The sequence below is a fragment of the Neoarius graeffei genome, chromosome 3 (assembly GCF_027579695.1).
Source record: "Neoarius graeffei isolate fNeoGra1 chromosome 3, fNeoGra1.pri, whole genome shotgun sequence".
NCBI lineage: Eukaryota > Metazoa > Chordata > Actinopteri > Siluriformes > Ariidae > Neoarius > Neoarius graeffei.
In genome coordinates this window covers 80,005,057-80,115,705 of record NC_083571.1, presented here as the reverse complement: position 1 = coordinate 80,115,705, position 110,649 = coordinate 80,005,057, and the positions used below count along the sequence as shown (strand labels likewise).

At 43.0% G+C, this 110,649-nt stretch overlaps 1 protein-coding gene across 1 annotated transcript; it reads left to right on the top strand.

The window, feature by feature from the left end:
- Positions 1-1,111: 1,111 nt before the first annotated feature.
- On the top strand, positions 1,112-106,714 carry kifap3a (kinesin-associated protein 3a). The gene is made up of 20 exons (XM_060917436.1): positions 1,112-1,261; positions 8,282-8,413; positions 13,320-13,465; positions 13,616-13,674; positions 19,785-19,926; positions 41,660-41,759; positions 42,146-42,297; positions 48,592-48,681; positions 51,139-51,317; positions 52,041-52,203; positions 63,130-63,230; positions 64,038-64,146; positions 70,481-70,593; positions 70,704-70,869; positions 72,657-72,782; positions 72,870-72,968; positions 75,988-76,073; positions 77,076-77,262; positions 77,429-77,522; positions 104,220-106,714. Exons 1-20 carry the CDS (start codon positions 1,230-1,232, stop codon positions 104,326-104,328), a joined length of 2,385 nt encoding a protein of 794 aa, XP_060773419.1. The 5' UTR covers positions 1,112-1,229; the 3' UTR covers positions 104,329-106,714.
- Positions 106,715-110,649: the final 3,935 nt, after the last annotated feature.

The following is a 110,649-nucleotide window of genomic DNA, read 5'->3' as shown; positions in this document are numbered from 1 at the left end:
GAACCCGGAACCTTCTTGCTGTGAGGCAACCGTGCTAACCGCCTACCGGCGCACTGTCAAGTCATCATTACCTATATCCACTATGGCTTCGCAATGGCCATAGGTTCATACATATATGGTTTCACCTCTCGATATTCAATTTGGAGAGTTCCTGCTTCAAAATCGCTATCGCTTTCAGACATTTTACACAACCTCTCACGACCAAAGTCCGTACACGTGTGCTCGGTTTGCAAGTAAACACAGAACTGCTCCCAGTCTGTTTGCCTTGACTGACGTCACAACGACTGTCCCCTGGCAGTAAAAGTGCGCATAAGTGAGATGTAAACAAACCTTCGGATATTTTATATTTTAACCGTTTTATTCAATTTTAGGGGCGGCACGGTGGTGTAGTGGTTAGCGCTGTCGCCTCACAGCAAGGTTCGAGCCCTGTGGCCGGCGAGGGCCTTTCTGTGCGGAGTTTGCATGTTGTCCGCGTGGGTTTCCTCCGGGTGCTCCGGTTTCCCCCACAGTCCAAAGACATGCAGGTTAGGTTAACTGGTGACTCTAAATTGACCGTAGGTGTGAATGTGAGTGTGAATGGTTGTCTGTGTCTATGTGTCAGCCCTGTGATGACCTGGCGACTTGTCCAGGGTGTACCCTGCCTTTCGCCTGCAGTCAGCTGGGATAGGCTCCAGCTTGCCTGCAACCCTGTAGGACAGGATAAAGCAGCTAGAGGTGAGATGAGATTCAATTTTAGGGTGCAAATTAGACACCAGGAAGATTGAATTCGCTTTTTGGGTGGTTCTTCTAGAAAATAAAGTTGATATTCTACGTTCCACCTCTGACCCTTGCCTATGACCTTTAAACATGTCCACTTTTCAAATTTGCATATTTTAGATTCTTTTATTATTATTATTATTATTATTATTATTATTATTATTATTCCAGTTATATTACTACTTTTTGTCTATTTTTTAATTATTTTATCTTGACTGTTCAAGCACCAACCACTAAAGCAAACTCCTTGGATGTGAGAAAGGACTTGGCAATAAACTCGATTCTGATTCTGGTTCTGATTCTGTAGATGGCGATCAAACCGTGTGGCCAGCCAGTCCGCAATGCATGATGGGAAATGAGTTACATACACACCCTAGCAACACATAGCCTCCGTGAACATTTGGTACCATAGTAAATTCGCTTCAAACAAATAAAACAGCTGGCACATATTGAAACTGAGGAAAAGAGACACAATGCAGGCAGATGATGTCAGATATTTAAAAAGGTGAGTCTGCTCGCGTGATGGTTTTTGTTTTATTTGTTTACATTTCGGTTAGCTCGATTAGCATTGCAAGCTAACGGATGTTGTTGTTTTGATTCGGCTTCAGAGAAAAGAAACTCATCTAATCTATGCATGTGTGGAGGTTTAATGATGTTAATGTCACTAATCGCCCATATGGTGATATGTTTTCATCCGAAATCCTAAATACATCCTGATAACATGCTAAATAACAGGTTCATTCATTGTTCTAAGGTATTGAGTGAAATAGCCCTGAACAGCCATTCCAAGTCACTAAATGAAATTATATATTGAATTCACCAATTTTCTTTACGTCTACTCCTTGCATCTTCACTACACTCTCTCATATATATATATATATATATATATATATATATATATATATATTTACTACCGTTCAAAAGTTTGGGGTCACTTTGAAATGTCCTTATTTTTGAAAGAAAAGCACTGTTCTTTTCAATGAAGATCACTTTAAACTAATCAGAAATCCACTCTATACATTGCTAATGTGGTAAATGACTATTCTAGCTGCAAATGTGTGGTTTTTGGTGCAATATCTCCATAGGTGTATAGAGGCCCATTTCCAGCAACTCTCACTCCAGTGTTCTAATGGTACAATGTGTTTGCTCATTGCCTCAGAAGGCTAATGGATGATTAGAAAACCCTTGTACAATCATGTTAGCACAGCTGAAAACAGTTGAGCTCTTTAGAGAAGCTATAAAACTGACCTTCCTTTGAGCAGATTGAGTTTCTGGAGCATCACATTTGTGGGCTCGATTAAATACTCAAAATGGCCAGAAAAATGGCTTGACTATATTTTCTATTCATTTTACAACTTGTGGTGGGAAATAAAAGTGTGACTTTTCATGGAAAACACAAAATTGTCTGGGTGACCCCAAACTTTTGAACAGTAGTGTGTGTGTGTGTGTGTGTTATATATGGGTCTATTGTTCCAAAACCTAAAAGGTTGCACTGAACATGCTGAAAAAGTCAAACAAGGTGGGATATGATATTTAAGAAAGAACACTTGTCATGATACAAAAGTTTCAGGTGATGGCATGTTGAATTGGGATATCAACTTCAAGAAAAATACATATATTTCATTGCTAAAATTAATGGGTTTTGGGTGTTTAAATCACCAAAATCCATCAGCTTCGCCCCCTGGTACCTCATCGAGACGTTGGCCCTGGACCCCACTGGGGACCTGCGGGCCGCCCCCCGCTACTTTTCAGATTTTTTTCTAAACGTGCACGCTCATCCTGTATATAGAGGGCTACCGCATGACGTCACCGCGCCGTGAGATTTTGTTAGGCGCCATATTGGAAGACCAAGTACATGCACTCACAATATAAAACAAAGTACGAGCGAGAGTAAAGTGACACGATGGCTGATAATTCGGATTATGTGAGTACATTACCAGCTGCAGAAAGGGCACAGTATGTGGAGAAACTGGCTGTGATTGATGGGTTTGACCCATATGATAAGACTCACGGCAAGGGAGAATGGAAACATAAGGAGGACCTGACACCAATTCTGCCATCTGTTTGCTACCCAGACATTGTAAACTATTTGTTGTTTACACCCAGTGCCTACACTGCTGATGACTTGAAAGCCTACAAAGGGCTACAGGCTTACAATTATGTTGTTAGTGGCTTGGTTCGTGATATTACAGCTGTTGTTAAGAATAACCTACACATAGTTATGGCCAAGGTAATCTTGTTGATATCTTTTAATAATATATCTTTTCAGTTGAAAAATTAATACTTTTTGTTACTATGAAGGTATCCATAATTTAGGTTAATTTATCCAAATTATACATATGTATTTATGATATATGCCTACACAACAACTATGCTTTATTTATATAATAGGAGGGAGAGCAAGCCCCAAACCATCCTAAATTATTATTATTATTATTATTATTATTATTATTATTATTAATAAATTGTAGAAGTCCAGGAGGCTTGCTCCTCATACAGTTATCAACTTGGGGCCAATTTTTAGCATGTTTTAAATCTGAATTTCTTGCGTTTGCTTACCTCAAAGTGTCCACAGATCATGCACAGACTTATCCATTATATCCACAGTTTTTTGCCAAGTCTCACACAGGTTTCTTTCAAGTCTACTGTTGGGCCAATAAATCATAAATAAAACAGCTCAGATTTGTTTGTTTAAGTCGTTTCCCACTCCACTTTATTCTCGTGGGTTCACATACTGCTGCCGTTATTTCCCCCTAATCACGAGTTTGTTGGTCTTCCAATATGGCGCAGGGTCTGTTTACTTCCGGTTTCGGGTGACATCAGTGAAATCCATATATATATATATATATATATATATATAATGAGAGAGTGTAGTGAAGATGCAAGGAGTAGACCTAAAGAAAGTTGGTAAATTCAAGTACCTGGAGTCAACTGTGCAGGAAAATGGGGGCTGTGATAGTGAGGTGAGAAAGAGAGTGCAGGCAGGGTGGAGCAGTTGGAGAAGGATTTCGGGAGTCATTTGCGATTGGAAAGTCCCAGCAAAAGTGAAAGGTAAGCTGTATAAGACAGTAGTGAGACCAGCTGTGATGTATGGATTGGAGACCGTACCCTTAAAGAAGAGACAGGAGGCAAAGTTGGAGGTGGCGGAGTTGAGGATGTTAAGGTTTGCGATGGGAGGTTGGATAGGATAAGGAACGAGCACATCAGAGGGACAGCACATGTGGAGAGCGTGGGAATTAAGCTAAGAGAGATGAGACAGAGATGGTATGGACACATCCTGAGAAGAGATGCAGAGCATGTGGGAAGGAGAATGTTGAGGATGGAGCTGCCAGGCACACGAAAACGAGGCAGGCCAAAGAGGAGATACATGGATGTGGTGAGAGAGGACATGAAAGTGGCAGGTGTGGTCGAGAAGGATGTGGAAGACAGGGAGCAATGGAGACGAAAGATCCGCTGTGGCGACCCCTAATTGGGAGCAGCCAGAAGAAGAAGAAATATATAATTACTTTTGGTCCCTTGTAAAAAGTGCTGTAATTCCTGTACTGTTCACCTGATTTGGAGATATATAAATAATGGACAGAATTGGGGGGCGGCACGGTGGTGTAGTGGTTAGCGCTGTCGCCTCACAGCAAGAAGGTCCGGGTTCGAGCCCCATGGCCAGCGAGGGCCTTTCTGTGTGGAGTTTGCATGTTCTCCCCGTGTCCGCGTGGGTTTCCTCCGGGTGCTCTGGTTTCCCCCACAGTCCAAAGACATGCAGGTTAGGTTAACTGGTGGCTCTAAATTGACCGTAGGTGTGAATGTGAGTGTGAATGGTTGTCTGTGTCTATGTGTCAGCCCTGTGATGACCTGGCGGCTTGTCCAGGGTGTACCCCGCCTTTCGCCCGTAGTCAGCTGGGATAGGCTCCAGCTTGCCTGCAACCCTGTAGGATAAAGCGGCTACAGATAATGAGATGAGATATAGGAATTGAAAATCAATAATGAGTAAAATCCCAAAGTGCAGATTTGCACCCAAATCAGGTGAACAGTACAGCACTTTTTACAGGGGACCAAAAGTAATTAGGCAATCTAATAATCATAAATTAAATTGTCAAAGATAGCTAACATTTCCAAAGATGTTGGGACACTGTGTAAAACAAATAAAAACAGAAAGTGAAGATTTGCATATCTTGGAAACCCTATTATTTCATTGAAAGTAGTACAAAGACAACATATCAAAGGTTGAAACCGAGAAATTTAGTTGTTTTTTGAAAAATATATCCACTCATTTTGAATTTGATGTCAGCAACACGTTTCAGAAAAGTTGGGATGGGGCAACAAAAGACTAAAAAAGTTATGATGCTGAAAACTAATTTGGTTAATTGGCAACAGGTCAGTAACATGATCAGATATAAAAAGCGCATCCTAGAGAGGTGGAGTCTCTCAGAAGTAAAGACGGGGAGGGGTTCACCGCTCTGTAAAAGACTGCGTGGGCAAACAGTGCAACAATTTAAGAATAACGTTCCTCAATGTAAAACTGCAAAGAATTTGGGGATCACATCATCTATGATACATAATATCATTAAAAGATTTAGAGAATCTGGAGAAATCTCTGTATGCAAGACACAAGGCTGAAAACTGACACTGGATGCCTGTGATCTTCAGGTCCTCAGGCGACACTGCATTAAAAGCAGACAGGTGTCTGTAGTGGAAATCACTGTATGGGCTCAGGAACACTTCAGAAAACCATCGTCTATGAAAACAGTTCATTACTGCATCCACAAATGCAAGTTAAAACCAAATATAAACAATATCCAGAAACACCGCCACCTTCTCTGGGCCCGAGCTCTTTTATGATGGACTGAGGCGAAGTGGAAAATTTCCTGAGGTCTGATGAATCAAAAGTAGAAATTCTTTTTAGAAATCATGGACACCACGTCCTCCAGGCCAGCGCTCGAAACTAACGGTGTCCTGGGGACCATAAAAAATGTCATCGGGACACAAAATTATCATATCTGGGACAATCCCGGGACAATGGAAAAAAATAGATCTAGAAAAAAAGTTCTACATTAATATTATTTACAAAGCCGTAACACATACGTAGACATTCACCTAATTTGTCAATTTTAATTTTAAAACATTAACAGCGAAAAATACATAGTAGCTACACTTTTGATGCACCTGCATCCGTAGGCTACAGAGCAGCGCATTCTGTTCTAGAATCTTCGGCCGGAGTCCGCGTTATATGGACTTGGAATGGAATTGCTACCGCACACGCTGCGCCGACTCTTGCCAGAACAAAAATGCTTAAGTGGTTGAAGCGGACCGACCGCAGGGAAGAAACTGAAAGCCCAGACATAACGTCTCCGGGACCTTCAGGATCCAAAGTGTCATCGCCTGGTCTGCAGGCAACGCTAGCAACTGAATGAACTTAATGAACACTGTTAGACACGTTATAAAATACAACAGGAATGATGTGGATGATATTGACGGAAGATACCGTTCAACAGAATAAGTGAGTTTTCTTGGTGTCTTTCTAGTTCAGAAAGTTTAGTCAGTCAGCAGCACAGCTAGGCTCGGACCTGCCACTATGCTGATGTTGCTAACATTTGCACCCACGTTTCGGCAGCGAAAGTTCATAAAATGGATAACGGAAAGTTCATAAAAATGGATAACGGAAAGTTCATAAAAATGGATAACGGTAATGGTGAAAATTATAAGTTGGCCTTATAAGTGCCAACAGATATTCAAGGTATAAGTAGATGAAATGAACATAAAAGGGGTCTTATTTTCAACTAAAGTGTACTGCAGATGTAGGGAGTTGAAACATTTTCTGAATGAGCTAGTTGGTCCCTTTAAATAAACGGGTATCTATTCATACAGTGAGATCGCCAAAGTTTGATAAACTGAAAATGCAATAACTGTAATTTTGAAGTAGATGATGTATAGGACATGTGTTGCTTGTGTCTTGTGACTTATTGTAAAAATGATATAAAGGGTTCAAAATCGCATAGTTACAAATATAATAGTAACTTCATATGATAATATTAACCACTGGTTATTTCAGAGAGGAAAAAAATGGGGACACTATTGCTTCCATTCGGGACAATACAACACAGAATTCGGGACCACTGGGGGACACAAAGAAAAAAAGTTAATTTCGAGCCCTGCTCCAGGCTAGAGAGGAGAGGGACCATCCAGTTTATCAGTGCACAGTTTAAAAGCCATGGTATGAGGGTGCATTAGTGCACATGACATGGGGAGCTTGTACATCTGGGAAGGCATCATTAATGCTGAATGATATAAACACATTTCAGAGCAATATGCTGCCATCCAGACAAAATCTTTTTTTCAGAGAAGGCCTTCCTTCTTTCAGCAAGTCGATGCCAAACCGCTTCCTGCACATATTAAAACTGCATGGCTCTGTAGTTTAAGAGTCTGAGTGCTAAACTGGCCTGCCTGCAGTCCAGACCTGTCTTCCATTTAAAACATTTGGTGCATTATGAAGCGCAAAATATGACAAAGGAGGCCCTGAACTGTTGAGCAACTGAAATTGTATATCAGGCAAGAATGGGATAACGTTTCTCTTTCAAAACTACAGCAACTGGTCTCCTCAGTTCCCAAATGTTTACGGAGTGTTGTTAAAAGTAGAGGTGATGCAACACAGTAGTAAACATGCCCCGTCCCAACCTTTTTGAAACATGTTGCTGACATCAAATTCAAAATGAGCATATGTTTTTCAAAAAACAATAAAATTTCTCAGTTTCAATATTTTATATGGTGTTTTTGTACTATTGTAATGAAATATAGGGTTTCACTGATTTTGCAAATTATCACTTTCTGTTTTTATTTACAGTTTACATGCCATCCCAAATTTTTTGGAATGTGTTGCAGTCATCAAATTCAAAATGAGCATATATTAAAAAATAAATAAAATTTCTCAGTTTCAACATTTGATATGTTGTCTTTGTGCTTTTTTTTTTTCAGTTAAAGCTAGGGTTTCCAAGATTTGCAAATTCTCATCTCATCTCATCATCTCTAGCCGCTTTATCCTGTTCAACAGGGTCGCAGGCAAGCTGGAGCCTATCCCAGCTGACTACGGGCGAAAGGCGGGGTACACCCTGGACAAGTCGCCAGGTCATCACAGGGCTGACACATAGACACCGACAACCATTCACACTCACATTTCACACCTACGCTCAATTTAGAGCCACCAGTTAACCTAACCTGCATGTCTTTGGACTGTGGGGGAAACCGGAGCACCCGGAGGAAACCCACGCGGACACGGGGAGAACATGCAAACTCCACACAGAAAGGCCCTCGCCGGCCCCGGGGCTCGAACCCAGGACCTTCTTGCTGTGAGGCGACAGCGCTAACCACTACACCACCGTGTCATCCATGCAGATTGTCATTTTCTGTTTTTTTTTTTTATTTTATTTTTTATTTTTATGTTTTACACAGTGTCCCAAATTTATGGAATTGTGGTTGTAGGTGGACCTGATGAAATTACTAGGCAGAGTGTAACATACAGCATGTTTATGATTCTCAGGAAAGTCAAGGGAGGCAGTTTGGATGTCCATCCTACAGAGAAAGCCCTTATTGTCCAGTATGAAGTTGAAGCGACTATTATGGGAGAAATGGGAGGCCCAATGCTTGGAGAACGCAAGGCGTGCCAGAAAATGTAAGACATATTTCTACTGATTAATCCAGTTTGTTGTACATGAATTCAGTAAGGTGGGACCGGACTGTCATGGATTTTTTTGAGTCACTTCTAACTTGTGACGAAATGGTAGCCATTTTATAACTTGGCCCAGACACATGTTGCAGCATGTGCCCCTTTTTTGAAACAGTTTTTCTTGAATAACCCTGAAAGTAGTAATGTTATGAAGATGAACCTTGGTATATTTATGTAATTTTTAGGGATGTCAATCGATTAAAATATTTAATCACGATTAATCGCATTATTGTCCATAATTAACTCATGATTAATCGCCCAGTTTTTATCTGTTCTAAATGTACCTTAAAGGGATACTTTTTAAGTTTTTGTGGAGTGGGCGTGGACAAGTATGCATGCTTTATGTAAATGTATGTGGCCAGGTCAGGAAGGATAAGGCTGGATACAGCAAAAATGATTTTTATAGGTATTTTATTCCCCCACTGCATTAAAAAAAAAAAGCAGAATTAACTTTATAATTTTAAGGGTTTAGCACAGTTCAGTGTGAACAAAACAATATCGTATTTTCCTCTAGTTCTGTACTTCACTTCCAGCCTCAAACTATGCAATAAACTAAACACACTCGGTGATGTGGACTGTGGACAACGGTTGTGGCCATCTTTAAATAAAGAAAATAAAAATACAAAACCCAAATAAATATATTTGTTAAAGCACACAGCTCATAAAGATGTTTTCCAGTAAAATACAAAAACTCACTGGGAAATGTACAGGACATTCAGGAGCAAAAACTGCATTTATAAACACTTTCACATCACTTACACATTTCTCAGAATAAAACAAACACTACGTTCAGACTGCAACCTGAAACGACCCATATCCGATTTGTCGTGAAATCCGATTTTTTTGTTAGGCCGTTCACATTACCAATTATATGAGACTTGTATGCGATCTCCAATATGAACGGAAAACGACCCAAAAGTGTCCCGCATGCGCAAATTGACATGTAATAAGCACATCTACGTAATACGTAAACAAAAAAAAGCACACTCTTCATCTCATCTCATTATCTGTAGCCGCTTTATCCTGTTCTACAGGGTCGCAGGCAAGCTGGAGCCTATCCCAGCTGACTACGGGCGAAAGGCGGGGTACACCCTGGACAAGTCGCCAGGTCATCACAGGGCTGACACATAGACACAGACAACCATTCACACTCACATTCACACCTACGCTCAATTTAGAGTCACCAGTTAACCTAACCTGCATGTCTTTGGACTGTGGGGGAAACCGGAGCACCCGGAGGAAACCCACGCGGACACGGGGAGAACATGCAAACTCCACACAGAAAGGCCCTCGCCGGCCACGGGGCTCGAACCCGGACCTTCTTGCTGTGAGGCGACAGCGCTAACCACTACACCACCGTGCCGCCGCGCACTCTTCATGTTTAATGATTTCTTTTTTGTTTGTTTGTTTGTTTGTTTAATTATCTGGTTAGTGTTAAAGTGTGAGGTCTCGTGTGTGTTTTTGTTTCTGAACTGAAATGAAAACGTGTAGCCTGGTAACGAGGGTTGACTCCTAAATGTCTCTCTAATTTCTATATAAGTGCACTACATGTTACTAGGAAGTAATGGATTTTTAAACTCTATATAGTGCACTCGAGCTTCAGCAGGCAGTCATTTGGGATACGGCCGCTGTATTACCAAACTCTTAATTCAGGCTTAATAATTTGCACATATTTATTTCGTCATATTAATAAACTTTTTCTACATTTTTATAAATATTTATTTAGATTGTTTATAGCCAGCTGAATTCTGCAACTTCTCTCAGCGCTGGCTCAAGGTGCAGGAACACCAGTGCAGTTTGCGATGGAGATGAGGCGAGACCTGGCGATGTGGTTTTTGTGGCGGCGGCGGAACTCACACAATAATCTGATTAATGTGGGCAGCAGAGTAATGAGACCGAAGGTGTCAAATTACTGGAAATTTCCAGAACAATCTTATAATCTTGTAATACAGGATGGTTTAAGTTATAAATCAGTTATAGAAATTTTTTTTTATTTAATCAGGCTAACGGATCAACATCCAGGTCCCTACCAAATCCACCATTAGCTTGATCAATTCTATAAAAGTCTATTTAAATTCTGAAAACTGTACAAATGTTGTTGTTTTCCACCAAAGAGGCGCGATTAGCCAACGCAGAATAGTGGCGTTTGTCTCTTGTTGATGACGTGTAGGTCGCATGAATGCGACCTGTCCGGTCAGACTGCAGTCGCATGTGAAAATAACGGATATGCATCGGAATTAGGACCACATATCCAAGCGGCCTGGGTCGCATGTGAAAAAATCGGATCTGTGTCGTTCAGATTGTCAATAACAAATCGGATACAGGTCGCATATGGGCAAAAAAATCGGATATGAGTCGTTTCAGGGTGCAGTCTGAACATAGTCAAACTCTCTCGCTCCAATGTGCAGCCTGCGCACTTATATATATATATATATATATATATATATATATATATACACACACACACACACACACACACACACACACACACACACACAGACCTTAACACGTCGTCTTTTCTCCCCTCTGGACCATCAAAAGCATTTAAAAATACATTTTGTGTAAACTGTCAGAATGCAACAATATAAGTCGATTCTGTAAATAAGTGCACTTGATCGTGACGTGCACTGACCAGCTACTCGCTTCATCGCTCACTTGTACTACGTCACTTCCTGATTTCCCAAACTATGGGGAAGGGGCATAGAACGTACATGCGTTAATCACGTGTCGATAAAAGGAATTTGTGTTCACGTGTTATTGTGTTAACTTCGACAGCCCGAGTAGTTTTCAATGTAGAATCAGCATGTGTCATCAAACTTGGAATATATGTAATGATTTCAATTATAACTGGCAAAAACACCCCCCCACACACACACTTCACTTATTTGCAAGATGACTTGAAGCTAAACGTGGCATAAAATTTGTAGCAGGGTCCGTCTCAGAAACTGCTCTCTCATTTGGGACATTATGGTCAAAAAATGAATTTTCTAATTTTACTTTTTTTTTTGCATTTACCTAACACTCAATGTTTCTTTTGTCATGTGTAATAAGAATAAAGATAGTATCTTGCTTTATCTGGCCTCCACTGTGGAAAATTTTTTTGATTACAATTCAAATGCTTTTGTAAAATTGATTTCCATATAAAATAACTCCATCACGAAGAATTAAAGCTCCTCCTTCACAGAGGAGTGAAAATATTGAATAAATTTCCTCTTTTTGATTGCTTGGGTTAAAAATGCCAAGTTATGATGACTGAACTGATTATTCACTTAAATATGAATAATATGATACATTTTGGGTATTTGATATGGTGAAATGGGACACAATGGGGAAAAATCAAGAACACACCGGAAAGATGAGAATAACGGCGCTGGTAAAAGAACAGCGACTGTACCGGGTGAAGGTCGCACGGGTCTCTGCTGCGGTGCGCGAGCAATGGAACATCACTACCGCACCGGACGGAGCGTGAGGTGGGGGCGGGGCAAAATGACTTGCCGTAGATTCTATCCAAAAGTTCGATCTAAATTGACCGTGGTTGCAAAATATTGGCCAAAAATACGCAAACACTACGAAATATGAAAGTAAGATGAAAAAGAAACATTCTATTGCCTTATACTGCAAGACTAAAATAAAATAAAACTGTCAAAACTCGCCTTTTCAGTGATAACGTCCGAACAGATCACCCGCGTAACAGAGAGACCGCAAATGGAAGCACGATCAACTTCTAACTGTTGGAGTGGAAAATTCCATTCTACACATGCAAATTGTTAATGTGTGTCCTTCCCCGCACACAAATAACACGCTACGGTAAAAAATAGACCACAACTCATTTTATAGCTCAGAAATTCATACAGGACCAGCTACCATCGTAACATATTCTGTAAGAAACATATTCTCTACCTAACTTTCAGCTTTCGTTTTAAAAAACAAAATCGCAGATTTATAACTAAATTTTTATATGCCATAGTGATTTTAAGTTACTACTTTTGGTGAGGCAGTGACCTTGACCCTGAGGCTTTCCGTTTAGATCAAAACACACGATCGTATTGGTTTTGGGTCTGCGGAAAATGGAGTTACAACGGTGATCAAATATTTTGCCTGATGTTTTATTACGGTTATGATTATTCTGTGAGCGCGCCAATCCTTAGGTGTATAAAGTTACAACTTAAAATACAATTAGTGATAACTGTAGACTTTTCAGTGGACTACAACCTTTTTAAGGGAACGTGATGTAGTCAACCATTTATCATGTCCCAGATCAAGCCGCCATTTTTCCACAAATTTGCAGGATTTTTGCCAAATTCTGAATAGAGTATTCACATCAAAGATTTAGTTTTATCTGTACCATTTCTTTCATCATTTTATTTCAAATTAAAACCAACATCACCATTCAAAACCGTATAGTTTATTGACTGTGAGTATATTTAGTGGGGTACCCAGTTTCTGAGACAGACCCAGCATCATCCGCAATGACAGACGTAGAGTTCTTGGGGGCCAAACATAAGAGATCCTAAAAGGTGATTCTGATTCTCCATAGAAGCACGTATAAACATACCAAGCTCCATCTTCATAGTGTGCATGTTTTGTGAGTTATTAAAGGAAAGTTGCTTCAGAAAGGGGGCATGCCATATGTCTCAAGTGGTTTGAGCCAAATTTTGAAACGATTGCCATTTACTACTGAGAGGGAGTGAAATGATGATGAAAAATGATCAGCAAAATCTGAGACAGTCATGGAAAAGTTCTCTTCTATTGCTTGATTTGAGATGGACTCCTCCAGTACATCTTTTTTAAAATTATTTATTTATACATATATACACTGTCATTAAATCAACACAAACATTCTTTCTCTCAGCGTTCGTCTGAAAAGCCTTAATTCCAGCACAGATATTGGGTCATTAGCTCGTAAAGTGGTGGAGGAATGCAGGCTCATTTCACCATCCAAGATCCCGGAAGTGGAACGACTGCTGTTCTACTTGCAGAACCGCAAGTCACCTACAGGTATGAAGGAACACGTGGAGTTCTATTCCTCTTCCACTGGAGGACTAGCTAAAGCAAGGGGGGTTGTTTAATTTGGTTATGATAAAGTAAGTCCAGTGATTTAGTATAACTGAGCATTCTTTGTTGATGTTTGTGGTTTCTAATCTCCAGAGAAAAAAGAGAAGAAGCAGATAAAGCCAAGAGATCCTGCTCCGTTTGAAGGCATGGAGGTATAGCAGTGATACCATCTAAATTCATCGCTGTATCATTTGATTCTGTCATTACTGTGTAAATGTGTTTTACACAATTCAAAGTTGAACCCAATAGTTTACATGCACCTCGGCTTAGCAGATCCAGTCTCTGTTTTCTGCAACTCCACTACATTAGTGTTGTAGTACTCAAGACCGGTCTCAAGACTACTTTTTTGAAGGTCTCGTCTCGGAATCGACTGCGTTTTTACTCGGTCTCGGACACAGAGGACTCGGGATTTTATGTCAAGACCACAACTGTGGGGATTTCACAAAGTTGCCTATGCATTGTCTGATTTATTTGTTGACATCGTTACTGTGACTGAATGTAAAATGTCCTGCTTCAAATGCCACCAATAATATGACTCATCGCTAATTTGAAGTTCTTCATGTTAAAGCTAGACCGCCTTTCAGATTTTTCAAGTGTAGGTCATAAAAAGAAATTTCCCCGGCACCCAATTATTTTTGTTTCATGGACCGAAAGCCTCTGAATTCAAATCACAGACTTCCAAATTTATTTATTTATTTATTTATTTATTTATTTATTTATTTTCCCCTAATAGAACAGCTAATAATGAATTTAGGGCCACGTGGCTCTGCTATTTTTTCCTGCTTCACCATGACCCAATTCAAGATACCACGTAATGCATCACGTGGTGGGCTTTCCCCGTTCACACAAGGCATTGTGGGATACAAATTTGAAACAGGAGAGAAAAACAGAGGATGTGAGTGTGCGAACGAAACGTGAAAGACTGACTACAGTAACGGAAAGTGAGAAGAAAAGTCGTTATGTTGCGAAGGAAAGGAAACGGCGGTCAGCGAGCACCTCGGTGTGATCAGCTGTTCATTTAGTGACAGAATGATGGAACTGTCAGTGCACGGTCAAAGGTAAACCTGCGCATGTGCACACGGACTTCCTCTGCCTGCTTGATTGCGCGAAGTGAGCAATTTCATGCTAGGGGTGGGCGATATGGGCAAAAAATAATATCTCGATATTTTTTAGGATTTTAACGATAACGATATTTTGACGATATTTAAAAAAAAAAACTTGCTTAAAGATTACAATAATTACAATGACTAAAAGAATCATTGCAGTGACACAAGTATTTAAGGAAAAGCCATATTTATTTTCTTAAACAACTTTAAATTAATAAAAATGAATAATTCAATTGACAGTTCGTAACGGCAGCAAACATTCTAATCAACCGTCTCTGACGGCAGTACGGGTCTGCAAATATCCCGCCTGTTCCGCTTCCAACAACCAATCATATGTCGATCTGAACCAACAGCTTTCCAATCATCTTGCAGCTTCGTGCTCCGCTGTCCCTCTCCTGCCGTTATAGAAGTACTGCGCCTGCGCAGTGTTAAAATAATCCACGAGAAAAGTGGATTTTAAAGCTTTTTCTGAGTCATGAGAACCAACCTAACACTCAAGTATAATCAACTTTTCATGGCGATTTCAATCATATGCTCTTCGCGACCGTTAGTTTTCACAGAGTCCAGTATTGATATCTCCCCATTCATGTTCAGAGGGTCTGGTCTCACTAATCCGAAAAAGATGCCTGAAAGTGGCCGGCGAGTGACAGCACTTGGCCTGATAGGAGCCCGTCACAGCTTCTTCTTCTTTGTTTTTTTTTTTTTCCCCTCAAAAAAAACATAAACTACAAGTCAAAGTTTTTCAGTATAACAATAATAAAGAAAAATGTGCTCAATTTAAAATGTATTGAAACTATTCGAAATCGGCTGATCGGTTCATTCATTATTATCCGTGAGTACAGAAACACTAGTAATAATTTCTGGATCATTGCTATAAACATGGACTAATATTTCTTGGGAACCAATGGGTTAATGTAATGGAATGAACCAACCGACCAATCGCATTTTTTCTTCAGATGGTATCTGGGTAAATGAGCAGCTGTCTCAGCCAATCACATTTTATTGCTGGACGGGATCATATCACGACATCTTCCGGTAGATACCCGAAATCAGCTTTGTGCGTTGTGAGGCCAGCGGAGCAAAAAAAAAAAAAAACTTTTAATATGCTGAGCAATGTTTGATACATTTTGGAAAGTTGTTTTGGTTGCTTTATAGGTTTCTTAGAATATTTAACTCATCACGTCTGTGCTGCTCTCCTGGGTTGCTAGAAACAGTTGTGTTGCCCTGGCTTGGCGTATAAAATGTGTGCCCCCCCAAAGCAATTCAAGGCCCGTCCGTCAGTCCGTGTCTGGCGCCGGGTCTGCTCTGCTCTGTATTGATTTTTGGCGGCTTAATTAAAAAAACTCGATAATGCAAAATTACACATCGTCAAAACAACATTCACGATGACATCGCAGACGATACATATCGCCCACCCCTATTTCATGCACATTATTTGCTCGGGAATCCCCTCAAATTAAATAACTTCCCAGCCACAGAATGGCCTGATATTTTGTGAGATATTACAGAAATAAACATGTATCACAATGACCACATTTCAGAGGGAACTAAATTTCACCCATTTCGTGAAATCGAAAGGCCGTCTAGCTTTAAAGGAGAACTGAAGGCAAATTTTTAATCATCAAAATTCTATTTTGTCACTGCTATAGCAAGTTATGAGTGTTTGAAATGTGCTCTGTAATATATCAGTCCATATGTCAAAGCAATGGCTGTAAACGAGATTCGCTGAGACCTGTGCGAGACATCATAGGATGGAAGTAAAACGTACAGCGGAAATCAAAGTGACCAACATCTGCCAGAGTTGTCAAAAGACTCGCGCGCCCTCCTTCGAATGCTGACGTAATCAAGCCGGAAGTTTTCCCCGTGTCCGAAATCGCTCCCTACTCACTATATAGATCACTATATTAGTGAGGACGCCATTTTGTAGTGCTGTCTGAAACCTTAGTGAGGATCATGTGGGAAATACGCTCAGTATAATATGTATTTATCACAAAAATACATGCATGTATTTATTATTTTGAAAACCCACCAGCCGCCTGATCCGGCACGTTTTAATTGTGCGACAGTAATGACGTAAATACCAGCGCGACGGACTCGTCCTTATCCTGTCGTCTTTCCAACTCTTCTCTACTCCACGTTGGTTCAAAGTCGTATGGAATAATCTCCATCACTGATGAAGCTGGCAAATCTCGAAATGAATCTAAACTGGAATGATATGGCGATCTGGCCGCTGTGTAAACGGTTTTCAAAATGGCGGCGCTGGCACTTCACGTTTGAAGTCTCGCACAAGTCTCGTGAAGATCGCACGGATAAGCGACGCCTGCCGTGGACCACATGACCTACATTCAACATGGCTAAAAACCGAAAAGACCGATAAGTGTAATATAATATGCCAGTACAAGTCACGATATAAGGTTAATAAAACTGAAAACGTAATTGAATAACACGTTAATTAAGAAATAAAGCAAGTTTAAAAATGACTTCAGTTCACCTTTAACGGTTGTGACCCCCACCCCCTTCACACACACTGGTTCTGGTCTTGATTCAGTCTCATCCTGCCTTGGTCTCGATACACTTTGGTCTTGGTCATGACTTGGTCTCGGTTTAGGTGGTCTTGACTAGGGATCGACCCATGTTTTTTTTCAGGGCTGATACCGATTATTATGGAATTGGGATGCCGATAACTGATAAATGTAAACATTATAATTCACATGAAATTAAACATAGCACACACTGACACAGACCTTCATATCCATGAAATGTATGTTTAATTGTAAAATTGAACATGAAATTTTGTGCAGGGAGATGCCAGCAGCATTTGTACAATAAAGTCAAACATTAGTTAGAATAAAATGAGAAATAAAATAATAATAAAATAAATATTCACCAATTAAAAAAATAAATCCCTCCCTACTATATTACAGCTCACCATTTTCAGTGGAAAATAAATGAAAATACACTCTGGATTCTTTTACACTAAGAACTAAGTAAGACTTACCAACTTCAAGTAGTTTTTAAATAACAAATCAAGTGTAGGGAGCTGCCTGCAGCATTTTTTAAAAAGTAAAATCAAACATAAAGTAGGCTATCACTCCTTATTATGTAACAACTTAACAAGTAACCACCTACATTCTAATGCTTTTAATGCCCAAGCCTAATATTCCCAATTTAGGAGGATTATATTGTAGTGAAGGAAGCATTACATGTAGTTTCAGCGAGACTAGTTGGTTGTAGGCTAATTCAAGTGCTTCCTTCCGTAAGCTAAGTTTGCCTGTCTACACAGATGCAAATGGACAATTTTAACGAGTAGTAGATGAAGAATGTAAACATATAATGATGTTGTGCTTTTGCAACTTGTGTGTTTGTGACTTATTGCGGCAAAAGCAGCGTGTCCTTGCCTTGAAGTGGGATCTGCTTCTGCCTGAGTGCCCGTACGGCCGCCTTGAAACCGTTCACAGCGTTTAGCTACACGTGTCGATTGGCTGTATCCCTTGTGCCGCTTCTGCCCGAGTGCCCGTACGGCCGCCTTGAAACAGTTCACAGCGTTTAGCTACGCATGTTGATTGGCTGTATCCCTTGTGCCGCTTCTGCCCGAGTGCCCGTACGGCCGCCTTGAAACAGTTCACAGCGTTTAGCTACACGTGTCGATTAGCTATATCTCTTGTGCCAAACAAATCAGATGTTGTGGTGGGCGGGACCGTATTCTTGAACTCGGAGAGGCGAGTGCAGGAAAGGACGTGCAGTGACAGTCGCGTTAGGAATGAAATGGCTGCAAAAAGGCATGTTATCGGCATATCGGTGGAAATTATGGCCGATACCGATAACCCTAAAAATGCAGAATATCGGCCCGATATATCGGCCAGGCCGATTATCGGTCGACCCCTAGTCTTGACTACAACGCAACCATACGTTTCTTTAAGCAAGTTGATTAGGGCGTCTGCTTTGTTCACATCAGAGTTCATTTTCAAACGATCCATAAGAAACACTTTAATTCACTATATCAGAATTCCAGAGGGTCAGAAATTGACATACACCAAACTGACTCTCTTTAAACAGTCCGGAAGATTCCAGTAATTGAAGGAATGATTTTTTTTTAAAACCTCTTATTGGCCAGTTGTGATCATTAGGAGTGAATTATGCATGCATCTGTGACTATAAAAGGGCCAACCTGTAGAGACAGTGCCTTTTTGTCCTTGATACCACTGGAGTATCCAAGCAGCTCAACTAAGACCTCAGCAAAAAAAAAAAGTCCAGTTCCTCGTTAGGAGCAATTTCCAAAGGAATATCTCTGAGGGTGGGGGAAACTGTCTGCAAATATAAAAATCTTGGGACGACAAGGAACACCGCATTATTCACAAATTAAGAGGCACAAATTAACACCCACGGATGAGAGAACTTTGATCTGAATTTTTAAACTGAACCCCAAAAGAACAACCAAGGAACTGATGGAGGAGTTCAAAGCATCAGGTACAAAAGTACTATTAATTGGGTCCGACATCGCCATGACCTGAAAGGCTGTCGTAGTCTCTTAATACCAGCATAAAAAAGCAGGTGATCACTAGCATTTTAGAGGAGTGTTCACTGGTTAGAGGAAGCAAAAATTGAACGGTTTGGCCGTAATGATCAGTGCTTTGTAGAGAGGAAAAAAGGGTGAAGCTTTTGAGCAGAAGAACATTATCCCAGCTGTGAAGCATGGGGGTGGCAGCATCGTGTTGTAGGAGTGTTTTGGTGGTGCACTTTAGAAAATATATTAGCAAATTATAAAACCCATGTTTAAATAGTAATGACGCCAATGTTTTAGTGAGAATAAAAGCTTTATTGTGCTCATTGGTGTGACGTTCACTGAGTATTAGATGAATGAGAATGGAAAGAGCTTCTCAACCACCTCAAAAAAACAGCTTCCTTCTGGTGTGTTTTGTTATCACTTCTAATTTCTGTTCTGTGGTGTTTCAGCTAATTATAAACGTTAGCCAGCTAGCTCTCTATTATCACTGTCTGAAATTGGAAGTTGTATGACGGTGGATTGCGTTTACTTGCTTTTCCGGAAAACCATGAGTGGGGATTTTTTTTTTTCTTCTGCCAAGTCTTTGTTACTTGCTAGTGTAAACGCAAGGTGAGTTAAGCAATGTGACACATGCTCTGTTGTGATATTGCAGCTGGACGAGGAGGCCAATATTAACAGCATCGACGATTACGTGGAGCTGCTGTATGAGGACGTTCCAGAGAAAATCCGAGGAGCCACGCTTATTCTGCAGCTGGCCCGTAATCCTGACAACCTGGAGGAGTTGCTTCAGAATGGTACGCAGTAACATCAAATTACAAGGACACGAAAACATTTGCTATAAAAACGCCTCACAAAATGACTTGGAAACCAGTTGTAATGGTGAATGAATAGATATACAGTACATCAGTGGCGGCTGGTAGTCTTTCAAACAGGGGAGGCTGGTCTGTTACGATATTTCCAGATTTTAAAAGAAAAAAGAAAAAACACATCAGTTTTGCCCATACTCTTGCCTCTGATCTGGCTGATTGTTGGCAGGGTCACAAACTGTGAAATAACAGGTTCTTTTGGCCCATTAGCCTACTGTCCAATATACATGTTGGGGGGGGGGGTATATTTTAACATTTTATATTTTAAAATTGTGGCATGTTGTTTAAAAATTGATCATTATTGAAAGCAGCTCTTTGTCAGGAACCTCAGCAGTAACAGCAGAGTGTTCTGGAATAGGCACAAGCACTGACCTTGGGGAGCCAAACATAGAGCTGGGTGCCACACATTTCATTCAATGACACTTTCCCTATATTTTACTTATTTTGACTGAGAAATGTTTTATTGACAATTTTGATAACCCTTCACTTTTAATCCAGATCTGTAGTGTGAAATGTTCTCGGCTGTGTTTTTGTTTAAAAATGTTTTCCAAATTGTAGCTGTGTTTAATTCATATCCAGAAAAATATATATTCCAATATAATATACTCAGCATAAACATTTTAAATAGATTCTATATTTTTGGTCCATCCATGACATATTACTAAAATTTACTGTTGTTGATGTGGGTCACTTGCTGTTAGCCAATTCACTTTCTCGTACCAGGAGAGCTGAAAGGAACGAGTATTATTCCCTACCTTTTTCACCAAGTCATTCTGAGGCGCTGGTCTACCCTGCTCTTTAATTTTAATTTTTTCCTCGAAAGGAAGACTGGCAAATGGCTTCGCCAAAATTAAATCAGCAATGCTCGGCATCCGTGCGCAGCTTTCTTGCTAGCTGACTAGCCCCCTCAAGTTCAAGTTCAGTCACTCAAATAAACAAAATTTCTGGAACTAAGATAGCAAACTTGACAACACTATATTTACACTTTATTTACAATGAAAATATATACAAACTAAAAAAGCTGGTAGAAACCGTATGTAATGAATGAAATCGAAATGTAAGCTGATCTCTTACAATACACCACAGCACTTGCGAATCCGCATGGGACTGAACTGAGATTCACCGCTGCCTGTCTATATTTGAAACGAGCTGTCAATCAAAGAAAATATCCGGCCGCTTTCACCAATCACCAGTCTCCTCGCGGAAAGCTTTGCCATGTCCCTCCCATGTGAGGCTGGGAGTCCGTAGGCGGGCATTTTCGCAGTATTTGTCCAATAATCATCTTGCATTTTGAGATTGAAAAGCGCATAGCTCCCAAATGCCATTGAAGTCCACTGAGGCTGGGAGTCCGTGGGCAGGTGTTTTCGCAGTATTTGTCCAATAACCGTCTTGCATTTTGAGATTGAAAAGCGCATAGCTCCCAAATGCCATTGAAGTGCACTGAGGCTGGGAGTCCGGTGGGCGGGCGTTTTCGCAGTATTTGTCCAATAACCGTCTTGCATTTTGATATTGAAAAGCGCATAGCTCCCAAATGCCATTGAAGTCCACTGAGGCTGGGCTGCATCGCGCTGTCACGAGGGGGAAAAACTCACGCACACGTTAGGCGAACTGGGGAAAGTTATAACGGAATGATTTCGCACTGTAGTTGGGTTGAGCACATATATTTCTATGATTCTGGATCTGAAATAGCAATGTTATAAGGTCGGCTATAACATAAGCCTACCGCAATTCATCCTACACGATGTTCGTCATTTTTAGAGGAGGCTGAGCCTCCCTCGTTGTCTTAGAGCAATCACCCGTGCAGTACATAATGGCTAAATTGTACTTTTTGAGCATAGAAAACTTTTCATGCTGATGTATAAGAAACATGTCTGCTATAATGTATGCATTTAACCCAAACCAATGACTGTAGAAAACATGGACAGCGCATCATCTCTAAAAAGTGGTGAAGCCACCACAGGTCTAGCGCCCCTGCTGGCTGGCTCCGCCCATCCTCACGTGTTTCAATGACAAAACAGCCTTTATTTCCTAAATTGTCTTTCCATCTACCGCGTCTAATTCGAACAGTTAGTTTTCCCTGTGCTGATATCTACACATTGTTTATTTTCCCCAGAAATTCGTTTTTAAAATGTTATTCTACTATATCATAAGGTGTGGCTACACTTGGGAATGAAGTGATTGACAGCCTTGGTGACACACTGGACCTCAGTATTGGGAGAAGGGGGCGGGCCTACCAAACGAATACCTGGTTTCGTCTCTTGTCTCTTCTGCCCAGACTGTCTCTAGGTTTTCATTGCAGTTTTGCCCAAAATAAAACAATATTTGCAAGCATAAAAACATGTTTTTATGATATTTCAGGGGATTTTTTTTTTCTTCGAAATTCACATTTCTGTTAATCATTTATTAGTTTGTAGTCAAACTGCGCATTAAGCAGGTTAATAGAAATGCAGCTAGAGGGAACACGGCTGCTGGCTCCAAATTTGACTATGGTGGAGGACTTTTAGCTTCGTTTTTATAGAATGGATGGGCATAGAGCCATGCTGCTTTTTTTTTTTTAAACAGCCATTGACCCAAACCTTAAACAAGTAGGCAGTAAAATCATGCCAAGTCAAAATATATGGTGTGTGTGGTGTGTGTGGAAAATTCAAGAATAAAGCACTCTTTAGTGCCAAGAAATAGCCCAAGTATTATTGCACACACTTAAATAATGATCCAAGTATATGATTATTATTTGGGAAATAAAACTGTACTGAGAGGGTCTGTTGGATATACTCCATATAAGGACTCGTGACTCGACTCAGACTTCAGCACTGATGACTTGGACTCGTGCATTAGGACTTGGAAAATGGAAACAAGGACTCGTATTTTTTTTGTAACATGCCATAATAATTTGGCACAAGATATTTTATATCTACATTAATTTTTGTACTAATTTCATGCAAGAGTGTCACACCTGCGCGCCTTGGCGTGTGCATCAGATAGACTGTCCGGACAGCACGTGCGCCAAGTGGACTCTCACGTGCGCCGTAAACGACTCACACCTGCACAGGATTAAGGTGCAAACAGTTCGCCTATAGCCTAGTAAACTAGACCCACCCGCCTAGTGGCCAAAAATATTTTTGCCTAGCGAATGGGTCTAGCCTCGCACCATATAAACAAAAACACCCCGGGCATCAAATCGTGCCCGCCAATCACAATGCAAGGTTTTTGTTTGGATTCTTTGGGCGGGCTTTTGCAGGAGTGACGACAAAGCTGCGCGACGCTGGAGAAAGCGCAACAGGAAAGATGGCTACCGCTAGTGAACAGCGCGCGTTTGACTCCGCTTTGGAATCAGTTTTAGAAGAATTAGACTTGGAGTTTTCGTTGAAACATGAGCAGGAAGAGGCTCTCCGCTCATTCCTTTTCAAGAAGGACGTTTTCGTTGTTTTGCCGACCGGCTATGGCAAAAGTCTGATCTACCAGCTGGCTCCGCTCGTAGCCAAAAGGATGGGGTTAGTTTGTGCAGTACGAAGAATTAATAAACAGCTTTGAAACATTACTTTTTGATTGTTTCTTATTTTCCCGTTATTTTAAATTTAAGGGAAATTATTTCACCAAACACCACTAAATAAAAACTCTCAAAAACAGTTTAAGCAAACCCTTGAAAAACACTTGAAAAAAAACGAGTGTATGTGGTACAGACTCCAAACTTGTGGTCATTATCTCCAAACTTCTTAATATCTAGAACCTGTTTATTAATTAATACGCATTTTGAAAAATTATTTATTTCAAGGCCTCCCCCACTGCTTTCTGTCGCTCTGACTACGTCACAGTCACTGTTGCGCTGATTGGTCAGAGCGTTGGCCTGTACGCACAGAGACAGTTTGAAAGACAGCGGGTTGTTCCTCCCACACCCGTCGGAAATGTCTACGGATCGAGGCCAGACTAAATATTCACATTTAGTCTGGCTTGCCAGGCTAGTTCGCCTATATAAAAACTGTGAAAACACACTTACTTTGCGAAGTATTGCGTTGCGTTGCTGATGTGTTACTGAGCCTTATTTCCTTGTTTGGGTTTCTGATCCCTGATTTCCTGTTTCTCGTCTTTGATTCTGCCGAGTCTACGATAGCCTGTTTGTGCCTCGCTCAACCTGTTGCCTGCCGTTCTGAATTGTTTACCTGTCTTCACTTGTATTAATAAACACACCTTCTGTACTTACATCCGTTTCCCAACCATCTCTGACAGAATGCTTCACACTCCGACAAAGAGAATGCACATTCACCTATTCATACGTCATGTTCAGGAACAAATTAATGTTAATGGCGCCGGAACCGCCACCGTCAAATGGTGCAGTTGGAGTCTCGGACTCAACTCACTTTTTTTTTTTTAAATGACTTGGACTTGAACATTGGGGACTCGAGACTGGACTCAGACTCGATGTTTAGTGACTCGACTACAAGATAGAGTTTTATTTATTTTTAGTTGAACCCCAGTAGACCAGTCAGTTTTGCTTTGTGTCTCTTTATACAAGCTAAGATGAGAATTAAATGATAACTGTTGCTACTGTGTGAGTATAAGGAGCTGCAGTATGATTGATCCAACCAACGGGTATCACTTACTCAATGCGTTTACATGCACATCCAAATCGAGCTGCTGTCGGTAATCGAGCTAAGGGTCCCAGCAGGGGTGCCAGAGAAATCCAATCCTACATGCACACAAGGAAATCGAGCTATTGTGTGAGGTACATTGTGCACCCGAGCCACAGGTGGCGCTACACGCCCCATCGTGTTGGTACACTTCCGGTTGTCGTCATGAAGAAGAGCTATTCAAGAGTATAAACAAAGTTATCAGTTCCGTGTTCACAAGAAGAACGACGACGAGGACAGCAACATCGAGAGAGAGAGAGAAGATGGACAACAACGAAGCAGCTCAGCACTTGTTGAACCGCTTGTGGTCTCGTCACTCGTCACTTCCGGAAGGGGCAGTGCTGAAGTGAGTAGCTCGACTACGTAGCTCGATAGGGTTTACATGCACTAAGTAGCTCGGCTACAATCGCATAATCTAGGTCGCGTAGCTCGATTACAAGAATTCCAGTTCGGTTCGATTTCAGCCGAGCCATGGCATTTAGAACTTCGATTTCAGTCGAGCTACGGCAGAAATTCGATTTTCTCTCTGTGCATGTAAACGCACTGACTGATGTAAATGTTTGTTAGGGGACACAGCACTTTTTCCTGATGTAATTATCCCTGGTTTAAAACGTGTAACTGTGTTCAAGCCCGTTTCATGGTACACTGTACTGAAACCATAATTCACAAATCGGGAAGCTTTGTGGCATTTATGTGACATCCCACTTTTATGTGCTCATACATCGACGATCCCTTTTCACCGAATATTTCCCAGCTGTTCTCTCTCTCAGTCGACGGCGCTCAAAGCCACACGACTAGTGTCCGTCTCTTCTGTCACAATGCATTAGATCCTTCATAAACCTGTCCGACATCATTAGCGTTACCATGTTTGGAAATGGTGATGGGGCTCGAACAGAGTCACAACGGGGTCATACGGAAACCGAAGGGTCCAGGGGCCACATGCTGCAGCACAAGGCACATGTCCGCTCACAGAGGAAGTCTCATTTCTCATGCCGCATGAGACGTGACCTCTCCTCTGCTCTCGTCCCATAGCTCCTGGGTCCTCTAACCCTTCTTCTCTTCTCTGTAACTCACACTCTGTCTCCCTCTCTGTTGCTTTAACCCCTCTTCCACCGTTTCCCTTGTGTTTAGTTCACCCTCCCTCCCTCCCTCCCTCTGGTATTTTTCTGCTCATAATAAAGCATGCTTCACTTTCCATGTTCTAACCCCGGTTCTTCGCTTCAGCTCAGCCATGGAACTCTTACAATCTGTCATGCACTTATTTTATTTTATTTATTTTATTTTTTACACTGTGTAGTCCTGTAAATTACAGGTTTCTCTTTTGCATCGCAAATAAAGATGGAGCATTTTAAAGTATGGCAACCACCAAAAGTGAAAATTTTATTCCATTTTTACTGAAAGATACCCCACGTGGGCGGCACGGTGGTGTAGTGGTTAGCGCTGTCGCCTCACACCAAGAAGGTCCGGGTTCGAGCCCCGTGGCCGACGAGGGCCTTTCTGCGCGGAGTTTGCATGTTCTCCCCGTGTCCGCGTGGGTTTCCTCCGGGTGCTCCGGTTTCCCCCACAGTCCACAGTTAGGTTAACTGGTGACTCTAAATTGAGCGTAGGTGTGAATGAGAGTGTGAATGGTTGTCTGTGTCTATGTGTCAGCCGTAGGTCGCGTTAACCGACAATTGTCCGTCATTGACGGATTTTTTTTAGCTATGACGGAAAAATCTGAAGGCCGTCGGTCATTTTGACGGATGTTTACCGTTACCATTACCAATAACAATAATAGCCTAATAATAAAACATAATGAAACACACAATTGAAATGATTGGTAAGTTGTGGCAGAGTTTTCTTACATACAGTATACATAGTCTTCACTGCCGTCACTTTCAATCTGAGCCGACGTTGCGGCAGTCTTGATGTTCAGTGCATAGGCTGCTCATGTATACACTGTAGCCACTGCGCAAGGCTGTTCCCCCATCACGCTCCTGACCGCGCTCTGACTTTTCTAACCACTAGCACAGTGAGCTGTATTAATGTTTCCCTTCTCTGCAGAAGACACGCCATTTTTGCTATTAAAAAAAGAGATGCATTGGGTTGTTTGTGTCGTTTCCCTGCCTGTACGTCTTAATGCAATAGCGCTCATTTAGGCTAGTTGTTTTCTTGTTTTTAAAATGAAACAAAATGTCGATTTATTGTATTCTTCCCCAGCAAGCTTAGGAACATCACTGCTCGAATATCTGCTAAACTATCATTTTAATGAGAGCACGGGTAGACAAACTAACATTTAAACATAACTTCGTTTTATTTAAGACCTTCCGTGTCAGGTTCCAGGCTCCGCGGGGTGCAGCTGCACCACTGGTGCAGAAAGACCGCATGCTGCAGGATTTCCTCCCTATGAAGAGAGTACTAGCAGGGTCGGGAAATCCAACTTTTAGAGGCTCTTGCCGGCTTCTGATCACTTCCCTGGGAGAAATGTTTCCCGACTTCAGAACTTTGGCTGAAGTGGCGCTGGTTATTCCAGTCTCCAGTGTCGCAGCAGAGCGCGGGTTCAGCCTTCAGAATAAAATTAAAACGTCAATGTGAAGTCGTCTGTCCGAGGCAAAGACGCAAAATTTAATGACAATTGCCTCGGCAGCAGTCTCCATTGACGACGTTGATTATGCACAAGCGAGCTCCCAATTTAAATCCATGCAGGCCAGAAGGAAGGTTTGAGCTCACGCAAACGGATCAAATTAGATCGTCGCTTAAGTCGTTGTAGTGGACTGTTCATATTTTAACTGCAATTGTCTTGCTACGTTGTAAAATAACATTGTTCATCTGCCCGTTAAGGCACAACAGCCGCAATGTTTTTAGCGGAGGGAAAATGGGTTCACAAGTGACCGAATGTCAGAATCTCTGTTCATCTTTTTGCATCATAAATACATAAATAAATGATTAAATAATACAAGCTTGTTCTGTGAATTAATTTTTAAATGAAAAGGAGTCCATGAAAACACGTTATTAAATATATAGCATTTATAGCCTGTATACATTGTCATTTAAAAGTTAAAATAAAATGACAGATAATAATGGACAATGATGGAATATTTACGACCCTGTCCGTCAAAATGACGGACAATGAAAAAGTCTAACGCAACCACTGGTGTCAGCCCTGTGATGACCTGGCGACTTGTCCAGGGTGTACCCCGCCTCTCACCCGTAGTCAGCTGGGATAGGCTCCAGCTTGCCTGCGACCCTGTAGAACAGGATAAAGCGGCTAGAGATGATATGAGATGAGATACCCCACGTTCCTCTATATTTATTATCTACTGCTAAAAATTTCTTTGAAATACAGTATTTAATCGCAATATTGGATGCCATCTTTTGTGTTTCCGGTCGAGATTATGCTGTGCCGCTTCTCACCGGAGCTTTTTATTTTTCTTCGCCGCATTGATTTTATTTTTGTGTTTTGTATAGTTTTTGAGTGTTTTGTCCGCCGGTTGTGGCGTGGGTCCAGACCCAGTTTTGGGTGTCGGTTTCCTTCAGGCCTTGGTCTGCCATGGGTGATGTTTGTGCTCCTCGCTATGGACTGCAGTGAGCTCGTTGCTCTTTTAACATCAGAGTTGTCCAGTGCTCTGTGTGGCGGTGCTTCTGTGCTTGGTGCGGTGTTCCTAGCGATGTTGTCCGGTGGCATCGCGGCGGCTGTGCAGGCGATGTGGGATTTATCTTCGTGCACCTTTTGGTAGGACTGCGGGTAGCTACACTACTGGAATTACATCCTGACCACCTTTTGGTGGACTCTTTTTGTAATTCTAAGGCGACCTTGGGTGTGAGAAAGGCGCTATATACAACCCCGATTCCAAAAAAGTTGGGACAAAGTACAAATTGTAAATAAAAACAGAATGCAATAATTTACAAATCTCAAAAACTGATATTGTATTCACAATAGAACATGGACAACATATCAAATGTCGAAAGTGAGACATTTTGAAATTTTATGCCAAATATTGGCTCATTTGAAATTTCATGACAGCAACGCATCTCAAAGTTGGGACAGGGGCAATAAGAGGCTGGAAAAGTTAAAGGTACAAAAAAGGAACAGCTGGAGGACCAAATTGCAACTCATTAGGTCAATTGGCAATAGGTCATTAACATGATCTGTGGTTGGTAGAAGAGAGCAACTGGACTTGCTTGAAAAGTCTCGAAGACGTTTCGCCTCTCGTCCGAAAGGCATCATCAGTTCTGTCTGTCTAATAGGGAGTATCAATACTTGATACTCCCTATTAGACAGACAGAACTGATGATGCCTTTCGGACGAGAGGCGAAACGTCTTCGAGACTTTTCAAGCAAGTCCAGTTGCTCTCTTCTACCAACCACAGATTACTATGTACCTGGACGACCGAGTATCTTCACAGATATGTCATTAACATGACTGGGTATAAAAAGAGCATCTTGGAGTGGCAGCGGTTCTCAGAAGTAAAGATGGGAAGAGGATCACCAATCCCCCTAATTCTGCGCTGACAAATAGTGGAGCAATATCAGAAAGGCGTTCGACAGTGTAAAATTGCAAAGAGTTTGAACATATCAACATCTACAGTGCATAATATCATCAAAAGATTCAGAGAATCTGGAAGAATCTCTGTGCGTAAGGGTCAAGGCCGGAAAACCATACTGGGTGCCCGTGATCTTCGGGCCCTTAGACAGCACTGCATCACATACAGGCATGCTTCTGTATTGGAAATCACAAAATGGGCTCAGGAATATTTCCAGAGAACATTATCTGTGAACACAATTCACCGTGCCATCCACCGTTGCCAGCTAAAACTCTATAGTTCAAAGAAGAAGCCGTATCTAAACATGATCCAGAAGCGCAGACGTCTTCTCTGGGCCAAGGCTCATTTAAAATGGACTGTGGCAAAGTGGAAAACTGTTCTGTGGTCAGACGAATCAAAATTTGAAGTTCTTTATGGAAATCAGGGACGCCGTGTCATTCGGACTAAAGAGGAGAAGGACGACCCAAGTTGTTATCAGTGCTCAGTTGAGAAGCCTGCATCTCTGATGGTATGGGGTTGCATTAGTGCGTGTGGCATGGGCAGCTTACACATCTGGAAAGACACCATCAGTGCTGAAAGGTATATCCAGGTTCTAGAGCAACATATGCTCCCATCCAGACGACGTCTCTTTCAGGGAAGACCTTGCATTTTCCAACATGACAATGCCAAACCACATACTGCATCAATTACAGCATCATGGCTGCGTAGAAGAAGGGTCCGGGTACTGAACTGGCCAGCCTGCAGTCCAGATCTTTCACCCATAGAAAACATTTGGCGCATCATAAAACGAAAGATACGACAAAAAAGACCTAAGACAGTTGAGCAACTAGAATCCTACATTAGACAAGAATGGGTTAACATTCCTATCCCTAAACTTGAGCAACTTGTCTCCTCAGTCCCCAGACGTTTACAGACTGTTGTAAAGAGAAAAGGGGATGTCTCACAGTGGTAAACATGGCCTTGTCCCAACTTTTTTGAGATGTGTTGTTGTCATGAAATTTAAAATCACCTAATTTTTCTCTTTAAATGATACATTTTCTCAGTTTAAACATTTGATATGTCATCTATGTTCTATTCTGAATAAAATATGGAATTTTGAAACTTCCACATCATTGCATTCCGTTTTTATTTACAATTTGTACTTTGTCCCAACTTTTTTGGAATCGGGGTTATAAGTTAAACTTTACTATTATTAATTATTATTTAAGAGTTACAAGGTTACAGTTGGAAAACAGTCTCTGTCTCATCACCTGAAGTAAAAATCACTTGCCATATTTGCATAAACATAGATGAGCCTCATCATTTCTTTGCTCTACTGATCTCTGTTTCTTTGGTGAGGTAAAAACGCACTGATTAAGTTCATTACAACTAATAATAATTTTTGTAATTTTTTTTTTTAATTCATTGAACCATTTTAAAACATCTCTACAGAGTGTGTAAAAGCTTTTCGCTGTTTTGATGGCAACGCGACAGCATTACATATGTTTTGTCAGTTGGGTTTTGATCACAGATCTGATTAGGCGTATTTCTATTTCACGAAGGCATGCAGCTATTTGAAAGCTTGATCAAATTGTGAGAAAAGCAAGGTTTGGTTTGCTTTTAGACAGCTTTAGGCTTTGTTAAACTGCTGCATTCCTCCACATGATCTTTGCAGGCAGATATACAGGGCCAGGTTAGAAAGTAGCCATAATCGGGGGCGTCGTGGCTCAGGTGGTTAGGGCGCCATACCATGAATGCGGGCGACCCGGGTTCGATTCCGGCCCGAGGTCATTTCCCGATCCCTTCCCGTCTCTCTCTCCCGCTCATTTCCTGTCTCTACACTGTCCTATCCAATAAAGGTGCAAAAAGCCCAAAAAAATATCTTTAAAAAAAAAAAAAAAGAAAGTAGCCATAATAATAATAATAATTCCACATTGTTCTGGTGAAATGCTCTCTACGCCAAGTAGCATGTGGCCATTTTCCCATCCATGGATATTCCACTAAACAATTCGCAACAATGCCGAGACATCCTAAGCCACAGATCATAAACTCTAACGTGAAAGTGAAGATATTTTGTCTGTCAAAGTATCTATATTTTTAATACTTTTGATTGATCCATTCTGTTTTCTTATGGTTATTCCTTTATATTATATGGACATGAGTGTTTTAATGGGAAATACTTCACTGGTATTTTTCATATAAGCTACATCCGGGACATGGAGAACCAGAACCGTGACACATCTCTATATGTCACTCGTGAGGAAATCGATGAAAATTTTTTTTTGATAAATTTGGTTCCTTTTTGTTTGTGAATGTGTCAATATAATAAAAAGAAAATCACGTTGGCTTGAAGATATGAAGTTTATCTTCTCGTTTTGAAAAACTCGCATTTCTCATACAAAATACATCGCGGATCTGAGTGACCTATTATTTAAATAATATTGGCTGGTGTTGAGTGGTATATCAGATATATTCCATTCAGCTAGCATGATATTGAATGAGCTGAAGACAAGTTCAGTATCATGCTAGCTGAATGGAATATATCTGATAGACCATAAAAAAAAGCCAACCAGTATTATTATTGTTGTTGGTGGTGGTAGTAGTAGTAGTATTATACATACACGTTCTCTCTTCCAGTTTTTCGATGTCCGTTGGCATGTTTTCTCATTGAATATTCACATCAGCAATGACGTGTGATGTCATGTTGTGTTGACAGCCATGCAGTATTTAAACCATATTCAACACTCATTCTCCATTGGGTAGACTGACGTAATACATGTAGGATAAGCAATATGCTAACAATATTGCATGCTGTCAAACCAAATGAATGAAACCTGCTAGAAGGGAATAGAATGCATATGTTATTTACCAGCCGGGAGGTCCGTATCGTGAAATACCGTGACCGAGGTCTTGAAAGTACTGAGCGAGGCCCTCTGGGCTGAGGTCACGGTATTTCACCATACGGAACGACCTTAAAGGAACAGTCCGCCGTAATTCCATAATGAAATATGCTCTTATCTGAATTGAGACGAGCTGCTCCGTACCTCTCCGAGCTTTGCGCGACCTCCCAGTCAGTCAAACGCGCTGTCACTCCTGTTAGCAATGTAGCTAGGCTCAGCATGGCCAATGGTATTTTTTGGGGCTGTAGTTAGATGCGACCAAACTCTTCCGCGTTTTTCCTGTTTACATAGGTTTATATGACCAGTGATATGAAACAAGTTCAGTTACACAAATTGAAACGTAGCGATTTTCTATGCTATTGAAAGTCCGCACTATAATGACAGGCGTACTAACACCTTCTGCGCACTTCGGCAGCGCGTTGATACGGAGCTCAGATATCAATGCGCTGCCGAAGCGCGCAGAAGGTGTTAGTACGCCTGTGATTATAGTGCGGACTTTCCATAGCATAGAAAATCGCTACGTTTCAATTTGTGTAACTGAACTTGTTTCATATCAATGGTCATATAAACCTATGTAAACAGGAAAAACGCGGAAGAGTTTGGTCGCATCTAACTACAGCCCCAAAAAATACCATTGGCCATGCTGAGCCTAGCTACATTGCTAACAGGAGTGACAGCGCGTTTGACTGACTGGGAGGTCGCGCACAGCTCGGAGAGGTACGGAGCAGCTCGTCTCAATTCAGATAAGAGCATATTTCATTATGGAAGTACAGTGGACTGTTCCTTTAAGAGTATATCGCTTTCCGAATCAGAAGCGCTAGCGAGGAGAATCACTTGCGCAAGAATTATAAATACTAGTGGAGTACATTACAGCGCAATGTGAAGTAGCATAAGAACATTTAAGTCAAGAGTTTAATTGATGTATTTCGTTCATTAGCGTTTATCCAAGCAAGTGCGCATCCACGACACAATTAATTACTGAGCCCACAACAAGCGTCCTGACAAACATAGCCTGCTAGCACCATATCACACCTGGCTTGTTTAAATGTTCAAATAGCGCTTTATAAAGTTACCCAACATATACAAGCGGGAGCGAGGCTGCGCGAGAGCGGACCGAGAGGTTGCGCGGGAGCGAGGCTGCGCGAGAGCGGACCGAGAGGTTGCGCGGGAGCGAGGCTGCGCGAGAGCGGACCGAGAGGTTGCGCGGGAGCGAGGCTGCGCGGGAGCGGACCGAGAGGTTGCGCGGGAGCGAGGCTGCGCGGGAGCGGACCGAGAGGCTGCGCGGGAGCGAGGCTGCGCGGGAGCGGACCGAGAGGTTGCGCGGGAGCGAGGCTGCGCGGGAGCGGACCGAGAGGCTGCGCGGGAGCGGACCGAGAGGCTGCACAGCCTTTCGGTCCGCTCTCGCGCAGCCTCGCTATATATAATATAGAGTACGCAAAGATTTGCAATCAAGAATATGTTTTGTTTTCCACAGAATTGCCGAGCACTTTGCCAGTTTTGCTTGTACGTATCCTACATGAGGTTTCCAGCAGACTTTATGATCCAAAATCACACCAAGAAATTTAATTTCCTGTACCATTTCTATCTTAGTATTGTCTATTATCAATTCTACATTACAATCTATTTTGTGGGCGGCACGGTGGTGTAGTGGTTAGCGCTGTCGCCTCACAGCAAGAAGGTCCTGGGTTCGAGCCCCGGGGCCGGCGAGGGCCTTTCTGTGTGGAGTTTGCATGTTCTCCCCGTGTCCGCGTGGGTTTCCTCCGGGTGCTCCGGTTTCCCCCACAGTCCAAAGACATGCAGGTTAGGTTAATCGGTGACTCTAAGGCCGAATCCCATTTCACCCCTTGGACTTGGCCCTTCCCCTCCATTTTGCGCGTTCACGTGAAGGGGTAGGGGTATCCCAATCCCAGTTAACGCGGAGGGGAAGGGGGAGGGCTTCTGTACCCCTCCAAATGGAGATTTTCCTGGAGCTGACTCCGAACGAAGGGGTTTGAGTGATTTCCCACAATGCCATGCGGATTTCAGCGAGATTTCATGCGGATTTCAGAAAGATGGTGGTTCCCGAGGCGAAAGATTGTCATAAATGTATTTTCTCCATTATTTACGTGTTTTAAGTTGTTATCCAGAGGAAACACGCCGCTTGATTCGCTTTCGAGCCGAGAATGAGCAGCGATTTCTGAAATCCAAGCTGCTGCTAAAAAGCTTTGGGAGTGAGTATTGTTTTCGGTTGCTTGACTGCGTACGTTTTGTTCTGTTATTCTCGCTTTTATTGTTTACATGAGTGTTCTGACACCTCATTCTGTCGGATGTGGTGCACGAAGCGCCAAAGATATCCCATTCAGTGGTGTTAGTTAACAAATCACACCCTGCCAGCAGAGATTTCTGCCTCTGGCTCTGACTGTAGCAGCTGGTCGCAGCCAATGACGCATTTGGTCGCGTTTTGCTAACGTAAACGCTGACGGAGGTACGCGATGACGTATGCGATCGTTGAAGGGCTATCTCAATACGTAAGGGTTGAATTTCAAGCCCTATCCCTTGTAGCTCAGTTTCAAGGGGAAGGGCCAAGTGGAAGGGGGAGGGGTAGGGGTAGAAATTAGAATTGGGATTGGGCCTAAATTGACCGTAGGTGTGAATGTGAGTATGAATGGTTGTCTGTGTCTATGTGTCAGCCCTGTGATGACCTGGCGACTTGTCCAGGGTGTACCCCGCCTTTCGCCTGTAGTCAGCTGGGATAGGCTCCAGCTTGCCTGCGACCCTGTAGAAGGATAAAGCGGCTAGAGATGATGAGATGAATCTATTTTGTGTCTCCCAAACAACATGATCTTTGTTTTGCTTAGATTTAATGATAATTTATTTTTGTCAAACCATAGTTTTAGTTTATTTATTTCAGTTGTGATTGTCTCTAAAGTCCGCTGCAAATTCTCACCGGAACAAAAAATATTGGTGTTGTCTGCAAACAAAACAAATTTCAGTACTCGCGAAATTCTACATATGTCATTAATATATAATATGAATAATTTCGGACCTAATATTGACCCCTGTGGTACCCCGCATGTAATGTTCATGAAATGAGATTTATGGTCACCTATCTGCACAAACTGTTGCCTGTTTCTTAGATAGCTTGACAGCCAGCTCCACCCAACTCCCCTAACACCATACTTTTCTAGTTTACTTAATAATATACTATGATCAATGGTATCGAATGCTTTTTTTTAGGTCCACAAATACTCCAATTTTATTTTTTTTATTGTCTATACATTTTGTGATTTCCTCTATTAGTTCCATTGGTGCCATCGATGTTGATCTGTCCGTAAGGAGGTTGTGTTTTTCAATGAATTTGTCCAGTCTATCTGAAAAAAGTTTTTCGAGTATTTTGGAGAATTGGGGGAGTAAAGAAACAGGCCTGTAGTTTGTGAAATGGTGTCTATCTCCAGTTTTAAACAATGGTATCACTTTTGCAATTTTCATTTTGTCTGGAAATGTACCTGATTGAAAAGATGAATTGCAGATGTGGGTGAGTGGTTTCACAATTCCCTCAGTAATTGTCTTTACTGTTAACATGTCTATATCATTCCAGTCTGTAGAGCTTTTGTTTTTACATTTTCTTACAATATGGATAATTTCTTCCTCATCAGTTGCAGTTAGAAAAATTGTACTTGGATTTCTGTCCCCCATATCTTCTATGTCCCCACATTGTGTTGTCTCGGGTTCCTTTATTTTTGCCGCTAAATTTGGTCCCACATTTACAAAGAATTGATTAAAACCATTCACCACATCCTCCATATTATTTATGGTCTTATCATTTTCAGTGTAGTACTCCGGGTAATGTGTAGTTTTGGATCCATTTCTCACAATACCATTTAGTACAGTCCATATACCTTTAATATTGTTTTTATTTTTCTCCACTAACTTATTATAATAGTCTTTCTTACATATCCTCATAATATTAGTTAATTTATTTTAATATTTTTCCTCTGCCTCTATAGTTCGATGCTTTAAGAATTGTCTATATAATATATTTTTCTTTTTGCAGGCATTTTGTAGCCCCTTGGTGACCCACGGACTGTTTGTATATTACTGTATTTCTTTATAGGACAATTTTTATTATATAGTTCATTGAATATTATTAAAAATTCCTCATATGCTTTATCAACATCTTTTTCTTTATAAACTACATTCCAGTCCTGTATCATTAAGTCATTTTTTAGTGCAATCATGGTTTCTTCAGTTTTCACTCATATATTTATAATTTTTAGTATCCTTTTTCTTGCTATAATTACAGTAATATACATTAAAAATAGGTAGGTGGTCACTGATATCTGTTAATAGTAGTCCACTCTCTATATTATTTTCCAAGATATTAGTAAATATATTATCTATTAAAGTGGTGCTGTGAGAAGTGATCCTGCTTGGTCTGGTAATAGTTGGGTACAGTCCCATACTGAACATTGAGTTAATGAACTCTTCTGTCATTTTATGTTTTTTATGATTTAAGAGGTCGATGTTAAAATCACCACAGATGTACATGACCTTCTGTGTTGATTTTATAAACATACTTTCCATCCAATCTATAAAAACTTCTATGCTTGATCCAGGAGACCTGTATATACAGCTCACTGTTATATTTTTCATTTTTTCACAACATATATTTCTACTGTAATACACTCTATCCAATCATCAACAGCTACCGTCATTTTGTTATTAATTTGATATTCCAAACTATTATCAACATATATTGCCACTCCCCCTCCTCTTTTGTTCTTTCTGTTTATATAATTAAATTCATATCTGTTCAGCTCAAAATCTACTCCCATCTCATCATTAATCCAAGTTTCTGATATGGCTATTATATTGAATGGAGTATTAAATTGACTGAGATATTCCTTCATTTTATGGAAATTGGCATACAGACTTCTGGTATTGAAATGAATAATTGATATCTTATTTCCTACTCTGGTTGTTGCATTGTATTGATTTTCAGTGTAATACCGGCAGCTGATATTGATGTTGCTGAAAAGATTATTTTCCGGATCAATATTATTTTCTATATCTTGTGTTTTATGCTCAGTATAAAGGAAAGTAGGGATCGACCGATTATGTTTTTTTCAGGGCCGATACCAATACCGATTATTATGGAATTGGGATGCCGATAACCGATATGTGCAACCGATAAATGTAAACATTATAATTCACATGAAATTAAACATGGCACACACTGACACAGACCTTCATATCCATGAAATGTATGTTTAATTGTAAAATTGAACATGAAATTTTGTGCAGGGAGATGCCAGCAGCATTTGTACAATAAAGTCAAACATTAGTTAGAATAAAATGAGAAATAAAATAATAATAAAATAAATATTCACCAATAAAAAAATAAATCCCTCCCTACTATATTACAGCTCACCATTTTCAGTGGAAAATAAATGAAAATACACTCTGGATTCTTCTACACTAAGAACTAAGTAAGACTTACCAACTTCAAGTAGTTTTTAAATAACAAATCAAGTGTAGGGAGCTGCCTGCAGCATTTTTTAAAAAGTAAAATCAAACATAAAGTAGGCCATCACTCCCTATTATGTAACAACTTAACAAGTAACCACCTACATTTCTAATGCTTTTAATGCCCAAGCCTAATATTCCCAATTTAGGAGGATTATATTGTAGTGAAGGAAGCACAGTTGCTCTGCATGTTAAAAGCTCTGGTTGAAAGGAGCGGCTGCTCCTTTAAGAGTATATCGCTTTCCGAATCAGAAGCGCTAGCGAGGAGAATCACTTGCGCAAGAATTATAAATACTAGTGGAGTACATTACAGCGCAATGTGAAGTAAGGCAAGACAAGTTTATTTATATAGCACATTTCATACACAATGGCAGTTCAATGTGTTTTACAGAAGCAAAAACAGTAAACAATAGAGAAATAAAATTACATAAAATAATTTTATTTTTATTCTAAAACAATTAATTAAAAGAATTAAAAGAAAATAAGAATTAAACAATAGTAGAAATAAAATAATAAAATGCCAAAAAGAAAAAAGGAGAAAAAGAAACCAGCGGAATAAAATAGAATAAAATTAAAGTAAATTTAAAACATGCAGAGAAAGTAAAGATTATAAAAAATGTAAAAATATTAATTATTTAACAGAAAGCATCTGAAAACAGCTTGGTCTTTAACCTAGATTTGAAGCTGCCAACACCAGGAGCATTTTTAATGTCCTCTGGCAGTTGGTTGAAAGGAGCGGCTGCTCCTTTAAGAGTACGGTATATCGCTTTCCGAATCAGAAGCGCTAGCGAGGTAGCATAAGAACATTTAAGTCAAGAGTTTAATTGATGTATTTCGTTCATTAGCGTTTATCCAAGCAAGTGTGCATCCACAACACAATTAATTACTGAGCCCACAACAAGCATCCTGACAAACTCCCTACAGTATTACACAGCCTACTAGCACCATATCACACCTGGCTTGTTTAAATGTTCAAATAGCGCTTTATAAAGTTACCTAACATATACAAGTGCAATGCGCTTTTTGAGCACGAGTCACGTCATGAAGTTTACTCATCACCATAACAAATAGAGTGCTCCGAGATGATGCTAAAAATGGTAACCATGCGGTCGGCGTGGCCATCTTGGAAGTCACTCGCTCCAGAGCGCTCATAGAGTACACATCATAGAGTACACATTCACCGATTCGTTTCCGCGTTAGAGGGCTTGGAAGCTTTGATTTTTTAAGAATTTAGACATCTGAAGTGATGGAGCACTACTGTGAAAGTTTGGATAAGCAGGCACGGGAGCGTTATGCTGAGAAGGTACGTTTCTTTGGGAATGTAGATCCATACACTGTTAGTGAGAAGGAATGGAAAGCTGACCCCAGCTTGTTGCCGCATGTGACATACATCGATCTTGTGAACTATCTAGTGTTTCACCCAAGTCCATTTTGTGAACTAAAGCATGTGTACATAAACATTACTAGGCCTAGATCTTAAATGCCATTTGATGCAACAATGCACTGCACTAGACACAAGTTACCTAATGTGACAAATATATCCATTAATCATTGCTGAAAGTACATAGAAAAGATAATAGTTTGTATCGCATTTATTTTAGTAACTATGAAATTCAAGACAATTTAACCTGCCTGTCACAAAGTGATCAGAACAAATCCGGATACAGTCTAGTTGTCCTAAATTTGATCGGTTGATGGCAGCCAGCCACTGTCGTCTCCTCCGCTCGCTTTTTTCCTGTGCTGCAATTCCCTGGTTAGTCACGACTTTAGGGAGTCTGTGGAAGCTTTTTCCACCCTTTTCCCCCCGGCTACTACAGCCAACAATGACACACGTATTCGGCATTGTCACCCCTTTTTGCTTTGCTGAACAACAACAATGCACTGACACAGAGACCTTTGACTTCCAATATGGCCGCCGCCGGGTGCGCGCTGACCTCGAAGCACTCTATAGCTAGTAGGCTTGCGCTAGCCTAGAGAACACAAGCACTACGTTTTATTTCGTCTTCCCTTGACCACCTCTCTGTATGGCTGTCATTCTACTGTTCGAGTAGAACTACTGACACATTCACAACGTTTCCAGACGGGGATTTAAAAATGACTGCAGCCTACGTTATGCTGGGGACTGCTTACTATGGACAACATTACATGTAGTTTCAGCGAGACGAGTTGGTTGTAGGCTAATTCAAGTGCTTCCTTCCGTAAGCTAAGTTTGCCTGGCTACACAGATGCAAATGGACAATTTTAACGAGTAGTAGATGAAGAATGTAAACATATAATGATGATGTGCTTTTGCAACTTGTGTGTTTGTGACTTATTGCGGCAAAAGCAGCGTGTCCTTACCTTGAAGTGGGATCTGCTTCTGCCCGAGTGCCCGTACGGCCGCCTTGAAACGGTTCACAGCGGTTAGCTACGTGTATTGATTGGCTATATCTCTTGTGCCAAACAAATCAGATGTTGTGGTGGGCGGGACTGTGTTCTTGAACTCAGAGAGGTGAGTGCAGGAAAGTACGTGCAGTGACAGTCGCGTTAGGAGCGAAATGGCTGCAAAAAGGCATGTTATCGGCATATCGGTGGAAATTATGGCCGATACCGATAACCCTAAAAATGCAGAATATCGGCCCGATATATCGGCCAGGCCGATTATCGGTCGACCCCTAATGTGACCATATTGAAGGTACACTAGTGGTTAGCGTGTTCACCTCTTGATTTGAGAGATCGCGAGTTCTGCTCGCAGTCGGGTCATACCAAAGACCATCATAAAAATGGTGCCTACTGCCATCTGGCAAGGCACGCTGCAATACAGATGTGAGTGGGGAAGTAAAACTCTCGCAGTTACCAGAGGATCAGCTCCTCACTGTAACCCTGGCTGTATAGGCAAGAGGTTGAGGGCTACAGAAACGAAGATTGGTACCGCCCAGTGCGCCTTAGTGGTCTGGTTAGTACTGGGACAGGAGCAGGCTTGTGGTGCTCGAGTCCAGGATTCGGACTCGAGTCCGACTCGACTTGGACTTGAGCACTGAGGACTTGGACTCTGACTCATGCATTAACTGGATTAGGACTCGGAAATTGGAGATGAGGACTCAGATTTTTTTTCTTTATTTTTTTTGGCAACGTGCCATAATAATTTGGTGTAATATATATATATATATATATATATATATATATATATATATATATATAAAAATAATTCTTTACTAATTTCGTGTCAGTGTGTCAGATCTGCACGCCTTGGCGCATGCATCAGATAGGCTCTCGGGTGCGCGCCGGGCAGCACGCATGCCAAGCGGACTCTTGCGCGCGCCGTAAACAACTCGCACCTGCACAGGATTAAGGCGCAAACAGCACACCTACGGTATATTAAAAACTGTGAAAACACACTTACTTTGCGAAGTATTGCGTTGCATTTCGTTGCTGACACATTACCGAGCCTTATTTCCTTGTTTGGGTTCTTGATCCCTGATTTCCTGTTTCTCGTCGTTGATTCTGTCAAGTCTACGATAGCCTGTTTGTGCATCTTTCACCGTTTTACGATTTTGCCTGCCGTTCTGGATCGTTTACCTGTCTTCACTTGTATTAATAAACACACCTTCTGCACTTACAACCATCTCTGACAGAATACTTCACACTCCCTGATAAAGAGAATGCACATTCACCTGTTCATACGTCATGAGCAAGCTAAGGTTAATGGCGCTAAAACAGCCACCGTCAAATGGTGCGGTTGGAGTCTTGGACTCGACTCAGTTTTTTTTAATGACTTGGACTTGAACACTGGGGACTCGAGACTGGACTCGAGGTTTAGTGACTCGACGGGAGACTGCCTGGGACGACCAGGACATGGTGCAGGCAGGACTTATGACTTACTGAAGGCACATTCATGATGTTTTGAACTTGGATTAAATTGTCGTACATGTCTGCTTGAGCTTCACACCTTTTTATAGAGCGAGATTGCTGAGAGCAAATTTTACGGTCATAACTAATCCATGAAAGGCTTATCATATAAATGTTTCTATCATTTTATTTATATTCCAACAAATGATGCTGTGCTTGGAAGTGTATATAATGGTTTAATTAGTAAGTCCTAATTGTTTTTTTTTTTTTTGTGTGTGTGTGTGTGTGCGCTGCCCCACAGAGACGGCTCTGGGAGCCCTGGCCCGTGTACTGAGGGAGGACTGGAAGCAGAGCGTCGACTTGGCGACTACCATCATCTACGTCTTCTTTTGTTTCTCCAAGTATTAAGCACAATATCAAAATCTCCACTAACACTTTCTAGTCTGAATGTTGGAACCACTTTTGTGATATGTCATTACAGAGGCTTGTTTTCTTTTTCTTTTTTTTGGGGGGGAAATAATAGTGCTAAATTGCTTCATCATAATAATAATAATGCCTACTGTCAAGACCAATTAGAGTAACGGATTGAGTAGACGACTCTGAAAACCCATAGTTGTTCTTGGCTCCAGTGTAGTTCATTGTTTCTTTGTTGGGCTGCAAAATGGATTTGGTTCACATCCATCACACACTGCGGATCGTGCTGGGCGCTCACGGCGGCTTTATTTTGGCATGCCTGAACATAGTCCAGGTCTCGGAGTCAAAACAAGTGTGACTGTTCTTTCCCCAGTTTCATCCAGTTCCACGCACTGATCACTCACTATAAGATCGGAGCTCTCTGCATGAACATCATGGAGCATGAGTTGAAGAGGTACGACCTGTGGCAGGAGGAGCTGCAGAAGAAGAAGAGAGCTGAGATCCTTTCTGCAGGTCTGGTCAAAGGTAAAAAGGTGTCACGAGTCACACGGGTCAAGTGGTTAAGTCGGGTCAAAAGTGTTTTTAATTTTAAACAGAGCACCGTGTTCTGAATGATGAGTGGGTAGGACAGATGTCTGTAACATACTGTAATATCTTACTGATGCTGTCATGCACCATTTAACCCGTTTCAGGATCTGGAGTTGAATGAAAACATGGTAAAGGGGAAATTTGTTTGTATGTAGAGAAAAAATACCTCCGTTAGTACCTGTCTCAGTGTGGGAAATAAGGAATTTTAAGCAGACTGTCACGGGACAGAAAAGTCTGAAATGTTATGTCCGTCCAAATTTTAGCCTGTCTGAATGAAGGGCCAAAGGTCCGGAACAATGCAGCCGGGGGTCCGGGGCTTGCCTCAGGGCCCTGGAAGTTGAAGGGCTTTAGATGCCTGGAGATGGCTTCTCAGCTATTTCCAGGCACATTTTTGTGATCTTCGGAGGCCACTAGACATTAGTTGCTAATTGCACTACAAATTGAATATAATTTACAAGAAAATGTCAGAAGATTGGCAGCACGGTGGTGTAGTGGTTAGCACTGTCGTCTTACAGCAAGAAGGTCCTGGGTTCGAGCCCAGTGGCCGGCGAGGGCCTTTCTGTGTGGAGTTTGCATGTTCTCCCCGTGTCCGCGTGGGTTTCCTCCGGGTGCTCCGGTTTCCCCCACAGTCCAAAGACATGCAGGTTAGGTTAACTGGTGGTTCTAAATTGGCCGTAGGTGTGAATGTGAGTGTGAATGGTTGTCTGTGTCTATGTGTCAGCCCTGTGATGACCTGGCGACTTGTCCAGGGTGTACCCCGCCTTTCACCCGTAGTCAGCTGGGATAGGCTCCAGCTTGCCTGCGACCCTGTAGGACAGGATAAAGCGGCTACAGATAATGGATGGATGGATGTCCGAAGATTCAATAAAAGCATGCTTAACGTTCTACCCAAGAAAACAGTCGCATACACAGGTCAGTTCTTTGTCTAGAAAAAAGTATGGGGGGCAAGGATGTACAACTTACTGTTACTCGTATATAGGTACTATAATAACACTCATGAAACATGTCAACAATGACTATTTTTATAAGTCTATAAGAAATGTAGTAATTAACAATACACCTATTCTTACATAATAGAGTTAAAATTTTGAGTACAAGATTCCAAGTAACTCTGGAGCAAAATGACTTCATCTCATCTCATTATCTGTAGCCGCTTTATCCTTCTACAGGGTCGCGGGCAAGCTGGAGCCTATCCCAGCTGACTATGGGCGAAAGGTGGGGTACACCCTGGACAAGTCGCCAGGTCATCACAGGGCTGACACATAGACACAGACAACCATTCACACTCACATTCACACCTACGCTCAATTTAGAGTCACCAGTTAACCTAACCTGCATGTCTTTGGACTGTGGGAGAAACCGGAGCACCCGGAGGAAACCCACGCGGACACGGGGAGAACATGCAAACTCCGCACAGAAAGGCCCTTGCCGGCCACGGGGCTCGAACTCGGACCTTCTTGCTGTGAGGCGACAGCGCTAACCACTACACCACCGTGCCGCCCCGCAAAATGACTTAAAATGACTCAAAACTTGACACTGTAATATCATTTGGCATTCAGACTAAAATCTGCTGAACTAGAACTTAGGAAATTGAAGAAAACACCACAAAAGAGAAACCAAGCGAAAGAGTGAAAGTGATCATCACACTGTTACCATGGGAACAGTCTTTTATGAATGTGTAAGTGCGCGCTCAGCGCTCCGACTCCGCTGTGACTGAGTAAGGTGACAAGTTTGTTTCATCTAATTCAGGTAATTTAAAAAAAGCATATTATTTGGCAGTGGGCACATAGGAAAGTGTAAATTATAAAGTTTCTATCTATATGTTTATCATGCTTGTATGATTAAAACTCGCAAAGATATTTATCTACGGTAAATAGGCTGCATGACCTACTTATTCTAAACCCGCCAAGCTTCGCAGGAGAAGCTCTCAACCCCAGAGGGTTAAAATACTACGGAAAGAAACACTTTGTCAGGGTCCGAAACCTGTAGTAGTCTTTCTTTTAACGTTAGTGGTAAACCTACCCAGCTGATAACGGCGTCGCGTGATGTCCTGCCAGAATGCACTCCTACTCGCTGTTGAGAGGCAACTTGTCGTTCATCGAGAGCGTCTGCGATCGCCTAATCACAGGCCGTGTTATGACATAATGTATTCACCCAGTGTAACATTTGGAAGGAAATTAGTAGATTAGACCCATATCTTTACAGTTTTTTTCATGGGCCATTCAGTTTGATGCTTTTGAAATACAGACAGACAAATGCGAAAATTACCGGTAAATGTCCGCCAGTCCGGCCTTATTTCCCACACTGTGTCTATTTCGAACCTCTGCATATATCATTATCAGCAGGTCTGTATGTTTTTATAATCCCTGATCAAAACACATTTAATTGCACTAGATTCGAATAAAGAAGGCTGCTGTATACCTGAACTATATAAACAGTTGAAACCAAATGATTACTTCATGTTTCAGTTTTCTTTTATGAGTCTTTATGTATTATATTTTGATTTCTGTCTTCCATTTCGTAACACGGCAGCCCATTCTCTCCACATGTTTCCAAAACGTTTCACTAAACAACATGAAATTCAAATGAGTGAAATGTCTAGCAATAGTCGTGTTAAGTCCTTGACTGGTTGAACTAGAGGAAGACATCATGGTTTTACCTGAGACTGTGCTTCGTCCTGGCCCAGAACCTGATTATGTTGTGCAGAATATTTGTCCTGACAGCTATTTGTTTACGCATCGGCCTAGGATCAATGGTACTGGGGGTGGAGTTGGCGTTGGCGTATTATCCACCACCTCTTTAAGACTAGAGAAATCTGAACCAAAATCTTTCAGAGCCTTTGAATCTATGGAGATGGTCCTTTGCTCCAATTCCACATCTTCTAGAGTTATTGTTGTAGTATATCATCCTCCCTCTTCATCTTTGTCATTATTTTTGGACAAATTTTCTTCCTTGATAGAGCATGTCGGCATTCTTCCTGGAAATGCCATCACTACCAGTGATTTTAATATTCATGTTGACTATCTTACTGATAGTACTGCTAGCGAGTTTAATGATCTCCTTGGTGCATTTAATCCTAAACAGCATGTTTCCTTCACTACTCATAAGGATGGCCATATATTAGATCTGATTATTACCAGAAGCATTGACATTTCTGTTGGGAATGTGTCTGCACTGGATCCTGCTATATCTGACCATTTCTGCCATCTTTTTCCAATTTGACCGTATCTAAACCACTGCTTCCAAGGAATGAAGTATGTTTTTGCAAGCTTCATAATATTGACTGTGACTTGCTTTCCTCATCATTGCTGTTTCAACCAGCATCAACCATTCAGGAACTCTGTAGTCAGTATGGTGCTGTGCTGTCTTTTTTTGCTCGACAGTCACGTTCCTCTTCAGAGAAAGTGTATAGTTATTCGACCAGCTTGCCCCATGGTACAGCAAGGAAATCACCGAACATAAGACCTTGAGGTGAAGATTTGAAAGACGATGGCGCAAATCCCAGCTTGAAGTTGACCATCAGAGATGCCTTGACCAATGCAAATTGTTGAAGGATCTCATTTATTCCACCAAGAAGAAATACTACTCTGCTCTCATTGAAGAAGCTGGTAACAATTAAAAGGCTCTTTTTCGCTTAATAGATCGTGTACTCTATTATAAGCGTGTGAAAGTCTACTCCACTGCGGCTTCAGCTCCTGAACTTGCAAACAGTTTTGCTGAATTCTTTACTGATGAGATCAAGGCCATCAGGAATGGACTCCCATCCAAGGACTTGCAGTCGGATATTTTTTCAGCACGTGATGGTAACACCATTGACTGACAGCTCGGCGTTCTTGAACCAACTACTGCTGATGAAATATCGGAGAACATTGGCAAGGTGGTGTCTAAATCATCCCTTACCTTTGAGCCTCCTCAGCAAGTATCTACTTGATGTTTTGCCTGTAACTGTAACCATCGTCAGTCTATCTCTGGAGACATCATATGTGCCTTCATGCTTGAAGAAGCTAGTAGTTACTCCATTATTGAAGAAACCACAGTTGGACCATGCGACTTTTTTTGAACTTCTGACCAGTCTCCAACCTTTCTTTTGTATCCAAGGTCAGACAATATTGTGGCCATACATCGAAGTCACACCTCCACGATAATGGCATGTACAAACCCCTCCAATCAGCACATAGACAATATAACAGTTGCAAGACTGCACCTGTTCATGTGCAGAATAACATCCTGTTGGTGTTAGACAACTACTGATGTGTGGTGCTGATGTGTGGATCTGTCAGTTGCCTTTGATACAGTGGACCATCATGTGCTGCTCCATAGAATGTCATCTCGTTTTGGAATTAAGGGCAAAGCATTGGACTGGTTCAAAGCCTACCTCAGTGATCATACCCAACTCGTCTATGTGGATGGTGCCTGCTCTTCAACTTTGCTGTGGTGTTCCCCAGGGTTTTGTTTTAGTTCCCTTGTATCTTCTTTACACTTCACCATTGGGCAATATCCTGCGTAAACACAACTTGAAGTATCCTCTGTATGCGGATGACGTACAGATCTATGCTGCATTTGCATATGACAATTCTGATGATATGTCTGCAGCTGGCGGCACGGTGGTGTAGTGGTTAGCGCTGTCGCCTCACAGCAAGAAGGTCTGGGTTCGAGCCCCGGGGCCGGCGAGGGCCTTTCTGTGTGGAGTTTGCATGTTCTCCCCGTGTCCGCGTGGGTTTCCTCCGGGTGCTCCGGTTTCCCCCATAGTCCAAAGACATGCAGGTTAGGTTAACTGGTGACTCTAAATTGACCGTAGGTGTGAATGTGAGTGTGAATGGTTGTCGGTGTCTATGTGTCAGCCCTGTGATGACCTGGTGACTTGTCCAGGGTGTACCCTGCCTTTCGCCCGTAGTCAGCTGGGATAGGCTCTAGCTTGCCTGCGACCCTGTAGAACAGGATAAAGCGGCTAGAGATAATGAGATGAGATGTCTGCAGCTAAATTCAGAATTGAAAGGTGTTTGGTTGATCTTGACTGTTGGATGTCCATGAACGGTCTGAAACTGAATAAGACTGAGCTTCTCATCTTCCATTCAAAGTTTTGCAAGCAGCTGCCCTTCCCATCTCTGGTCTTCAGTGAAGAAGTCATCACTCCATCAATCTCAGTGAGGAATATTGGTGCCATATTGGCTAGAACTATGTCAATGTCATTACAGATCAATGCTGTGAGCAAGGGTGCTTTCTTTCATCTACAAAATATTGCATGTATCAGGAAGTTTTTGTCGTTCAATAACTAAGATCATGGAAGGTTGACTCGTAAAACGTGCTTCTCTTTTTGGTTTATCGAAGTATGAACTTCTGAAGCTTCAACATGTCCTTAATGCCACTGTTCGGCTTTTGATGTCTCATCTCATCTCATTATCTGTAGCCGCTTTATCCTGTTCTACAGGGTCGCAAGCAAGCTGGAGCCTATCCCAGCTGACTACGGGCGAAAGGCGGGGTACACCCTGGACAAGTCGCCAGGTCATCACAGGGCTGACACATAGACACAGACAACCATTCACACTCACATTCACACCTACGCTCAATTTAGAGTCACCAGTTAACCTAACCTGCATGTCTTTGGACTGTGGGGGAAACCGGAGCACCCGGAGGAAACCCACGCGGACACGGGGAGAACATGCAAACTCCACACAGAAAGGCCCTCGCCGGCCACGGGGCTCGAACCCAGGACCTTCTTGCTGTGAGGCAACAGCGCTAACCACTACACCACCGTGCCGCCGGCTTTTGATGTATACACGTAAATTTGACCATACCAGTCCAGTACTTGAGCAGCTTCATTGGTTACCAGTAGAGAAACGCATTCACTTCAAGATTCTACTTCTGGCCTTCAAAGGGTTGCATGATCTTATGCCTGGTTATATCAGTGATGCTCTACAGCTCCATGTCTCAACAAGAATGCTTAGATCTTCAAATGCTGTTGTTTTAAAGCCAGTGGATTACCATCTCAAGACATATGGATATCATTCTTTTGCTGTAGTTGCACCTCCCCACTGGAACACGTTACCCATAGACATTAGATCTTGTGACTCTCTCTTTTCAAGTCAAAACTTAAGATTCACCTATTTAGAACTACTTCATATTAGTATCTCTTATTGCCCATTCATATGTATTTACATATTGTACAGTATATTTAGTGCTCAGAACTCTTTCACGATGAGTGCTTTATAATTGTTTTTCTTGTTGTTGAAGACCCAGAGAACCAAAATCTGAAGAAAGAGTATGAGAAAGCGCTGAAGAAGTATCACGGCCTGCTGATCAAGCAGGAACAGTTGCTGAGAGGTACGTAATATATCAGAGCCGCATGTATTGTATAGCGGAGCTCCTCAATGTGGAGCCCCATACTTCTAGAAATGCATCAACCTGATTTTTGATGGCTTGACCATACGACATCCATATGTATGTGTACCACCACAGGGAACCTTAAGTGCAAGGCACTGTCTCTCGTAAACACTTAACCAGCGGACAATGAAATTTGTATCTTTATTTATGTAAGATAGATGGGTTTTTATCCAGCACTTATTTTTTTATTTGCTTTTTAAAAAAAAAAAGTGGGCTTATTTACTGACGCGTTTTACGGATAATATTCGTAACCGTTTCATATAAAATGGTGGTAGACAGATGTAAGTGCAGGAAGTTTTATTGAAAGCACACAAGCAAACAGATTCAAGACCGAGGCAGTCGAAAAATAGGCAGTGTTCGAGCAAGGCGCAGGCAGGGTATCAGAGTTAATACAATACTCGGAGTCCAAAAAAACAAACAGGGTCAAAACCAGAAAAGCGATACAAAATATAAGGCTTTCGCAAAGTCTTTGTGTTACTGAGAGTCCTTATGTGTATGTGCTGTGATTGAGCTCTAATCAGGAGCAGGTGCATGGTAATTGGTCCTAATGGCGCTACGGGTGGACATGAATGATGTAACCAGACACCTGTTTTGACATATCAAGTTTGGTATTCAGTGGTAACTATATAGTAAAGTGAAAGCGCTGGTTCACTGCTGTCCACCAGGCACCCAGCAGAGTCGCACCCATAGACATATAAACATAGACGCCGCATTGAGCTGGTGGCCCGTTGCTGGGATACGTCAGAGTGTCCGCCATATTGGATGTGGCAAATCTTCCCCGTAAACCAATGCAAGTAAATGGACTGAACTTCATAAAGCCCCTTTCTACAATATAGTAGCCTATATTTATTTTCTATACAAACCTCGGAGCGAGGCAACAGTCATGCCAGTTTACATTTATTACAGTCTTATGCATTTATTAATACAATCTTCTGACACCATGTATGTCCTTGGCTTAATGGGTACTTTTGTAGCCTTTGGTGGCGTTTTAAAGTCGCTTTCTAATTATGCTAGTCAGACTGACAAACACACCAGCGGCATCACTGTCAGCTGAAGCCCTGTCAGCTGAAATGCCATTGGGGGCTTCTCCCAGCCCCTGTACACTGCAAACTAGCGATAGATAGCTCAGGTAAGCTAATCAGTCAGCATACTGTAGCAAGCTACCAAAACCTGAGGCCAAAATAACCAACCTACAAGACTGAATATGATAAATGATGGAAATAGTGGAAAAACTGGAAATAGTGAATGAAAATAAAAATTTACTGTTTTATTTATTGAGTCACCACACAGACCTACTCTCGTTGAATAAAGTGAGCTGAATGACCGCCAAACTGAGTTCGGCCAGGTTCTAACGTCATACCAAAACAAAATACATCACTGATTCCTTCACATTCAGAAAGGTTAAAAACATTCATCATACATTCAAAAACGTTCATCATAGTGTGGCACTGTATTATCTAATTTTCACTGCTTATAACTATACACCTACCCGGTGGAGATGAGCTGGGAAACTGAAGACTGAAGGAACAGCTCCCTCTCTGATCCTGACTGTCTGACCTGTTCTGTCAAAATCCTCCGTTCTGAAGTGTTCACTGCAGAGCATGGATGACGGAGTAGCAGAAAACCCTTCCCGTCGCACAGCTGTCTCCCACTGCTTTTTCATGTCTTTATTTTTGGGAAACCTACATAGTATGTGAAGAGTTAGCTAAGCAACTAACAACAATCAGCGTAGTTATGAAGGAAATACTTCGTTGTTTGGAGACAGGTTTCACCGAGCGGCTATTATGCGCGAGACTTCATATTAGCCACAAAGTCAGAAAAATCTGTTCGTAAAATTAAGTTATAATGACCAAACAATGAAAAGTATTTTTCCAGTCTTACCTGTGAAAGGTAATCCCATGTGATCTCGTTTGGACGGTAAACCTGTTGGTACAGTTAAAGGCAGCACATGAATGAGGCATCTTTATTCTCGGCTACTGTCTAGACGCTATACCAGAGACGGTTGAAGAATCTCCACTTTGCCACATCCAATATGGCGGCAAGGATGACGTATGATTCTACGCAGAAGGCGGCGTCTATGTTTATGTGTCTGTGAGTCACACCATAATAAATGTTTGTGACGCATGGCATGTGTATGTATACGTATTCAGAACTGTGATGCGCATCTTATTATTGGTCTCACTATCACAAGACAATGCAGCAGTTTATTGATGTGAAACACACGACACAATTCAATGGTTCATACGCTGTAATATTATTCTATTCAGGTTGATTTTTGTGCCCTTGTAAATATTTTGCTCATTCACGCATCAGGAGCTCCGCTTTTAGGCACTGCCTAAATATCTATATATGTACATGGATATCGGCAAGGTCCTGTTTTTATCATTTCCCTCAAAGTGTCTCTGTATCTACTGCTGAACCTGTCTGAGGACACTCGCATAGAGCTGAAGATGAGGAACAAAAATATAGTGCACCTGCTGGTGAAAACCCTGGACCGGGAAAGCGAGGAGCTCCTGGTGCTCGTCGTGTCATTTCTCAAGAAGCTCAGCATTTTTCTGGAGAACAAGAACGATATGGTGAGACATGCACACGCTTCTCCATCCTGGTCTGATATGTCTATCCTATATGACGTGTTCCTTATGATGTGACCTTTCACCTACAGACTGAATCGTTCTTAAACGGATCAGTTTTGGGTTTAGTAAATTGACACTAAAATTGATTCCTGTTGTTCTATAAGAGCGTTAAAAGCTGCTGCTAAAGTTCACCCCTTCTCTAATCACAGGCTAATTATAGACCAAAAATCCCTTTTCACGTTTTGCGAAAGACTGAAAGTTAGAATGAGGTCTTCTTCTGCAGTCTAAATATTCTCACAGTGATGGACGTTGTATGTAACCGTTAGCAACTTGATCCATTTTTTTGTAATGGTTTCAGTGTGCACTGTGGCAGCGATAAATCATTGCACTAACAGTCATTAGCATTGAAAGCTGGTTTGGAAGCAAGTTAGAGAGACTGTAATGGGTCTCAGATTTCCTCAAGTCTGTGTGGCTGCAGCTCCAGCTGAAGTAGCCCACAGATGCGTTTACAAGCTGGGCCAAGACTACATCACGAGACCTTAGCGCACACTCGTAGAGGTGTGAAATACTGATGGGACAGACCGGACGATTGCTGTAGAGTGCAGTGAATAGCTCTTATTCACATTCGACATTTTATCTTCTCTTGTCTCTCTTGATATTTCCAATCATCTCTCTCTCCGCCCACCCACTCCTCTTTCTGTTATGCTGGCTTTGTGTGTGTTCCAGGCTGAAACGGACACTGTGGAGAAGTTGGCCAAGCTCGTCCCTTGTGATCATGAGGATCTGCTGAACGTCACTCTGCGTCTCCTCCTCAACCTCTCGTTCGACACGGGCCTCCGCAGCAAGATGGTGCAGGCGGGCCTTCTGCCCAAACTCACCACCCTGCTAGGTATGTCACGCACCTGTAAGCATGAGCGTAAACAGCAATAGCCTAAATCATGCTGATAAATCACTGTTAATGTGGCTAACAGCATTCACTATTTCCTACATCAGTTACATCACACTGATTCACAAAACAAACAAATCTACTTCAAAACATGGAACAGAAAATGGGCCACTCCTCCATTCCTAGTCTATGTTCTGCTTAATATTTTGACCCTGACTCTTGTGTGTTTACATGAGGCTGCAGTCACACAGCATCGAATATTATTTAATATTTGCTCACTCTATTAATTTTGTCAGTAACTAAACCAGTAATGTTAGTCTATACGCTCACTGGACACTTTATTAGGAACACCCATCCAGCTGCTGTTTTATGCCGTTCTCTAATCAGCCAAGTCATGCAGATACAAATCAAGAGCTTCAGTTAATGTTCACTTCAAACATCAGAACGGGAAAAATTGTGATCTCAAAGTGTGGCTTTCTTTCACTGTGGCATGGGTGTTGGTTTGAGCCAGGTGGACTGGTTTGAGTATTTCAGAAACTGCTGATCTCCTGGGGGTTTCTCACACAGCAGTCTCTAAAGTTTACACAGAATGGTGCGAAAAAACATTGACTGAGCGACAGTTCTGTGGGTGGAAACAAACACCTTGTTGATAAGAGAGGTCAGAGGAAAATGGACAGATTGGTTCGAGCTACCAGGAAGGATATAGCAACTCTTTACAACCGTGGTGAGCAGAAAAGCATCTCAGCATGCAACAGCAGAAGACCACATTGGGTTCCACTCCTGCAGCCAAGAACAGGAATCTTAGAATCAAGAACAAGTTCCTATTAAAGTGGCCAGTGAGTGTATACTAGGCATGTAACAATTCACCTAATTCATGATTTGATTCAGTTCATGATATTGGATTCACGATTCAATTTTCCCCACAGTATTTTTGAAAAATAAAATAAATGAAGAAAAATTGTATTTATTTTTTTTATTCTTTTATTTAATTTTCTTACAATAATCAACCATAATACTCACATTTGTAAAGGTTGGCGTAACATACAGTAATCTACTGATTCAAATATTCCTTTTATTAAAATTGAAAAAGTTAATAACAAATAGGGCTTTTCTTAATAAACTCTTATGAACATTTATACTACCTCTGTTTGCTTCTCTTTTCTAGAGAGCTCCCATTTCTAGTTAAATCTATTTGTCGTCAGTCGCGTAACAGTGCCGTCCCATTTTAGATCCGTTTTTTTTGTGTTTTCTCAGCACAAGAGCTGTGTTACTTCCACCTACAGTGAAGTCACATGCATTCCCGCTATTGTATGTTATCTGCTGTCTAAACAACGCAATTACAACCAAGAAAAACTACGAGATTACACAGCCTGTTAATAATTGCTATTGTTTTTTTTGTTTTTTTTCATCGAATCAAATCAACACACATTTGTATCGCAATTTGTCGCATAATATATGGTTACATGCCTAATACATACGTGTCTATGCCTGCACACATTTGCAATAGGAAGTTTTTGCATCTGTGGCTGACTCGGCTGTCTAAACTGTTTTATATATTAATAGTCATAACTCGCACAGAAGCCAAGCTGTGCATATCATTCAGTCTATGAATGATAATGCAAATGATGATGCATAAACACATGGATCACCAGCACAACGTAAATATACAATGAAATACTAATAATGCACCCATAGTTTAACACAACTTTTTTTTTTTATTAGCACAAATATTCTGACGTTAATTAGTCTGCCAAGTTACAATATATTTGCACCCGTAATTGTATAAGTACAGTGAGGTTTTTGGTTTTGGTTTTTTTTGTTTCTTTTAATACCGCCGCTCTGAAGGGGGAGGAGGGATTAATACTGGTTTGCCTCTGTCTGTCCGAAACACCATTTTTCTCAGCAACCACAAATCATAGCCATTTGGTACCAAACTTCAGCTTGGGGTTCTATACCGTTTTTGGATCTGTCGCACATCGACAGTATATTTACAAAGCATATAGCGTGGATTTACAAAATTTTTGTAACGCTTTTCTCAGCAACTACGAATCACAACTGCTTGATATTTGGTACTGGGCTTCACCTTGGGGTTCTATACCGTGTATACTGTTTTCAGGTCTGTCGCACATCGACTTCCTGTTTACCGACCAAATGTATTTACGGAACATGGATTTTGACACTATTTCAAGAAGCAAAATGCTATTTCAAAATGACAGTTTACCAGGATGCTATTTGAAATCCCTGGGGAGAGACACGGCTCTTTTACTTGTTTCAAGGTTGATTGGGTATTTGTTGAAGTCGACATTCATAAGTGTCCTATTCCTTCGATTGCTTGCATTCTGATATAAGCGAGAGCGAGGTATACGTAAGTGAGCAGTAGCTCACAGTTGATCTTGTTTCTTTTTGTTTATCCATCATTAATTTGAGTAACATAGTGACAAAAATGTTAATATACACACTAAGGTCAAAAGTATGTGGACACCTGCTCATCAATCCCATATGTGCTTGTTGAACATCCCATTCCAGATTTAGTCCCTCTTTATAGTAGTTATAATAACCTCCACTCTTCTGCAAAGGCTTTCCACTAGATTTTGGGGCGTGGCTGTGGGGATTTATGATCATTCAGGTACAAGAGCATGAGTGACATCAGTTACTGATGTGGGTGAGGAGGTCTGAGGTGCAGTCAGTGTTCCAGTTCATCCCAAAGGAGTTGATGTTGAGGTCAGGATTCTGTGCTTGAGTTCTTCCACTCCAGCCTTGGTACACCATGTCTTCATGGTGGAGCTTGCTTTATGCACAGGGGCATTGTCATACTGGAACAGGTTTGGGCCTCTTTGTTCCAGTGACGGGAAATCATAATGCTTAAAGACACTATCAGTAATTCTGCTCTTCCAGCTTGGTGACAACTATTTGTAGGGTTATGCGATATTATTGATATTGTGATACGTTAATAGTATCAGAGATTGTACTGCATGAAGAACTAGTATTGATACATTAAACAAATATTTCAAATGTTAGTTTTATATTTGCATAAAAAGGTTTAAAATGGATTGTTTATATGCATGAGCCCTGAGAAAAATATGTCTAACTTGATACAATCGCTGATTGTTTGATCCAACAATCTTAATATAGAACTATGTTAACTCCGTGATCTAAATAAAAACAACTGCCATAGCGAAAATGGCTGCGTTGTTGCGATGATTCTTCTTCTTTAGTTTTTGGTGGTTGGCAAACAGCAAATTGGTGCATTGACGCCCAGGACTGTCTCCAGTTTGTGTACCGGGCAGGTGTTGGTGTGGAAGATGCCATCCTCTACCTGCTACACCGAGCCCACTCGCATCTGGATAAGGGAAATGGCACAGTGAGGATCCTCTTCTTGGACTTCTCGAGTGCCTTCAACACTATCCAGCCCCTTATGCTTCAGGACAAACTGAACAGGATGCGAGTGGACCCCTGCCTGGTCACCTGGATCTCCAGCTACCTCACCAACAGGCCGCAGTACGTCAGGCTGAAGGACATCACGTCTGACACTGTGATTAGCAGCACCGGAGCACCCCAGGGCACGGTGCTGGCCCCTCTTCTCTTCACCCTGTACACCGCAGACTTCTGCTACAACTTGGAGCTGTGTCACATTCAGAAGTTCGCTAATGACACAGCCATAGTGGGGTGTATCAGTGACGACAGAGAGGAGGAGTATAGGAGCCTGGTGAGGGACTTTGCTGTTTGGTGCAACAGGAACCATCTGCAGCTCAGTACCTCGAAGACCAAGGAGCTGGTCATTGACTTTGGGAGGTCCAGACCAAGGTCACGACCAGTTCTGATCGAGGGAGTCAAGGTGGAGGCTGTGGATTCCTACAAGTACCTCGGGCTGTGGCTGGACAGCAAGCTGGACTGGACTTGCAACACCAGCCACCTGTACAGGAAGGGACAGAGCAGGCTGTACTTCCTGAGGAGGCTGTGGTCCTTTAACATCTGCAGGAAACTCCTGTGGATGTTCTATCAGTCTGTGGTCACTAGTGTCCTGTTTTACACCATGGTGTGCTGGGGGGGCAGCACATTCAAGAAGCACACATCCAGGCTGGACAAACTGATCAGGCGGGCCGGCTCTGTGGTCGGCATGAAGCTGGAGACTCTGGTGACGGTGGCAGAGAAGAGGTCTATGGACAAACTATTGAACATCATGGACGATGCCAGTCACCCTCTGCACACCGTCATCAGCAACCAGAGGAGCCTGTTCAGTGACAGAATGCTCCTTCCCAAGTGCAGGACGAACAGACTCATGCCGCTTTTCCACTACAAACGCGGCTGAGTCGGGCTGAGCCGTGCCGTGCTGAGTCGAGCTGAGCGGGGCTGTTGGAGTTGCATTTCGACTACAACCGCGCTGAACCGTGCTGGCTGGAAGTGGGTGGACACATTGGGTGGAGTTAGCGAAAGTGGGTGGACGTCACGTGATGTCGTTAAGCGGCGCAAACAGTGACATCAGTGAGCTTTTAAGCGGTAGTCTCACGACCCGGAGAGTAAACAATAAACATGGAGGACATGGAGTCGTTAGTGTTGCTGGTCTTGGTGCTGTGGCTTGTTGTCACCGACAACGCCAACAGATACTGGCAAAAGCGTGTAGATGAGGCAAGGCGCATAAGGCTTCAGAAATTCTCGTAATTCTTCTTCTTCCGGGTTTACGGTGTTTACAGATCCCAGCGTGCTCGCGGGGCGTGTGTGGGCATGTGAGGACACTCCTCCTCACCAATCAGTGCACAGGGGAGTGTCTGCTCACGCCCCCAACCTCACTCGGCTCGGTTTGGCTCGCTTCAGCCCCACTCCAAAACCGTGCGAGTTTTGGGTGCTAAGCAGGGCTGAAGCGAGCTGAGTCGTGCTGTTCTGAAGTAGTCGAAACGCGAGCCGTGTCGGGCTGAAGTGAGCTGAAGCGGGCTGAAGCGAGCTGAAGCGGGCTGAAGTGAGCTGAAAAAAGGTAGTGGAAAAGGGCCATTATAAACTCCTTTGTCCCTCACGCCATCAGACTGTACAACTCCTCTCTGGGGGTGAGGAGGGGTGACAGGAGGACAGAGGATGGGAAGGAGCAGTAGCCTAGCCTGACAAAAAGCAATACTGGACAATGTGCAATATAATGTGCAGTACCTCTCCTGCTGGACTTTTTTCTTTTTTTTTCCTGTATGTGTAAATACTTAATTTATCTAGAAGTTTTCTCTATTTTCTATTCTCTGTTTATCCTGTAATGATGCTACTGGAATTTTAATTTCCCTGAGGGAACCATCCCAAAGGGATCAATAAAGTTCTATCTAATCTAATCTAATTACCGCCACCAACTGGTAGGAGGTGTGGATCAACCCGTAAATTAAACTCTATTTTACGAAATAAACTCGCGGTTATTTTTACGACAGTTACCATTTACGCTTAACAGCATGCCGCAAAACTTTATCCAAAACAGTATGTTTACATGCGTAATTAAAAGATACAGAAAATGGGATTTAAAAAAAAAAATCTGTATCAAAAAATGCAGCAATATGTTTTAAAATGTATTACTTTCTCAACCTAACGGTCTGCGCCTACTAGATCTAAAGGCAATACAAGATTATGAAGCTATGACAGCTAACAAGAGCAAGAATAAAATGTCAGATCTAGGCCTAATAAAACCACCAGCTTCGTTGAAAAGCAAGGTGATGAACGATTTCATGTTTTCAGCAGATAAACAGAAAACAGTATGTAAACACTGCCGTGTTCAACAAATATGGAAACGCATTTAGAACGTCACCATCCGAAACTAGCACTAGTTAACCAAATATTATGAAATATAGTTATGTTTTCATTTTAGTTTTATTATAGTTTTTAGTTTCATACTATATCAAAATAATACTCAGATTGATTGATTGATGAATTATTGAATGTGTGGCAATTGCCAAACTGCCAAATATTTTTAGTAAGAAATCTTAGATATGGACAAACCAAACTCTTTACATTTTGTATTTATATTGTCATTTCTAAATCACTTTCAGTATTAATAATATTCAGTATTTGTTTGTACATATTTGCACAATGTTGCCCTTTTTTTGCTGCTACGTCCGATCATTGCCTTATTTTTGTATTATACTGTTTATTTTGCACTACATTTAACTTTATTTTGTACTATACTGGTGTGTGTGTGTGCGCTTTTATTTTGCACTACATTGCCTTTACTTTATTATTTCTTCTGCCTATTTATTATTTATTTGTCTTTGTAATTGGCATTCATGGTGGACAGCAAACTAAGAATTTCATTGTACAAGAGGACATGTCCTTAGTGTGCATATGACAAACACTTTGAACTTGAAAATATTTTCAGTATTATTCTGTTCAGTATGAAATATGGATTGTGTGCCATAGTTCCATGATGTATTTTTTATTTATTTTTTAATAATAACGTGTCTGCTATTACATCTGTGTTTTGGGTCAATCGATCATTTCTGATAGTATCGTATCGTGAGCCGTGCATCACGATACATATCGTATCGGAGCTTCATCACCGATACTCACCCCTAACGGTTTGTGGAAGGCCCACCTGTGGGCTTAATGGTCAGGTGTTACATACTTTTGTCCATACGGTGTAGGTCAGGTTTCAATACACTAGGGATGCTCGAGTATACAAGAGCTAAGGTTATTTTATTGTTGGAGCTGATTTGGTTCAGTCCAGTTCTACAGTAAACAAAACAACGTGCAAGACCAGACAACGGAATAACATGTACATGACCGAGATGTGTAATTAATGCTACTACGTGTGTGCTAATCCTAAAGGTAAAGGGTTAAGAAACCTTGAAATGAGAGGTAGCTGTTTTTTCATCACACTGTGGTTGATTAGTCCTTCTAGTACTGTAGATTTTTTTTTTTTTTTTTAATGAGTCAGGTCAGGGAAGGGACTCTTCAAGGACTGCTTCAGGACCAGCTGCAAATACTACAGTACAAGACATTGTAAATCTCTAATGACCTCTTATTGTTTTTTCAACCCTGTAAACCTCTCCGCAATTTTAGTCGAGAATTGAATAATGTAATAGCTAGCAAAATAGCTAGCCAAAAAAAAAAAAAAAAGGTACTACATTAGCATGCATCAAACACCTCAGTGAGTTCAGTCCTCCGGCTGACCGAACAGACTCCATCTGTGTCCGGCTCTTAATCTAACCACTTCCTGAAGAGAAATATAGCGTGTGATTGGTGCCTGATCCATAAACCCAGGTGTGGTTGCCTTTGGCACCACTGATGTGTCTTTTTAAGGGTCCTGGGGGTGTCATGTGTCCCACATAATTAATATAATATAGTTGTTAAAATAACAAGCTTGCTCCGAAAGTAAATGTTGTTCTTCCAGGACGGGGGATGTCCAATGTTAGCTACCTGTGGAGATCCGTAAGCATATGCGATCACTCACACGCCGAAGAACTTCCTGTTGCTAAAGGTCTATTCATCCAGCCAAGGCCCTTATGTTTAAATTTCAGAAAAGAATACGAGCGTGTGTGAATGTGAAGGTTGAGGAATGTCCATGTGTTGTCCTAAACTTGCATCTGGCACTTGGGCTGATGAATATTAACCGAGATGAACTCGTCTTATCTATTCTGAGCTGGCCTGGTAGAGTGAGAAGTCCACAAATCCCAGCAGCCTACACCGAAGGTCACAACCCTGCAGATAAGATAAAAAGCAAGGCTCAGCCTCCTCTCATCACTGCTGTCCGTGTGTTATCTCTGCGCCGTGAGGAGGAGGCAACGGTAATCCACTTTACCGAGGACCCAAACATGTTTTGTACCCTGCAGCGTTTATCAATGCAGCACCTTTTAGAAACATGCAACTGATGCTGAATTTCAGGACGGGTGGGAGGAGGAGGAGGAGGAAAGAGGTCAGCGATCACTAATGGTTGAACTCCTTTGTCAAATCAAAGAACAACTCATCAAGTCGAAATACCACCGATTTATAACTTTTTGTTAAATTTATACATTTTGTGCCTGCCCACTCCCGCAGAGACTCGAGGGTATTCCTGCCCACCCTTGCATTTACTGGCTAATGAACTCATTTCGTCCAGTTCCCACAAATATCAGCAAATAAGGTTTAAACAGGGTTGCAGCGGGGTTTTGAGCATTTTTATAGGGACTGATCTTGTATATAATGAAAGGCTAGGCTAGTGGAGCAAACCGTGTTTAATTTTAAGTTATTTACAGCATAGTGCTGGGAATAAACTCGCCGGGTGAAAAAGAACAGAAAAGAAAAGGAAACGTGGTAACTCGAAAATGGAATTTACTTCTGGTAACGTTGCTTTGTCTTAATGTAGGCTGCGGTCTCTTTTTATAGCGAAACGAAAATTAAAATTGAGACACTGGTCATTATTATCTAGCAGTTCCACCATCCATGTGTTCGTTCTCTCTTGAATTTCGAAAAGCACACCTTGAGAATTGCTTATGTCAGGTCACACTTGGGCTGCTCCTTAACTCCGCTTTTGTTTCTTTTTGTTGTGTCCATCAGCTTCCCAGGATCACTCTTTTCGTAATGCCACCTCGTAAATCCGTCCCTCTTTGAAGTGTGTTTACTGCAGCTATTTACTGTTTATTTGTGGGGAAGGCTGACTGTGTTGTAATCCTCGTCGAAAGGCCAAGCAGAGGGACGAAGGCTGACGCCTGCAGGCCTCCTCTCTGTACTTTCTTGGAGGCTGGGTGGTTTGTAATTGAAGTGCAGCTCTGCTGCTCTCCCACTAACTGCCCCTGAACAGCATAATTAGTTTGTAACAATGCTTTTTCCCCGCAGCTCTCTCCCTTTCCAGGGCTCCAGTAGGGTTTTGAACATTTTTATAGGGGCCGATCTCCACAGCCCTCGTAAAGGATCCGCTGTTGTGTTCTCCCTACCTGCCGAGCCGAGCACTACTGTGCATGTGTATGTGCGTGTCTCTTCGCTAATGAGAAGCACATGTGCAGGCCAATCGCCTTTGCTGGCAGAGTAGAGCAGCATGGCTTGAAGTTATTAATGGCAGTAAAATTTATGCTTCCTTCTTTTTTGCCAATTAAATGGAGGAGTCCTTTTCTTTCTGGGTCTTGGAAAGAACATCTGGCTTCAATAGGCTGAGATAACCTAGCCTGAAGGGTCCGCGACCGGCTCCGGCTGGTCCCCTCTTTCACTTTCCCTTTCTCTCCCCCTCTCTACTCTCTCTCTCATTTTCTGTCTCTCGCTCACACTCACTTTCTCTGATTAAGCTAGAGACCTCACTTTTGACCCTAAATCTGTGTGTGCGTGCGAGCGTGTGTGCATGCATGCTCAAGGCCCTTAGAAATATGCAAATCTGTACATTTTTGTGGCTACTGCCTCATAGAAGCGAAGCGAGGCAGTAGCCACTATGTCATCATGTTGTAAGAATGAGTGTAACAATGGCGCATAAGCATTACAGGCACCAGAATGGCGAATCATGATCCCGCGATACGAACAGTTGATCTCACGTTATCAAAGGTACACAAGAACAAGTGGCGAAGCCACTATGTCAACGTGTTGTAAGAATGAGCGTAACAATAGCGCAACTTCGTAACCAGTCCGCGCTTATCCTGATTAAGTTCGATTACCCGTTCTACTTCTTGATAAACTTCGGAACTAACCAGAAACGAAAGAAGAGAAACCTCGTTATAACTTCATAGTATCGGAAGATAATCAACCGATTAAAAAGATAAACGAGATTCTCCTCGTGGTTCGCCAAGGCTACTGATTCGATATCAAGTAAGTGGTGTTTTATTTTAAGAAAATTTACCTTTTGGTTATCACAGCTTTTGTTTGGTCCTTCTGAAAGGTCAAATGAAATGTTTTTAAGGTTTTGGGTTTTTTTTTTTTTTAGCTTTTTGGCAGATATATTGAGAAGCCGATCTCGCACTTCAGCTATTCGCTTTCGTTTTTTTAATTTTATTTTTTTTTTTATTTTAGAGTCTTTACACTACACTTGTGCAAGAAAACGTGCTCATTAGTACTAAATAATACTTCTAAGACAATTCATGAACAAGTGCTTTCTTACTATTTTGAAAATATAGTTCACAACACTGTATTTTGAACAAAACACAGTAAACAAAATTGGTAGCCAAAATACTCCAAGCCCTGATGCTGCTCACAGCTTGGTGATGCTTGCAAGAGATGAGGTGAGTATCCTTGATAACATGTATGTGCGCTATATTTACTGTATGGACGTGGGATCTCATCTCATTATCTCTAGCCGCTTTATCCTGTTCTACAGGGTCGCAGGCAAGCTGGAGCCTATCCCAGCTGACTACGGGCGAAAGGCGGGGTACACCCTGGACAAGTCGCCAGGTCATCACAGGGCTGACACATAGACACAGACAACCATTCACACTCACATTCACACCTACGCTCAATTTAGAGTCACCAGTTAACCTAACCTGCATGTCTTTGGACTGTGGGGGAAACCGGAGCACCCGGAGGAAACCCACGCGGACACGGGGAGAACATGCAAACTCCACGTGGGATCAGAAAACAGTTTTATTTATAAGCAGTAGCCACATGTACCCGTAGGGTACCTTTTTATTTATTTATTTGATGTGTGCAAGAAACAATTCTAGAAACGCTCACTTTTCCTCTGTTTCCATTTAACCTTTTCTTCCTCTCTTGAGTTGTATGTTGTAGTATACAAATGTTTCTGAAATGTACCAGTAGGTTCTAATTTTAATGTCAATAAAACTTTCATACTGAAAAAAATGATAACTATACAAAATAATGTTAACTAACATGGTGTTTTATGTAACATGGTTAAAATAAAATATACCTGATTCATGTTGCACAAATGTGTTTTAACTAATAATGTATGAAAAAAGAGAGAATCTAGCATAAGACTTTAGTTTTCCGTTTTCTCTAATCAGCGTGTGTGTGTGTGTGTGTGTGTGTGTGTGTGTGTGTGTGCGTGCGTGCATATTTCAGGAAATGAAGCACAGAAGCATTTAGCCATGCGTATACTGTACCATATTAGCATGGATGACTGCTTCAAGTCCATGTTCGCCTACACAGACTGTATTCCACAGGTACGGGCTTGGTGCACATGAGTATGTGCCTTTTTAAGTATCAAGAAGAAAAGGGACAACATAAATTATGAGAGTGTTATGGAATAGGTCCGAGCAGCCTGCTTTGGTGGACAACTGGGTTTTAACTCAACTCTGTTCAACTTATTCGGTCAAGACGCAAGGAGAGATCTAGAGGTCCGGATATGGGAGCATGGGATTTGTAGTCAAATTATGCATGCTTTAGCCTTTAGGATGTACAAAGGCCCTTTAGGGTGGTGAGGAAGCCCGAGCAGGGCAGGTGCCAGTAAGTCTAGCCGCTGTGTGATTACGGCTCCAGGGCTGCTGCTATGTGATCCTCCAGAGCTGGGTGATTGCACAGCATGGTCTCCTCTCAGAGCTGACTAGCCTTGGCCAGGCCTGCCTGCTGTCCTGCTTAATGTTAACGTCACACATACACAAACTCACTTCAAGTTGCACACCCTGGGCTCCTGTTCAGTCCTTTACATCTGAGCTAATAAGGAGTGACATGGGGGATACACTCCTAAAATCAGGAACTGTTTGTGGGAAATCCTAAGCTCCTGCCTGTCTAGGCCTGGGCTAATTAGACCTGTTCTTTGGATGTGTGCTCAGTTTGAGCTCGAGCTGGGAAAGCCAATAGAGTACTAGTTTTAGAATAGAGAGTATTGGTTTTGAGTTCAACTGTACGTCTTGAGTGTTTTGATTCAGCTCCTGCAGTTTTCCTGGAAATTGGTTTGCTTGGATTAGGAACATATTTAATCCTTATTATGCCATAGTGCTGACCTGTGTACGCATTTTGATGACTGGCAGGTGATGAAGATGTTGTTTGATTGTGGTGAAGAGAGGATAGACCTGGAGCTCATCTCCTTCTGCATCAACCTGGCAGCCAACAAGAGAAATGTACAGCTCGTTTGTGAAGGTTAGGACATGTCATGTCATGTGTTCACAAATGCACAGTGCCAGTCAAAGTTTGGACACGCCTTCTAATCCACTGTTTTTTCTTTTTTATTACTGGAGTCACTTCATGTCTTAAAGTAACGATGGATGTTGGTTCTCTTTACTTAGTTGAGCGCTTCATTGCCCCTTTTCCACCAAAGCAGTTCCAGGGCTGGTTCGGGGCCAGTGCTTAGTTTGGAACCGGGTTTTCTGTTTCCACTGACAAAGAACTGGCTCTGGGGCCAGAAAAAACCGGTTCCAGGCTAGCACCAACTCTCTGCTGGGCCAGAGGAAAGAACCGCTTACGTCAGCGGGGGGGCGGAGTTGTTAAGACCGACAACAATAACGACCGCGAAAGATCGCCATTTTTAAGCGACGAGAAGCCGCAGCTGTACAAACGCGAAGTCATCCATTATTATTGCTGCTGCTGCTTCTTCCGTGTTGTTTTTGCTTTGATATTCGCGCCAAGGTTTATGCAAACGTAGCGACGTAACTGACGTATACAGCGACGTAATGACGTGGCTCCCCTTAGCACCGCGAGCTATGGAAAAGCAAACTGGTTCTCAGCTGGCTCGCAAGTTGAACGAGTTGTGACCCAGCACCAGCACTGGCCCCGAACCAGCCCTGGAACTGATTTGGTGGAAAAGGGGTACTTGACAATACTGTATGGATATTGTATTTACTGTTTGATCTCAAACACTTTAAGAAGGCAAGAAATTCCATTAATTTATTAATTTCATTAACTTTTGAAGAGACACACTTGTTAATTGAAAAAGCATTCCAGGTGACTGTTAGTTCATACCCTGTGTCCGAAATCACTCCCTACTCCCTATATAGGGCACTATATAGTGGGGACACCATTTTGTAGTGCTCTCCAAAACCTTAGTGAGGATTATTTACACCCTATATAGTGGACTCAAAGTATCCCACAGCGCATCACGAAAAATAGCGTACAACCGATGGTCACTAACCAAAGCAATATATCCCATCATGCATTGCGGTCGCGCTGAAAGAAATCAAATTAAAAGTCTCAAATTTGATTTAATAAAAGGCGGCGGCAAAGAACAAAGTATTCAGCCTTGATTTAAAAGAACTGAAAGATGCAGCAGGCACACAGTACTTTGTATTGTGGGAAATACGCTCAGTATATTATGTATTTATCACAAAAATACATGCACATATTTATTATTTTGAAAACCCACCAGCCGACTGATCCGGCACGTTTTAATTGTGCGACAGTAATGACGTAAATAACGGCACAGCGGAGTAGTGTCCGAAAGTGTTTTTTCATTTTACCAATGAGCTCACTATATAGTCCTCTATAGAATTCTCTAGATAGTGAGTAGGGAGTAGTGAACGAGTGAGCAATTTCGGACACAGGGATAGTTTTGATTTCTTCAGTATTGTTCTACAATGTAGAAAATAATCAAAATGCAGAAAACCCTACGAATGAGTAGGTGTGTCCAAACTTTTGACTGCTACTATAGACCCTTTTCAGTCACGTGACCTTCGTAAACCGCGACCGCCATTTTGGACATGTAGTGGACTTCGGCTCGAATCGGTTTGAATGTGAGGAAGGCGACAAACATAAAAGAAAAAGGAGCGAGATGCAGAAAACTATTTACTAGTTTACTGTAATTATGATCTGGCAGCTATTTACACTGGATCCAGTGTAAATAGCTGCCAGAGCCAACATCCGAGCTAGCGCTGGCTCCGGCCGGCCGCGAGCTAGCGCTGGCTCCGGCCGGCCGCGAGCTAGCGCTGGCTCCGGCCGGCCGCGAGCTAGCCGGCCGCGAGCCAGCGCTAGCTCGGACGTTCTAGTTTACTGTAATTATGATCTGGCAGCTATTTACACCGGATCCAGTGTAAATAGCTGCCGGAGCCAACGTACGAGGTTCCGGAGCCAGCGCGAGCTTGCGGCCGGCCGGAGCCAGCGCTAGCTCGCTAGCTCGGACGTTGGCTCCGGCAGCTATTTACACCGGATCCGGTGTAAATAGCTGCCAGATCATAATTACAGTAAACTAGAATGGAATATTAACAGCAATGTAATGCCTTTTCTGGCTAATTTTATTCGTCTTACCTCCAACAAAGTGGTCACTACACAAGCGTTGGTATGCCGCTATCCATCTTCTCTGTCGGTCAGCATCTACCGGGATCCGATAAAACGATAACCCTTGCCTTGTTTGTTGATGGTTACTACATCCAGGTACACAACAATATAGTGGCATGATGGAAGTCTTGCTGAAAATAAACACTTTCTTTGCTGCCGTTCCTCAATGCTGGCTGTGGTAAACTACTGGTAGTACATGTCCAAAATGGCGGCCGCGTTTGTCGTGACGTCATGTGAAAAGGGTCCATAGATATAGTGGTGCTTAAATTTGTAAACCCTTTAGAATTTTCTATATTTCTGTATAAATATGACCCTACATCATCAGATTTTCACACAAGTCCTAAAAGTAGATAAAGAGAACCCAGTTAAACAAATGGGGCAAAAATTTTTATACATGGTCATTTATTTATTGAGGAAAATCATCCAGTATTAAAGATCAGTGAGTGGTAAAAGTATGTAACCCTCTAGGATTAGCAGTTAATTTGAAGGTGAAATTAGTGTCACATGTTTCCAATCAGTGAGGTGACAATCAGGTGTTGAGTCGGTGCCCTGTTTTTATTTAAAGAACAGGGATCTATCAAAATCTGTCTTCACAACACGTGTCTGTGGAAGTGTATCCTTTGGTGGTGGAATGAGATTTCCGAGGACCTCTGAAAAGCATTGTTGATGCTCATCAGGCTGGAAACGGTTACAAAACTATCTCTAAAGAGTCTGGACTCCCACCAATCCACAGTCAGACAGATGGAGGAGGTTCAAGATCACTGTTACCCTCCCCAGGAGTGGACGACCAACAAAGATCACTCCGAAACCAAGGAGTGTAATAGTCTGCGAGGTCACAAAGGAACCTAGGGTAACTTCTAAGCAACTAAAGGTCTCTCTTACATTGGCTGATGTTAATGTTCATGAGTCCACCATCAGGAGAACACTGAACAACAATGGTGTGAATGGCAGGGTTGCAAGGAGAAAGCCACTGCTCTCCAAAAAGAACATTGCTGCCTGTCTATAGTTTGCTAAAGATCACAGGGACAAGCCAGAAGACTATTGGGGGGGGGAATTGTGTACAGATGAGATTAAATTAGGTGGGGTTTACGTTAGACCGTATCAGCGGATCATCAGATTAACGTTTTTAAAAACGATTAGCGTGCGCACAGCAACGCCAATACACGATTCGCGTGCACACAGCAACGCCAATACACGGATACGCTAATCACATGACTAATTCGGCACGTAAGTGTCAGTGCGGCTCGTCGCTTCCTCCTCAGCAGCTGCGCTCCAAATCACTCCGCCCTGAACAGCGAGTGCCCTCTGGAGGGTGCGCACTCCGGCCCTGCGCAGCTCACAGAGCGCGCGAGCAGTGATTCGGGACTGAGCCGCTGTGTGTGTGACCCCAGTGCATATCGGGCATGCGCAAGTCACTCACCACTTGCAAGTGGAAGGATGGCAAGCCTAAAGACAATCATAACTACACAATGGGCAGTATTTGTATCAGTATTTGCAGTATTTTCATACTTTTATACTCTTTAATGAAAGGTGATACAAGGCGGAAGTCCGCGCCGTTTTTCAGCAGTCGCGTCACATGACCAACGCCAGCGAATCAGGAAGGTGGATGTCACAGTGACGTTGTCCAATGACGACGCCAGCTAGAGCTCAGCACAGCGTATCCGCGTATCTCAATGTTTACACAGCACCGGAGCTGACACGATCTGGATTGAATACGTGGACCCTGGCGGATTCCCGTTTCCCGGCGTTTCCAGGCGTTTTAATGTAAACGGACAGTGCATCCGCGAAGAAAACGAGACAGATACGGTCTAATGTAAACTTGGCCTTAGAACTTTAAGAAATGCTAAATGAGAAGCGTTATGTTTGCAGGGATGAGAATTTTCCGCGGATCTGCAGAATTCCGAGTTTTTCCCGCTGTAAATGTCATTTTTGTGAAACGTGTAAATCCGTTGAGAAAATTTCGGGGTCGGCGCGAGGCTTTTGGTGGCACAAGCAGGCAGGACCGACCGCCAGCATCTTTCGGCAACACTTATCGCAAAATTAGTTGCAGCTGTGATAACAGAACTCGTCATTGCTTTCTTCAATATTTATGCTAACGACAACTCACGACGATTTCCGGCAACGTTTTGGCGCTAGTTTCATCTCACTTCTACAATTCACGGAGAAACAAGCTATACGTACACGGTTTTGATCACTTCTTAAGTTCTAGTTATTTTGGTTAGTTTTCAAAGTTACTTCGCCAATATGGCGAAAGTTTTGGACCGCAAAAATGAGGATCGTGCCAGGGAAATCGATAAATCGAACGGGATAAAGAACTGTTTCCGATGGGCATGGCTCGATAGTAGCATTACCGTGCAGATAGGGACACAAACTGTGACGACGTGCCTGACGGAACATATCCGAAAAGTGGACGTGCCGGGAAAGGTTCTTTGTATTCTGTGCTCAGATATGATCAATTATGGAAACAGAGGAGCCAGAAACATCCAGGAGCACATCAAAACAAAAAAGCACAAAGGTACGTTTTACTTAAATTGTCAAAGATAGAGTCAGGAGGAATCTAATATATCGTTACGGTTACCTCTATTATTGCTCACGAAAAATTATATCTGTAGGGATTTGTTATCTTAAAGTTTATAAACGTTTTAAACCATCATTGAATTTGAAAACATTCATATGTGGGAAAGTTGGCAGACATTTCAGAGTTTTTTTTAAATGTCCCATTCTCATCCCTGTGTTTGGAGAAAGGAAAACACTACTTTCCAGTATAAGAACCTTATCCCATTGGTGAAACATGGTGGTGGTAGTATAATGATTTGGGCCTGATTTGCTGCATCTGGCGTAGGATGGCTTGCCAGTATTGACGGAACAATGGATTCTTAATTATTCCAATGAATCCTAAAGGAAAATGTCTGGACATCTGTCCATGAACTGCATTTCAAGAGAAAATGGGTCATGCAGCAAGACGACATCCTGAAGCACACAAGTCATTCTACCAAAGAATGGTTCAAGAAAAATACATTTCATGTTTTGGAGTAGTCAAGTCAAACTCCCCTGACCTTAAAGCGAGACTCCCTTTCGAGTTCGTAAAATCGGTGAAATTTAGTTCCCTCTGAAATTTGGTCAATGTGATATATGTTTATTTCTGTAATATCTCACAAAATATCAGGCCATTCTGTGGCTGGGAAGTTGTTTAATTTGAGCAAATAACGTGCATGAAATCGCTCGCTTCGCACAGTCAAGCAGACAGAGGAAGTCCGTGTGCGCATGCGCAGGTTTTCCTTGACCGTGCACTGACTGTTACATCATTCGGTTGCTAAACGAACAGCTGATCACACCGATGTGCTCGCTGACCGCCGATATTTATTAGTTTGGTCCTGTGGTTCCTTTCCTTCGCAACATAACGTCTTCACTCGTTTTTCGTTACTGTAGTCGGTCTTCCACATTTCATTCGTAAACTCGCGTCCTCCATTTTTCTCTCCTGTTTCAAATTTGTATCCCACAATGCCTTGTGCAAACAGGGAAAGCCCACCACGTGATGCATGACGTAGTATCTTGAATTGGGTCATGGTGAAGCAGGAAAAAATAGCGGAGAATTTCAGGCCACGTGGCTCTAAATTCATTAATTGTTCTATTTGCAAAAAAACTAATAAAATTGGAAGTCTGTGATTTTCGAATTCAGTAGCTTTCAGTCCACTAAACAAAAATAATCAGGTGTCAGGGAAAATTCTTTTTATGACCTACACTTGAAAAATCTGAAAGGCAGTCTACCTTTAATCCAGTAGAAATGTTGTGTACACAGTTCATGTGAGGAAGCCCACCAACATTGCAGAGCTGAAGCTGCTCCTCTGTACAGAGCAACGGGCTGAAATTCCTCCAAACTGAACTACAGGACTCTGTTACCAACAGTGTCTAGTTGCGGTTATTGCTACACAGGGGGGTCATAACAGATACTGAAGAAAAAGGTTCACATACTTTTGCCACTCACTTATCTGTAATATTGGATCATTTTCCTTAATAAATGAATGACCAAATATAATATTTTTGTCTCGGTTGTTAAATTGGGTTCTTTTTATCTACTTTTTGGACTCGTGTGAACATCTGACGTTTCCTATCACAGAAATATAGAAACTTCTAAAAAGGTTGACAAACTTTCAAGCGCCACTGCAGTCCTGGTGGCTGTACAGCATGTAGTGTCTTCTCACTCTAGGTAATGGACTGAAGATGCTGATGAAGAGAGCGTTCAAGCTGAAGGATCCACTGATGATGAAAATGATCCGGAACATCTCCCAGCACGATGGACCTTCCAAGAACTTATTCATTGTGAGCGTTCACATGGACACAACCCACATCTGTCCTCATGGACGTTCTCAGTCTTGTCGGGTCAGTTCATTGGTTCGTTGCTTTAACAGTGAACGGTTGTTTTCATGCAGGATTATGTTGGAGACTTTGCAGCTCAGATTGGTCAGAACGAGGACGAGGAATTCATGATCGAGTGTTTGGGCACACTGGCTAACCTCACCATCCCTGATCTGGACTGGGAGCTGGTGCTTAAAGAATACAACCTTGTACCCTTCCTCAAAGACCACCTCAAACCTGGTGAGCCTGATGGACATCTGGCAGAATCGCTGACGTCGCAGCGCAGCGAGATGGTTGATGAGCCTAAGCGCAGATACTAATATTTAAGATTGGATTCATCAATGTAAACATGTTTATATTAATGCCGATAATAAAGTTACGTCACAAGCAAGGTCACGGTTTAAAACAGTGCCCACACAAGTGCTTTCTCCACCTTTAAAAGAGAACCGAAGTCATTTTTAAACTTGCTTTATTTCCTAATTAACGCATTATTCAATTACGTTTTCGGTTTTAGTAACCTTATATCGTGACTCGTATTGGCAACTAATCGCAATTAAATATTATACTTATCGGCCTAATGTAGTTCGTTTGGTCCACGGTAGGCGTCGCTTATCCGCGCGATCTTCACGAGGCTTGTGCGAGACTTCGAAACGTGAAGTGTCAGTGCCGCCATTTTGAAAACTGTTTTCCAAAGGGAATACTGCACAAAAACGAGTTTAAATGACGATTACTGCCTACTTTTTTCCAAACTTTCCTGATTGCTATCAAAACAAACAAAACTTCTGGCTTGATTGCATCAGCATTCGAAAGAGGGCACGCGCGTCTTTTGACAACCCCTGTGTCTGAAATCGCTCCCTACTCACTATATAGGGCACTATATAGTCAGGACGCCATTCTGTGTAGTGCAGTCCACGCTGAAAGAAATCAAATTATAAGTCTCAAATTTGATTTAATAAAAGGCAGCGGCAAAGAAGAAAGCATTCAGCCTTGATTTAAAAACACTGAAAGATGCAGGTACTTTGTATTGATTAATGTGGGAAATGCGCTCAGTATATCTGTGGTTGGTTGAAGAGAGCAACTGGACTTGCTTGAAGATTCTTGAAAACGTTTCGCCTCTCATCCTAAAGGCTTCCTCAGTTCTGTCTGACTAATAGGGAGTATCCAGTATTTATCCTCTCATGGATCATCATAGAATCCGAATCAGAATGCTGATGGCTGCATTGTAGGTGGCTGATAAAAGATGTCATAGACACCCACCTCTGTTCAGTGATGGTCGTTCCAGGTTGACAAAAATGAACAATGCTCTCTGGCTAAGATGTCTGCCAGTTTTCTGGAAGTCCTCTCATACTCCCGCACCAGTTGAAGGGATCTCATCCCAAAGTGCGTAGAAACATATCTGTGAAGAATCTCAGTCATCCAGGTACATAGTAATCTGTGGTTGGTTGAAGAGAGCAGCAAGTCCAGTTGCTCTCTTCAACCAACCACAGATTACTGTGTACCTGGATGACTGAGATTCTTCACAGATACGCTCAGTATAATATGGATTTATCACAAAAACGCATGCATGTATTTATTATTTTGAAAACCCACCAGCCGACTGATCCGACACGTTTTAATTGTGCGACAGTAATGACGTAAATACCAGCGTGACGGAGTAGTGTCCGAAAGCATTTTTTCCTCTATATAGTAATTCCTTATGTAGGGAGTAGCGAATGAGTGAGCAATTTCGGACACGGGGAACGTTGGCAGACGTCGGTCACTTTGATTTCCGCTGTCCGTTTTACTTCAGTCCGACGATGTCTCGCACAGGTCTCAGCGAATCTCGTTTACGGCCATTGCTTTGACATATGGACTGATATATTACAGAGCATATTTCAAACACTCATAACTTGCTATAGCAGTGACAAAATAGCTATCAAAAATGCATTCCGATATTTAATAAAATGAGAGAAATAGAATTTTGATGATAAAAAATGTGCCTCCAGTTCCCCTTTAACCTTGTGGCCATTATTTGTGACCTCCTCCAGGTTCTGCAGAAGATGACCTTGTGCTGGAGGTGGTGATATTGATTGGCACGGTCTCTATGGACGACTCCTGCGCTGCCATGTTAGCCAAGTCAGGCATCATCCCTGCTCTTATAGAGCTGCTCAACGGTAGGGTTGGGTAGGGTATAGTCACGTCTTGGAAGATCTTTCATCCTTTTACAGGAATTCTCATCTCAGATCTTTATCTTCTTGCAGCCCAACAGGAGGATGATGAATTTGTTTGTCAAATCGTATACGTCTTCTACCAGATGGTGTTTCACCAGGCCACTCGAGACGTCATTATAAAGGAGACCCGTATGCTTTATTCTTCTGTTTGAACTCTCACATATGCTTCATCATAATATATTTAACAGTTATTCCACAAAATCGAGTCATACATGAGCTGATAGCCGAAGAGGCGTGTAGCGCCGAGTCGGCTATAAGCCATGTACGACAAGTTTGAGTGGAATAATGGTTTTATTGTATCCACATTCACTGGATTTTGAGAAACGGAGCATTTTTTTATTTTTTGCAAGCTCAATAAATAAAAACTTTGTACAAAACATCAGACAAAATAATTTCCACTTAGAATGTAAACAAACCGGCGAAATGACCAGTAGCAATTTTTGAAAAATGCTATAATAATAATTCTTGAAAAATAAAAAAAGAGAGATAGGTTCTTACCATCAAATACTTTCATTCCATATTTTGTTGCGCCGTTTGTTTTTTTGTATTTTTTGGGGTTTTGTTTTCCACTAGGGTTTTTATTTCATCCTCGGGTGGTTCAGTAACACGGTCCGCCATTTTCTTCTTCTTTCTCTTCTTGTTCTTTTTCTTTAGGGTGTTTTGGCAGGTGGCAAACCAACTTAAAGGTGCATTGCTGCCACCGACTGGGCTGGAGTGTGGAACAGGAGATTTTTTTTGGGGGGGGGTATATTCTTTTAGCTATTTCTGTTTCTTTTACATACTTGATAACAAAGTGATATATCTGACTTGATGCACTCTGCCATTTTGTTTTTCTCTACTCACGGTATATCAGCTGATATCCTAGTAGTAGAGTAACCAATCGGAGCACGCAATTGCTCGTATACAGTGAATGTGGATAGAATTTTAAAAAATACATACATGTATACTAGTGCATCTCAAAAAATTAGAATACCATGAAAAAGTTTCTTTTTTTTCATAATTTAATTCAAAAAGGTAAACTTTCATATATTCTATATTCATTACATGTAAAGTGAAATATTTAAAGCCTTTTTTGTTTTAATTTTGATGATTATGGCTTATAGCTCATGAAAATCAGAAATCCAGTATCTCAAATTATTAGAATATTCCCTAAGATCAATCTAAAAAAGGATTTACAATACAGAAATGTCCAACTTCTGAAAAGTATATTCATTTATACACTCAATACTTGGTTGGGGCTCCTTTACCATGAATTACTGTATCAGTGTGGTGTGGCATGGAGATGATCAGCCTGTGGCACTGCTGAGGTGCCAGGTTACTTTGATAGTGGCCTTCAGCGTATCTGTATTTTTGGGTCGGGTGTTTCTCATCTTCCTCTTGACAATACCCCATAGATTCTCTATGGGGTTCAGGTCAGGCAAGTTGGCTGGCCAATCAAACACAGTAATATCATGGTCAGCAAACCATTTGGTAGTAGTTTTGGCACTGTGGGTAGGTGCTAAGTCCTGCTGGAAAAGGAAATCAGCATCTCCAAAAAGCTTGTCAGCAGATGGAAGCATGAAGTGCTCTAAAATCTCCTGGTAGATGGCTGTGTTGACTTTGGACTTGATAAAATACAGTGGACCAACACCAGCAGATGACATGGCACCCCAAATCATCACAGACTGTGGAAACTTCACACTGGGCTTCAAACACCTTGGATTCTGTGCCTCTCCACTCTTCCTCCAGACTCTAGAACCGTGATTTCCAAATTAAATGCAAAATGTACTTTCATCTGAAAAGAGGACTTTGGACCACTGAGCAACAGTCCATTTCTTTCTCTCCTTAGCCCAGACAAGATACTTCTGACATTGTCTCTGGCTCAGGAGTAGCTTGATATTAGGACCGCGAAAGTTGTATCCCCTCTGTTCGTGATGGGTCTTGATACACTGACACCAGCCTCAGTTCACTCCTTGTGAAGCTCTCCCAAGTTCTTGAATCAACTTTTCTTGACAATCCTCTCAAGACTGCGGCCATCCCTGTTGCTTGTGCACCTTTTCCAGCCACCCTTTTCAGCAATGACCTTTTGTGGCTTACCCTCCTTGTGGAGGGCATCAGTGATCATCTTCTGGACAACAGTCAAGTCAGCAGTCTTCCCCATGATTGTGGTTGTGTGTACTGAACTAGACCGAGAGATACACTGTGTTCATACTGTTTTACTCGAATTGAAATATTCTAATATTTTGAGATGGGTTTTTTTGTTTTTGTACTGTATGCCATACTGATTAAAATTAAAATAGAAAAATGCTTGAAACATTTTAGTTTATGTGTAATGAGTCTATGATATATAACATTTTCACTTTCTTAAATAACTGATGGAAAATATTGAACTTTTTTACAATATTCTAATTTTTTGAGATGAACTAGTACACGCACGCACAGGGTGTTTCAAAAAATCTGATATCATTTCACAATCTAATAACTTTGTCAATTCTCATTCAATTAACCTCAAATTTTAACAGCATGTGTGGAAACAGGTCAAAATTATACGTTTAATGGTTTTTGTTTTTATCTTTTTCGGTATAGAAATGCCATTCACTGGAAAAGAAAAGGCGTTTTGTGCGTCTTTGTCTCAGGTGGCACGCATATTGAAAATTTGTGAAATTGTTCATGGAATCCACTTACCTTTTTGAATTTCTCATTCAAATTTTGAGGAATAAATCTTATATTGCTCAACATTAAGCCTGTTCAGTGTCATTTGCCTAGACCATATACTTTCTGGGATATTTACATCCAAAAAATTTGATATTATTTGAGAACACCCTATGTGTATATATAGTGTCGCGCCATGGGATTTTTGTACCGGATGCTCTGTTTACAGAATGTGTAGAAATGGCGTTCAAAAATGTGATATTTTGCACTGTTTTCATTGGCTGATCCAGTAACTATCAACAAATAATCACCTCAATAGCACCCCTACAGGATCAGCCAGTGAAAACGGTGCAAAATAATTGTGTGCTTTTCAAAGCCATTTCTCCACATTTTGTAAACAGAGCATCTGGTACAAAAATCCTGTGGCGCGACACTAAAAATATATGTGTATATATAATGCTATGTAGAGTCTGTTACGTCCTTTAACTTAACTCTTTTTTTTTTTTTTTTTCTATAGAAGCTCCAGCTTACCTCATCGACCTGATGCACGACAAGAACGCTGAAATCTGCAAAGTGTGTGATAACACACTGGATATTATAGCTGTAGGTGTTTATTTACTTAGTATTACTTGATTTCCTTTCCTGTCTAGATTCCCCGGAATAATGATGTTAGTTTAACGTTGTTAGTTATGGCAGCGATGGCTCGGTTGTGGATTTGCCGTGGACATTACTTGCAGAGTGATCGTTGCCAGGCCTCAGATTAATGTAATTAGGTCTCCATTATCCCAGGTTTCTTTTGGAGGCCAGGGGAAGTGTTCTATACAACTGATCAGGCAGAGCTATTAAAGCTGGGAGCCACATCAAAGAGGCTAGAGGTGTCTGGTTAGACTCAGATAGGTATAGAGGACAGAACACAGGTCTGCTAAATACCACACACACTCACTCGTGCTCTTGTTGGTTTTTGTTGGCAAATTGAACATTTTGGTTTTAAGTTTTTGCAAGATCTTATCTGCTGTGTTCCTCTTTATTTTACTTGTCCTTCCTTGCAAAAGTTGTTGTTAGAAATTCTGTTCACATCTCGTTTGTGTCCCCCGTAAGCAATTCATTACTTCATAATTATGAATTTTCCTTCCTCTTTCAGGACATACTTAAATATTTTTATACACTCGGAACCCTGGTTCATATCCACCATTATCAGAACTTCAGCTCTGTTGCAATAAAATTAATTATCCAAGAAATAAAACCTCTTCCCTGTCGCATTTGAATTATTTGTACCCTGACCAAAAAAAAAAAAATGCCCGTTTGGTCCGTTTTGTGATAATCGGTCTTTTTAAGCCCTGAGCCTCAGGTGGCCATTGACATCCTTCATCTTTGGGCTGGGATGATTAATCAGCTGGTCTCGGTGCATGGAGCTCAGTGGAACTTGGCCATGTTTGGAGAACCTGCACAAACATTTGCCATGCTAATGCAGAGGCAGATACTATAAGTAGCATTAATGTTCCTATGCTGGCTGGACCCCAGTACCATTTATTATTTAACTTTTACTTGTCATTATCCATATCACAGGATTTGAAGAATTATGGTTCTTTCTCCTTCTCTGCACAGGAGTATGATGAAGAATGGGGGAGGAAGATCCAGAACGAGAAGTTCCGCTGGCACAACTCGCAATGGCTGGAGATGGTTGAGAATCGTCAGATGGACGAAGTGGAGCCCTTCTTGTACGGCGATGAAGGAGATTCCTTTTTACAGGGAGCGGACATTCTGGAGCGGCCCGACCTCTTCTACAGTGCAGGTCACAAAGCTGGCTTCCCCAATTCCATTAGTACTGTAACGGGTCACTCTATATGAAACGTCCGTTTGAGTTATATTTAAACACAGTCTGATTTGAGGTCAATTTCCAGAAACAAGATTGAACACACAGTATTGCTAAAAGTCTTGTCGAATGTGTTTTCTTGTAGATGGATTAATCTCTGCAGATGCTGCCATAAGTCCAGACTTCTTTACAGAGTTTCAAAATGGAGACTATGTCACATCACCAGGCTTCCCTGGCAGGTATGCATTTTCTTTACTTACTTATAAGACTCCTTGGACAAAGGCTTTAATATATATATATATATATATATATATATATATATATATATATATATATATATATATATATAAAATACACACATATCGGGCTTTCCCCAAAGCACAGATGTACAGCGCTCCACCGCGCTGTGCGATGTGAGCGCCGCGCTGTGACTTGCACACCAAAAAAAAAAAAAATCATCAATACCATAAATTTAACAATGCAGAGTACTTTTCACACCTAAATATTTCCTATTACACTCTGAAAATGGATAATAACTAGGGCTGCGTACCTAAACGTAACAACAGGTACCGGTACAGAGGTTTAGGTACAGGTCCGGACCTGTACCTGAACAATTTGACAAATTAACATGTGTTCTTCTGAACTTCTTCAATAATGACAGAAACATTAATAAACTGTTGACAACTTGTCAGTATCTTTATTCAAAGAAAACCGAACATAACTAGGTTTCCTACCTCACTTCTCAGTCACCCTCTCAGTCTCACACTTGTACCCCTTTTCCACCAAATCAGTTCCAGGGCTGGTTCAGGGCCAGTGCTGGTGCCGGTTCACAACTCGTTCAACTTGTGAGCCAGCTGAGAACCAGCTTGCTTTTCCATAGCTCGCGGTGCTAAGAGAAGACACGTCGTTACGTCGCTGTATACGTCAGTTACGTCGCTACGTTTGCATAAACCTTGGCACGGATATCGAAGCAAAAACAACACGGAAGAAGCAGCAGCAACAACAATAATAATAATGGATGACTTCGTGTTTGTACAGCTGCGGCTTCTCGTCGCTTAAAAATTGTGATCTTTCGTGGTCTTGTTATTGTTGTCGGTCTTAACAACTCCGCCCCCCCCGCTGACGTAAGCGGTTCTTTCCTCTGGCCCAGCAGAGAGTTGGTGCTAGCCTGGAACCGGTTTTTCTGGCCCCAGAGCCAGTTCTTTGTCAGTGGAAACAGAAAACCCGGTTCCAAACTAAGCACTGGCCCCGAACCAGCCCTGGAACTGCTTTGGTGGAAAAGGGGCATTAGTTAACTTGGGACAAAAAGTCATAAGTTGTCTCACAGCGAGAAGCGACTACACTAGTGTAGGTTGAATTGGGATTAATTAAATTATAAATTATGTGATAATTGATAATTAAATTAATCAATTTATAAATAAAGATCAGTCTCATAAAATCTTAAATTATTAATCTTAATACTCACCGTGAATGGTTACACTCAAGATTAATGGTAGCTCTGTATTAGATGGGAAACCCAGTTGTATACAAAAGCTAAATTCTGAAGGAAAAAGGAGTTCTAAATAGTTGACCTTGTGAATAAACAACAGGAACAAGTAAAATGCAATTCAATTTTATTAGCTTTTATTTGTCTACTACTCACTAATAATAATAAACTCAAAATACATTCAATGTCAGCAAAGGTAATAACAAGACAAAACAATGGAACAATTACACCTGGACTATAAAATTGAGGGAAAGAGAGAGAGAAAGAGATAGAAGGAAAAAAAAAAGAAAAGAATCCCTTGTGTGTGCGTGTGTGTGAGGCTAGGGCAAGCCGATGCGTGTGTGTGTGTGTGTGTGTGTGTGTGTGACCTAGCTTGTCGTTAGCTAAAACAAAGGAATGTTAGCTAAAACAAAGGAATGTTAGCTAAATAGAACAAAGGATTAGCTCTGTGGCTAATGTGTGCTTTGTGTAGGTATCTGTGGGCAGATGCTAATGCTAGCCACTCTGGCAATGCTTAAACAAAATGGCGGTCAGTGCCTAGGTGTCGTATCACAGGTAACTCAATGAGGAAGGTATCAAAATGGCGTCGGAAAAATGGCGCCTGCAGGCCTAGTCGAGAACACAAGCCTACCAGCTAGCAATAAGTTGCTAAGGAGAATCTGACCACGCTACAGCTGGATCCAAACACTGCACTTAACAACAATTTCCAACAGACTATCTAGGCAAAGAACTCAACGCGAGAGAGAGAGAGAGAGAGAGAGAGAGAAAGAGTGTGAGAGAGTGTGTATATGTGTTGGATGGAGAGAACTAGGCCTTGTAGCGGTCTAGCCTCGGAGCTTAAAATAACAAACTTGTCGCTGCGCTGCTAATCAGATAGGGAAGCTAGCAATGGAGTTAAGGAAAGATATCATGCAAGATACCCTGTCTAACAAGTTCAAAGAAAAAAAAAACAGAACCAAAACAAACAATAAAAACAAACAAACAAACAATAAAAACAAACAAACAAACAATAAAAACAAACAAACACCTCCCGTGTCTGAGCGGGTATGCTAAATAGCTCAAAGCTTAAACATGACCCTAACAACCATCTGAATAAGCTACAAATTAAAAATTTGCCCAAGTGCCTACTCAATGCGATGGAAGTTCTTTCTCCGATGTCCGCGCTGAGGGTCGCAGTCCGAGGAGAGGAGGTTAGCGGCGCGTTGCGTCCAACCGCGGCTAACGAAGCAGGGAGATGAAAGCCTAGCTGGCCCACGGTGCTTCAGGAGAAACCTCCGGTGATGCGTCGACGAGAAAAAGGCTGAGAGGAGCGAAGCTGTCCGCAAATGCCTCTTAGCGTGGAAAACTACTTAACTGTAGTTAAACTTTGCAAAGGTTTAGAATCGAAACCACTATATCGCTGAAACTTAGCGGGTCGTTCAAAAGTTCGGCCGAAACTAATTTGAACAGGCTGTTCTCAGACAATAGCGGTTAGTCTCAACACTGTAGCTTGCGTGCCTACAGTCCGTCCGACCACTCCAGTAGTCAGAACATGAGAGAGCGAATCGAGGCGCTCTCGATACAGTTAAAGCAGTTCCACTTCACGTCACATCCGGGTGGAGCGCGCAAGGAAATTGTGGGATCGTTATAGGGGGCGCTGGCGAGTTACCAACATTCCCCCCTTGGCCATAGGCGCTGAAAGGAGTGATACCCTATGGGCACATGGTGTTTAGTCTGCGACCCACGGTCCCTAGTAATCCACAATGAGGTAGTTCCACAATGAGGTAGTTCCACAATGAGGTAGTTCCAAGGGTCCTTTCTGTGAAAAGTCTTTCAGACACAGTTCAACAGTTCAATTCATTTCATACAGTCCATAAGATGCATAGGCACTTGGGCATGAAAGCATAGGCACTTGGACATGAAAACAATTACACTATGGCTACTTAACTACCTTCTACATACAATATTTCACACAGCAAACAAAAATAATCAAAACTCCATAAAGGAAAATGGAAAAGAGGGGTTAGTTAGCGTGTTAGCAAGCCTACTCTTCAAGAAAGTTAGTGGAGGCCTTAGGCCTGATGGAGAATCGGACAATGCCACGATCTAATTTCTCAGGTGCGTAGATCATTTTGTCCAGTTTGCGGTGTAGTGTCAGTATGTACCTATGTAGAGTGATGGCTATGAAGACTGTGATAACCCAACCGCTAGCTAGAAATCCCAGCGCAATTCGGCTTATTAAAGATCCTTGATCGGAAGAAGGGTTTGCGCGGTTATTCAAGAAAGTGGTAGCGATGCCAGTGGGCTTAAGATCGAATTGCACGGTTTTGGTCCCTTCCAGCAGTAGTTGTGCTTGGAGGGTGGAGTTTATCTCAAGTTCGTGACCTGGGAAGGCATCGGGCATTTCTATCTCGGTCTCATACTGGTCAGCGCTAAGGTGATGGAGGGTGATGTCACCCACGTGAACAGTGGCTCCAAGTGGGACACTTAGGAGAGAGGTTTCGTTAGGTATCTTCATTCTAGTGGCAGTGTTATGTTGATCATATGATACCAGAATCTCAGTTTGGGGAGTGTTGATTAGCCACCGATTACCAGCTCTTTCTACTCTAGTTCCTATTCCTTCATCTTTAATAGACAATTTGCCTGCACACTTCTGCTCGGGGACTTTTGTCAATCCACAGAGACGGTCTGTGGTGTCTCGGATAAAGGGATTGCTGGGGCAGACCCAGTGGATATCTTTGGTAGAGGTGCACATGTCTAAATTAGGGACGAGGTAGATAGAGGGGTTGTCATCGTGATAGGCTATGGTGGAAGGTGTCTGCAAACGTACGTGTACGTCGTTGTTCCAGAAACCTACATTAAGGACAGATTTGATTCTGTATATGTTTTGCCGTTCAATAACGGGGAGATTGAGGATGAAGCCTATTTCTAGGTTTTGAGGGTTCACAAAAATGGGGATAGCACTGCCAAGACTATAAGCCAGATGAATCTGTGATGAGTAAACGTTAGTCGTGGTAGTAGATCGGAGTATGCTGTCAACCATGCTGAGGGGTATCAAATATGGTGGGATTTTACCTCCACTCAGGGTGCTGAGAGAGCTACTTACTTCTCTCATCAGGTCCTGCATTAGGTCTCGGATTACTCGGACGTACTTGACCTCGCTTCTCATGATTGTCGCTAGCCTGTCTACGGCATGTACGGTGTTCTTGATTAATGTAGAATGCATGTTAACGGTTAGTATGGTTCCCTGCAGGGTTTTGCCTAGGCCCTGCAGCTCCTCCTGTTGAGTTAGTAGTCTACCCTGGATTTCTGGCATTTCTTCCTTAAGAATGTTCATTTCTCGTTTGACCGCGGTTAGGCTAACGGTGTTAACGGCAGAGAGGCCCATTGAGAACAGAGAGCCAATGGCGGATGCAGCAGTAAGTAGTCCTCCGAGGAACCGTTTAGGGCGTGTTTTGCCGCTGAGTTCCTCCTCAGTGACTATGAACTTCTGTAACTGTTCGAGCATGTGAACTGTGGTACGCTTGGCGTGTTCGATGTTGGACCCAATCTCGGAGTCAGGCCCGGTTTCGAGGTTTGTTTGTGTGGGCGATCTAAAATGCTTACGGTACACGTCCCAAGGATCGAGGCGGGTGTACACGCGCTGGGTATGGACGCGGCAATTGGTGAGGAGCAGTCCTGGGGCATCTTGGAGAACAATGCCACTCGGCGGACCTGGTTCCACTATGTTACCGGCCAATGTGGTCTGCAGGACTAGGAAGATGCCGAGGATCCAGAGAGGGGCCATTCTGCAACATACAGGAGTTTGTTATTCCGATTTGAGTGGTAACGAGGGTGGTTACTTATAGATGCACGCTTATGGATTGAGAGGCATGCAACTAAGTTGGGCAGGCTATAACTTATTGTTTGTCCACCCCCCTATGGAGTGTGGACTGCTCAAAAAGCTTTATTTGGTTGCTATGGACCCATCTATACGAAGGCGCCTGGCTGGGCTTCGAAGTTTTGATGCGGTAGGCGACGGGGGACAGTTTACCGACGATTTCGAAAGGGCCGGACCAACGGGGTAAGAATTTTCTGGCTACTCCTACCGGTTTGGTGAAATTGAAGTATAGGACTCTGTCGCCTACTTCGTACTCACGGTGTGTCGCCTTTCTGTCGTAGTAAGCTTTCTGTCCTTTCGCACTCTTTTCGAGGTGTTCCTGGGCCCACGCAAACGTGGCCTGCAAGTGGCGTTGCAAGTCGGTGACGTACTGGTGTGCGGTGTACGCAGTGGCAACGCTTAGGTCCTCTGGTCGGTAGAGGAGGTGTAAGGGAAGAACCATTTCACGGCCAGTCATCATTTCGAACGGGGTGACTCCGGTGGTGCGGTGAGGAGTGGACCGAATGGCCATCAGCACCAGAGGGAGTTTGATGTCCCAATCTTTGCCATGGTGACTCACATACTTGCGAAGCATGCTCACGATGGTTTGGTTGGCGCGTTCGACCTGACCGGAAGACTGAGGATGATACGCGATGTGGAATTTTGCCTCGACTCCGAGCATCTCCCACAACACTCTCATGACCTCTGCGGTGAAATGAGTACCTCGGTCGGAATCAATGGATAGGGGCAAGCCCCAACGGCTGAACACATGGTTCATAAGAAGGAGAGCGGTGGTCTCTGCGGTTTCGTTTGGGGCGGGCAAGCATTCCACCCACTTCGTGAACGCGCAAGTGACGGTCAGGAGATACTTATTACCTCGAGCTGATTTCGGCACCGGTCCGACCCAGTCTATCTGGAGATTAGACCAGGGGAATGAGATGCCTTTGCTTTGCAGTGGGGCGCGGTTCAACGGTTGGGCTGGTCGGAATTGGCAGCAAATCAAGCACCCTTTAACATACTCGGTAACGTCCTGAATCATGAAGGGCCAATAGACAATCTGTTGGAGTGTCTGGTAGGTCGCCTGAGCGTTCCTATGGCCCCCGCACGGGCTGTCGTGAGCGTACTGCAACATGACCCCCCTATGATCTGTGGGCACGACCCACCGGGGAGGTCCCTGGTTGCGTGGTGTGTACACCAGGAGTCCTTTCTCGAGTTTTAAGCCGTTTTTGAGATTGTGAAGGTGGTTTAAGTCTCGGGACTGTTGCAACTCTTGTGGGGAAATTGGGGACGCCACGGGGTCCGCAAGGAACTTACGGATTTGGTGGATCACGGGATCCCTTTCCTGCATAGACACCAGGTCGGCGTCCTGGGGCAGTCGGCCGAGTTGCACGGTTCCTGCTTGGGGTACTGCGTCAGTTTGACCTGCTCTAGCCTGTCGGCGAGTAATCGCGGTTACGTTATGGCGTGGCGTCTCGGGAAGCCATGACGGCTGGAATTCCCAAAGGGGGCCGTCCACGGCTCCCGCTTTGGCGAGGCCATCTGCCTCATCGTTACCGACTTTGTCAGGTCCTGGGACTTGAGAATGTCCCTTCACCTTCTTCCAATAGACGCACATTCCCTGTTCGGTTACGAGTCGATCGCATGCTAGGAAGAGTTCGGAGTGTTTCACTTCCTTGCCCCTTGCGTTTTTCATGTCCCGCACCTTCCACGAGGGAAAGTGTGAGACGAAGCTATGCCTGGCATAATTTGAATCAGAGCAGAGGACTAACCGCTTGATGTTCTCACGGGCAGCTTGTTGCAGGACGATGAGCACGGCTGCTACCTCCGCATATTGGCTAGTCTTAGCCCCGAGTCGATGTTGGTATTTCCCTTGTATAGGGCCGTTCGCCCATACGATACCGACACCGGCTTGGACTTTGCGTTCATGATGGAATGAGCATCCATCTATGTAAGCGGTGGGGAGGTCTTTGCAGACGTTCTCGTCATAGTAGTGGTGGTCGGAGGGGAGAGCAGGTACGGTTGTTAGTTCGGTTTGATCCGGACTATTCTCGCAGTCGCAATGCTGGCATTCCGCCAGGCCTCGGCCAAGCGCCATCTTGTGGTTCTGGGCGTACTTCACCTCGACGTCGTAGCCCTGTAGTGCCATCATCCAAGCTGCGATGCGACTGTTCGAAACTCTTCCCTCTCTCAGCCTCTGGCTGTTCAAGAACGAGACCGGTTGATGATTGGTCTCTATCACCGCCTTCTGGCCACCAATGTAACTGCGAAAGTGTTCAACGGCCCAGACCGTGGCCAGCAGGGCTTTTTCGCAGTCTGAAAATTTAAACTCCACAGCACTGAGGGGCCGACTGGCGTATGCTACGACACGGCGATCTTTGTCATGCTGCTGTGACAGTGCAGCGCTCAGGCAGTGGGTGGAGAAACTAGCCTCCAAGAAGAACGGTTTGTCTTTGTCGGGATACGCGAGGCAGGGAGCGGAGCAGAGCTTCTGCCTCATGCTCTTGAACGCGAGTTCTTGAGGGTCACTCCACTGGAAGGGTTTATCCTTCCGGAGGAGCTCGGTGAGCGGTCGTGCTATGTCCGCGTAGTCCTCAATGAACTGTCGGGAGTAGTTGCAGACCCCTAAGAAGCTCCTGAGTTCGGGTACGTTGGATGGGGCTTTGATGTCTTGGATAGCCCGCACCCTCCCTGACTGGGGTTCAATGCCATCTGGCCCGACGCACAGTCCAACGTATTCAACTTTGGTGCGACACCACTGCCCTTTGGTGACAGAGAGCTTCGCTCCTGCTCTGGACAGCTGAGACAGAACATGGCGTATCTCTTCGAGGTGTGCATCAAAAGTCTGTGACCTAATGAGGATGTCATCGACATAGATCAAGTTGCCACGAGCTGCGGCATCGCTCATTGCCTTATGCAAGAAGATGTTGAATTCAGCGGGGGAGTTCGCGTAGCCGAACGGACATCGGTTGAAAGTTAGCTGGCGGTTCCCAAAGGAAAAGGCCAGCTTGTGCTGGTCAGCTGGATCCACGCGCATGGTCCAGAATCCACTCGCCACGTCGGCGGTGGAGAAGAACTTTGCACCCTTCACCTTGGCAAGTTCTTGATCCAGATGGATCATGGGCCATCTTGACAAGGGCACTTGCTTGTTCAGCTGCCTATAGTCAATGGTGAGACGCCACTTGCCGTTCGGTTTCAGCACCGGCCACAAGGGGGAGTTGTAAGTCGAGTTACACTCACGAATGATCTGCTTTTCCAGCAGAGTGTCCAGTGTTTCTTGTATTGAGTCGTATGCGGCTAACGGGATTTTGTATTGCCGCACGAACGTCGGTGGAGCGTTCGGATCTGTTGGGATTCGGACGGTGTGGATGTCCGTGACTCCGCAGTCATTGGAATCTCGCGCCCAGATCGCCTTGAAGTCGTAGAACAGTTCACGGAGCTGTCGTCTCTGGGCGTCCGTGGTCAGGCTGTCAGCTTTCACCAGCTGTTGTTGAACTTCTCGTTCAAAGCCTGGGTACGGTTCACCTAGAGCTGAATCAACGACCTCAGTTGCAGGGGTGTCGTTGCTCGATTGCGTGGCAAGAGCATACACCAGCATGTGTTTCGGGGTGTCAGTTCTGGTCATGACTATGCGCTCGTCGCGAAGCATGTCGTGAGGTTCGACGTGGATCATGTGGAAAGGAAGAGTGATCCAGGGAGGTTCCACTGGATCGGAGTGAGTGTCCGGCGTTGGCAGCTCACCGATGACTGGAATGGTGAGTTCAAAGTCATGGAATGCCTGGTCTATCAGAAGGCCTAAAGGCCGACGGGCGGGGATCGTGATGGCGTCCCGCGTGGAGTTTTGAACCAGGAGGTAAGCGGAACGATGACTCACTTCAAGCAGCGGAGTCCCACACACGGCTAAATCGAGCTCCATGAAGAATCTGAGAGGCTGGAAGAACGCCTGGGGGCTACGAAACTGTTGGTCTTTCATGATGACCAGCTTAAGAGGGGAACCAGCAGTCCTAGCGGGAATGACAATGTCAAATTCGCTAGTGACATGGCAGGCTTGGGGAATCGTTTGTCCTGACCGCATTTGTTCCGGGTCAGCTTGGAACGGGTGCTTAGCAGCGTCGGCTTGGGTCCAGATGACCCGGTTGACTAGGTCCAGTTGGGCTCCCAGTCTGACCAAGATGTCTGCCCCAATGACCAGTGGGTCAGGAAGTCCGGGGACGACACTCAAGAAATGAAGGAATTCTCTCTGACCGATGGCGAGCGACACGGCGCAGACGCCTGTGGCTTTGATGGGGCTCTGGGGTTGTTCGGCTGACAGTAGCCGGTGGCTCTTCTGCACAAAGACAGGGGAAGGAGTGCTCTGACGCACTATGTCGAACCACGTTTGGCTGATGGCTGACTTCTCTGACCAAAGCGCTAACCTGACGCCAGGTGCCGTGACGCCGTTGACAGCAATGTTGCCAGATATCCAGGGGTAGTACCTGGTTGGGGCAGATTCGCCAAGAAAGCAAAGGAAAGACGGGTGGCCATCAAGCGCGTTGCGGTTGAGAAGAGTGTCGGTTGAGTTTGGTGCGTCTTGACTCGGCTCAGGGGGGAGCGGAGTGGTCTCGAGGTTCTCGGGGACCTGCCCTGACTCAGCTATCGGTGGAGTAGCCTCCACGCTAACTTCATCGCAACAGGCTCGATCGTGACGACGAGGATCTGGGGTCTGTGGGGACGCGACCTGGGCCCACAGTTGCCCACGACGACAGTCAATGAGGGGCGCTAGCCTATCTAGTAGGTCTTGGCCAATGAGGAACGGTTCTACACCGACAGAGCAGATGTAAGTGGGGTGAGTGATGGACATGCCCTGGAAGGTGAGTTCTAACCATGCAATGGTTGTTACTGGGGCTTGATTCTGGGTGAAGCTAACCAAGTTGACGTCACAACGTTCGGTTCTGATGGGTCTACCTTGCGCGCGCCGCGCATCAGAAACCTCTGCAAAGACTTTGGAACACATCAGGGTGATTTCTGACCCGGTATCCAAGAGAGCTTGGAGGGAAACGTTGCCTTCTACCACCACTGGGGTATAGATACGCTTGGCGTTGCCTTTCCTAACCAAATCTCCAAGAAACTGCGTCAGGGGTGCATCCTGCGGGTCAGGCTTCACTAACGGAGGGGGTGGTTTCAACTCATCGCTGCCTATTGGGCAGGGGTCCTTTCCCCACCCCACGAGGTAGACACGCGGTGGTGGTGGGGATGGGTCCCGGCCTAGTCATGCTGACGGTTCGTCCCTGTCCTTGCTCGGCTTACCCTTCCTGTTCTTATTGCTCAGCAGTTGTTTAACCCGTGCTAATTCGGTCCTCAATTCTGCCATCCCAAGCGGCTCTTGGTTGGCTTGTTTAATCCGTGCTAATTCAGCCCTCAGTTCTGCCATCCCAAGTGGCTCTTGGTTGGCTTGTTTAGCGGTAGCTAGCTTAGGGCTCCGCTCCCTTCGAGAGGAGTTGCGATGGGGCCTTGACTGTCCGCTATTCTGAGATTTAGGGCCGTGACTGCCAGGTTTGCGGTTACCTTGCCCTTTGGCGTTGGGGCCCTGTTCCCCCTTGGCTCCAGCTTGTCGAACTTTCCAGTTACCTTTGGGTTGACTCGACGTCTGGTGGCCGGGGTTTGGGTTCGCCCAAGGGGGCCCGCGGTTTGGGGCTTCACCCCCTTCTAGGCCTAAGGACTGACCTTCCTGCTCATATAGGCTGAGGACTCTGGGATCGTCCTCGTGGCGGTCTGTGGGTCGGACAAACGTCTCCCACGTTAGTTGTGCGGTGCGACGCATTTCTCTCATAGTATGGGGGCGCTGGCGACACGCGAGTGTTACTTGGTTACGGATGCACGGGTGAAGGTTATGGAGGAAGAGGGACTTGAAGTTGCGATCTTCCTCTAGCCCGGGCTCGCTTCTGCCCTGAAAGTACGCTGCGCGGAGCCGACGGTAGTACTCGCGAGGGTGTTCGCTTCGTTTCTGTCTGATCAGAATAGCACCCATCGTCGCAGCAGTCTCGTCCTCGTACAACGAGTATTCCTCTTTCAAGTACTTGCGTATCTTCTTGTAGTTGTCGAGGACTGACTGCGGTAAGGTCTCAACGAATGCTCGTACGCCACTACCTAAAGTTTTCCAGACTAGTCTGGCCTTTTCATGCGACGTAGCCTCTGGCAGGTCCAGGAGGCTACGCTCGATTTCCCGGAAATAATCATTAACGCTTCGGTGTCTATGATTTTCCGGCTCAAAACGCTCTATGTCTTTCGCAAGGACGTCGATTTGGCGGATCCTAGTTTTGCGTTCTGCGACGAGGCGTTTTGATTTTGACCCGTAGGGGTCCTCGCTGTCTTCGCTATTTGAGCTGCTCTCATATCGCCTATGTCTGCGTTTCGGCTTGTAGGCGGCCTCTCCGTCAGAGGAGTCCGAGGGTACATAGCGCGGCGTTTTCTGCGGGCTAGAGGCTGCAGCGATATTGAAGCGCGAGGGGGTGTAGTGGGGAGTAAAGTAAAAACTCCCAGCGCCACGAGGTGGCGATCGCGCGACTTTCACGCGAGTTGAGCTTGAGTGCGGTGTCTGATCTACCGTTCTAAGCTCAGGTTCTTCCTCCTCCAGAGCGGAACTCTGTTCTTGGGAGGGTTTGGCCGATCCCTCATCTGAGCGACGTGCTTGCGTCACTTCTTCTCTGAGGTATTCTATTTCGCGCTTTAGTTCATCTTGTGTGGCTCTCAGGCCCACGAGGCTACTCTCCGCGCTTTCTGCTCTCCTTTGAGCTTCGGCCAGTTGTCGTTTTAGTGTTCTTTTCTCTTGTTCGAGGGTCATACACACACGTTCCATTTCCTTATAGTAGATCATGAACAATTTGGGTAGCCCTTCTGGAAGAGTCATAGTACGCTCCTTAAGTTCCCTAACGGCTATGTGTATTTCATCAAAGCGAGCCTTTTGGTCCAGATCACAGAAGTAATTTCTCCTATCCTCCGGGACTTGGCCTAAATCGCCTACAACGTCGAAGAGAGAGAGGAGGGGCCCTTCTGACTCCCTTGATGGGGAACGCGACATTTTGTTCGAAATGTATTAATTAACTTAAAGGAAATTAATACTAGGGGTTGATTAGGTTAGAATTTAATTTAATCCAAGTTGCTAAATAATTGATGTGGTTTCTTAGCTACTTTGTTTTCACTAATGTTTCACTTGTATTAATTAGCTCAATTAATAATTAGTTAACAATAATGATTATTATTATTAATAATGTTAATTAAGTACTTGGATTAGATATTACTCTAATGTACTAATCAATTAAACCAGTTTATCAGCTAACTGTGGTTGGCAGCTGAATTTCAGTTCTGTGATTAACACACTGTTAATGATTCACCATTAAAGTCATCTGTGTTATACCTTGGCAGTTGATTTTGGGTATACAGCAGTTTACAAGTTATTGTTGAGAAATTCACAAGGTCATTAAACTATTCCTCACACGGGGCACCACTTTAATGTAGGTTGAATTGGGATTAATTAAATTATAAATTATGTGATAATTGATAATTAAATTAATCAATTTATAAATAAAGATCAGTCTCATAAAATCTTAAATTATTAATCTTAATACTCACCGTGAATGGTTACACTCAAGATTAATGGTAGCTCTGTATTAGATGGGAAACCCAGTTGTATACAAAAGCTAAATTCTGAAGGAAAAAGGAGTTCTAAATAGTTGACCTTGTGAATAAACAACAGGAACAAGTAAAATGCAATTCAATTTTATTAGCTTTTATTTGTCTACTACTCACTAATAATAATAAACTCAAAATACATTCAATGTCAGCAAAGGTAATAACAAGACAAAACAATGGAACAATTACACCTGGACTATAAAATTGAGGGAAAGAGAGAGAGAAAGAGATAGAAGGAAAAAAAAAAGAAAAGAATCCCTTGTGTGTGCGTGTGTGTGAGGCTAGGGCAAGCCGATGCGTGTGTGTGTGTGTGTGTGTGTGTGTGTGACCTAGCTTGTCGTTAGCTAAAACAAAGGAATGTTAGCTAAAACAAAGGAATGTTAGCTAAATAGAACAAAGGATTAGCTCTGTGGCTAATGTGTGCTTTGTGTAGGTATCTGTGGGCAGATGCTAATGCTAGCCACTCTGGCAATGCTTAAACAAAATGGCGGTCAGTGCCTAGGTGTCGTATCACAGGTAACTCAATGAGGAAGGTATCAAAATGGCGTCGGAAAAATGGCGCCTGCAGGCCTAGTCGAGAACACAAGCCTACCAGCTAGCAATAAGTTGCTAAGGAGAATCTGACCACGCTACAGCTGGATCCAAACACTGCACTTAACAACAATTTCCAACAGACTATCTAGGCAAAGAACTCAACGCGAGAGAGAGAGAGAGAGAGAGAGAGAGAAAGAGTGTGAGAGAGTGTGTATATGTGTTGGATGGAGAGAACTAGGCCTTGTAGCGGTCTAGCCTCGGAGCTTAAAATAACAAACTTGTCGCTGCGCTGCTAATCAGATAGGGAAGCTAGCAATGGAGTTAAGGAAAGATATCATGCAAGATACCCTGTCTAACAAGTTCAAAGAAAAAAAAAACAGAACCAAAACAAACAATAAAAACAAACAAACAAACAATAAAAACAAACAAACAAACAATAAAAACAAACAAACACCTCCCGTGTCTGAGCGGGTATGCTAAATAGCTCAAAGCTTAAACATGACCCTAACAACCATCTGAATAAGCTACAAATTAAAAATTTGCCCAAGTGCCTACTCAATGCGATGGAAGTTCTTTCTCCGATGTCCGCGCTGAGGGTCGCAGTCCGAGGAGAGGAGGTTAGCGGCGCGTTGCGTCCAACCGCGGCTAACGAAGCAGGGAGATGAAAGCCTAGCTGGCCCACGGTGCTTCAGGAGAAACCTCCGGTGATGCGTCGACGAGAAAAAGGCTGAGAGGAGCGAAGCTGTCCGCAAATGCCTCTTAGCGTGGAAAACTACTTAACTGTAGTTAAACTTTGCAAAGGTTTAGAATCGAAACCACTATATCGCTGAAACTTAGCGGGTCGTTCAAAAGTTCGGCCGAAACTAATTTGAACAGGCTGTTCTCAGACAATAGCGGTTAGTCTCAACACTGTAGCTTGCGTGCCTACAGTCCGTCCGACCACTCCAGTAGTCAGAACATGAGAGAGCGAATCGAGGCGCTCTCGATACAGTTAAAGCAGTTCCACTTCACGTCACATCCGGGTGGAGCGCGCAAGGAAATTGTGGGATCGTTATAGGGGGCGCTGGCGAGTTACCAACACTAGAGTATTACAGACTACGCGCAGTCCGCGGCGTTTAACTTGCGCGGCAAAATTACACAAAGCAACAAAGGCAGCCAATGCCAGCAAAGGAAAAATGGCTGACCTGCTTTTGAGTCTTTTTGACCAGTCAGAACGCTGGATCAGCCAAGCTCTCGCAATGTCTCGTGTGACTGTGGCGAGAGAATCTCAAATCAAAGATGGCTCTGATTTCAAGTTTCATCGCGGCATTTTACATCTTTTCCAGTGCTAAATTTTCGTCTTTGTGGTAGGATTTACGCATCTTCAGTCACAAAATAAGCATATACTTGGTGTAAATTTATATCGGTGCAGTACCGGTACTTCATGATCCGGTATTTTGGACCTGTACCGAATCGATTTTCACAGTACAGTACCGGTACGCAGCCCTAGTAATAACTATAGAAATAGGAAGATATTGTAATATATAGGTCTAGACTATCCTGGTACTCAACCCAGAAGTGAAAATAAAGGGTTTCACTGCGTGCACTGACTGCCATTCGCAACCAAACATAAAACCACATTCTAGGCTCTGGTCACTAGATGGTGCTGTTGCATGATTTGACCACGATTCTGTTCCTGGCATCCTGGAATTGGAAAATGAAGAGGCGTGCTACGAAGTGTTTTCATTTCAAATCTAATTTTGCCCCTTGCATATTTGACAAAGTAAAAAAGCAGCTAATTTTAATAATGTTGAATTGTGCCTAAATCAGCCCTGGATGTCACCAGAATGCACCATTTTAAAGTCTCTAATTTCAAAATTTACCAGGGGCGCATACCCCAGATCCTCCTAGCAGCATTCGGGTCCTCTGGATTGGGCCAGCCCTTACGGGCTGGGCTGCACATCAGTAGCACTGCTCTGATATTTTTTTCTGGGGAAAGCACTGTGTGTGGGGTACAATTCTTGCTATATTGCTGAAGGACTCCATCAACTGTCGGACACTTCTACGTATCGCCCACTAGACTCTGACCCGACGCGAGAACTCGGAATACAACTTGCGTTCCTACTCCGCAGGCTTCATGAAAATGACACCATTACGGAAGATATGTACACGTTCGATCTCCCGGAAGATCCACATCCAGCTCACTTCTATCTTTTGCCAGAAGTCCACAAAGCCGGAGTTCCAGGTCGTCCATTGATTTCTGGCTGTGGCTCGTTTATGGAGAAAACTTCCCAGCTTGTGGACTGGTTTTTGAAACCTCTTATGCCTTGTGTTCCAATCCTCAGTGTAAATGAGTACCGGTACACCCCCTTTGAAAAGTAACATTTTAAACAATATTTCAGTGAACACAAACAATTTCCAAAATGTTGACAAGACAAAGTTTAATATAACATCTGTTTAACTTATAATGTGAAAGTAAGGTTAATAATATAACTTAGATTACACATTTTTCAGTTTTACTCAAATGAGGGTGGTGCAAAAATGAGTACACCCCACAACAAAGACTACTACATCTAGTACTTTGTATGGCCTCCATGATTTTTAATGGCAGCACCAAGTCTTCTAGGCATGGAATGAACAAGTTGGTGACATTTTGCAACATCAATCTTTTTCCATTCTTCAACAATGACCTCTTTTAGTGACTGGATGCTGGATGGAGAGTGATGCTGAACTTGGCTCTTCAGAATTCCCCAAAGAAAATAATTTCTTTACACCACAAAGGTGAAGGCTACAAGATGATCAGCAAAGCTTTACTTATCAGTCAGAACACTGTAGCAAAAGTGGTACAAAAATTTAAGAAAGATGGAACTGCAACCATCTCACAGAGACATCCAGGTCGTCCACGGAAGTTAACACCTCAACAGGAGCGTCTTCTGATGAGAAGGGTTGAAGAAAATCGGCATGCAAGTTCACTGCAGTTATCTAAAGAAGTAGAAAGCCAAACTGGGGTGACTATTTCCCGTGACACAATACGGTGTGCACTGCAGAGGAATGGCATGCATGGATGCCGTCCATGAAAGAAGCCCAGGCACAAAAATGCCTGCCTAGAGTTTGCCAGGGCCCATGCTGACAAAGATGAAGACTACTGGGACTCTATACTCTGGAGTGATGAGACCAAGATAAATGTTTTTGGAACTGATGGCTTCAAAACTGTATGGCGTCGCAAAGGTGAGGAATACAAAGAAAAATGCATGGTGCCTACAGTGAAACATGGTGGTGGCAGTGTCCTTATGTGGGGCTGCATGAGTGCTGCTGGTGTCGGGGAGCTGCATTTCATTGATGGCATTCTGAATTCACAGATGTATTGCTCTATACTGAAAGAGAAGATGCTACCATCACTCCATGCCCTTGGTCGTCATGCACTTTTCCAACATGACCAAACACACATCTAAGCCACTGTTGGATTTCTGAAGAAGAACAGGGTGAAAGTGATTCAGTGGCCAAGTACGTCTCCTGATCTGAACCCAATCGAACACCTATGGGGAATTCTGAAGAGACAAGTCGAGCATCACTCTCCATCCAGCATCCAGTCACTAAAAGAGGTCATTGTTGAAGAATGGAAAAAGATTGATGTTGCAAAATGTTGCCAACTTGTTCATTCCACGCCTAGAAGACTTGGTGCTGCCATTAAAAATCATGGCGGCCATACAAAGTACTAGATGTAGTAGTTTTTGTTGTGGGGTGTACTCATTTTTGCACCACCCTCATTTGAGTAAAACTGAAAAATGTGTAATCTAAGTTATATTATTAACCTTACTTTCACGTTATAAGTTAAACAGATGTTAGATTAAACTTTGTATTGTCAATATTTTGGAAATTGTTTGTGTTCATTGAGAAGTCATGGCCTAATGGTTAGAGAAACAGCTTTGGGACCAAAAGGTTGCTGGTTCGATTCCCCAGACTAGCAGGATTGACTTAAGTGCCCTTGAGCAAGGCACCTAACCCCCAACCGCTCCGGCAAGAGTGGTGGCGTACCTTGTGTCTGATTAGCCAAGGAAAAACTGATGATGTGATCATCAGTTCGGGCATTGAACCCGACTGACTGACTGACTGAGATATTGTTTAAAATGTTACTTTTCAAAGGGGGTGCACTCATTTACGCTGAGCACTGTACTTCTTACCTGAAAGACTCCCTTTAAATTTTTGAATAAGCTGAGAGATTTAGGTTCTGTACCACCCGACTCACTTCTCGTCACTTTTTAGATGTTATAGCTCTGTACCCTAGCATCCCACATGAGGATCGCTTATATGCTCTGTCTGACTTTTTAAATACACACAGTTTTTCTGATACCAGACACACTGACATTGTAGAACTTGCTCGTTTTGTTCTTACTAATAAACTCAAAAAAATTAACAACCAGGTATTTTTACAGATTTCAGGTACTGCCATCGGTACGAGGATGGCGTCCTCCTATGCTGTTATCTTTATGCATGTAGTTGAGACACTTATTCTTCAGAATCCTGTTTCCCCGTTCATTTGGTGGCGTTTTATTGATGACATCTTTTGTGTTTGGACCCATGGTGAGGAGGCCCTTTTAGCCTTCCTTGATTTTGTAAATCAGATCCACCCGTCTATCAGGTTTACTGCGGATTATTCTCCTGTCGGAGTTAATTTTCTGGATATTTATGTTAAACTTAATAGTGAAGGTATTTTCCGTACTGATCTGTTCATCAAACCTACTGACACCCGACAGTTTCTGCTGGCATCATCTTGTCACCCTGGTCATGTCAAGCGTAGTCTACCGTACAGCCAGGCTCTTCGTATTTTACGCATATGCTCGAATGCCGATTCCGCGTTAGATCGTCTCTGCGAACTTGAGCAGTCTTTTTGTAGATGTGGTTATAGCAAACGCAAAGTTAAAACTCGGATTAAGCGTGCTATAATAACATTTTTCTCAGGTGATTCTCCTAAAATGAAGAAATAATGATGTACCTTGCATTTTCGACTATCACCCCGGCCTTCCAGACGTTAATGATATTTTGTCACGCTACCTCCCTATTCTCCACTGCTCCAGGAGAATGAAAGTGTGTGTACCTGAGAAGCCTTTGGTCTGCTTCTGACGTCCCCTTAATTTACGTAATTTGCTGGTACGGGCGAAGCTGCCCAACCCAGACACTAATTCAGTTACACAAGGTTCTTGTGGAAAGTCGCGTTGTCAGATTTGTAGTATTCTTCCTTCACAAACTTCAGTCACTAGTACAACTACGAGGGGCGTTCAATAAGTAATGCCCCTGACCCACTTCCCATAGCAGTAGAGCAACGAAACTTGGCACAGTTATTAGTCTTTCTCTACATAGGAACCACCCAGAGTTATGCATTTCTCCCATCGTTTGATGCAGCTCTGGAGACTGTTTTTGTAGAACACCCCAGGTTGGTCCTCCAACCACGACGTGACTTCAGAAATCAAGGCTGCATCATCTGGGAAACGCTTTCCTTTCAAAAACAACTTCATGGCTGGGAAGAGGTGAAAGTCAGAGGGTGCAAGGTCAGGAGAGTAGGGAGGATGGGGGAGGATTTCATAGCCACACTCCCGTGCTTCTGATCTGGCAACAAGCGAGTTGTGGACCGGAGCGTTGTCCTGCAGGAGGAGGATACCTTTGCTGATCTTGCCCCGCCTCTTGATTTTGATAGCTTCTCTTAATTTCCTTAAAAGTGAAGCATAATAGGCTCCTGTAATTGTGGTACCCTTTGCCAGGAAATCTGTCATCACTACTCCGTCCTGGTCCCAGAAGACTGTGAGCATGACCTTGCCAGCGGAGGGCTGCACCCTTGCCTTCTTTGGAGGTGGTGAGTCCAAGTGTTTCCACTGCATTGACTGGGCTTTGGTCTCTGGATCATAGTGATGGACCCAGGTTTCATCCTGTGTAATCAGTCTTTTGAAAAACTTTGACTCATCTTCTTGGCACATCTCCAAATTCATCCTCGAGCACTTGACACATTCTCGCTTCTGGAAAGGTGTGAGCAACCTGGGAATCCATCTGGCAGACACCTTATGCATATGCAAATGGTCATGAATGATAGTTTCCACAGACCCTGTACTAATCTTGACCTCTTGGGCTATTTGGCGAATAGTAATGCGCCGATCTTCCAAAATGGCAGCCTCAACTTGACGGACAGATGCCTCATCAATGGCAGAAGGGGGGCAACCAGGTCTGGGAGCTGTTTCCACAGACTTCCAGCCATGTTTGAATTCATGATGCCAGCGTTTTACAAGGTCATATGATGGGGCATTATCACCATAAGTTTCTTTCATTTCATCAAAAGTCTCCTGTGGTGTGCGTCCTTTCAAATACAAAAACCAGATCACTGCGCGACACTCAACAGGCTCCATTTCACACCTGACTCAGTTCAAACACGTGTAAATCAGAAACCACAATTAGTTCAGAGCTGTAATTTGCCACATAACCCATAGAGATATAAATCATTGCACATGCAAAATTTCAGCTAGATCAGACAACTGGAAGTGGGTCAGGGGCATTACTTATTGAATGCCCCTCGTACTTGTGCCCTTGTCAGTAGTGGGGCCAACTGCGCCTCTGCCAACTGTATCTACGTTATCACTTGTACCCTGTGTAAGGCCCAGTATGCTGGCCAGACAAAAACGTTTAGACTTCATGTGAATAATCATAAAAGTGCTATTAGAAACACTAGGGTAAATTTGGTTAACGATTGTACGCAGTTGTATGAACATTTTACTGCGAATGGACATTCTCAATCTAATTTGTCCTTCACCATTGTACAGGTGTGTTCCAAAACTCAGGATCTACTGGAGGCAGAAAGAGATTGGATCTCATTCATCTCATCTCATTATCTGTAGCCGCTTTATCCTGTTCTACAGGGTCGCAGGCAAGCTGGAGCCTATCCCAGCTGACTACGGGCGAAAGGCGGGGCACACCCTGGACAAGTCGCCAGGTCATCACAGGGCTGACACATAGACACAGACAACCATTCACACTCATACCTACGGTCAATTTAGAGTCACCAGTTAACCTAACCTGCATGTCTTTGGACTGTGGGGGAAACCGGAGCACCCGGAGGAAACCCACGCGGACACGGGGAGAACATGCAAACTCCACACAGAAAGGCCCTCGCCGGCCACGGGGCTCGAACCCGGACCTTCTTGCTGTGAGGCGACGGCGCTAACCACTACACCACCGTGCCGCCCGAGATTGGATCTGGAAACTAAAAACAGTGCACCCTTCAGGTCTAAATGTTAATGACGGTTTCTGTAGTCAGCTTATGCCGCTTTTCCACTACCAACGCGGCTGAGTCGGGCTGAGCCGTGCCGTGCTGAGTCGAGCTGAGTGGGGCTGTTGGAGTTGCATTTCGACTACAACCGCGCTGAACCGTGCTGGCTGGAAGTGGGTGGACACATTGGGTGGAGTTAGCGAAAGTGGGTGGACGTCACGTGATGTCGTTAGGCAGCGCAAACAGTGACATCAGTGACCTTTTAAGCGGTAGTCTCACGACCCGGATAGCAAACAATAAACATGGAGGACATGGAGTCGTTAGTGTTGCTGGTCTTGGTGCTGTGGCTTGTTGTCACCGACAACGCCAACAGATACTGGCAAGAGCGTATAGATGAGGCGAGGCGCATAAGGCTTCAGAAATTCTCGTAATTCGTAATTCTTCTTCTTCCGGGTTTACGGTGTTTACAGATCCCAGCGTGCTCGCGGGGCATGTGGGCATGTGAGGACACTCCTCCTCACCAATCAGTGCACAGGGGAGTGTCTCCTCACGCCCCTAGCCCCACTCGGCTCGGTTTGGCTCGCTTCAGCCCCACTCCAAAACCGTGCGAGTTTTGGGTGCTGAGTAGGGCTGAAGCGAGCTGAGTCGTGCTGCTCTGAGATAGTCGAAACGCGAGCCGTGTCGGGCTGAAGTGAGGTGGAAAAGGGCCATTAGAGGCCCACGTGCCACTCGTTCTTAATCCTTTTCTGATTGGCCTTTGGCTCGCTGTTCTTTTTTTGGTCAGTTTCCCATTGTAAAAAAATTTTTAGCCATTTTTGGTTGGATGAACTTGACTTTCATATAAATAATTATTCGTTTAAATTAATGTCATTCGTGCCACTTCGCTCATGTTTTAACACTAATGGCTTTCCGTTATGTGTATGTATATGTGTGTGTATATACATATCCCTCATTTCCTGTCTTTTCTCATTCGCTCTGTGTACTGCTGTTTGTACGTTTAAATACAGTGCCCGAAGAAGATCCCCGTGTGTGATGGAAAATTTGCTATCGGAAACCAGCTTTCTGTTAGTTTATATTTAGTGCCGTTCCTGATGCCGTTTCGGTGTGTGTGTGTGTGTGTGTGTGTGTGTGTGTGTGTGTGTGTGTGTGTGTGTGTGTGTGTGTGTGTGTGTGTGTTTAAGCTATAAGCACACACCCTGCCAGTGTGTTCTGTTGTTTTTAGCAGAGCACATCTTAAAAGTGCTGTGTCAGTTCATCGCCCTCCACCCCTTTGCGTCCCTGCTTGCACCACCACTCCCTCCAACAGCAATAGCTGTATTGCGGAGGAAAAAACACAACTCGCTCTCCCAGCATGCTACAGATCAGCCCCCATTGCTCCGTTTGCTCCTGTCATGACAGCTTTGCGAAGCACAAACCGATGATTTGATTTCTGGATTTACACCCCCCTGTGTTTGATGGTACTCTAATAAGATCTTTTGTTTGTCAAGAAACTGCGATCCAACAGACATAAAGGATAAATTCAGTGAAGAAGGTGGTTATTTTTATTAGCTGACGCTCCTGAGACGTGTTGAGGTGCTCACTATTTATCTGTTGTTGTTGGCTGTGGTGTACAGAATAAGCTCTTAACTGAATCAGGAGGAGTTTACAGACAAACATTACATGGGGAGAGAGAGAGACAGACAGACAGATGGGGGCTTGGATTTAAGAAGGAGGAGAGGGACTGTTAAAATCGAAAGAGCAAGTGAGTACAGAGGAAGAAGGGTGTTTTTTTTTTCACCACCCTTTGTAAGCGATAGCTGTAAAACACACTGAGCGAGCACAGGGAATTAGGCAGCCAGAGAGTTTGGTTTTCATTTGGTCGGAGTGGTCCGAGAGATCTAGGTTAACACAATAATGAAACCCAGCCTGCAGGGAGCACACAGCCAGACGGACTGGGAATGGCTTTAATACGCTGGCTATTATTCGTACATACGTAAGTAGTGCAGTGTGTTTCTTCGCTCGCTACATTACACTGCCTCGTTACAACTGATGAACGGGACTCAAATGGACCCTAGCGGGTAATTCAAAGGTTAAAGAAACCTGTAAGCAGTTCTAGATTACACACAGAATGTTCACACCGACGTAAAAACGACCCAAGACCAGCAAGCTCCGAACTGGTTTTAATGTCATTTAGTCAATATGTAAGTTTAGCAGGCTGGCTGTCACAATTCCTGTGAGGGCGATTAAATAAAAAGGGCCGGACCTGTGCAGCAAGGGAGAGAGACTTTTTACAGTCACCCGATCAAGAACAATTTTTCAAAAGCGAGCAGAGATGAGAATGAGGATAGTGCATTGATTTAGAGGACCAATAAAATCAGGACAGCTTGAGTAGCGACAGGCTAGAGATCAAAGCGTTGAAGCAGATAGGAACAGGGAAAGGCTCGTGTTAAGAGTTCTCCATGTGCGTGTTTAACAGCCTCGCACTTCTTGGTCCTGACTGGAAACACTGGAGCCTTTTGTCTGCCTCCATCCCACTCCAGATTCCACTCCTGCTGTCTTCCCATGAGGAAGGAGCCGAGTGATGAAATGGATAACGCTGGACATGTAGAGAATCATCCCAAAGGCATAGTTTGCACAAGTCATCTCACTTAAGACACATTTTTCACTTTGTTTGGAATTATGTAAGATACCTGATGATTGAGCCATGATACTCACGGGTCCATCTTCAGCAGTTCGATTCATCATTTCAATCTAGAGTAATGCCTTTTGGTTGAGTCTCCTTACATGACTTATCCTTAAGCCCATGACTGTCGAAGCAGATGAAATACCTGCCTTTCCATAACCCCACCATACAAAATCAATCTCGGAATAACATGACGTTACATGATTTAGCTAACATTCGGGTAAAATACGAACATTAGTCTAACGACGCTTTTCCAACAAGATTACAAGGATATACTGATAGACTATTAATCCAGACTCGAATCATCTGCACCATTCCCTAGAAGGTGATGCATTTAACTATTAATCACGCACAGGATCTAAAGTAATAGTAAATCTTCTCGCCAAGTGGTTTACTACGCGCATATGCCAAGGTGAGTTTTACGGTAGTCGAGCACCATAAATCACACCATTCCATAGTGAAAATGTACTATGTCCAGACATCCTCGTGAAACTCAACACGGCTGGAAATGCGCCTGAAGAAAGAACGTGGCCGATTCCAAGGTCATCCACTCTGAAGTAAAGTTTGTTTACCTACATGAACGTCTTTCTTTAGAGCTCGGAGCGCTGCGATGCTCACTACCCTGCCTCGCCGCAGCTATTTCATCAAAGTCTTCCCCAGATAGCAACAATTCTCCGTGAAAAAAAGCCAATGTTTTTAGCCGAGCAAAAACGAACTGAAAAATGCCTGACGCATGTAAGTGATTTGTGCTAAAAACAACACTGCATTATGGGAGCTGGTAGGGGCAAAGCAAACAGCTCATATTTTAAGAGAACAGCAAGGCGAGCTAACGCTCGGGCTGAGACAGGAGGAAAGGGGAGGGGGTGGAACGAGAGGACGTGGAGGTGAAGGTGCCGTTCGTTCAGAGGCACCTCACGGAGATTTCTGTGCTCAAGTAACCATCAGGTACTTACCTGGATTTGCTATCGATATCTTATTAACCATTTCACGGCTCCCACTATTATTAGGCTGTATGTGTAATACTGTGATCTGGAATGTAGTCAAGCAGTGTTTCATCGTACAGTATAGTACAGGGTGTTTGTGGTAACAAAGAGGTTTTCACAGTCTCATTTATTCTGAAGTTTCATTAGCATTCCACTGTTCGTCATCAACTCTAAGAAATAAGGACAGTCCTGTGTGTTCTTTTTTTTTTTTTTTTAACCAGTCCTGCAGTGCCATCTCGTGGTGAAACACTGGCACGGCGTAACACCGATTGAGATAGACAGGCATGCTAGTTTCCAAATATCGATCCTACTAGCATTGGTATAAGCCAGGGATTCTCAACCTTTTCTGCTTCAAGGTCCCCCATTCATACTTTGTCGGGCCCATTAAAAAGATCCCCAATTATTTTGGCTCGTCTATTCTATTAGAAGGGTGGCACGGTGGTGTAGTGGTTAGCGCTGTCGCTTCACAGCAAGAAGGTCCTGGGTTCGAGCCCAGCAGCCAGCGAGGGCCTTTCTGTGCGGAGTTTGCATGTTCTCCCCGTGTCCGCGTGGGTTTCCTCCGGGTGCTCTGGTTTCCCCCACAGTCCAAAGACATGCAGGTTAGGATAATCGGTGGCTCTAAATTGACCGCGAGTGTGAATGGTTGTCTGTGTCTATGTGTCAGCCCTGCGATGACCTGGCGACTTGTCCAGGGTGTACCCCGCGTTTTGCCCGTAGTCAGCTGGGAAAGGCTCCAGCTTGCCTGCGGCCCTGTAGAACAGGATAAGCGGCTACAGATAATGCACGGATGGATGGATATTCTATTAGAATCTAATAATCTATTGTAAAGTGTATTAATGGGATGCAACATCACTCCCTGTTACAGATGGGAGCCCAGGTATTAAATAAATGCAATAAAAAAGCCAACCTATTTTTAATTGTAGGTATTGTATTTAAATCTGTATGGATGTGCCAGAAGCCAAACCATGCATGCAGGGCGTTCAGTCAAAAGGGATTAATGATCCAAAAGTGGAGTCTGGTCCATTAACACAAGAACTTATTGCCATGTTTGTGTACAGCAAGCAAGTTATTAAAACCAAGAAGTTCACTCAAAAGAAGTGGATACAGAAACCACTCAATGGGATTAGATCCTTACAAGCTAACAAAGAAGGATGTTTCCTATGAAAGAAAAATTTACTAGCTAAATTTGATATTAGTAGAATAAATTTTAATTATATTGTAGCTGTAACTAAACGCAAAGGCATTAGTTATGCGTACTATTAATTAATGTGAAGATAGATAACAGTCAACAATTTAAAGTTTTTTTTGTTTTGTTTTTTTGTTATTTTTTATAAAGATTGTGTATATTTTTAGTATTTTGTATTTATAATTATTTGTATCTGTACATTCACAACCCCACCAGCTCTGCTGATCAAATTATCATGTTGAAATAAAGTGATTCCTTCATTATGAGTTGGAAAATGATCCATCCATTGAGTTCCCCGACATCTCAAAGTACCTGGTACTATAGATGATGTTCTATACGGACAAACAGATGAAAACCTGGAAGAGCACATTTTTTTTTATATGTGGCTGGGTTAAAGATCTGGGGATCAGGACACTGCAAGATAAATCTCATCTCATCTCATTATCTGTAGCCGCTTTATCCTGTTCTACAGGGTCGCAGGCAAGCTGGAGCCTATCCCAGCTGACTACGGGTGAAAGGCGGGGTACACCCTGGACAAGTCGCCAGGTCATCACAGGGCTGACACATAGACACACACAACCATTCACACTCACATTCACACCTACGCTCAATTTAGTCACCAGTTAACCTAACCTGCATGTCTTTGGACTGTGGGGGAAACCGGAGCACCCGGAGGAAACCCACGCGGACACGGGGAGAACATGCAAACTCCGCACAGAAAGGCCCTCGCCGGCCACGGGGCTCGAACCCGGACCTTCTTGCTGTGAGGCGACAACGCTAACCACTACACCACCATGCCACCCTGCAAGATAAATCCTATATCATTTTTGCCCGGGTAAATAGGAGTTTCTGGGCTTTTTGTATGCGTCTTTGAGATGGCTGCCCACACACAAGTTTTAGTATCGGGTGTAAACAAACCACAGCCACTCGATTCTCAATCCTCCCTGCTCTTCTCTTCCAGCAGGCATCACAGAGCCATACAATTTACACACAAACATTTATTTATTCTGTGTGCTCTCTCTCTCTCTCTCTCTCTCTCTCTCTCTCTGTGTGCACACACGTGAGTTAAATGTAGAGTAGGAATGTGACAAAAATAAAGGCTTCTTAATTACCCGCAAATGTATTTATTCTACTTGAAAAGTATACAGCAAACCAGCTACTGAATTTGAGACACTACGACATTCTGAACTATTTAGTATTTGGCTTTAAACTGGGGGGGGGGAGTGGTTGACAAACACTGGGAGAAGCAATATGCAACATTTTTAATCTTGGCTATTAATTGTAACTCATTAGGGAGACCTTTAGTAGAAGATGCCACGGGTTAACTCAAGCGTCTCTCATTTTGTTCTTTCAGTGCTGTCTCGGAGAGATATGGTCAGGGTTCAGGGGGACCCATGCGGCCTGCTACAGCCTACGGCTTCCGGCCCGATGAGCAACACTACTACGGCTACTCTTCACAGTAGAGCAGTAGGAGTACAGTAATGCGTACCACCATTAACGTTGCATTTACTCATTCTCTTTTAAGCAGAGTCAACACTACTAATGTTATTTATTTGCTCCATTTTAAATGTCACTCTTTTTCTGAAATATGACTTCATGAAGTCTAAGTATTTATAAGCATACTCGCTTATCAATCTGTAGTACAGATTTAGTCTGTCCTTTAATCTACAGCGCGTTTGTTATAATTGACAAACCCGAAGGCACTACATGTACCCAGATTTCAGGAGCCTTCTAAAACAGTTTTTGCATGACGTATTAAACATGTAGCTTGGTTTTGAGGTCCAGTTCATTGCAATTACACTACCGTTCAAAAGTTTGGGGTCACCCAGACAATTTTGTGTTTTCCATGAAAAGTCACACTTTTATTTACCACCATAAGTTGTAAAATGAATAGAAAATATAGTCAAGCCATTTTTCTGGCCATTTTGAGCATTTAATCGACCCCACAAATGTGATGCTCCAGAAACTCAATCTGCTCAAAGGAAGGTCAGTTTTATAGCTTCTCTAAAGAGCTCAACTGTTTTCAGCTGTGCTAACATGATTGTACAAGGGTTTTCTAATCATCCATTAGCCTTCTGAGGCAATGAGCAAACACATTGTACCATTAGAACACTGGAGTGATAGTTGATGGAAATGGGCCTCTATGGAGCACTTGCATGTGATGTCACAGCCGATCCAGATTGTGACAGATGCCATCTTGTCGGTCAAACGCCATTTTCCGCCATGGTTCTACTTCTGCTTCTACTTCTACCTTTTCTTCTGGAAAACCCTACTATATATACAATTCTACTACAACGGCTGCGGCTACAAGCTCTCCCTACCTGTGCACGTTTTTTATGTTTTTTGTGTGTATTTTTGCGTGTTGTTCGTCTGTACCAGACTTCAATATCCACTACAACCTTATGGACTTACTGGACATTGGTTTCCAGCAGAAAATGACGGTTTGTAGCGATTTCCATCGCATGCACAACATTCCAGACGAGATAGCGAGACCAGCGGGGTCTCCGTGGATTGTTATTGGAAGCAAAGCGAAGGAGGCGGCGTCGGGAGCGGAAGCAAAAGCGAGGCTGCAGAGCCGGCCTGTTGACTAAGCTCAGAAAACAGCCACTCAAACCTCCACTGCCAAGCCTCTACCTCTCCAACGCCAGATCCACGGTAAACAAGATGGACAATTTGGAATTACAGCTGGAATTACCTTATTCTATTCTATAATCGGCTGGTCAGTGCTATACTCAATACTTAAGTGACTTACCCGTCCAATGATAATTATTTTCTTGTTTACAAGATGCCACATCTGAGTCGCTGACAAATCCTGAATTTCTGTAAAGATAACTGTCCAGAGATTTATAAGCACGCAGTGCTTCACCACTGAACAGCAAGGGAAAGTTAATGAGGTAATTATACACGTCTGGGTATTCCGCTGGCAGCTCAACATCCACTGACAGAGTTGTAAAAACTCCATCCGGTAAGCCATAAGGGTCACTAATCTGTAGATCGTTTATTTTAAACATATCTAGTTATCTGTTCATTAGAAAAATGAGCCGTGTAGTCCGTCGGTTGAAATTGATCCATTCTGTACATGAGTGCAGCAGTATTCAGCTGTGTTTTTTACCAACAAAATGGCGGCTGTGTACTTTCCGGTCACGTGACTGCAAGATCTCTATACACCTATGTAGATATTGCACCAAAAACCAGACATTTGCAGCTAGAATAGTCATTTACCACATTAGCAATGTATAGAGTGGATTTCTGATTAGTTTAAAGTGATATTTATTGAAAAGAACAGTGCTTTTCTTTCAAAAATAAGGACATTTCAAAGTGACCCCAAACTTTTGAACGGTAGTTTATAGCAAAGGTGTTATTTCTTGAATTCATTGCATGATGGAGGACAGTGTAGGTTAGTTGCACACTTCAGTCTGCTCATAGAGAACTTCATCCATCACTGAAGCACACACACACACGCGCTAAAACACTCAGGCATTTCAGACACTTTTCAAGGTGAGAATATTTGACATTACAGTAGATAAGTTCTTGAGTTTATTTATTGAATTATGGAAAAAAAATCTTGTAATGCTTTTTATCTGTCTCTCATGACCAGCTGCCCGGCAGCTTACGATTGTGCACTGTTTAATGTTGTTGTTTTTTTTTCTTTTCTAAATGAAACATTTTTTTGTATGTGTAAAATCAAATTCTATTCAATTTTTTTTTATATTGTCAATTTTTTATATTGTCCGTTTACAACAAATCATGCTTTGTCTTTTGGTGCCTGTGATTGTCTTAACTGCTGTTTTATACAAGATGCCTATTATTTCTGTGGTGCAATATTAAATCAAACAAATATGAACAGAATTTGGTGCTTGCCTTTTGTTTGTTTTAACCGGGCCTTATTTCATTTCATTTTATTTGAAAGGGACCATGTGCGATTAAAAACATAAATGTTGCCATTTGATGCATTGCACCGGAGTTAGCCTTAGGCTAATTTACATCTGCAGTCCCTACTTAATGGCACAGAAAAAATCACTCAGCAAGTGTTGACATGAAGAATACAAATAAAAACAATACAGATAAAACATCAAATATCACTCAGCAAGTATTGACACAGAGTACCAAAAAAAAAAAAAAGTCGCTCAGCAAGTGAAGACAATACAATAAGGAAGTACCCCTCACAGGTACGCATACACGTAGTTAGTGGGTATATTGTTGCGAGAGTTTTAGGTGGTTTTTTTATGTTTGCTTTAAACACTGGGTGTGAGCCTGGAATACACCCTGGATGGGACCCTAGTCAATTCAGTTACATCACTTTAAAATTACCCAGGCTTCTAAAATCCAAGAATGGAGATCAACTCTATTAGTCTGGCTTTTTTTTTTTAATGGAGTGTGCTGAATAGACTTAGGTTTGTACAGACAAATGATTTAATCTGGCAGTGTATCTTGGGGGATATGTACACTTCAAAATTTGCTAAGCAACATCATAAACTTTATCACTATAGAAAGACTAGGTCATAATTATACATATTAATGAATGTATAATTACTTATCACATGCTCAGGATCTCCTTCACCTTTGATGGTTTCTGGTCAGGCTGATTAAAACATCTTGGGTAACTTGAACCAAATCATGTGACACAAATACTCCTGATATGAAGTTTTGGTGAGAACTTTTACCCGTGACACCAATGGGATGCTAAAGAGAACATGCCTCGTGGTGCATGTTGATTGTTTAAGGGTTAGGTTCATATATATACACACACACACACACAAAGTGCAAAGGACTGTTTGTTTTAGTACCAAAATAAAACCAAATTCCTTTTTGGGAGAAATGTGACCAAACCAGATTCTATAAAAATCAAAGCTTTGCGTGTGTGTGTGTGTGTGTACACATGCAAGTGCATCTCAAACAATTAGAATATCATGAAAAAGTTAAATATTTCCCTTCAGTTTTTTTAAGGAAGTGAAAATTTAATGGAAATGTTTCAAGCATTTTCCATTTTAATTTTGACAATTATGACCTACAGCGCCAAAAAAATTAAAAGGAAACTTCAAATTATGAGTATTTAATTTTGAGTAAAACAGTATAAATATTGTGTATCTCTTGGTCTAGTTCAGTACACACAACCACTGTCATGGGGAAAACTGCTAACTTGACAGTTGTCCAGAAGACCATTAACAATACCCTCTACAAGGAGGATAAACCACAGAAGGTCATTGCTGAAAAGCCTGGCTGGAAAAGGTGCACAAGCAACAGGGATGACTGCAACTTTGAGAGGGTTGTCAGGAAAAGTCAATTCAAGAACTTGGGAGAGCTTCACAAGGAGTGGACTGCGGCTGGTGTCAGTGCATCAAGAGCCACCACAGACCGACGTCTTCAGGAAAGGGGATACAACTGTCGCATTCCTAATATCAAGCCACTCTTGAACCAGAGACATCAGAAACATCTTAACTGGGCTAAGGAGAGAAAGAACTTGACTGTTGCTCAGTGGTCCAAAGTCCTCTTTTCAAATGAAAGTAAATTTTGTGTTTCATTTGAAAATCAAGGTCCTACAGTCTGGAGAAAGAGTGGAGAGGCACAGAATCCAAGGTGTTTGAAGTCCAGTGTGAAGTTTCCACAGCCTGTGATGATTTGGGGTGCAATGTCATCTGCTGGTGTTGGTCCACTGTGTTTGTGGGGGCAATACAGCCATCTACCAGGAGATTTTAGAGCATTTCATGCTTCCATCTGCTGATGAGCTTTATGGAGATGCTGATTTCCTTTGCCAGCAGGACTTGGCATCTGCCCACAGTGCCAAAACTACTACCAAATAGTTTGCTGAACATGATATTACTGTGCTTGAATGATTAGCCAGCCAACTCGCCTGACCTGAACCCCACAGAGAATCTATGGAGTATTGTCGAGAAAGATGAGAAACACCTGACCCAAAAATACAGACAAGCTGAAGGGTGCTATTGAAGCCCAGGTAGCTTTGATAACACCTCAGCATTGCCACAGGCTGATTGCCTCCATGCCATGCTGCACTGATGCAGTAATTCGTGGTAAAGGAGCCCCAACCAAGTACTGAGTGTATAAATGAACACACTTTTCAGACGGACAAAATTACCGCATACCCCCTAACCTTACCCTCACCATCCTACATTTATACTACAGCAATTTGCCAACCATCACCATATTTAATTTGTCAATGAACAAAATGTTGCCCAATTTAATGGTTTATAGTTCTGAAAGTGGCGGCACGGTGGTGTAGTGGTTAGCGCTGTCGCCTCACAGCAAGAAGGTCCTGGGTTCGAGCCCCGTGGCCGGCGAGGGCCTTTCTGTGTGGAGTTTGCATGTTCTCCCCGTGTCCGCGTGGGTTTCCTCCGGGTGCTCCGGTTTCCCCCACAGTCCAAAGACATGCAGGTTAGGTTAACTGGTGACTCTAAATTGACCGTAGGTGTGAATGGTTGTCTGTGTCTATGTGTCAGCCCTGTGATGACCTGGCGACTTGTCCAGGGTGTACCCCGCCTTTCGCCCGTAGTCAGCTGGGATAGGCTCCAGCTTGCCTGCGACCCTGTAGAAGGATAAAGCGGCTAGAGATAATGAGATGAGATGAGTTCTGAAAGTGTAACCTATACAGAGCTGAGAGCACTTATAACTGAGATTCCTTCCATAAATGTTAAACATCTAACAAAAATTGTCATCAGTGATTATAAGAATTACTCTCGACAACAATCTGTTTTTAATCCTTTTAGTATTAGTCTCGGGCGGCACGGTGGTGTAGTGGTTAGCGCTGTCGCCTCACAGCAAGAAGGTTCTGGGTTTGAGCCCCGTGGCTGGCGAGGGCCTTTCTGTGCGGAGTTTGCATGTTCTCCCCGTGTCCGCGTGGGTTTCCTCCAGGTGCTCCGGTTTCCCCCACAGTCCAAAGACATGCAGGTTAGGTTAACTGGTGACTCTAAATTGACCGTAGGTGTGAATGTGAGTGTGAATGGTTGTCTGTGTCTGTGTGTCAGCCCTGTGATGACCTGGCGACTTGTCCAGGGTGTACCCCGCCTTTCGCCCATAGTCAGCTGGGATAGGCTCCAGCTTGCCTGCGACCCTGTAGAAGGATAAAGCGGCTAGAGATAATGAGATGAGATGAGTATTAGTCTCAGATTATCTCCATGGTACAAGTTCCAGTGTCCGAGAGCTTACTATAAAAACAGTAACATACGGTATTGCACTAGTATATTAACATATCGTACAGGATCTATCTTATCTACCCTTAACTAAACTAATGCAAGCCTTCTTCCAATCAGATTGGAGTATAAACTTGCTGTAGTATAAAATTTATTAATATGTAAGGGATAATGTACAGAGAGCATGTCAGTATTGTGAAATAAACCCTGACAGCGTGATGCAGGGTCTTGAATCACTCTGAATGGGTTTATTTCACAATAATGACCAGCTTGCTGTACATTATCCTGCTTTTGACATGGCTACTTGATAAAGAAATTAAAAACTTGACGAAGTATTGATTTCAAATGATTTTATGGTGGTGTAGTGGTTAGCACTGTCGCCTCACAGCAAGAAGGTCCTGGGTTCAAGCCCAGCGGCCGGCGAAGGCCTTTCTGTGTGGAGTTTGCATGTTCTCCCTGTGTCTGCGTGGGTTTCCTCCACAGTCCAAAGACATGCAGGTTAGGCTAATCGGTGGCTCTAAACTGACTGTATGTGTGAATGTGGCGACTTGTCCAGGGTGTACCCCACCTCTCACCCGTAGTCAGCTGGGATAGGCTCCAGCTTGCCTGCGACCCTGTAGAACAGGACAAAGCGGCTAG

Excerpts from the sequence above, each read along its gene's own strand:
- kifap3a (XM_060917436.1), top strand. The coding sequence starts at position 1,230 with ATGCAGGCAGATGATGTCAGATATTTAAAAAG. Across the intron at positions 51,318-52,040 it reads TGGAGAACAAGAACGATATG|GCTGAAACGGACACTGTGGA; the intron begins GTGAGACATGCA and ends TGTGTGTTCCAG. Across the intron at positions 77,523-104,219 it reads TCACCAGGCTTCCCTGGCAG|TGCTGTCTCGGAGAGATATG; the intron begins GTATGCATTTTC and ends TTGTTCTTTCAG.